At 40.9% G+C, this 114,827-nt stretch overlaps 6 protein-coding genes across 12 annotated transcripts; 3 read left to right on the top strand and 3 right to left on the bottom strand.

The window, feature by feature from the left end:
* The first annotated feature begins 5,761 nt into the window (after positions 1 to 5,761).
* gprc5ba (G protein-coupled receptor, class C, group 5, member Ba) lies at positions 5,762 to 19,590 on the top strand. Of its 2 annotated transcripts, none has more exons than XM_085454186.1 (4): positions 5,762 to 6,618; positions 15,027 to 16,046; positions 16,265 to 16,410; positions 19,518 to 19,590. In XM_085454186.1, exons 2-4 carry the CDS (start codon positions 15,029 to 15,031, stop codon positions 19,560 to 19,562), a joined length of 1,209 nt encoding a protein of 402 aa, XP_085310312.1. In that variant the 5' UTR covers positions 5,762 to 6,618; positions 15,027 to 15,028; the 3' UTR covers positions 19,563 to 19,590. The 2 variants fall into 2 exon arrangements, with proteins under 2 accessions (XP_085310312.1, XP_085310313.1); XM_085454187.1 differs by having other exon boundaries at positions 16,265 to 16,386.
* Positions 19,591 to 25,991: 6,401 nt separating this feature from the next.
* iqck (IQ motif containing K) lies at positions 25,992 to 40,966 on the bottom strand. The gene is made up of 9 exons (XM_085454188.1): positions 40,863 to 40,966; positions 40,707 to 40,789; positions 40,268 to 40,394; positions 40,069 to 40,166; positions 39,548 to 39,600; positions 39,330 to 39,407; positions 38,619 to 38,703; positions 31,975 to 32,086; positions 25,992 to 26,456 (listed from the first exon to the last, which is right to left on the bottom strand). The coding sequence occupies exons 1-9, from the start codon at positions 40,870 to 40,872 to the stop codon at positions 26,179 to 26,181; spliced, it is 924 nt and encodes a 307-aa protein (XP_085310314.1). The 5' UTR covers positions 40,873 to 40,966; the 3' UTR covers positions 25,992 to 26,178.
* Positions 40,967 to 42,495: 1,529 nt separating this feature from the next.
* On the bottom strand, positions 42,496 to 69,379 carry sun1b (Sad1 and UNC84 domain containing 1b). 6 transcript variants are annotated; one of them, XM_085454190.1, is made up of 23 exons: positions 66,208 to 66,559; positions 63,770 to 63,867; positions 54,702 to 54,902; positions 53,686 to 53,930; positions 52,252 to 52,524; positions 51,987 to 52,121; positions 51,423 to 51,551; positions 50,680 to 50,763; positions 49,890 to 50,000; positions 49,622 to 49,741; positions 49,426 to 49,519; positions 48,640 to 48,698; positions 47,936 to 48,126; positions 47,525 to 47,800; positions 47,336 to 47,428; positions 46,879 to 46,970; positions 46,631 to 46,775; positions 46,204 to 46,518; positions 45,972 to 46,056; positions 44,802 to 44,917; positions 44,529 to 44,696; positions 44,343 to 44,435; positions 42,496 to 44,233 (listed from the first exon to the last, which is right to left on the bottom strand). In XM_085454190.1, exons 2-23 carry the CDS (start codon positions 63,844 to 63,846, stop codon positions 44,117 to 44,119), a joined length of 3,219 nt encoding a protein of 1,072 aa, XP_085310316.1. In that variant the 5' UTR covers positions 63,847 to 63,867; positions 66,208 to 66,559; the 3' UTR covers positions 42,496 to 44,116. The 6 variants fall into 6 exon arrangements, with proteins under 6 accessions (XP_085310316.1, XP_085310315.1, XP_085310319.1 ...); XM_085454189.1 differs by lacking the exon at positions 66,208 to 66,559 and adding an exon at positions 64,271 to 64,356; XM_085454193.1 differs by lacking the exons at positions 63,770 to 63,867; positions 66,208 to 66,559 and adding an exon at positions 69,236 to 69,379.
* A 1,071-nt stretch (positions 69,380 to 70,450) lies between these two features.
* Positions 70,451 to 71,790, top strand: LOC146711360 (uncharacterized). The gene is made up of 5 exons (XM_085455421.1): positions 70,451 to 70,869; positions 70,972 to 71,007; positions 71,169 to 71,318; positions 71,389 to 71,507; positions 71,603 to 71,790. The coding sequence occupies exons 1-5, from the start codon at positions 70,800 to 70,802 to the stop codon at positions 71,723 to 71,725; spliced, it is 498 nt and encodes a 165-aa protein (XP_085311547.1). The 5' UTR covers positions 70,451 to 70,799; the 3' UTR covers positions 71,726 to 71,790.
* A 1,364-nt stretch (positions 71,791 to 73,154) lies between these two features.
* ccp110 (centriolar coiled-coil protein 110) lies at positions 73,155 to 83,767 on the top strand. Its single transcript, XM_085454196.1, has 14 exons — positions 73,155 to 73,360; positions 74,077 to 74,287; positions 74,900 to 75,028; positions 77,394 to 78,546; positions 78,712 to 78,833; positions 79,112 to 79,289; positions 80,889 to 80,998; positions 81,386 to 81,502; positions 81,638 to 81,739; positions 81,819 to 81,935; positions 82,278 to 82,351; positions 82,434 to 82,499; positions 82,619 to 82,678; positions 82,804 to 83,767. The coding sequence occupies exons 2-14, from the start codon at positions 74,123 to 74,125 to the stop codon at positions 82,877 to 82,879; spliced, it is 2,469 nt and encodes an 822-aa protein (XP_085310322.1). The 5' UTR covers positions 73,155 to 73,360; positions 74,077 to 74,122; the 3' UTR covers positions 82,880 to 83,767.
* A 5,118-nt stretch (positions 83,768 to 88,885) lies between these two features.
* LOC146711362 (nuclear GTPase SLIP-GC-like) lies at positions 88,886 to 104,008 on the bottom strand. Its single transcript, XM_085454208.1, has 20 exons — positions 102,995 to 104,008; positions 102,250 to 102,444; positions 100,294 to 100,318; positions 100,054 to 100,137; positions 98,944 to 99,031; positions 98,452 to 98,665; positions 98,137 to 98,355; positions 96,306 to 96,506; positions 96,056 to 96,228; positions 95,362 to 95,416; positions 95,186 to 95,273; positions 94,975 to 95,096; positions 93,035 to 93,211; positions 92,788 to 92,942; positions 92,552 to 92,669; positions 92,313 to 92,421; positions 90,906 to 91,036; positions 90,702 to 90,783; positions 90,532 to 90,614; positions 88,886 to 90,067 (listed from the first exon to the last, which is right to left on the bottom strand). Exons 1-19 carry the CDS (start codon positions 103,475 to 103,477, stop codon positions 90,541 to 90,543), a joined length of 2,793 nt encoding a protein of 930 aa, XP_085310334.1. The 5' UTR covers positions 103,478 to 104,008; the 3' UTR covers positions 88,886 to 90,067; positions 90,532 to 90,540.
* Between the last annotated feature and the right edge of the window lie 10,819 nt (positions 104,009 to 114,827).

The raw sequence follows: 114,827 nt of genomic DNA on the forward strand, positions 1-114,827 counted from the left end.
TCAAAATCCAGCTGATCACGTGTCTAGGGGCCTCAAGGTGGCAGATCTGCTAAGCTCGAATTGGCTCACTGGACCTAAATTCCTATGGGAAAGGGAAATTGTCACAAACCAACATTCCCCTAATCTTCTTGTTGGGGACCCAGAAGTAAAGGTCCTGAAGACAAATGCCCTTGAAGAAAACAGCTTTCTTGAGAGGTTCTCAAGATTTTCCAATTGGGATACAGCTCTTAACGTTGTGGCAAGAATTAAAAGACTTGCAAGGAGAGATAACTCAGGACCCATTAGTGTAAAAGAAAGACAAATGGCCGCTTTTGTACTCCTCCAGGCAGCACAGAGGGAAGTCTTTAAAGAAGAGCTCAAATGGTTCAGTCAAAACTCAGCTGGACTACCAAAAACTCATAAAATGTATCAACTTGATCCTATTTTGGCAGACAACTTGCTTAGGGTTGGAGGAAGGTTGAGAAAGTCCTCAGCATCATTTGCATTGAATCATCCAGTAATCCTTCCAAAGGAAGGCATTGTCACACAACTTGTTCTTGACCACTGTCACAAGAAAACGCAACACCAAGGCCGAGGCCAAACTCTGAACAAACTCAGGGAAAGTGGCTATTGGATCATAGGTGGCAGTAAGGTAGTGGCCAAATACATTAAAGGGTGTGTCAATTGTAGAAAAGTGCATGGGCCAGCTGAAGAACAACGCATGGCTGACTTGCCATTTGACAGAGTGGATCCTTCGCCCCCATTCACCTACACTGGAGTTGATGTTTTCGGTCCCTTCTACACGAAACAAGGTCGAAAGGAATGGAAGAGGTATGGCCTATTGTTTACGTGTTTAAGCTCGAGAGCCGTGCACATTGAGATGTTGGAGGATCTCTCCACTGACGCATTTATAAATGCTTTAAGATGCTTCATAGCAATCAGAGGCACAGTCAGACAGATTCGTTCTGACCAAGGGACAAATTTTGTCGGAGCTAAGAACGAGTTCAAGAAGGGTCTGTTGGAATTAGACAAGGAGATGATTTCTACTTATCTAGCTAAAAACCAGTGTGACTTTCAAATGAATGTTCCTGAAGCTAGTCACAGAGGAGGCATTTGGGAACGACAGATCCGCACTGTTAGGAATGTCATGAGTTCTGTCCTAGCCCAAGCCACAGGGAGGTTGGATGACACCTCATTGAGAACTTTCTTCTATGAGGCCATGTCAATTTTGAACCATCGTCCACTCACTACTGATACAATCAACGACCCCAACAGTGCTGAGCCTTTGACGCCTAATCATTTGCTCACAATGAAAGAGTCTGTGCCACTTCCGCCTCCTGGTAGATTTGTAAGAGAAGATTTGTACGCCAGGAAGAGGTGGCGGAGGGTGCAATATTTAACAGAGTTGTTCTGGAGCAGGTGGCGCAAGGAATACCTAACCAGCATTAGTTTAAGACAACGATGGCATACTCCTAAACAAAATGTACAGGTTGGAGATGTAGTGATTTTAAAGGAGGACAATATTCCAAGAAATGAGTGGAAATTGGCAAGGGTGGTTGAAGCCAATGAAGATGATGATGGTTTAGTGCGGAAGGTTAAGATCCAAATAGGGCAAAAGGATCTGGGAAAGAAAGGTGAACGTTTGAAACAAGTCTCTTTTCTTGAGAGACCAGTTCAGAAACTAGTGGTACTAGTTAAAGGGTCTAAACTACAGTGAAGTAGTACAAGGGTTAAGAACACAAACATAATATGTGATCTATAAGTTTATTTAAGAAGTGTTTTTTTTTTGTAACATAAGTTGATGTTTGATTGTCAATTTATTAAAAAATTACAGGATTTAATTTTGTTTAACACTTGTAAATAGAAATCCTTTGTAATTTTGGTGGCAGTGTAGCTGTCGCATTGAAATGTAATTATTATGTGATTGCAATGTTGAAAAATTTGGTGTTTAATCTGGATTCATGTTGTGTTGTCGCCACCTACTGGTGGGCCTGAGTGTGGCGCTTTGTGGTGCGCATGCTTTGGGGTGAGGCTCAATTAAGAGCACGTGTCACCAGAGACTGAAGGCTCGAGCCACAAAGAGAATGCTGGCCTGTGTAAAGGGTGGAAATATAGAAAATATGGACTACAATTGCTCATGAATGTTCAGTAGAAAGGCGCACACGGTATGTTGGTGCATTTACTTTGTGTGTATGTTTTATTTGAGTTGTAATTTTTGTTCTGCTGATGTAATATCCGTGTTTTTCATTGATCATTTCACCATAGTTTTTCACGGTGTTTGCTGGTGAAAAGAAGATTAAAATACTGGCTGAACATCAGTTGGAGCATGGCCCTTTATTCTACTTCGAACATGAAAAACCTTCAGGAGCAGTTACAGAAGTTATTGAATAAAACCTCATAGATATTTGTAAATATACACAATGTAAGAGTTCAGCCAAGGTTTTTTCCTCACCAGACACCCCGCCTAGCACACTTCACATCCTTTGTCCCTGTTTGATATTTTTCAGCCAGTTTAAAATAGGAAGTGAGGCTGGAAACAAAGTGTTCTTTAAAATTAGACTCTTCCCGCTAATTTTGGACACCTGCATCCTGCCATAGTTAATACATCCTGTGTGGTCATGGACTCTCATTCTGACGCTCGTCACTGGAAACAGATGCAACACATGTTCTGTATGTCAGCCACCCTGCTGTCACTGTGAGGCTTATTGTGTGCAACCCAGCGGGGCCTTGACAAGGCAAAGCAATCTCTGACCAGCATGCAGGCACTGTAACATACTGTATATGCGATATAATGAGCAAACCAATAGAAATTATGACCGACACAAGGAGGATTATAACTCAGAGTCAGAGCCAAAGTTAGTCTAACTGCCTGTCAGTAATGTTATATCAGAGCACGATTGAGACTCACACTGATCCAGAGTTGCCTTGTCACCCTCTATGAATACTTAAGCAGGAATTTTCCACTGGGTGCTTTCATCTGAGCCTCACTGTAGATGTAACTGCACCTATTCTGTTACAGTCTTTGCTTAATTTATTCAGCAAGTTGTAGATCGAGACTGCGTTTGAAAAAGAGCGACTATAAAGCCTGCACAACATAACGTCAAGACAAATTACTCAGACAAAGCACTCACTGTACAACATCAATCACAAACTCAAAGAGATTCAAGGACCTACATACATAACGCAAAAGAATTAACCTAAACTCTTATAATTAGGTGCTATGGTTATCACCTCAACTGAAAAAAAGATGATAAATAAGTAAATCAGCAACATATAAACCACAACAATTTGAGTTTATTACATATAACAAATATAATAAATAGACCAAAATCAGGAAATTTAGTTTTTGGTTTGAATTTGTTTGAAATGTTGTGTCACATTTGACCTCTGACCTCTCCTTCAAGGTCAACAGTTGGATCTGAAGGGGAATGTGACAATAATGCTATATAGAGCTATTTAAAACTATGTTTCTTACTGCTATTGTTTGTATTGTGAATATATGAGTATACAGGGAACGATATATGGGGATTCTAAATATCACGTTACTTATGACCTCTGACCTCTTCTTCAAGGTCAAATTAGGTCAAACTTTCATAAAATGCATTTTATCTTTAAAATTTGTCAGGGATTCTAAATATTGTGTCATAGTGTGCATCCGTATCATGTGACATTTGACCTCTGACTTCACTTTTACATTTCATATCTGCCTTTCCTTCAAACTGACCCCAAAATGTGTTATATCTTTAAAAAAGTATTGTCAACAGAAACTACTACTTAGGACTTACTAATATTATATAAAAAGCTCAAGTTATTCATGTATTCATGTTCTTATTTATCTACTTATCATACAAATCAATTCCTATTATCTGTTACCCTTTCAGCTGCAACGCCCTAACGCAATCAGCTATCATCTAATGATAATCTTAGTGCACACAACAGGAGGTGCCTCCCTACGCTCCTTATAGCCTTCCTGTTGCTCCCAAAGACTCTCAGCAGTTCCCAGATTATCTTACAGTACTCTAATGAAACTATGTTTAATTTTAGAGTGACAGACAGGTTTATCCCTTGGACTTTTTAGCCTACCACAATTAACGAATTCCTTGGGATCTCCGGTTTTGGCTTGGCAACAAGTTGCCAGAAGATTAGTCACGTACATAATTAGTCCCTGTGAGAATAAATCTAAATAGCTGCCGTTTGTGTTGAATAAATAAAAGACTTCTAGCGTGTTAACTACTTAATTTCGGAGTTGATGATAAGTTGATTTCATTCCACATATTTCTGAGGCTGACACGACAGAGGTATCAGTCTTCTCAGCACTCTCTTTTGTGTTTATGAACTCTGCGGCTCAAAATGGTGGCCTAATTACCCATCCCAGCTCCACACTCAGGAATTACATGGTAATAAACCTCTTAATTGGACTATTACTCTAACCAGATAAGGTATTCACATCGGGATGTTCTTTAAAATCCATTTCTTGTGATTAACTAGGTGTGATTATATAACGATTTCCCTGCCTGTTCGCAGTTGTCCATAAAAACGATGAGAATAAAGATGAAATTGATGTTGTCTGCGGATACCGGAGTGAGAGGACCGTTAATCTTCTCAGTCCTTCTGTTTTGAGCTGTGACCCCCTTCCTCTTCCTCCACCCCCTCTTCCCATGCTGTCACTCTCCCAGCCTGCACCTGTCAGATTAGTCTCATATCCTCAGCTGCTACTCCATGTGATACGCCTCCTTACTGCCCAGAGCCTGCATGTCATTTTACTTTGCATGTATTTATGAGTCGGAATGCATGTGAAAGGAAAAGCGGGGAAAAGGGGGAGAGAGACCAGATAGAGGCCAGTCCCATGGAAAATGTATAAAATGTGAGTGTTGCTGGTTGTTGCTTCCCAGTTTCTTCCTCGTGGTGCAGCAGGATTTGGCTTAGTACCATTAACATGCAGAAGCCAAAATTTAGATGAACACCGCCCCCCAAATTGCTGGATTACCTGCAATCTAATAAAACTAAACCTTTCTCTGTGAACGGATATTTTGCACCAGCTCCACACTGCAAGCATTACCGTCACCTGGTCAGACGTGTTAGGCTGCTTTTGGGGGTAGAATGTTTGTAAAATGGAAATCCTTCCCCATGACTCGCATCTTGCAACACTAATAAAACAGGGAATCCAAGACGAGGATGAGATGGTAGGAGCCAGTGGGGGTGTTCCACCAGTCCAAGCCTCCCTGGAAGATGGACTGGAGCAGCTGAGACAACAAGCATGTGATGTGAGCGAGAAATAATAATCACCACAATTTGTTACCGTCAAGATCCCCAAGATAACAAAAGGAATCCCGGAAAGTGGATCGTGTAACTGTAAAAATAAGAGTCACAAAAAAACGGTCCACGAGAACAGAAGTCGGAGAGATTTAAAAGTAGTTATTATATAGGGCTTTTCTACTCTACAAGGAGCACTCGGAGCACTTCGTAAAGCATGCCTCATTTTTACATTTCAATCTGCTTTGATGAATAAATTGAAGAGCAACTTAGGGTTCAAATATCTTTCCCTAGGATACTTTATGGCATGCAATCCCCCAACCTCCCAATTGGTAGATAACCCGGGATACCTAACGAGCTATAGCCATCAACCTAAATGCCATTTCATTCGTCATCCACGTTATTAAGCGTGTTTATTACTACTATTTATTACCTCTATTGGAATAGAGGACATTAGCTTGAGAACTTTATTCTGAAAGGCACAGTCGGAAACGCATTGGATAAGTTGACGTTGCATTGGTGTGTTTTCTGTGAGCTCGGAACAGTGCCGCACCAGCTGGATGTGACAGAGTTGCATGTAAAGGGTCCAATCTGTGCTCACAGGCTGAAACAGTGACAGAGATCTTAGGTGGAGTGGAGTGTGCGCGTGCACGCGCTCGAGTCTCGTTGTGCAGCGAGCTAATAAAGCGTGCACGTGTCAGTGATCAATTAATCTGTCACGGTTACAGTGAACGAGGACAGAGACGGCGGGGACTGTGGCGGCTGTGGAGAGCTGTCACTTTCTCTGTGCGCGTAGAAGGATTATCATTACGCACGTTATGCGGAGCGCAGCTTCGGTGATGCGCTGAGTCGGGAGAGGTGCAGCGGGGAGCAGCGAGAGTCAGCCCGGACATTCAGCGGCATAATCAGCGCAGTAACTGGAAGAGGGGGGATCCGTGTTGTTATGGGCATCGCAGGATTCCGACCGGCCGTCTGTTTTATTTATTCCGGTGAACACTCCGACGTTGGTGCCGAATCAAAGTCAAATATGCGCACTGCTGAACAAAGGATTTAAAGGGAAAACGATAAAGAATCTCTTAAATATTTCAACCCTTAAACCCGGTTTGTCTCATCCTCTCTCTTGTTTTTGGACTTCCATTCATGCACATTCTGCCGCTGAGGAAAACAGACACGGGCTGAATAACCGGGTACCTCTGGTGTGGAACCAGGAGCAGGAGGAATCCTCTGGTCTTATCTCATAAGGGTCCATGTGGATGGAGAGAGAATACGCAAACCCAGCGAGCGGAGCTCATTACGAAATGTGACATTTTTATTGTGTTTCCCATCAAACCTGACAACTGTGCACCCGTCTTCATCCTCGAACATCTTTAATTTACGTCGTTCAAGGTACGTGCTGCTCACCATGTCGCCTACAGATACTGATTTTTTAAAGGGAAAGGGGGGGGGGGGGGGGGGCAGGGGGAGTTATCCTTGTGGAAATGTGTACGCACGACATTTACTGAGGGCTGTTTGGCTGAATACCCTACAGGGAATCACTGTTTATTTGAATGCACCTGCGTCTGTACTGTATTAAGGCCGATTTTTTTTAAAGGGGGGTTTATCAGCTGAGAAGGAAGTTGCATCACTGACAGCCGTAGAAAAAAAAGGCGATGCACCAAATGCAGGTGTGGGGAGCAGAGGGCAAACATGGGTTGAGCATTTTTGCAGAAATGTATATTCATGCACGATGCTCAGCTCATACTGTCTCGAGCTTAAGGCCAATTAGGTAAAAACTAAAGAAAATGACTGAAGCAGTTCGACTGGTGAGACATTTGAGGTTTTTTTCTCACGAGGATAGAAACGCTGCTCTCTTTTAGTGGCAGCGACTCCATTTTCATCCCACAACACACTGGGATATTTTGGGAGTGTCAATCACTCCGCCGTGCTTTAGTTCGGAGGTTAGATGTCATTCTTTTATTTTTGGAATCACACACACATTCCCCCCACCCCCAGGATAACAATGGCCTTACTTCTGGTCCCTCAAACAAACACACTCTTCTGGAAGCCCCCAGGGATCCTCCCATGTGGTCGTATTGTTAAGAGAGAGGGGGATGCTGAAAAAAGGAAAAGAAGAAAAGGGCATTCTCTGAATTTGTGTTTGCATTAAGCTGCTTCTTTGGCCAGCTAAAACACAGGGGTGTCCCTTTTAGTAGACTTGAACCTCTCATGCTGGCCTTGCAGACAGGACACAGTGCCCTGGATGTCTAACTTGACAAGAAATCACACTTAAATGACCTCTTGAGCCCAATTAGAAAAAGGATCTTTGCATGGAAACTGATGCCAGTTTATGGATTACCCTCCTTATTGATCAGTAGATAGATGATACGCGAGCTCTGAGCGCAGGATTGTGTACCGAGTAAGCTCACTGGCCTGTTTTGGAGTGCTTTGTTTTCTATCATTAATCAATATTCAGCAGGCTGAAGCTGTTTATTGTCAGACTGTGAATTCATGAGTTACTTAGCATCCTCTTGGGGAAAAATAAAGCTACAGTTTGTCCTCTGGGAGGACGCCATATGTGCCGTGTTCAGATGATTGTAAACGTGTATGTGTGTTTGTGTGTGTAGCTTCATGTACACATGAAGCAGCTGACTGTATAAAATGGGGTATTTTTGTCACTTACATGGGAACTCCTTGCTTCTCCTTTTATATGTGTATTTGTGATCATGCACCTCCCACCCTTTCCAACATACACACACACACACACACCCACACACGCTCCAGGCAAGAGCCTCGCTCCAATTCTTCCTCCGCATATCCGGCTGTTCCTTCTTCCTCTTGCCTCTCTGATCACTATCACGCTCTCTAACCAAATCTGATCTCCCTGGGCCCCTGTGACCACCCCCACCCTCCAACCCCAGCCTCCTTCATCTCCACCCCGGGTCCCATCAAGTTATCTATAATGGATGCAGCTCATTCGTGTCACACGGAAGCAGAACACGTGACACCAGATGTCCGTGGCTCTAGTTTCAGGGTACACTTTGGGGTTTGGCATGCCTTCACATCTGACCCGTCACCTCACGCTTGTTGTTATTGTCGGAGGGAGAGAGACAAGATAGTCAAGGGAGGGGAGTAAGGGTTGAGAATAAACACTGGCACTCTTAATTGCCAAGTCAATTAGCATATGGTCTCGCTGCGAGTCCAGTCACATGGTAATGAGGCCTAATTAGGGTGGCCAGGGATGTCTGAAGAGTCTTGGGAGAATACTTACACTGTCAGATTCTTCAGTATGGCACCCAAGAGCTTGGTGTGGCAAATGTATCACGTCTTTTCAGGCTCTTCTTTCAGGTTTTTTTTTTATTCCTAAACCTGTTTATATATGTTGTCTTTGAGGGTTTTTTTTCCCTTAACTTTGCCTTTCCAACTTCTTCCCACTGTTTTAGCACCCACATGTACATCACAGTGCAATAACACATCACTTCCCTCATTTTTCTCTTTAGATTTCCATTGTTTTGTCTGTTGCTACCAGCTGGATTATGATCGAGCTCACAAATGTCACAAGACTGTTGACAAACGCAGTCAGATCAGATGATGGAATTCACTTTTGGCTATTTTATGTGAAGTAGGAGGTTGGATGCTTTCCAGCAAATCCATTCCCTCGCATTTGTTTATGATAAACCTTCATCAAAAAAATGGCGTCATGAATGGGTAACAGTTGACCGGCTACGACAAAAATCTTGTCGGAATAATGAAGAAAGCGTGCTGTACTTGCAGGATCAAAGCTGCTGTAGATGTCTCCAATCCATGCACAGGAAACTCTAGGATGTCTGTTGCTGTGTCGCTGGGATCTCAGGTCTGTTTATTTCAGCAGCCTTGCAGGAAGTACAAAACTTGGAAGTATAGAAATATATATTCGTGCATGAGACTCAGCATATAAATTGGCCACATATTGGCGGTTTTCATCATTGAATGTCTGTGACTCTGGTTAAATGCACTGGTAGAGAGGTTGTCTCTGGTCATCTTGTCAAAGTGTTCTCAAGAGAGAAAGAAGACTCGTCGCTATAGGAAATAAAACCAAGTCCAGCCAAGCCAAGTTTAATTTAAAACCCTCTCAGATCCTCTAAAACTGGTTGATGAAAACTGGAAGGAAGAAGATGTTCGAGCCAGCCCTCTCACTCAGAACGTCTTCATCTGTAGACCATGTACAGTCTTAATATACTTTTACACTACAGCACTAGGTCCTTAGAAAGAATAGAATAAAACTAACTCTTATATTAACTGGTTATAATGTACTTCATTTAATAACTGAAAAAGTTACAGGAATAAACACCTGTTATTCAAATGGTCAGTATTTTAAGTAATTTATAGATTTTTGTCAATGCACTATCCTGACTTTATTTGTTTTTTTGGGTTTTTTTTGCTTGTCAGCTAGTTATTATGTAGCAAAGATTTTTATATAAACAACATTATCATTATTTTTAAAAAAGGCCCTGAAAGGATCTAATTGCAACCTTCATAATATTCTATAAGGATGAATCAGTGGAGAGGGACAAACACGAGTTGCTCTTTCAGACCAGGCTTTCATTCCTGAAGCCACTGCAGGCCTGGGTTCATATTATATATATAACCCCAGCTAATAATGTAAACGTATGCAGTGTTATAAGAAAAGGTGGATAATGCTGGCGTCATTGAGCGGTGTCACCAGCAAGCAGATGGCAGGACAAGACGTGCAGTTGACCCGCTCACCTCAACAGCTGGATCCATGCGTTTCCAGATGTATACCTATGCATTTAAGCCCTCGTACAGACACAGATTCATCCCCATTCAGATTCAAATTCTCGGCATAAGACTCAAAAAATGACAATTACTGCGGGTTGTCAAATCGTAATAATCCTCCCAATTATCACAAGGGTAATTAGAAAGCATCTGCTCGTGAGCTACGTCTGATAATTGTTGGAGCTTGTAATTGTACAGGACAGCTTGTTTCTACCCCCCACCCCCCCCACCCCCCAACCCCTATCCCCCTCCCACCCCCATCCCTGCCTATCCAGCCTGGGGCAGATCTGAATGACTGCAGTGCTGCACATTTGCACTCTCATGCTTGTATTCCTGTTGCGTTTTAACAGCAGCGCTGTAAGGAATTGCATGCTGCATTCTTTCCACAATCAGTGTTGTGTCACAATGTGTTGCCTTCTCACACACACACACACACACACACACACACACACACACACACACACACCCATAGTAAATGCCACCAAGCTGTTGCGTGAACATAATGCCAGTATGTTTATGCGAAAGCAACACATGTAACACTGCTAGATGGGAAATGAAGGGGACTAAGATGGACCTCTGGTTGCCAGCAGGCTTCTTGGCACTGAGGAAGATGAAGCCTGAGAAACAGCAGCCATGCAGCAGAACTGGCAGGAGCTGGATCCTTCCCTCAGTTACATAAGATACACAGTGAAAATAAAAGGAAAGGAAAGCAGGGGGGATGAGGAGGTGGAGTAGGAAGGCGCGAGGGGGCACAAGCAGAAAAGGGGAAATGATGCCAAAATGGAAGCAAGACGGTGCATTAGGGATTAGACACTGGGTAGCAAAAGAGGGGGACTAGTCGAGGTGTACGAGGCGCATCTTTCACAGCACGTCTTTTTTTTTTTTTTTTTTTTTTTTTAACTATTTAATTTGTTAAAAAGTGTATACACACACACACACACACACACACGTAGGAAAATATTTAGTATACACATCCAGAAATGCATACACTATTATATATTGTACATATATTTATTAGTTTCAGGTTGGCCATTCTTGTATTTTGCTCGTTTGTGTTGTTGTCTTTGCACATCTCTGTTGCTTGTGGGGCTCGCACACAAGAATTTCACTCGCATGTGCTGTGCCAGTGTGCCTGCACATGTGATGTGACAATAAAAGTGATTTGATTTGATTTGATTTTGATTGGACGTCTTCAAATACAGCAAGTCGAGGCCGCTCTGGCTGCTCTGGAGGAGCGGTGGCATTGAAAATCCAACAGAATAGAGGATTTTTTTTTTAATGGAGGGGAGGGCAGAGATGGCTGCGTGATGAGTGACAGAGAGAGAAACACGTCTAGAGAGCGAGGGGAGGGCGAGACGGCGGCTACATCCTCTGTGCTGCACAAACCAAAAGGCCAGACAGTTTCGCTTCTAAAACCACTCGTGTAAAGCTGAAGTAAAAAAGAGGTGTCTGTAGGTGTGCGGCATATTCTGCGTAGCATTTTGCACATGCACGTCTCGCTGCTTGTGCATGTGTGCAGCCATTCTCTCTGCGCATCCTTCAGCTTTGCAGCTTACCGGTCTGCCAAGCCACTCAAAAAGCAGCCAGAGCAACCATCTGTGTGAGAGGGGGGTGACGAGATGGCGAGCGAGTCAAAAAGTCACGAGTGTGCAGGCCACAAGCTCCAGTCCCTCCGTGTCCTGTTGTGATGTGCACTTGTCTTGAGTGCAAAGCGTTAATGTCCCAGTAATTACAACGTGACAAAGGATGTGTGGAAGAAAGACAAAAAGAAGGAGGAGGAGCAGGCTGCTTGGCTTTTTGAGGATGAGCGAGTGAGGTTTTAATTCCTTGGCTGCTCTCCCTTGTTCTTGTAGTTTAGTGACGGAGCATAAAAAGCGGGATGATGTTAGGAGGAAACATGAGTGTTTTTGTGCATTGAGGCGTGCATGATAATGTCAGGTGTTTTTGTATGCACAAAAAGATCCAGCTCTGGATTTTTATGTGTGTGTGTTTTGGTGAGTCATTCCTCTGTAAGCACTGATTGATGTTAATATAGACCAATAATAACCAGCGGCTAAGAGCTGCTGCAGCAAGGAAGGAAGGATGGGATGAGACAACAGGAAATAACAAGCAGGAAATGAGGGAGCAAAGAATTTTATTAATGAGGAGGCATGAAGAAGAATTTTGGAGAGTGTAAATCTCTGAAGGATACATGAAAGGGCTCGAAACACATGAATATGCACAACGCACATATATATATATGCACACATCTTTCACTGTTATGCCCTCAGGGGAGGGGGGGGGGGGGGTGAGAAATAAATAATGCTATTTCGCAAACTTGTAAACAACTGCTCTCTTAAAAAATCCATCTTAAATGTATATGAGGAAAGAAACATCAAAAGCTTGTAAATAAATGGATGGTCCAACTATGCAGGCAGGGCGAGAAGGAAGGTCTGGAGAAGAATTATAAAGCAGTACATATTGTGTTTTTCAGTTTCTTATAGAAGATTAATAATCCTTTTTTTTTTTTTTTTTTACATCTTTATGACCTTTTTTGTGGCAAAATAGGTTTGAACATGGGTGTTATTGGTCTTTTTTAAATGATGTGTAAGCAATCTTAGCTACAGTTTATAATATAATTCAAAGATGTAGAGAATCTGGAGAAATCTCTTTCTGCAAAGGACAAGACAGAAAACTAAAACAGTGGTGACCTTTAGGGCCTCAGCCTGTACTTCATTAAACTTAAACTGCAGTACTAAAAATCACTGCATGGGCAGTAAATATATTTTCTATGTGATGTAAAACTGTACCATTAGAAAAAAAGACCTTGACTAGTGGGTGCTGGTACAACTCACCAAGCAAACCGCATGCCATAGGGCTACTGCTCTTTTTCTCTCTGTCTCAGCTTTAGAGACAGAGTGTCTGTCTGTCCCCCCACCCCCATCAAGACCTTGATTAACCACTGGCTCCTCACTGAAGAGAGACCACTTGGTTTGTTATCAGCACACAGTTCAAAAGTCAGCATCCTTGATGGTATGGAGGTACATTAGTGCACATGTCACGGGTGACCTGCACACCTAAGAAGACACTGTTAAGACTAAGTGACATATGACGTCCACCCATCCATGTCCAAACACATTCTGCGTGTGTTAGAACAACACGGCTGCATAGGAGAAAAAAGAGCGCAGGCAGTTAGCCTGACCCATCCTACAGTCCAGATCTGTAATGCACTGAATTAATTTGGAGCAACACAAGAACTGTTAAGTCTCAGATGATTTATTTGTATTAATACAGCATTTAAATTATTTCAAATCTGCTTGTTTTTATTGAGATTTTAGAGCACGTCCAATGTTGCGCTCTAAGCTGTGACAAACATGTGAGCAGTCAATTTGAGCTTATCTACACATCCAGCCATTATGAAGCAACTTAATCATTAGTTTAGAGTCAACCTGCTATATTTAAATCTACTGTTGAGTGTCCTTTTGTCAAAGGAGAGTTAGAATGAGCTCTTGTTAGAAGCTAAAAGTAAATGGCACTGGTAAAGTGGCAGACAGACATCTGAACAATGAGCTGAAAGTCAATATAGAGCAGCAGAGAGCTGCAGGACTCCATGGGAATATGAGCGATGGTTTTTATTTAATGCAATGTTGTTAAAAAATATTGATTGTAGCTGGTTTCCTCTTTACTGTCATACCTTACAGGAAAGTCAGAAATGTCACAAAGACAGTACAGCCCAAAGTGGGGCTACACTGCTACTTATTGACTAGACTTCCTCGTATTTTCCAAATGTCTTGAGTCTATTTCTCTCTTCTTCCAGTCTGCTCTATTTAATAACTGGTGTGTTTAAACCTAGTACTCTCCTCTATCGCCCCAACCATATGACTCATCCCAGCTTACTTGATATAGAGAGACAGAGGACATGAAGCTGGAAATATCCAGTGTTCACTATGTGGTATGCAAACACTGTCTATTCGTGGACACAGCGAGACGTTCGTGGCGGACTCGCACTGTGACTAAAGTTCTCTGAAATAAACAATCCAACGTGCAGCTGTAAGCATGGAGAGGATAGAAAAGAGCAGTGTGCATGAGCCAGCCTGGAAAGAATGCCCGAAAGCTTAGTGACAGCAGCCTGGCAGGAAGATATGTTTGTGCGCGCGGTGTTGTGGCGCCTTTAAATACAGATCAACCTCCCATAAAACACACAGCTTTGTCAGGTGAAACGACAGCGCTGATCATCCCAGCAAAGCCCACAATGAAATGAAAGATTGTGTATTTTTATGTGTGTTTGTGTGGCTGACAACTGTGATGAATAAAGGAAAAGGGAGACTGAGACGGCATTGATTTTGCAGAGTGCTTATGTGGGTTTTTTTGTTTTTTGTTTTTCCCCTCACTGGGACACTTTTCTCAAAAGTACACAAATGTTTGTACTTGTGCTCGAGGTTCTGTTGCTGTTGTCTACAATAGATTGTCGCTAGGTGCCCTTAGATGCCTGATAGTGAGCCAAACTGAGTGTACAGTAGTTCCTTTCTCTGTTTCTCTTGTTTTTTTTTCATAAAAATATGCATGATGCTGCAGCTCCCCTGTCAGCACTCCAAAGGCTAGTGTGCTGGATAAGACTAGACAAATCACACCCCAAAAACTCTGTTGTTGTGTAGGTAGGTTGTGTAGGGCTCTTTTGTATTTTTCATTGCATGGGAGGGTTGCTGTTTTTATTTGAAGCCATTTACCTCAGAAATGAACCCTTTAAAAAACTTCTAAAAAGGTTCAAAAAAGGTCTGGCTAAAGGCTATTATTGGTGAAACAGGACGTGTGTGTGTTAGAAAGGCTTCAGTCATTCACCCTGCACGAACTACTGTCTTTTGTTCCCTCTCTAAAACACAGCAGTGGCCGATTGTCTTTATTGTCACACAAAGGAATGATTGCTGTGGGAGTGACTGCTCAGCTCTACAGCTTTGCAAATGTTATTGACCAGAATGACTTACTGACTTTCTCTCCCCTACTTTTCTCCACTCTCCCTCATTGCCCCTTACCTCTGCATCATCTCGCTATCTGTCTTCTCTCAGAGATGGCGTTCCCACCAGTTCTCCTCCTGCTGCTGCTGACTGTTGCTCACTGTGCCAACAGCGAGCCAGAGCCGCTCCCTAGAGGCTGTGGCTGGGGCCTTGTGCGTCCGTACACCCTCCTCTGTGACCTGGACTCCATATGGGGGGTGGCCGTTGAATCTGTGGCTGCCGGTGGGGTGCTGGCTGCCATCTTGCTCGCCCTAGTCCTGCTGTGCCGTTTACGCCACATCAGTGAGGGCGAGAAGCGCAGCGGCGTGGGACCTATCCTCCTTCTGCTTCTCGGTATCCTTGGCTTGTTCGGCCTGAGCTTTGCTTACCTGATTGAGCGGGATGAGTCACTGTGTCTTCTTCGCAGGGCCCTATGGGGTCTCCTTTTTGCTGTTTGCTTCTCCTGCTTGCTGGTTCAGGGCGTCCGCCTGCGCAGGCTTGGCAGGGAGCGTCGCAGCCCTGGTGGCTGTGCCTTAACCGGCCTGGCACTGGGTTTGAGTGCCGTACAGGGCATCATTGCTGCAGAGTGGCTGCTTCTGACCGTGCTGAGGGAAGGAAAAGCTGCCTGTCAGTATCTTCCTCTGGACTTCGCACTGGCATGCAGCTACGTGCTAGCCCTCCTACTAGCTGCGCTGACCGCAGCCTCCCTGGCCCTGTGTGGCAAGACACGTCAGTGGCGCTGCAGTGCCATCTGGCTGCTGGTCACCTGCCTGATGTCACTGCTGCTGTGGGTGGCCTGGGTGGGCTTCTATCTGTATGGAAACAACTGGCTCGGCAGGTCTCCAGAGTGGGATGACCCAGCGCTGGCTATTGCTTTGGTTGCTCAGGGCTGGCTGCTGCTGATCTTCCATGCCATTCCCGAATCTCACGTCTGCCTGAGACCCCCACCCCAACCCACTGCCCCGGATTATTTCGACACATCCCAGAACTCAACGCGGATGAGGGAGACGAGCTTCGACGATGACACCCCTCTATCTCACAGGCAGTTTGTGGAGAACCAGGGCTATGGATATAATGACGAGAACACTGCAGGTACAGCACAATCTGATACTTTTGAGCAAACAGGCGTAATTTAGCTTTGTAGGAGGAATGTAGGCCAAAGTGACTAATGCAACTCTTGGACACATTTGTATGCTTGGCTAGTAATAACTGCAGGAGGACATTTCTGCAAGTGTTTCTTTGGTTCCTCCAGACAGTAAGCCGAGTGGTGAGTCAGGGTGAGTAATCTCTGTCCGTCTCTTCCACGCCAGGCTTGAGGAGCGGTGGCGGTGCCGGGCAGCACAGCAGCAACACCGGTGCCAGGCCAAGCGCTCCTTTCCGCAGCAACGTCTACCAGCCCACTGAGATGACCATGATCCTGAACGGGGGAGCGGTGAGTACATCCTCCCAGTCACAGGTACACGCCGCTTACACGCCGCTCTCTCATTCGACCACGCCGACAAGACTGCATGCACATTTGTGCGTTCTGGACCATACGTCATTGCACAAGAATGAGGGAGAGGTGTGAGAGTGTGTGCGTGCGTACTCAGTTTGTGTTTGGAAACTCTCAAGCGACTGTGTTTGTTCCACGTGCATGGACGGATTTGTCACAAATGGTCACTCATCTGACATTGATCTGTGTAAGGGTGATTGTGAGGAAGCTTCTGCTTCTTATTCTGCTGTCTGTGTAAAAATATAATACCAATTGTCCCCTTAATGATGCCACCGTCAGGTGACCCAGCAAGATTCATTGTGCAGGATGAATGGTCACCATGGCTGGTGCAGGTAAACTGCTTTCCAGCCACTGTGCTATGAATTAAGCAAACCCAACAACACCTAGCATATTACAGAAGTCTAAAAAGCTGAAACGACACTCTGCTGACAGAGATAATTTGTAGTCACTATTCCTAGAAATTGCAGCTGGGCGTGCTGATCGAGCTGACAAAGGGAACGGAGAGGCGTCTCCTTAAGCTGCTTTGCATAAAATATCACTAGTCTGCATGAACGGTGTTGTTGTGCACCCCCATTAAAGGCAGGCAGCGTTTATTTGTACAGCCGGCTCAGGGCGCTCTGAAGGAACCGATTTGCAGAAAGCATGAAATAAAGAACCTTTAACAGCAGTTTTAAAGGATACTAAAACAAATACGAGCACAAAGAATTAAATAGAAAACTGCAGGATTGTATTGCAAGGTTGATAATGGTCTAAGTACAGTTTGACATTTTAGGAGACTGGCACATTCCCCATCTTACAGCAAGTAAAACAGGAAAATCAATACCCCTCCATTCTTTACAGTAAATATCAATCATCTGCCAGGCTGAAAGTGGAAACATGGAAACATTTAGCCTTTTTTAATACATTAAATCAGTCTTTGTACTAAATTAATAAGCTCCTGCTTAAACCCACATATTTACACTTAACATAAGTGTAACTTTAGCTAAAGTGCAAGCTAAGTTGCATTGGCTAAATGTGAAGGTGGCCTGTGCTGGAGGTAAAGCTTTATTTCTAATTCTCTCTGTGTGATGAGTCATGTTCGCCCATTTGTCACTGCAGCACTATTTTTGTATAAAGCCTCACTTTCAGATCCACTCCACTTTCTGTTAAGTTACTCCAATGATAAAAACACAGCACTTTCCAAAACCCTTTATTCCTAAATAAGAGTTTTATTGTGAACCATCTGAAGGAGTAGGCAACCATATGTGACGACATCTGGCTGGTATTAATGGATGACAAACCGAAATGGATCAGAATCAACAAATTAAACACGACAAAAAGCAACAATATGATTGTACCGTTGGATTTTTTTTTTTTTTTTTATTGGAATGCACATTTTATGACAGGCACTTTGTTTTTTTCCCGGAGGCTGGTCATTATTGGAGACCAGGCTATTAACTGACCACAGTGCATTTGGGGAAATATAATAGCTGCTATAATTGGATTCGTGTGGCTTTAAAATTTAATAGCAATACAATAATATGAGCCATTATTTTCCATCAATAAAAACATTATACTTTTTGACGGATAAATATTGCATTTGTTCCCTTACGGCAGAGAGCAGTATCATTTACTGCAGTATCTTTGTTAACACTTTCCACAATGACGTCCCCTGTTTCCTTAATGACTAGTTCTGACACCTCAGGATAGATCACTAAAGATGTGGTTTCACAACCATTAGAACAGTTTCTGGGGGGGTTTAAGGGTAGCTGCATAAGCTAACTTCTTCTGATGCGCACCTACTCATTTTGTTCTACAAGCAGGCCTGAAAGATGTTCATAAAAGAGCTTCAAAGGTTACTCCTAGTAGGTTTTCAAAGGGTGAAGAGTTAAATAGCATTTTTATAGGGAATATTAATTATGCATTTACAAGAAAAAGAAATGCAGTTTTTAGCTTTTCTGGAGCCCTGAATACAGCCTGCAGGTTTTCCACTCAGGTTTCAGGGTACAGCTAGTCTCTGGCTACGTCCACACTAATGCGTTTTCGTTTGAAAATGCATAGTTTTCTCTCCGTTTTGGCCTCCCGTCCACACTGAGACGGCGTTTTCCCCAAGGAAAAACGCAGCGTTTTCCCCAAGGAAAAACGCAGCGTTTTCCCCAAGGAAAAACGCAGCGTTTTCCCCAAGGAAAAACGCAGCGTTTTCAAAACCCTCTCAAAAATGCATACATTTCAAAATGGAGCTGTCCTGTTGCAGTGTGGACACTCAAAAACGATGACGCATTTTAGTCATGTGATGCAGTCATGTGACCAATTAAACAAAGATAGCGGAGTGCATTATACAGCAGTTGTTTTGTTTGCTCTCAATTTTGACAGCCCTAAAACAGATTAATATCGGTCTGTACATGCTCCAAATAGCTTTTCTTCAAATTCTTTAATTCTCACTCGCTTGGCAACTTGGTACTTTTGTGTTACTCGCAGCAACAACTCCACCTCATTGTTAGTCCATTTAAAAAACTCGGTGCTTTTCCTCGACATTTTGCCGCGACGTTTCAACGAGCCCGAAAGTAAATAAACGGCAGACAGAAACGAGGCAGGCCGAATCTTCTTGCGTTTCATGCATGTGCAGTACTGGAACGTTAGAGTTTTCTGCCGTTTCAATGTGGACGCACAACTCTGTGAAAACGACTGAAAACGCTAGTGTGGACGCGGAGCGTTTTCAGACGAAAACGCCGTTTTCAAATCTATCCGGGCTAGTGTGGACGTAGTCTCTGTGTCACCTGAGAGGTCAATAACAGGGCAAAAAAGCCAAAGTAGCTTCAATTCTGTGAATGGCATAAGATATTTGCAATTTACCTGGATTGTGGCAGCTCGATAGCCTGAAGAGAGAATTCATATAGACTGGTTTTAGTGTGTAAATACATCTGCAATGGCAAAAACATAGGCATTTTGTTTTAAAACACAGAGAGGTGTCCACATAAAGTGTGAATGGAACGTATGCAGACCCTGTAACCATGTGAATTAACATGCATGTCTAAAAATGAGATGCTTTCTCGACTGCTGACGGTTAACAAACGTAACTTTTTCACCTACAGGTGCCCTCTGCCCCTCCTACCTACACGGGGAGGCAGCTGTGGTGAGCGAGAGGTTTGGAAAGAGGCTGTGTGATTTAAAAAGGAAAAAAAAAGGACGAGATGAAGAGGGTGAGGAGGGAGAATGAGGGGGGTCCAGGACGAAGGGCCCACCTCCCTGTCTGGCTGGACTGGACTAAAAGCACGGATGCCTACATCGACCTTTCACTCTGTGTACAGACTTTAACACTGACTGTGTGCCAATCAACTACTGTTTGAGTGTGTGTGAGATTCAGAGAGAGCAGGATATGGAGGACAGAGCTGAAGGTTTTCTAGAAGAGTGGAAATATGAAAGAAAGTAGCAAAAAAAGAAAAGAAAAAGACTGATCTGAAAATGCCGACATGCAGTATTCCTTTTTAGGTATCATTATCTCCTGTGACACTACAACATTGTAGGCATCCCTGAAAACTGTGAAATAGATTGCTTTTTCCTGCTCACTCTCTCTTTCTGTCAGGCAGGATGTCTTTTCTGCAGCTCCACACAATGAAGGCGTTCGAGTGGAAACATTTGGCTCTGTCCTCCATCCCTCCACACCGTAGGTGTAGACAGAGCACATGGGCAAACTGTACAAGTTGAGCAGAGCCCTCCTAAAATAACCCTGCCTCTGTAGGTGTGAATGTACAGCATATAAGAGGAAAGTGTGTGTGTGTATGTGTGTGGTCCCTATAACACTCCAGCAAACCTTTCCTCTCCAGACTGTTACCCCCCACCCGACAACTCTCAACACCCCAGACCTGTCTCCTCCCTCTCTCTCACCTCTGTTAGGGTTAGGGTTGCGATCAGAACCATCTGTGAATAAAACACATAACTCTTCTCACCTTCCGCCATCCTCCCACCTGCATGGACACTTTGCAAACACAAACTCTGAAGCCTGAACTGTGACTGGAAAGGAAGTTTCCCCAATGACCACAGCTGCACCTGAACAGCGCTGCCCACAAACCGCTTTTAGATGTACGATAAAGCAGAGCGGATTATGATTGGACAAAGGGAACGTCAGTCATGACCGGGCGAGGGGGGGGGGGGGGGGGGGGGGGAGAGGCGCCGCTTAATGAATCGAGGTCAGACAGCTGTACGCACCCACATCTCCAGAGCCACTGGCGTTTTGAAGCAGCCAGGAGAAACTGTCACTTTATATCAGCAAGAAACGGAGCGAGTAAATGAAATGGTCTCCCGTTCTCGGTTCCTGTATTTGTGTTTGTGTGTGCGTACGTGAGTGTTGTGATTTCACGAGTGTCGACAGGGGAGAAAAAAAAAAATCTAAGTCCAGGTACATTTCTGGTGCTAAATATTCCTCGACCCTCCAGTGAGGCACGGAACTACAAAAACAACACTTATATTGATACAGTAGTCAAGCTGTGAGTGACAAGACTATATTTAGAGCTGTGGCTGGTGTTTGGAGATATCCTAGAGCCTCAGAAAGATCAGATTAACAGTGCAAGGTAGAAAGAGGGGGATCAAATGGAAAAGGAGGAGGAGGAGGGTGGCGGTGAGTAGGAATGAGATAGCACGAGACGGCCCCAAAGGGAAGTCTGTGTGACAGTGAAATCTCTGAGACTTCCTTCACTCAGCCTCCAATCTGTATGAGAAAATGGCTCCCACGTCTGTACGTTTGTATCCATGTTCCTCTTCTCTATGTCGTTGTCTTCATTTCTGTTTTCTTTTTTTCTGGTGGAGCGTCTCTTCCTCCTCCTCCTCCTTCCTCTCCTCCTCCAGACTCTTTCTGTGGACAGCTATAGCTCAAGTCTCTGTGCCAAGAAGGACTCTTGTTTCACTGGAGTCTCTGTTTCACGCCCTTTCCCTTCATCATGGCACCAGCTCTCTCTTTCACCCGAGGAGCTGTGTACATAGTAGTGCTGTAAAGCTTTGCTTGCTTGTTTACCTTTTTTTTTCCCTTTTTTTTAAACTGTAGGCTGAGTTTAGATATCAGTGATTCATTGGAGAACTGACTGACCACTGCAAACTGATTTTATCTTCTTTTTTTAACTGGTTTGCTTTGTGTTTATACATTTGCCTGTTTGTTACATTATGCTTGTATTTTTTAAACTATAGCATTTTGGAAATGTTTCGCCAACACTAGATGTGCTTTTATTTTATTTTATTTCATTTTGAATTTTTTTGTTTGTTTGTTTGATTAAGGAAAAAATGTGAGTTGTCAATTATCAGGATTTATGTTGGTTGTACCTCCCACACTTTGCTGTTACGGGGATGCAAACGTGATTATGTTCAAATTTTCAAAAAGACAACAATGCCTATTGATAATTTTGCCACTTCATGCAGTAAATCATGACTTAGTCTGTGATATATTAGGGATAGCTATAAAAAAAAAAGAAAATGCAAAGCAGGCAGGGCTCAAGCCCACCAATAGTCAGTGCGCTGGCCCCTGATCTTACTAAGAAAAGACAAGGGGTCAATCCTTGACTACTGCTGTATGTTTATGTCTTACACACTGGCTATTCTAAAATAGGACTGCTACTTGCAGGCCAGCTTCATGCCCAAAGACAGCTTGTCCTGTTATACCAGGCTCTGTTTGGGCAGGCCTGGTCTGAAACAGGCTACAAGCCTCATATCCATGCAAGAAGAACTGTCCTCAGGGTTTTAGATGGTCAGCAGCAAAGAAACAAAGCTCCTGAGTATCAGCACTCAGAGCTGAGGGGGAGGGAGGTTTCAATTCTTGTGATGTTTTCACTCTATGTGGAGTACATAAAAAAAAAAGAATAACATGATGTGACTTTGTAGACTTTGCACTCGTCAACTACCTATCTGTGCATGCTTATCACCATTTCTACATATATGACCTTTCTCAGACCTACTTTTGAATACTAACTATTTATGTAAAAGGTCATGTGGCAACAATCATACTTTCAGTGTATATCAGATGACACACTTAATGTCTGTGCGAGCTGGTTCTTGAGAAACAAAGGGAAATGGTCCAAAGCAGTATGATTCCCCAAAAGGAACAAAATGCCATCATCACTGGACCTAATAATAACTTCCTCTGTTAGTTTAAAGAGTTGAGGGTAAAAAAAAAAGTACAAAAAAAGGAGAATCGTCCGACTGATATTGTCTGTGTTTAAAATCAAATAGACTGTGGTGAGATTTTGCACACAACTTCTATGTTAAGTTTGTCGTCCCTGGGTAGCCCATTTGAAAACCCTTACTCCCTGGGGTTGACATGTCCTTGCCTGTACTCTCCTGATTTGTCTTGCCTTCAGACTGCTCCAGTGGGGCAGCTGACAGGGGTAATATTGGTTTTCACAGCTATGACTGTGCAGTGACGCAGCATGCCTATGTATAGAACTTGATTCCCCTGGTTAGAAAAAGACAAAAAAAAAAACCCAACAGTTAACTCTCTTGTTTCTGTAACCAATTCAGGACAAAAAAAGTTAAATAAAGGTGTCATATTTGTAGTTAACTTTTAATTGGATGTTGTGTTTTTTTCCTGATGACACATGGTAACAATAACAGCCAGGTATTATGGAAGAATAAAAAACTGCATGTGCTTTTCCCATTTTTGTCAAACCTTCGCAACGTTTCTGTCCATACAGATAAACCATTGAGTCATTGAATGTTTTTGCTTCTCATTCTGTAACCTAAAGCAGTTGGTTAGCCTAGCTTAGCTTAGCACAAACATGCGCAAAAAGGATGAAACCATTAGCCTGAACAAAAACGTATTCATGTGAAGTAATTTAATGAGATGCAACATGTTCAATTGTAAGCTTTAAGCATGTTTTTTGTTACCTTTGAACATGGACAGGCTAGCATAAAGAATTAGCATAGTCTTTATGCTAATTAAGCTAATAGGCATACAGATTCCATCTTTAACAGATAAACTACCCAATCAGACTCTTGACAAAAAATGTTCACTAATATCTGTAGCAAATTCTTGAATCACCCCTTGAATTCTTTACATTTTGCTTCCAGGAAGCTACTTTCTTGTAATATTTTAAAATTGTCTTGAGCAATAATTCTCCAAGTTCTTCTTTGGACACTGGTTGCTTTTTCACTCATTTAGTCCAGTCCTTGTACCTAACCATTTTCAGAGGAATTTTTTTGTTGTTGTTTGTTTTTGTTTGTTAAGCTACTTAACTCAACCTACAAGTAATTAAGCATTACAAAAGGCACCTAACTCAAAGGATGAACCAGAGGTTTGTCTATACATAACAGACAACTTCACAAAGAATTCTTTTACAATTTCTTTAGGCATCTTTAGGCACTTTGTTACTGTTGCAAAAACACATAATTAGTTTAAATTTCTTTACTTGAATCTAGAAAAAAATTGCAAAGACAACACAGTTTGACTGGCATAAAATATTATTTCTCAACCAACAAGATGACTTACAAAGAGCTGTTAGCTGAACATTTGGCATATCCCAGTAGTTTGCAGTGTGTCCTCAAAAAAATGAGAAAACTGGAGTGGATAGGAAAAAATCCAGCAAATACCTCCCATGTGAGCAATGCATCTGACCCTTGATCCATCTACCATTCACCAAAGCCTCATCAGAAAAATAAAGTTCCATCAGATTTTGAGCTACAATGCAATGCTATGTGGAAAGCATCTGATTGGCAGCAGCTACATTTTTTAGCATGACAATGATCCCAAACACAATGCCAGTGCAGTAAAACCATACAAATAGAAAAGCATTGTGGAACACAGTCCGTCATGGATTAGCCTCTCCAGAACAACTTTGTTGAAGCAGTGTGGGGTCATCTTCACATCTTCAATGTGTTGAAGAATAAAGGGGGTTTTATAAAACACTGACTTTCATGCTCACCCCTATCCTGCACAGATTTCAATAAAATCATATAATCTACTTCCCATTTTCCCAGCAAAATATAAAGAAATGAGGGATGGCTCAAGTCTTTTGCACAGTATTGCATTTTCATAAATGCCTACTTTGTCCTTTGATGATAAAGATGGAAATATGAGTCTGTAGTTTAACTTTGGGCTACATGTTCTGGGTATTTGTCTGTCTGACATAGGCTTCTTTAATACATTCAGTGCATTCATAAGATCTTTTTGTTTTTACATTTTAAATGTGTAAACAAAGTTTTAACTAACACATCAGCCTGGAATCACAACCCAGAACCAGTTGTTATTTGTCTATGCTCTGACAGCTTGATGCCGACACTACCTTCTGCTGCTGTGTGATCGGGTTTCAGTTGGGTACAGTTCTGCCAGACTTCATGGAGCTGGCTCCTCTATCAGATGTCCCCAGAATTAAATGGGCCGTTTTATCTCCTCACCCAGTGGCAGCTGTCTTCCAGGCATCCACATACCTGCAAAGGGAGATACATGACCCTCCCCATGACTCACTCTGAGGTGGTATGCTTCACTTGGTTAAGAAGCAGTTCATCATGAAACAGAAGATCAACCATCAGTACCCTCTCAGGTACGCTGGGTTTGTGGCGAGATGGAAAAATGCCAGGAGTGCACTTTATTCTTTCACTTTAATTGACACCCATAGTCAAGAGAAAACAGCTATAACCCGGACAGTCTTACAGGAAGAAGAACTGTAGAGTCACTTGAGCAGCAGTCTTTTAATTTTTGCAAATCAAATTTCATGATTTCTGAGGCTGATTCAAGATAAATATTTGAATGCCAACAGCTAGAAAAACAAACAGCTGAAGGTGGCAGACTCAATGGGGATGATGCAAAATGTGCGCCTATTCGACACATTAGGCAGAAGACCAAAACAGCAGTAGGAAAATACTCCTACTAAGTAAGAATAAACAAAAGTTAAATACACCTCATACATCTATTTTTATGGCGTTATTTCATGTTGTGCGTGTAATGAGTAGCCAAGCCATCCCATGTTTCTGTGGCAGAAATGTTAAGTGACTTACTGATTAACAGGGTTTTATTTTTTAATCTCCTCAGCTGTGTTATTATATAACTATACATATATATGCACATATTCTCATATGTATTGTTATACAGGGCAAATTTACTTTAACCCTTTAATGTAATAAAAATCTAAGCATAATATTAGAGATTATTGTTTTTTTGTCAGATAGTTGCCAAATACAAACCAGTGATCTAAGTGATGTTTTTCCAATTCTCTTTTATTCTCAGCTGTCTGACATGTCATTTCCTTTCCTGATAAACAGGATATAAAGCGGTGTGCCGTGTGCCGAGCCACCTTTGACTCTGGCCTCAATTTCTGGCTTGAATGGAAATGCTATGACCTCTTTTGTGGAGTGATGTCTATTGCTAAGGAAAGAGGAAAGGACAGATCAAGGAAATATGGTTATCTTCCACTGAGCTGTCATCCAGAGGTGCGGAGAGAGAAATTATGACGCCCGTTACAAGAGGTTTCACTCCTGACAGTATAATATGTGAACCGTGCTATATGGTGTTCATTGGCTGGGTGAGACTCGTGAAGGGAAGTGATCCATCAAAAAGGCAATGAAAGCAATAAACTAATTAGACACGGATCTCAGACCATAAATCCTGGCCTGGCCATATCAAATTGGTTACAGGCATCTTTTTTATTCTTTTCTTTTTTTTCCTTAAACAGGGCTTGTTTGACTGATCACTTTAGGTCAATTTGACATCAGCCTAACAGAGTTTAATAGTGTTTAAACAGCAGAAAAAAAGCTTTTACACAAGGCTAATGATTCCAGTTACCAAGTCCCACCAGGGTAGCTCAGGTTGTGAGTTCCTAGTAACGATGGAGACCCTGCGATTAGTTTGTTGGACACAGACAGGAAATTAGTCAGACATGTAGAGGCTACTTCTTCCTTGACGTGCAGGCTGGGTCTGAGCCACTCACCAGGCTGTGGGCTCATATGGGTGGTGGGTGTGTGGACCGCGGTGCTCTGGGGAGTGGGGGAAACCACCTGGATGGACACATTGTTTCCAGGCTGGGGGCTTTCTGGAAGATCTGTCATAGCCGAACCCACTGGAGACAAACAAGAGATGTTCGGATATGTTTTCCAGGCAAAAAAGATCCTTACAATCTTTTAGGAATTTGACAGATTAGCTCATTTAAATAACAGGTTAAAAAATCTTGAATGTGTTAGCCTTTAAAGAATTTAGCAGAATTATCTGTTCCTTGCATAAAGGTTTTAATGATATCAAGCGAGTTCTTTTCAAGTGCAGTTTTTTAAGCAGAATAACTTGAAAAATTATGAACAGAACACGACTGAGACAAGTGCTGACACTTTCTCACTTTCACAGCTACAACGCTACTCTGGTTGCCTCTGCTGCTGCTATTGTTGTTATCAGTCAGTAAAGAGTGACAGCTTTGACACTGTTAAAGTAAGCATATCTATGAAAAACAAAAGCCGGTATCACTTTATAACAAATAATGCTATGAAGCATTATTAACGTATTAGTAAGGTATGTGTAGTTGCTTAATTTATCATTTATATAGCATTACTACTCTTCAGTATGCCATTTATAAATATAGATATATCATTATGACTAAAATTAGGATAATTACTAGCAGTGATAGCTGTACACAGTGTAAGAGTAACAGATGGATAAACACATCTGTATTTATAAATGTCAAACTAAGGAGGACTAATGATATATAAATGATGAATTAAGCACTCGCTAATACCTTACTAATGCCTAATAGTATGACATTATTATCAAGTGCTACCCAAGAGGCTGTCATGGAGTGCAAATTACGGTATCGTTTGCCCCTCACTCCAACCGGTCATGGCAGATGGCCACCCCTCCCTGAGCCTGGTTCTTCCTGTTAAAAGGGAGTTTTTCCTTCCCACTGTCACCAAAGAGCCTGCACATAGAGGATCATATGATTGTTGGGGTTTTCTCTGTAGTATTATTGTAGGGTCTACCTTACAATATAAAGTGCTTTGAGGTGCTTTGAGGTGACACTGTGATTCGGTGCTGTATAAATAAAATGGAATTGAATTGAACTGTTTTATTTACAAGCTAATTATTGAAAAAGTGTGATGGAATTGCGGTTTTGGAAAAAAAATAACTTTTTTTTTTTTTTTAAGATTTCAAAATGCATCCGTACATATAGAGAATCCAAATATGCAGTGATGGAGCCCTTCAGTATTTTTTTTGTTTTATCATCTGAGAATCATTTCCCTGATTCAGATCCCATGACTTATCTTTTAAAAAGCTTTAGTTTGGCATGGCGGGTGAAGAAAACCAAACCAAACAAAACAAAACAAGGGAGAAGGCCAAAACAATTAACAGATTTCTGTTGCTACTTCATTTCATGTTGATCTATTCAAAACAATGTCACCAACCACGTGATGTCACAAGCTGTTTTAACAGGGCTTAAACTGACGGTAAACAAGCACCAGTCAAGGACAGTCGAGGTGATTCATGAACTGCTGAGAGCTGCACCTGTCTAGTGCGATGTGACCTTTTGACATATCACTGTGTGCATGTTCTTTGCTCTTTGCCTCATTGTTTTTCTCTCCATCTCTGACTAATTCTGATTTCAGACTATGAAGCGGCAGAGGAGGTATTGTACGCCGGCTTTCTCGGGTCAAATGAGATGAGCACAGCTGTTGTGGGACTTAAAGAATGAGCGTACAGTTGGAAGGGGAGCTTCCCTAAATTATTTCTCGCTCTCTTTTTAACTCTGCAAGTGCACCAAACATGGGTCATTTATGTGTCACAGTGCAGGAAGGCGACTTCTATAACATCCAAAAAACAAAAACAGAAGAAGCCGGCAAACAAACTGCAACTTCTGTCACTTTCTGTCTTTTTTGTTCTCTCCTATTTTCATCCATTGTAGACTCAGTTGAAAAGGTTGGAAAATGGTTTCCATGCAGGCCGACAGTCTGGACAGACGCTCATGCACTCTCTTACGCATGCACACCCATCCCCAGGCCCCCAGCTAGAATGTCAGGTCAGCAGTAGCAGCAGCGGCGGCGGTTAGCAGTGGCAGTGTGGCATGGCTGTCACACGCCCGTGGAAGAATGTTCGTCGGCCGCAGAGAGCGCCTTTGTTGTGTGGAATGCGTCTGTGGAAACAACCTGTGCTCATGATGCCACTGTTCTTTGTTTCTGAGCGACAAAAACTGAAACACTACCATGACTAGCGTTATTAGAGGGTGTGTGTGTTTATCATGACACACCGCCACACCCCCGTCAGATGGGCTGAAGCACGCCTCAGTGTATGAATGCTCCTGTATCTGGGTTAAATGCGAAGAGCAGAATAGATTAAATATAGATGTAATTGCTTCTTGAGGGTTTCTTTTTTAAAAACTATTTTCATATATTATTATCATATATTATTATTTTACAAAGCTTACATCTGGCGGTTATTTTTATCCTCCCATCTATAAAATGTTCACCACAAAGTGCAGTAAATTATCAGGCAATTACACAGATTAGAGCACCAAACAGAGTAAAATGTAGAGATTGTAATTATTTATGGATTCATTCAAGAAGACAATTCCCAGTATTGCTCCAAACAGTGTGATGTTGACACACATCCATCCCTATTTATTTGTGGGTAGAAGATGAGTGTTGCCTCGTTGAATATATCAGTTCCCTAAGGGGGAGACAATACGACAACATTACTGTTGAGCTGTCTGCTGTAAGCACGGTGTAATCGGATTTCTTTCCTTCTGTGTCATTAGTCCTATTGTGCATGTAGGAGTTGCACCTTCTGTATCCTTATTATCGAAATGTTTGAAATCATTTACGTGGACCCGCTGGAAAAGTAGACAGCTGCAACAATGCAAAGTAGAGAGAAGCTTCTTTTAGTCATCTTTTGTTCTTTGCCATGTGTTTTGATTTTTCTGTCCACTTGCTAACTTGTTGTGATGCACCATGATGGTACAGCGTTCCAGTAGGCGCGTGGAAAAATAAATACAATGTCCCTAAAAAAAGACCAAGAATCTACCCCCGCTAGCTGCACAAAGACAGACAACTATTCACACACATTCAATCTGGAAGTGCCAATTAACCTAACTGCACTAAGTGTGTATGTCTTTGAGTGTGGGAATAAGCTAGAGTACCCAGAGATAACCCACAAAGACACAGGCAGAACATGCAACTCTGCATGCAACACCCCAACCAGATTGCAGATTCAAACCAAGAACCTTTTTGCTGTGAGGCTAGAATTCTGATCATTGTGCCACCATTGCTGCTCTGCTGTTTGATGCATATTCAAAAAAATGTGACTTGATTTGCATTTTTAGTAACTTCTGGAATCAGCAGGGGCAGGATGCACCTAAAGGTGTTTTTAGCTATGCTCACATTCTGAAGAAGATGAAGCGAGGACAGCAAAAGCTACACATGGATGATGGTGCATTTAGTGGTCTGCCCCCAGTTGTTTGTAAGAAAGGTCTGGGTCTGCACTGCAGGCAGGCCGTGTTTCTTCTACTACAGTGCTGGCACAGTGCTGTTATAGAGGCAGTATGTGGTTTGGCATTGTTTTGCTGAAATATGCAATGGGAGAATGTGTTGCTCTAAAACCTGTATATACCGTTTAGTATTGATGGTGCCTTTCCAAATGTGCCAGCTGTCAATTCCATACACACTGATGGGACCCCCATGCCATCAGAGATGCAGGTTTTTGAACTTAGCACTGGTCTTAAGCCGGGTGGTCCCTCTCATCTTTAGTTCACGGGATGCGCCATGTTCCAAAATAAATGTCCAATTTCAGTTTGTCTGACCACAGAGCAGTTTTCCATTTTTTCTCAGTCCATTTTAAATGAGCTTTGGTCCAAAGATGACAGCAGCATTGTTGGGTCATGTTCATATGTGGCTTCCTTTTTTTGATGATGGAGCTTTAATGTTTCTTTCATGTCCATCAAAGAATCATGCCTGTTTTTAATGCCTGGGTGACCTGAAGATCACAGGCATCCAATGCTGGTTTTCAGCCTTGTCCCTTGTACACGGAGATTTCTCTTGATTGAAGTCTTTACAATTTTACATTTAGGAACATTATTCTAAAATTGGTCCACAATTTGTAGAAACAGTTTTTGGTAAACCTCTGCCCAACTTTACTTCTGAGAACCTCTGCCTCTCTAATATGTTCTTTTTAGACCCACTCCTGTTACTGACCTGCTGCCAATTAACCTATTTAGTTGCAAAATGTTCCTCCAGCTGTTTTTGTTTAGCACAGCTTCCTTTTCCAGTCTTTTTTCCCCAACATCGCCAATTTTTTAAGATGTGTTGCTGTCATGAAATTCAAAATGAGCTAAGATTTACTTAAAATGGTACATGTTATACCTCATAGGAATGTTAGTAGGTTACTCTGCAACCATCCTGACATTTCAGTCTATGTCCTGTCAAAAAAAATACAGCATTAAAATTTGAAATAAACACTCGACCATATCATCTATTTAAAATGACTTTTTGATAAAGGAGTTGTTGTTTGAGTCCACTGTATACTCAGTTTGTTTTGGTATCAAATTGGGTATCTGTATTGGTATTGTGGCATCCTCATTGGTGACTATATCAGTGAATTTAGCTCAGTATGCTAATTTGTACAAAGCACAAAGATGATAAGAATTTCATTATACTAGCCAAAGGTATCAAGGGTATGGTGATGTTAGAAGAAAAAAGTTGGAGGTTCTCCAAAGTTCTTTGGCTTCTTATGAAGCCCCCACAGAAAATCCTGTTTGTGTGCTTGTTTTTTTTTCTCTATTCTTTATTAGTACAAATAAATTTCTTTTGCTGAACTTTGCAACAGTCGTGTTTTTTTCCCTGCAAGCCTACTTGGATTTAAGAAAGTGCATGTACAGTGTACCACTCTGTTCTTATGCAAGCTTCCAAAGACAACGTGTAGTCATCATCCTTTAACTCTAATGCTTGTCAGTCACAGTGGACATGGGTCTGCATTCTCAGCTGCTCTTCCCTGTCCTTCATATGTGCACAGTGCACACATAGACACACACACTCGCCACAGGCAAAGACGTACACATCAATTTACCCTCGTCTCAGACTTCATCCCCTTCCCCTCTACACTCTGTTACTCCGCTCTTTCCACACATGAATCCCCCCCCCATCATCTGCCGTCGCTGTCACACAAGCGTAGCCTGAGCCCTCAAGACATTTTCTTTCTCTTTTTCATTTGCAATCTTCTCTCTCAATTACTTACTTTCTCCCCATGTCTGCTTCTCTTTCTCCGTCACTGCCCTCATTCTCTCTGTGTGTCACCGCTCCCAGAATCCTCGTCTTTCAGCTTTAAAAATCAAAGCCCTGTTGGCGTGAATATCTCTGCAGCCGTTTATATGTGTGAAACTCTATTTGTGCACAGGCTGACACACCGCACTGTATGCGTATTTATTTTTGTAAATCTGAATATTGTATGGACTGATTTCTATGCAGTCTAGTACCTTTGTATGAATATCAGCAGCTTTTGTCAGGCACTGAAGAGAATTTGATAGTAGTAGATATAATGCTACTAGCAAGCCTGAGGGCTGGCATTCAGTGATATCATGTGAGTGTGTGTGTAAGCGTATGTGGGCTTACCTCGTCTCTCTTGTTTCGCCCAGAACTGCTTGACAGTTTTGCCAATGTCACGGGTCTCTCTCAGTTTTTTCTGCCACTGGCGCATCTCCTGAACATCTGGCTGTGCCCTGATCTATAACAATCACAGGACACGTGCAAAGGGCGCACATGCATAAATTCACATGAGCAAACATCATCAATAACTTAATTGAGCCACAAGCTAATCAGTGTTAGTAAGCGGTTAGGACTGTTTAAAGAAGGTTATTTAGAAAGTCTGTTACAGTATATGCTTTAGTTACTAACATTAAGAACATTTCCAGGGAGGGTTAAGTAAATAAATGTTCTTTTTAAATGATTATTTCATTTATTATTGGAAAAAAATATCCAAACCTACCTGAATTTTTGTGAAAAAGTCACTCCTTAAACTAGTTGTGCCACACTTGGCAGCAAGAACTACAGTCACACTTTTGCGATAACTGGCAAAGAGTCTTTTTCACTGTGGAGGAATTTTGGCCCACTTTTCTTTACGGAATTGTTTTAATTCAGCCAAATTGGAGGGTTTTTATGAACGGCCTGTTTAAAGTCATGCCAAAGCATCTCAATCAGATTCAACTCTGGACGTTGACTAGGCCACTCCGGACATTCTACTTCAGGATTTTCTGGTACAGAGCAGAATTCATGGCTCCATCAATTGTGCCAAAACCTGCTTATGTAAGCCATTTGGTCAGATCTCCATGCAAATATGTGGTCCAGTAATACTGATTGCACTGTGGTTGAAACACATACTGCAACTTACACATCTTGCCTACACCATGCTGCAAAAATAAATGAAAACAATAAGCCAAGCAAGTGATAAAATCCTATTTCCTATTTTAAATTTAATTAATTAATTAATTTTAATGCATTTTAAAATGTTAGGCCTTACTATGAGATTAATGAAGAGCTTCTAAGGATTCACAGGAACCCTGATTCAGCCTAATCCAGGCTGTATGAATTATGCTTCTGTTCTTGGATGAAACTACTGCAGCTGTTGTGTTTGGTTTTGTGTGTGTGTGTGTGTGTGTGTGTGTGTGTGTGTGTGTGTGTGTGTGTGTGTGTGTGTGTGTGGGCTGCAGGACTTCCTGAAAGATTACCGAGCAAGTTTGATGTTGCAAATGTGAATAAAATATCTGTAAAGGGCTTCACCTCCTGTTCATATTTATCCCTCCTCCTTCTATTCTTCTCCCACTAACTAGTCCTCCTACTCCTCCTTTTTCTTTCCTCTATGCTCTTTGTACTCAACTATCTCTGACAGGCTTCTTTCTTCCCTGGGTGGTAGATCTCTCCTCAGATACTGTCTTTCATACTAACACATTACTCTCCCTTGATTCCCCAACACATCAGTATTTCTTCCCTCTCCATCCACCTCTCTTCACTCTGAATTCTCTCCCACCTCTCTTCTCACCAGTCTCCTTTCACTCTGCTCCATTCAACCCCAACTTTCTCCTAAGTGCCTGGTTATGTGGCAACAAAAGTGTTGCTATTGTACAAAAGTGGGTCTGTTATATAAGCCTGGTGATAGGTTTAGGAATGGGTAAAACTAGAGCGCTCCAATAGTTAATTCACGGGGTGTCACAGTGCTGCAGCAGCCTCTCTGCTGATGGGAGCAAACCATAGAAATGGAAATGAGGGGTGAGGGTCAGAGGGAGGAGGGGTGGTTAAGTCTGTTGTGTTTGCTCACCATCGCTTGTGTGCTTTATTTGTGTCTGTGTGCCATTTCTTCTCTGTCACTCTTCACTGATGTCCTCCATAAATCTTGTATTCTCCCTTTCTGCTTCTGATGCTGTCAGCTTCTCCGAAATGATGGAAATGGAGCAAAAATCAAAGTCAGTTCTTGGAAAGCTGACTTTATGAATACACTAGCTTTCTGCAGGATGCTGACAGCTTGTGTATGACAGCAGGAGACAAAGGGCTGAGTTGTATGTGTGTGTGTGTGTGTGTGCGCCTGAGTTTTCTGAAGCCTGTCTGTGTGCATCAGCACAGCTGATTTGCAGGGCTAAGTTATTTTGACCCTGGGCACGAAGCCTGGTTAAGAATGTTGACGTTTTACTTGTACTGCGTGTTAGAATATATGCATCTCAACTTCATCGTTTTTCACAGTTATTTATACTCATTTGAATTCTTAGTGAAACTTTGCTAACGCATTATCTTCTTGATATAATCATACGTGCTGATGCACTGCTCACGTGGCAGAGCCTGGTTTTGTGTGCATGTGACTCAGGCCTCTCATGCTGTATGTTTGCATGAAGGCTGGGATTAGAGTGATTAGAAAAATTACCGAGACACTGCAAGGGCCACTGTTATCACACACCACATTATCCACAATTGCATACAACATTATGGTGTGCACGCACACGTTGCAGTCTCGTAACTCAGCCTTTCAAGCTGCATTCCTTTCCAGTGTAAAGCTGACTGTGAGACTGAGCTCCTCACCCGGGGAAGTGGCTGCACGACCAAGTGCATAAAGACACAGCCACAGTCTGCTTTATTTTCCCTTCACACTCCACCCATCCATCATCTTTGTGTTCACCACAGCTTCCTTCAAGGCTTAACCAGCCCAGTGACCTGTGGCCTGTATTCATGCCCCTGTAGACTGAGTCACAATAAGCAGTTGCACTGCCACCCTACTGTCCTAAAGGTAAAAAATACTTACATTTAAATAAGAACTAAGACAAATGTAGGCACAGATAAATGCACAAGTGAAAATATGAGACATCAGCCCATTTACAGGAGGGTAAGCAAGGACCAAGCCTGAGACATATCTTCTGCATGAGTGTCACTGCACGTGGTACATCAAATTGACTTAACAGCGAACCACATTTAAAACCATTCATCTATTGCTGCCCTTGGACCATTGAACTGGAATCATAGACCTACTTCTACTGTTGACTATGCAGTACTCTGGGGAGGGGCAAGTGTGTGTGTGTGTGTGTGTGTGTGTGTGTGTGTGTGTGTGTGTGTGTGTGTGTGTGCGCACATATATGTGTGTGTTTCTTTCAACCAGCTCTATTCGTTTATGTCAGGAGGAATACAACTCAGCAAGTGCCCCATTTCTTAATATCTGAAGCTGCAGTACAAGAAGGAAGGAAAGGTCTATTAAAAGGCCTATGAGAAAGAAAGCCGATGAAACCCAAGATTTTTGCTATTCTGTTGAATTAATTCTACTTATGTGGTGCCAATTTACAACAACAGTCACCTCAAAGCACTTTGTATAAAAATGTCAAGACCCAAGAGAGAAATAGAGAGAAAACACTTTTGAAAAGTAGCACTCCATTTTCACAAGCAGAGACCTCAGGCAGAACCAGGCTCAGGAAGTGGCAGCCATCGACCACGACCAGCTGCCGGCTGGGGATAGAGGTGACAGATAGGAGAGGAAAAGTAGAGTAGGAAAAACGACACATTCTGGAAGCAGACAAAAATTAATGCATGAGGAATGTAAAAAAAGGGAGTATCAGTGAGAAAAAAGATGTATGAGCCTTTTAAAAAAGTTTTTAAGATGACATCATCAAACATTGTTGAAACATGCACAAGAAAGAACGTTTTTCACTGTTTGGTTGCAAAGTTGTATAAAGCCTACTATATGTCATATACGTGGTACAGTGTATACACTGCATAATGACACCAACGCTGTCTTGGACTGGACAAAGCTAGAAGTATTCTGGCTGGTTGCAGCTAGCTAACTAACTGCCTTACATCACCCTTCACTAGAAAACATCAAGTTTACTTTTTACATTTTAGCCATTCTAAGTGTCACAAAACCAGATTTATCCAGGAGGTGCACATTGGGTAACAGGATAGGGCTGGCAATTAGTTAGCCAATGAATGCCGAATTTCACGGTCAGCTCTGGCCAATGCTTATCACATCTGGTTTCAAAACAACAAAATCATGACAATGAAAACACTTCGAAGTTTCAAAATAGGACAGGTGATGTCACGGTGGCTACATCCTTGTTTTATACTGTGTGTGGTTGTATCAGACTTTTCATCTACCAAACTCTCCAGTGGAAATCAACTGATGGTATTTGTTTCAAGTTTTCACTACAGAAAAAGGACCCTCCCCCCAAAAAACTGACTTAGGTTTGATTTTTTTTTTTTCCAGTCAGATAAAAGGTGCGCTGCAGCTGAGATAAGGCCAGCCACATAAATAAATCTGCAACTGGAGCCAGTGGAAATGGCAGTGATGATGATAAAGGGCAAAGCTACCAGACCACAACCCACTAATATTGACAGTCTAATTGCAATGGGAATTTATTACACTACAGCCACACTACTCTAGCTCAGCTGAATAATCCTGAGAAGTCTTAGTGATCAGAGGAGACTGTGTATGTGTCCATGCTTGCACATCAGTGTGCATTAGAGTAGCAGGCATGGATGAATGGATTATAGTTAGGTTAAGGTACACGGTGTAAAGAAGATTATATAATATGTTTAGACCTAGGAGCTCTTAACAGTTATACGTGAGTGAAACAAAAGACAAACGCACTGTCTGGGTCATGAGTTTGCATCTGTGTCTATGTGTGTTTGTGTGTGCGTCTGTGTGCGCTCCAGCACTGCTCTGCTTCAGCCCTCAGCGTTTTGATGAAAGAGATTAATAATAGAGGGATAAAATTCCACTCTACAAAAATACTCTCATGCCCCTTCCTAGTCTTCAGTCTGTCTGTCTTTCTTACCAGAACACTCACGCACACACGCACACCCTCTGCAGTCAGCGCTGCGTCAAGCTGGTTATATAACGGCCGAGGGTGTAAGTGTGAGGGGGGGAATGGGGTGCGTGTGGAGGCAGATGGGGGTGAAGTGAACAGAGTGCACTGATCTTATACTGACTATATATTACAGGAAAATCCCACAATCCTATTATGCTCTAATAAACTATCCTCAAGCACATAAAATCAGACAGAGAGGCAGATTTGAGTGAAACATTCCTTGGAATTCTTTACTTAGAAATTAGATTTGTGAGCTACGACATCTTGATTGCACGCTGGTGTAAGAATAATTCTGTAATAGTTATGTTTAATGATCCCAGTAGAAGTTTAACAAGGCACTGGTGCTTTACAGTTCACTCGGTTTGTGCTGACGTGCTCGTCCCTCCTCTGCTGCCCACTCCGCTGTTAACTGCCGTTTTTCTCAAGTCAAGGTGAGAGCAGTCGAAACACACTACAGTGCCTGTCAGGACCAAACAAAAATTCTGCTCCGCTCCATGTAGCCTAAATAAGTCATGATCCTAGAGGCGTCTTCCAAGAGGCCAACGCTCAGCTGCAGACCCTGATTGTGCTGCATCTCTCTCCCTTTTCCCACCCCCTAGAAGAACTGCATCTTCCTACTCTGACACCACTTTGCAACATCAGCTCGCCTCTTTCCTCCCGTTTGCCATCCATGCGAAAGTGTTCCAAACATAGACCAACCATCATCCTTCCTCATAATCCTCCCATTCCCTCACTCTGTCTCTACCCACTCTCTCTCTCTCTTTCCCTGAATCCCTTGGGGTGTTCAGCTGCAGTCCTATCAGTGGCCCTGCTGAACCTCTTATTTCAGGGTAAACATACAGCAAGGAGTGACAGACAGCTGGCTCACTGCTGCCACCACATGTGGGCAGAGATCAATTATATTTTGTTGTTCATGGAGAAAATAAAAAAAGGCAAATAAGAGGGAGTGCTGCCCTCTGCTGGTGCCCCAGCAGTTCACGACACACATTCGATCCATCTTTTTTTATGCCCGCATCCACACTTTTATCTTCAGGCCCACATGTGCAAGAACATTTTCAAATCATTCAAATGTAATGCAATTGTCCACGTCGGTGCAGCTGGCATCTTTTCCTCTCAGTGGTTTGTGCAGCCACACTAAGGCTGAATCCTCCCACAAGCACTTCGGATAAGAAACGCACAAAAGAAGAGGTTCTGTCAAGACAAACAAAACATGACCCTTGCTTATCCTTACACCACAGGAGCTGGCGTTTATCTGTGTGTGTGTGCGTGCGTGCGTGTGTGTGAGGGAGAAAGAGTGACAGAGAGAGATGCTGCTGTTTGCCTCTGGAAGTGTCTGTGCATATCTATTTATATCACAGCACAGAGTGCTTCAGACCACAACACCCACACAGGAGGGATTTAAAGCCTGGCATCACTGATGACATAATCAAGCTGCTGAATGAAACTGCAGCCCCTGTGGAAGAGGGGGCTCTTTAAGGGGATGGGATTATACAACAAGACTGACAACAACAAGACTGTTGGCCGATGCACGCTTAGCGGGAGCCTATTGTAGCCTAACAGACACGCACACACACAGGGTCGCTGTGCTCTTGTGGGATGATTGCCGGACTCCTACACACTTTCTTCTTCAAAATGTTATCTTATGTCCACACTGTGAATTCTTTGATGAGTTTGTGAAGTTGGTCAAGGAGGCAAAGCTAAAGTTGTGTGTCAGTGAAATGTAAAATGCAACCAAGACTATGCAATGCAACCTCTTCATTCCATAAAACGTCCCTCAGTTCTTAAAGTTTAGGTTTCCTGTTTATTTTTTCACACTTTTTGGTGCTTTTCAGACCTGTCATTCTGCAAACCCCAGCCCTTTTTATAAATGTTGGGACAGAAAGCCTGTAAAAAGCACTCAGCTTCCAGTCATGTCCAACATACCTTGTATCCTCTCCAGAAAGCCTGGATGAGCAGAGCAGCCTCGCACTCAGTGAGCCGCAGAAACAGAGGAGTGGGCGGCCTGGGACTGGAGGATGGAAGGAAATGGAAAAGAAAGAGTGATGAGACAAGAAAGGAGAGCGTACATGGAGTTTGTGTGTGTGTGTGCCATAGCTTATAGTTGCTTTGTGCTATAAACCATAGATGTCAAACATATTTTACATCGTGGGCCCATTACATCCCACTTTGATTTTAAAGTGGGCCAAACCAGTGAAACGTGGTGTTGTAAGATTGGCCATGGGGGAGCTCTTTATCATGCTGCAAAACGTTGGAAGATAGAATTAAAAGTCCTAAATTTATGCTCACCTTCACATTTTCTAGAATTGCCCATTGGGCCAGATTGAAGTCTTTGGAGGGCTGATTCTGGCCCTCGGGCCTTATGTTGGACACCTCTGCTACAGACACTGGATTAAAAACTGTACACTGTATGTTTTTGTACAATAACTTCAGTACATGTTATGAAAATTTCACGTTATTTTACAAATACTAAAGCTAAGAATATTCCCTTGAAATGTTTATTCTATTTTAGTCAGTTTTGCAACTCCTAGCATTTTTATTTTATTCTCGTTTACTAAAATGTTTTTTCACACCCAGTTTTAGTTTCGTCTTTGTTAGCTATAATAACCATGGTGTGGAAACTGAAGAGATACTCACTGCATCCCAAGCCAGTCCTTGACAAAGGGGATGTCATGAAAGCTCACTGGTTCCTGTCCACTCCTGCGAGGGTTATGGCTGAGGAAGGATGAAAAACGTGAAACGTGCAGTGTTTCACATACACAGCACTTTCAATGTGACATCAGAGAGAATCTATGTGGTGAGGTGAGGGTAGTACTACAGAGTGCAGAGTGAGGTGTGTGTAGGAGGACTCTTACTTGTAGAGCCACTCAGTCAGAAAGTCACATGGGTTAAACGCTGTTATTTTCCTCTGAAATAAAAAAGAGACTGCCCTACATTCAGCATCTCCCTTGACTATAAAGCAGCAAAATGTACAAGCGTTAAAACAACAAAGCTCCCATTTTGGTGTCTGTAAGCACTGAATTGTTTTTTAGATCCCTCTACTGGCTAATTATTCCTGTACAGCATTTAAATTGATCAGACTACCGCCCAATGTCAGGTTCATGGCACAGATGCACTAAACTAATTACTCTTAAATATTAAAATATTATTGTTGTTATCCGTGAACTTTCAAATTTACCATTTTCCTAAAGAAAAGCAGAAAAAAAACCAATAAAATTAATTATTAGCTTTTGATTAAGATGTCAAATTATGGTTATTTACTTCCTGAACAGAAAAAAAAATATTTTAGTGGTTGATTTTTATCCTTGATTAATTTCTGATTTCTCAGAGGTCCAATTGTAGGATTACAATTGATTTTTATTAAAGACACTTAGACCTTAAAGCAGCCATTTTTCTGGGCTTCTCTTAGCAAAGCCTCCAGTCCAGGTACCAACACTGGAAACACTTTCTTCTCCAAGAAACGCGTGACAGGATCTGACACAAGCACAACATTTTAAAGACAGAATTATAATGATGGCAAATATGTATTAATACTTACAGTTTCACATTACAGGGAGAGCAGCTATGTATCTTACTTTCAGGGACTTGGGGAAAAGGTGTAGTTTCAGCAGTTGGGGGGCGATTCTGCCGTGAAGGATGAGGTCCTTCTAATGCAGAGTATCCAGGGAGAGCACAGCAAACATCGGGCTCATCCATAAGTACCTAACCAAAGCAATCATTCAACTTTCATGAACAATTTAGACTTCAAAAATAGTTTAAAAAATAATTTATTTTATAGTTTTCTGTTATAAACCATATAAAAATGGAGGAGCTATTTTGCACTTCAAGCAATATTTATAAATCCCCATCAGTTAGGTTCACATTTTCACATGTATGTGTTAGGGTTTTGCGCATGACGGAGAATGCATTTGAATACCCAGCTGGCCCAGTTATCTCAAACGAGGCTGACACAGGATCCAGATTAAATCCCACAGATTTGTATTTGCACACATCACGTCGTCTGTGTGTACTTACGCTGTGCCGGGAGAGCTGGGTGCTCACAGAGCTGGCCTCTGTCCACGCAGGGCTGGGACCGCTGTGCTGTTCGGCCTCAAACTCTACAAAGACACAGTGAACACGTGAACCTTTGTTTTTCTGTTTCACCACAGGGACAAACAGATCAGGCCGTACCTTCACACATTTTCTGCAAAAATTATTTCTTAGTACAGACGATCTCTTCCATTATCTATGTTAACTCAAGCGGTTGCCATGGAGTCACCGGTAGGTGTGCTCACGTGACTTCCGGTGTAAACAAGTCCGACACAGCGAAAATATACTGAAACGATGCAATGCATAGAAAATAAACCGAGTCGGGGAGGGGGGTTGGCCCTAAAATGCTACTGCTGCTTTTGTGGTTCTCATATCTTTGTTTTAAACTTTCAGCTGTTGCAAAATTAGGAAAATGACTTCTAGTTTCCATGTAACCACTGGAGGGCAGCAGATAACTACATACATGTATCGATCATATAACTCTTAGATTAATGATAGGAGTTAAGGAGAAATAATCCTATAAAGGCGTATTTACCTAACAATACTGCGAGACTCAGAAAGAAATAGTTCAGCAAAGACACACTGAATAATGGCAGTCACTAAAGAGTATGCCGTGTTTTTTAGTTTGTTTCCTAACAATAATAAAGGAGTCAACGTGCGTAAAAAAAAGAAGAAGACTGTTTTTGAATAATAAAGTACTATGCAAGTTTTGAGAGACCACTCATTTCTATAAATCTTGCTTCCAAGGAGACAGACTTTCTTGTACAGGTTATCAGAAAGTCTTTCAAAGCTTTTCTTTAGACACTGGCTGCTTTTTCACTAAACACAGACCTATGATTCATTCACAACCCTAACTCCAGGGATGAACCAGAGCTGTGCCTACAGTTGATTCTAAAAAAATGCCAAAGATAACACAGCTTAGCATTTTTGCACCAGCAAGGTGACTCCCAAAGAGCAACTGGCCAAAACTTTCTATCTGTAAAATACAGATAGTATTTGGGGTCAGTTTCAGCCAATGATGTTGAAGATCTTGTCAAAACTGATGGAATTATGAATGCAGAAAAGTACAATCCGATTTTGATCTACAATGCAATACCATCTGGAAAAAACTTGGCAGCAGCTTCATTTTTCAGCATGACAATGATCCAGAACACACTGCCAATGCAGTACAAGCGTACTTGGATGGACAAAAAAACCCCCAAAAAAACAAAGACACACAATGAAACACTATCAGTCATGGATTGGCCTCCCCAGAGCCCAGAGGTCAACATTATTGAAGCAGTGTGGGATCATGTCAATAGATAACAGAACAAAAGGCAGCCAACATCCAAAGAAAAGCTTTGAATGTCCTTAAAGAAGCCTGGAGAATTATTCCTGAAGACTGATTAAACAAAATTACAAGAAACCTTGGCTCAGAGAGATCAGGTGGTCATACCAAACATTGACGTTCAAGCTCATTAGAACTGTGCAAACTCTGTTTTTGCCTCATACTCTATTTTTGCATTTCATGCATTTCTAATTTTCCTCTTAAAATATGAAGAGATGAGCAGTAAAGACTTTTGTACGTGATTATATATGCCTCAAAAGTATTAAGGTAAAACACATGCATATTATTTTTGGTTAACTCAGAATTACTCAGGCCTGTTGATCCTCAGATTTTTGCTTGTAGATGCTCCTGCTAAATGATGATGTAAAAGATCAAACAAACAACAACATATTCACTTAACCGTTTCCGCTGTGAATATAAACGAGGAAAAGTTAGAGCTCATCATAGTAATTTTTAGCCATGATGTATTTATTTCTTCAAAATTAAAGTCTTTATTGGAATATAATCCAAAGCAGTTAAGTCATCTCATGACTGAACAAAAATAGCCATTTATCTTTAAAAAAACAAAACAAACAAACAAACAAACAAAAGAACTAAGATGGTTCCAAAATGCACTGAACAGCTTTTAACAAAATATACATTGCAGGAAGTCTTACCTTGCAGCCACTAATTGACTTGTTAATAAATAAGATTGTGAACAAAAGTCTTTTTTTTTTCCTTTTTACACATAACAATTTAGACTTTCCCGTATTTTGAACCAAAATTGATGAGAGAACCCTTAATTTTAAAGAAATTGTGAAGACCCGTGCCACAAACATTTGTCTAACAAGTTCTTGCAGAGCACCCTCTAAAATGAACACCCCCAAAAATCAAATCAAAGAAGTAAAACACCACGAGTAACAGAAGAAATAATAGTAGTACAATTATAATGACAGGATGTTGGTTTTTTATAAAGCAACACTGATAAAAGGAGATATTATAAAGGATCAGCTATCAACAATAAAATATACAGATTACATTCCTTCAGGGTTTTCAGAATAGTGGGAGCTCATGTGAGGAGGACGATTAACTGAGCTAGAGGGAGACAGTGAACCTCTTCTTCATAGAAGCAGAACAGAAAAAGCGAAATTATTGACAGGAGTAGTTCAACATTGGTAATTTCATGGTGTAAAAACTACGAGTCTCTACATAATGAGACGTATAGTGAGTATCCTCCTAATACTTTAGTCACATAGAGCTCAGGTCAGTGGTTTTATAATGTTGCTGTGTAGTTAAAGGAAACTTGCATCAAAGCCGCCGCTTCAGAAAACATTCAGCGCTTATCCATAGGCAGCATGTTCAGTTCCAAAATAAAAGTCTTAGTTATGGCTATATGGAAGCATGAAGCCAAGATTAGAATGTAGTGGATATAACGCGTCGAGTGCAGACCTGCAGACTGCCCAAAACAGTTCTGTAGGAGTCACTGTGGAGACATGACAACAAATTGAAGTGACATGCCTGGATATCATCTCAGGCAAAGGTGCAGTGGTCTTCATCCTGAAAATAGTACTCTGATGTGAAACATTAAAAAATAAAAGTTAAACAGAGATAAGAAGAAAAATCAGACAGATACGGTGTGTGAAGAATTGGTGGAGATGAGTCTGTAACCCCGCCCCCCTCCTTATGTCAAGCATCCACCTTCTTGTCGAAGGTGTTGAGGAGGGACTGGTGGGTTTGTTGGCTCCCGCGAGCCTTGGTGCCCTCAGGGGTGGGGGCTGATTCAGTGCAAGAGGCCTTGAAAAGGGTAGCAGTGGGACTTAGCTTCTTCTGTGGTTCAAATTCTCCCAATCTTTAACAGTCTTCATCCAAACTTTCCTGTGATTCTTTCAAAATTACGCAAAAAACTACGTTCATGACTCGGTCTGAGCACAATGCTTTAAACAATCCACATCTTCTTTGCTTTTCATCCAAAACATCCACAAACTTCCTGCAGAGTCCCTTCAGTTTTACGGGTTTAAGTCAGTGAGAGCTATGTACAGATGGGGTGGTGCATCATATATAAGTGAGTATGGTTGTGGTGGTGGTTGGTTCAGTGAGGTCTAGGTTCTCCGTGGACTCTGAAGCGGTACAGGCAGGTGTATTCGGGGTGACCCCAGTTGGACAACACCCTCACTTCGATTATCTGGAACGTCTTGTCATTCTCCTCCTGAGGGGAAAAAAAGTGGAAGATTTCAGGAACTGCTGACAAACATTGAGGTGATTATTATTACTATTTTTACATTTCTAATCATGTTAAGAAGTGCCTCTAAAGTTACCATAACCGGGAAGATCTGCAGTGACTCCCCATCGTCCTGGTATGTGTAGTGTCCCAGCAGCTTTCCCTCTTCTTGATACTCATCATCTAGACCCTGAACACAAACAAGCAGCCTGTGATCACCTGGGATGTTTGCTTTAGAGTAGAAGGTGTCTCATTACATGGTTTTCGTTGGTGTGTTTCTTACAAAGACGGTGAAGTTGCGTGGGGCGCTGGTGATGTTTCCAGTTGGGGAGAGGGTCTTGGGGATGTGCTCCACAGCAAAGGATGTGGGCAGGATCCTCAGGGACAGCCGGATCACCAGATAGCCCTGAGAGCCTTTAAACGCCCAGCAGTTTCCAGGATACACATCAGGCTAGTGGAGGAGTGAGAGAGACTGGCTTTTAGATCAGCAGATTCTATCTATTTACTGGTTATATTTGGTGCAACGCAACTTTATTCAGCTCATGGCGAGGCTCACCTGAATGACAACACGTGGAGACTGGGAGAAGTACCAGAGTGGCAGGCCAAACAGACTCATGAGGGCCGTCTTGGTTTCATAGGTCTCAGAGCAGCGGGTACTGAGGATGCTGCCACCTTAACACACACACACACACACACACACACACACACACACACACACACACACACACACACACAATCAGAAATTATACTAAACCGGAAGTTTTCGTTCTCAAGTCCACAAAAAAAAATCATTAATATTAAAATACACCATACACAGTGCTGTGAAAAACCTAAACCTTTCCAAACCTTGCTGTCAGTTCCTAACAGTTTTTCAGACAGCGTGGAGCTTATTGCAATAAAAATTGTACTTTAAAAAAAATGTCTTGCTACTTTGCTTTAAGGCAAACTAGTGGTGGCGGTAACAATTATTTCAGACATGTCTGAGCTCATTTATGGAACTGATCACAACTTAATATACTGGCATGTTGCAATCCTGGGTTAAAAAAAAAAAAAGGAGATGCCAGTCATGCACATTAAGGAGGCAATGTGTGGCGAGACAACAGGATGAATTTATTGCAGCAATCACCAGCAAACTGTGATGCTCTCTGCAAACTAGTTGCCCGGGGGAACTCTCCAACCACTGATGTTACGTGAACTTTAAATCTTTGCACAGTGTGTGAGCGACTCAGTCATGGCGATACCGCTTTTAACAGTTAGAACATCAACACAACACCAGGACTGCTTTTACTGATCGCCATTACTTCTATGCAACTAGAGCATTACAATTAAATAATGTGCATTTTTCTTCTATGAAAGTGTTACAATGTTTCAGTGCACACACACGCTGAAGTCACCGGCCCATATAGGTCAACACTCTGCTTAGTGGCACATTTCACAATGGAGATTTTGGCATTAATACCCTGGTGTCCTTGAGCTTGCTAATGCCTGCACTCGTATTGCATAAGAGACGTGTTGCAATTAAATATAATGTGATTTATGCAGCATTCAGATTTTACAGTGTACTTTACCTTGCAACCTAAAGTTTTTATAAGAGTAGTCATGTACCAAACATCAGTTTGTTGATACATTACTGCACAGACGTGAGTTATGTAATAACCAGCCTGATGAGCCGCACTGGCTTAGCTACTCACTTGTGTAAAGAATGGAAAGATTTCCTCCTTCTTACCTCCAGACTCCAGGGCATAGTCCACCTGGCCTGTCCGATCCTGGGAGTAGAGCTTCAGAGCATTCTGCACAATCAGCTTCACTTGCTAATAAGAAGCAGAGATAAAAATGACATGTGAGCCTAAAAAAACAAAACAAAAAAAACATTGCAAAGTAACAGTCTTCAAGACTGAGCTCAACTAGGATTATGTAAATGCAACTGATGATGCTGATGGTAAGTGTGCACACATTACCTCTTCTGTCAGTCCCTCAGCAGCAGAAGCGTGCCGGACAGTTCCGGTTACTGTCTGAACAATGCTCTTGGCTTTGGACTCAGCCTCAACCACCGTCTGGGTCCTGCTGACCTCCAGCTGCTGGGATATGTTTCTCAGGATGCTAAGCTCCAGTGAGGCCAGAGAAGCCTGCAGGTCAGGCGTGCTCACGTAGCGCTGGGACAGCCAGTGGATCAGAGACTCGGGCACCTTGCCCTGCTCCTCTCCGGAAGCACCAACACCAAAGAACAGAGCCTGCAACTCCTTACGCAGCTGAGAGGACACCTGGGCTGATATCTGGGAGCGGGACGGGGACAATTTTAAAAACTCATACAAGAGGATTCACAGAACAAGCAGGCTAAGCTATTATTGTCTTACAAAGCCAAACAAAAGTCAATATTTGACTTACAGTGTCTTGCAGCGTGTCCAGCTGCTCACACCTGCCCTTGCATCCTGCAACGCCCTGCAGGTCCTGTCTGATTTTACTCAGCTCTACCTCAAGTCTCTGTACTTCTGTTAGCAGAGCGTCATGGTCCTCCTGCTTCACGCCCACACTGATCGGGAGACAGAAACTCAAAATGTAAACAGCACAAACAACAAAATAAAGGGAAAAAAGTGGACTGTAAGGTTTATTTATTCTCCTTTTTTTTCTTGTACCTCACAGGAGCCGTGTCTGCAGCTGAAGTGACAGCTTCTTTCTCTCTTTTCTTCTTCTCATGTTCATACTGCTGCTGCTTCTGCTGCACCTCCTGCCGCACACATATAAAACAGTTATGGAAGCAGTGAAGAAAATATAAAAACAGGAGGATTCGGTTAGCATATTTAAAAAACTGCAAGTGACAAGATACATACTGGATACTATTTTTTCAAGGAGGACATGTGATTTTGTCCTGTTGGCTTTCACAGTGAGAAAGTGCAAGTTTAAATATTTCACGTTGCACCACTGTTCCCTTTATACAGACTTAACACCAGGGCTGCATTCTTACCAGCTTGGCTGTCTAACCCATTTTTCCAACACTATACAAATATTATAGTATTTTAACTGTTTGGCACTTAGTGTTTAATGCTCTTTTATAAGTTCTCAGTGGCAAAGCAGCAAACCTGCAGTACATACCTCAGTCTTGGCAGACAGAGCTTTGAGCAGTAACTCTAAATCAGCCAGTCGTGCTGCCTGACTCTCTTGCTGTTGTTTTTGCAGCTCTGCACCCTGCAAAAAAATAAAATGAAAAAATGTAACACTTGTAACTCTGTTCTTGAGCTTTCAGCACTAACTTGCGTTTTTGGCACTGTGTCATCCACCTACCTGCGCTCTCTGTGTGTTCTCCTGCTCCAGCTCTCCTCGCAGCACACCGATTCTCTGGTCCAGCAAGGAGGCCACCCACAGTCCTAGGCTGTCCCTGTCAGTCTGCGTATGGAGCTGCTCCCTCAGGGTGCTGTAGAGACCCAAAATGTTATCATGGCGCTGCTCCTGCTTCTGGTTACCCTGCTGGACTCGCTCCCAAAGCAGGGCTAGCTGACGCTCGACGCGTTCAAGACGCTCCATGTCCACACTGGAGACTGCCACAGGGGGAAGGACTGGCTGAGGAGGGAAATAAATCAATGAACATCAATCAGTGATTATAATCATGTTGTAGTGACATGTGTGTGTGTGTGTATGTATATATATATATATATATATATATATATATATATATATATATTCATTCTCCCTTACCGATACTTGTGAGACTGGGGTGGCTGGGGTCTGCTCCATGGGAGCCTCTGGTGCAGGGCCAGGTACAGAGGCAGGAACTGGTACCAAGTTTGACAAGAAGGTGAAGGGTGACGCAGGACGCCACTCTGTTAGGTTTATGGCTGGCAGGTAGGCAAACAGGGCAGCAGTGGACGGACCCCACAACCACAAAGCTGCACACAAATCACAGATAACACTGTTAAATCTTATTCAACACACTGATATGAGCCTAAACCCTACAGAGTCAACATATCAACATTGTGGATACAAAATAGTCCAAATTGTGGGTCATGTGTATAATACAAGGCATGAGATATTTGAATATTCACATTTATAAGTGAAGCTGCAAGACTACAGTGTCTAAATATTTCCTTCCCTCATTTACAGAAGCAGCAGTAAGCAAGCCCATCGTGATGACAATGTAAGGGCTAAGCCATGTACACTAAGGAGTATTTCAGCAAGTAAACAAAGGATTAATAAAATGTGCTTGTGATTTACCGTTATGTGAGTAGAGCTTGTGTGAGCAGAGCTCAACCACAGCACAGCCCTGAAAAGGCTGACCTGAATCTGCTACTTGATTTGTCCCACACTCTGGGGATGCGTGCTGGTTATAACATCTACTGCCACACGATCACTTTTTCTATATGTGCTCGCTAAATAGGTTAGATATTTGATAAGGCACTCACCAAGGAGAAGCAAAAGGGGCAAAAGTAACAACAGGAGCTTCCAGAGTTTGGGAAGGCATCTGAAACACAGAACATACATACATCAGAGCAACGCACAACTGACAGGAGGACATGTGGCATGAATGCAAAATCCCCAGGTAATAACTCAATATGTTCTCACAGCTCAGGAAATGTGGCTTTATGAGAACTGCAAATGTCTTACTCAGTGCAGTCACTACTGCTTGAAGATTATGAGCTGTGGTCACTCGATGGGAGTGAAAATAACAACATAATAACCTAACTTGGCTTTAGAGAGTTCATAGAGTTTGTTAACAGAACTTCCAGCACTTTCAATTAGATATGCAACGTGTATCTGCACTGCTGAGGAAAGCCTAGGATAAAGCTGTCACATACTTAATTGCTAGTGGAGGTCAGACCTGATCGTACTCACTATAATGATTCTCAGTTGAGCCTGACAGCTCTTTGTTTGACCAAACTGTGTACACAGCAGTTACAGGGCATCATTAGCATTTATCTGGTGTCTTGTTTCTGGCTGCATGATGAAAGTCCAGTGTTCACTCTCTTTTAACACCGTGTTTGGCCTCTACTAACTCCTGATGAAAATAAGTTCACCTTTAGCAGCTAAAATGCAGAAATCCATCCCATTATATTATTGCACAGTTTTATCTTAGAAAAATCAAATGTAGATATTTTAGTATTTTGAAAGCTGTTCAACAGATTAAATGTTAAACTCTGTTCTATTCCTTGCGAGATTCTGAAAGACAGCTGAGGAAGGACGACTCTTACCGGGTTAGAAAGAAGACGTTGAGCAGAGACATGAGAGACACCAGCTGGTACCATCCTGTTGCAAGAAACCACAGAAGTCCTTTGCCTGCCTTCACTGTTGAGAAAGAAAAATACAAAACACACAGAATGAGAGGGCAAGAAAGAAGTAGAGAATGAACATTTCTAAGAAGATGAAATAAAAACAAGAGCTACTGACCTGGAGCCGCCAGGAGCATCCAGAACAGTGAGAGCACCATTTGTGCTGCCGTCCCTACACCTGAACCTAAAGCTTTGCCTGCTCTCATCACACAGTAACCTGGCTGGAGGAGGCAGTGACCTGCAAAACAGGGTAAAAGAGGGAAATGTTTAATTCACTAAACTCAGCTAAAGCAATAAACTGATCGAGCTGCAACTGAATGATCAAAACATACATGTTCCTGTAAATGTATACGGTGTGATCAACAATAAGAGAAGTGCTGGTTAACCTGCATAAACTAGGACGCTCCACAGTGCCCCCGCCAGTCGGCGGGACCTAGACGACTGTTTGAGGAGGACGGTGTGTGTCTCAGAGACCTGCTTCCCTTTACAGTCATCACCTGTGTAAGCCCAAATGATGGACAGCAGGCACGCAGAATGAACAGAAAAAAAGCATGTGTGAATGAAATCATACAAAAAAAAAAAAAGAAACGCAGTCGGGCAAATTATCAAAGCAAAGCAAATTAAAATAAAGAAAATGAAAAACAAATTATATTATAATTTTTTAAAAAGCCATGAGCATGCATATTCTATATAACTCTGCAATGCATGAGATGCTGCACCATGCAAAGCTGCGTTTCCTGACATAAAGGTCGTCTCTAATTATTTAAGAATTTATTCAGACTCAGAAGAACAACTGAAAATGGTATTTGTCATATTTGTTTCTTTTATTCTTAATTTTAAAGACCATTGTGAAATCCAGCAGCTACTTCACCTATTACTAGTCTAAAACAAGATGCTTTTCAACCATTAATTTGCTTTATTTCTTGGACCATGGTCAGTCATGTGACGTTTTTGTGTAAACTGATGGCTCGACATTAGTCTGAGGCACACATTTAAGACAAAGAAACATCTGCAGGTCACGTCGGTCAACGGGCTTCAGACCAGCTAAATCAGTTCACACAACCTTTGCTCGCTGATCTAGACACAGGTCACGCATATCATTAACTCTGTCAATCATGCTACGTGTGAGAAAATGAGCACATGCATGTGTGTGAGTGTGTGTGAGTGCCTGCTTACACAGGGAGCCATTGAGATTAAGATGTGACGCATCTTCAGTAACCAGATCCTTCACATTCATGCTTCCACAGTAGCTCGAGTGAGCTGCAATATACACACAGGGCATGTATTAGCAATATTATCAGTTGTGTGAGAAAGTTATGATGAAAAGGAAGGCGGAGTGTGAGGATGGCAAAATGCACGCCACTAATGTGACGATGAGGAGTCCTCGTGAAGGAAATGAAGAGCAGTAGATAGAAGAGTGAGGAGAAAACACATGTAGTGAAAAGGTCACAGTTGATAAAGTTCTGCAGCTGTGAAAAAAAACAGCTTAGATCAGCAGCAGAGTTGGAAATAAATTTTTTTTGCTAATTAAAACTTTTGATTGCACATTGATAAAGTGGCTGGAGTCAAAGAGCCTTGTTAGTTCTGCTTGACCAGCCACATACTCGACACTTGACAATCAGGCGATGGTTGTTTTGATTTTAATTTTGTGTTTAGTTTACTTCCTCCTTCAGAAACAGAAGCCAAAAGTGTGAAAGTGAAGGTTGAGACATAAACACATGAGGAAGAGATTCTTGAACGTCAAAAAAAATCTCCATTTGAGGCGCCTTTCTCCTTAAACAAACAAAACAGTAAGAGCTGAAGAAGGAAGGAAGTGATAAAAAAGAAATTATAACAGGAAAGTTTATTAACACAAGAGCAGGTGAAGATGTCAGGAGCTGCGACCTTTAACCTTTGCCCTTAGTAGTAACAGTGGGTACCTTGTCCTTCATATCCATTAGCCCCATGGCCCATCATCCTGTGGAGAGTGGTCTGCTTTAATAGCCACAGTTGGGATAAACTTGAGGACGTCGCTTGTCTCACCGAGTCCGAAAACGATGTCAAGGCACCTGGTGACACACCGGTCCGCATTCTTAGTGTTAGTCAAAAATGCACACACTCAACAAAAAGCTACAGATAAATATTGGTGATAAGACGAGGAAGAAGTGACATTAATGATAGAGGAGTTTCCCCAAAGATGCACTTGGATAAAAACAAAACAGGAAGCTATGGAAAGAGTCCAGCAAGAGGAAAAGGTAATAAGGTTACACATGAAACACAAAGAGAGTGAGACAGAGTGATGGTGACAGGGCTGGTGAGGTAGAAATCACGAGGTTTCAAATTAGCTGCACACATCTCTAAAAGCTCCTGGAGTCAGTTCTCTCTCAAGATCACCAAGAGTCTCACTCTAAGCGGCTCAGGAAGTTGGGACAAACGATGAGAGAGGAAAATGTGGAAATGACGGGAAAAGAATGAAGAACAAAAGAATGTCTCTTTTTGTGTACCTTTTCCTGTTTGGCTCTTGGCCCTTGAACCCAGCCAGACCACACTGTTGAAGAGCACAGTGACTAAGGACACTATGGGGGCCAAGGCTTGTTTGCTGTAGCGTATACACGTGTTAGACATGGAAGCCAGGACACCTGTAGAGAAACACCACTACTGATTACATTCTCATCATTTCACAACTTAGTGAAAACATGCATTTAACCTCCCAGCTCAGTTATCCAAGCAATAAAAACAATGGCTGTATTTAAGTATGACATTTCTCACCCGTCTTGTTCCTTCGACTCCTGTCTCTGCTGTAAATACTGGTGAAAGGTGATGATGTTGACGAGAGGGCATCGGTGGAAGGTTCGGCAGCTTGAAATGTTGACGACGATGATGACGATAATAATGACGATGCGGACTGTGTGACAAAGGAGTCCGTCTTCTGAGAGTGTACAGAGCAGTCTCTGCAAATGTAGCCATTGGAGAGCGCAGCGTGGGACTTTGACGTACTGGCATCGCCGTTGACACTTGATAAACTGTGGCTGGGAGTCTGCCCTGCAGGAGGAGAGCGTGTTCACATGTTTATGAATCATTCATTAACAAACACAAAGGAAACCATTAAACTACTAGCTACATATTCTTTTCCTGGTGTTAAAGTAGTTGACTGCACACAGCAACATTAAAAACCTACTGTAGCAGAATAAGGATTAAGATCTTTTACTCTCTCTTGCAAGATTGCATAAATCTGCAGTAAGTGTGCTGGAGTACACTGCTGTTAAGATACATTTTTTGGTATGGAGTTCTGGAAAAGTCCTCTTAAAACAAAAAACAGGTCTCTCCAGATTACAGGCTTTTGCGCCCCTCAGACTCAGTGATAGTCAACAGTGAATATCTGAAGCTTCCGCGAGCATTAATGATAATGTCTGAAAGTGATTTTACGTCAGATGTCTGAGTGGAAATGATCAGTCAGAGAGAAAGTTAGAAGCAACAGAATGTCTCCTGTTATTCTCTCGCACAGTAAGCGGCCTCCATCTGGCTGCTTTAGCTCGCTGAACGATAGAAAGGAAGTTAGATATGTGCCTCACTCTGTGAGAGACGTTTTTGTAGAAAAATGAAATTTGAAACGATACCATCCACAGATCTGTGTGCAGCTGCTTTTGAGGGAGTTTCAGGGGATCTCAGGTGCCCACGTGGAGCAGGTAAACATGTTCACATTCAAAAATAAAACTGATACTCAAATGTCTGAATTAAGTAAAAAAATTAATAAAAAAAAAAACCAAACAAAAAACCCTGCAATTACCCAAACATAAATATTTGTTTTATATATTCTCATTTGTGTTGTAATAACATATCTTTTACTTGACTGAACATTTTGTTTTACCATTACTCCGCCTCATTTTCTCAACCAACTCAGCAGTTTCACTTCATCCTGTCATATCTCCACTCCTGAGCAATTATTCTGGGTATGCAAGATTATCTAATATAGGGTCAACAAAGAGCAGTTACCCAAGATAAGCCTGAAATTCTTTTTGATAGAGTCTTTAGGAACTAAAAAAAAAAAAAACATCTGTCATTTTATTTTTTCAGAGAGGAAGTTCAGTTGTATATTCTGCCCTGTGGAATCAAATTAAAATGCTTAATTAAAGGAGATTTTTCAGAAGTATTCTCTTTCACGATTGAGTCTTTATTGTTATGTAGCTATTTATTCCAACTTACCCCAGTGTCCATCCACATAAGTTGTTGTTGTGGTAGTGACAGTGCGTTGCCTCAGATGGGGCTGCTCCACGATGGCTGTGATCTGAGCGGCATCAGACGCTGTGCTGCTTTGCTGCAAGCTGCTGCTGCTGTTAATGGGGGTACTAGCAGCTGAGAAGGCGAGGGTTTTCCTTGGTGTGGCGGCCTGGCTCAGGGATAAAGACAGGGAGTTGGAACTGGACTGTTGCTTTCTGCTCCGCAGCGTCCTGTGTTAGCAGAGAGGGGAAACAGAGCTGTGAGTTTGGTAATTGCGTGGGAATAAAGAAAACCCGCAACTGAGCTGTGGTTTCTTTTTACAGACATGCAGTCAAAAAGTGCTGCAGAACAACTACTATAAATACCCAGCAATAATCACAAGAGACATACAATAGAAAATTAAAACACAGCTAACAGCAATACAAAACTGCATTAGAAAACAAATTAAATACAGATAATAAAAATTACGTGATAAGAAAAGTCCACAGAATCAGCTTAATGTAGATGGAGTGGCAGACTATTCTGAAGCTAAGCCATGAGACACAAATCAGTCTGTGTTGGTATTCAGAATGACCAAACGTAAATAAACAACATAAATAAATCCACGATTGCCACGCTCAAGAGGTGTGTGTTCGTCTTGTAATCGGAAGGTTGCCGGTTCGAGCCCCGGCTCGGACAGTCTCGGTCGTTGTGTCCTTGGGCAAGACACTTCACCTACCGCCTACTGGTGTTGGCCAGAGGGGCAGATGGCGCGATATGACAGCCTCGCCTCTGTCAGTCTGCCCCAGGGCAGCTGTGGCTACAACTGTAGCTGCCTTCACCAGTGTGTGAATGTGAGAGTGAATGAATAGTGGCATTGTAAAGCGCTTTAAGGGTCTCGAAAAGCGCTATATAAATGCAATCCATTATTATCATTATTATTATTATTAAAATTCTTCTTTTACTCTTTGGTTAGTTAAATGTTAGAGTCAAAGAGGAAAAGTGCCCATTGCTGGTCTCACCGTGTCTCTCTCCTGGTGCTGGTGTAGCTGCTGCTGCTGCTGCTGTGGTGGTTCTGGGAGTAATCAGCCAGGTTCTCGTTTCCATAGTGACTGGCACTGGTCTGGAGACGCAGGCTCCGTCGTGACATCCTGGGCGACTCGTACACAGGAGCTATCTGGTGCTCTTTCTCAAACTCTAACGCTGCTGTTGAATAGCTGGAGCTGAGAGTGAGAGCGGACAGAGAAAAGCAGGAAGAACAGAAAGAGCGGGAATGTTAGAAAATTGGGAAGGAAAACAAAACTGTTCTGTGAAAGAAGGCACTGCATGACAGTTAATTACAAAGAGGGCGTTTCTTTTATCCACTGCATGGGAATCCTTTTGGAGACAAACAAGCCCCGAGAGTGCCTTTATGCTTCAAATCAATACTGAATGGGGATATCCTGCCTTTTTACTCATGTCTGTCCCTCAGTTAGTCAACTTAGAGACACTTTTTTAAAAAACAAAAAACAAACCCAGTCCTTTTTACAGAGCTGTGATGCTTTTGTTCCCTGCAACTGGCAGAGCTCCTGACAGGAAGTGACTCACTCACCACGGAGAGAGAAATATAAGAACAGGCACAGAGTGTCTCTGAAAGTAAAATTAGACAAACAAACCCAGTAAACATCCAAAGTATGCGAGAAGGCTAAACACGAGACTCTTACTCCCCTCCCTGTAAAACCAACTGAAAGTCAGAACACACTATGAATGTTGTTTGCCGTGCTTCGCTGTGACTCACGGGGCCACACCCACCTGGAAGAGTAGGCACTAAGCCAGGACAACATTCAAACAACTGCAGACTACACTGGAACACTATGGAACTTGCTAATGCCTCTGGGCTGGTGCGAAAAGAAAATGCCTTAAAGTACAACTGTTCCATCTTTCTCTGTAATAGTAGAGGCACTAATGCTTTACAAGCACCACAAACATGACTGTAGGGTCTGAATGACTCATCAAGGAACTCGATTATAACAAAACCCTCAGTGCAAAGTTTTTGCTACATCTAAAGAAGCGCTGGTGTACTGGACTGGACTCATTTCAAGGCTTTAATAACAATATTTTTAAAATTTGCATTAACATAAAATATTTGTTTAGGCATTTAAGAAAATGTTTCCTTCTAAAAAAATCTAATTTTAATATGACACACAAATGAAATGAAAGTTTTTTTTTTGACAGAATGTACAGTATTCAAAAGTTGTCTCTTTTAAATATTTATTATTGCTGATTAATGAGACAAAAGCATTTTATTTCTCCTTTAATTTATGAAATAATCAATTAAATATTAGATTCCAGCACGATCTGTAAAGTCTGTCCACAAGTGGGGAGGGTGGAGCTCTGGACTGAGCCTCTCAATGGAGGACGGGGAATAAACTTCCTGTTACACTTCAACAAGGAAACTCTGTAAATGTGTAAACACGAGTTTTATGGCCTGTCCATATCTCTTGCAGAGCACACGCGGCATATGATTTCAGAGGAGACTGACCAAGCCAGCAGTATCTGCATGCATTTGTGCACGTTTATATCTTATGCAGGTTGCTCTGTGTCCCTCCCTCAGTCTCTAAAACCCAGAGGATTACACACTCCCACTGAGAGCCAATTAAGTCCTTTCGTCCTCACTCTACCTCCCGCCTGCTGATCCAACTAGCCCTTCTTTGAACACATGACCACCGGGGCAGTATCCTGCTGATCTGAAATTAACCTATCTTCTAATGCAAAGCATATACACAGGATTGGTAGCAAGGAGAGGTTTCTGTAAAACACCAAAAAGTAAAAAAAATGTTACAAATCTTTCAAAGCAAAATAGGTTTTAAAATGCTATAATGAGCACTGTCATTAGTGCACTAATTAGTAGGAGGCAAGAGTAAAATTTGAGTAAAATCCAAACTAGAATCAAAAGTTGGAAACATTTTTGTCTCAAATCATTGTCCACTTATGCCTACAGCACTGATATCCCTGAATAAGCATCTGTGCTGTGAAAATGACCAAACAACAGACCCAACAGAGCTTCAGTAGAGACTATAAGGACTCTGCTGGACACTGTCTAATCAAAGGCCTGAGAAAATAGTGCGTACCGTAACACAGGCAGGCTAAATATCAAAATAACAATCAGTTTTCCATCACACCTGCACCTCTTTTTATCTTATTCAAATTTTAAATTTAAATATTGGGAAACAGCTGCGTGGCAGTCGAGCATTTGCCTTTCCAAATCAACTGCGAGTCCCAAACTCTGACAATTCTCTTTTTTTAAAGTGATCCAAAAATGACCGAAAGGAGTTAATCCAGTGATTCCGGTCCACAGCGAGAATGTCTGAATGCCACACTTCAACAGCTGCAACATGGAGTGGATAAAATGTAATAACTGTTGCTTCCAGGTTACATTCTTATCAAAACACAACTTCATTCCTATTTATACAAGAACTCACGCACACACAGAAGTGTGTTTTTCATACCAAAGCATAATGATTCAGGTTTGATTAGTAACGTTTCTGTGGGGTGTGGAAGCAAGTGTTACAGGGCAGATCAGGGTGTGTGCACGAGGAAACTGTCTGCATAGCCTACAGCCAGGTAGAAGCTTCCTAATAACCTTCTGTTCTACCTGGAAACCCCATGTGGGCATATTTTAACAGAACAAACACCATTTGGGTTTTTATAAAAACAAAGCTTTTACCTCCAAACAGAGCTGGTTACCACCCCCTCCTTTAGCAAATTTAAAAAAAGTTTAAAAACAAGCGATTCGTTTCATCGGGTATCCAAATTCATTAATGTGCCGCTCTCTCCCAGGCGGCTTCCACGGCCCACATCCGTGACAAAAATAGAGATGGACACAGCAAAGAAGACAAAGATGAAGAGCCATGCAGTACATTACAGAGAGAAGACACTTCCATCCTGACATTCAGCTTCCTGGAATCTCTCCTTACATAAGACTAAAGCTTTATCTTCCCACACTCAGTGGGCGCAGCCAAACTTTCTTACAGCGCACAACTGCACATCCAATCTGATCAGACTGGAATCTACATTTAACCAGCTTAAGTTTGTCTTGTTGTTACTTTGGACATTTCTTATGCAGTCGAGCCGTTTATATTTGTTATAGATTACTAAAGCTCAGCCTTCAATCAAGTAAAAATCACAAAATATATATTTTATGTCATGACATTCATTCATCCGGGTGTAAATGTAGCTGGGTGAGTCTGTTTACTATGCATGATCAGTGCAAGGAACTTACAGCTCATACAGGAAGCATTCGTCCATGGGACGAAAGACAGGTCTCCACTGATCCCACTTAATAAAATAATCAACTGAAACAGAAAACCAATTGTTTTTTTAGGGTTTTTTGTTTTCTTTTATGACAGTGCAGAAATCGCAGAAGCTGCCAAAATAACTCAGGAAATTGTCACTTCTGGTTTCATCTTCATCTATCCAGTGATAGATGATCCCGCCACACCAACAGAAAAAAAGTTACTCCTGTGACATCACCACAGGTGAGTCTACACCCCCAGTGCTAGAATTTGTTTCCCATCTCTAAATAGCCTCCCACATGAAGCCTGCTTTGCGTAGTGTATGCAAAAGTATGAAATCTCATCATACAAAATACAAAAGGAGACACTTTGTTGACACCAAGCAAATAAAATGAGCATATCCATTCAGTTATTATAAAAATAATAATTCCGAATACTGGAATGAATACATAAAGTCATTTTTGTGATCAAGCATCATGCATTCACATACAGCAAGTAAATGTCTGTAAGTAAATGTGGCCATCTTCACTACTAAAGAAGTTATGAGGGCTCAGAAATGCTGGCAGCAAATAAAAAATGACATAAATAAAACCCCAAAACGTATAAACCCATTAAAAGCCCCATGTTCTCCAAGGGCCTTTAATCTGGAAAATATTGATACCATCAAAGTCAAATTTTGCATGGTTTCATTAAAAACACTAAAAACTTATTGCACAAAAAAGAAAAAAAAAAGATCAGCTGGGAGGCACTAATTAGTTTTTTCCCTTCGTTTTTCATTAACCTTATTTAAAGTCCAGCAATGAATGATTTAGCTCACCTTGTTTAAGGGACATATGTGAACAGATGTAAGCTAAGGGCTAAAAGTTGTATTATACTGTAACGTTTGTCTAGTTCCTTTATCACTTTTTAACTTCTTTATAGTTTTTATGAGCCTTTATAGGAACGGTTAGCTTGTAAGACATTAAAACTATAAAAATGTAACAGTTGTAGTTTTTTAAAAGTAAAAGAAAAATGTCATTTTTACCAATGGCATTCAGACCTCAAAGATATCTCAGTTTCATCTGCAGGAGAAAATGTGAACACAGCATAAAAGAGATCAAAGCAATTGTGATAAGTGCAGAAAAAAAAAACAGTTAAACACAGCAGGAAGTCAGCTGAAGTCTGCTGCAATATGTCCAGTTAGTAAGAACCCTGCCCCATGATGGCTACCATTTGCACCCTCTGTCTAACACTAACACACACAAATCTTCAACAGAGGTTATAAAAACCATTTGGGTTGTAAATCTCAGTGTGGAAACCACAGTTGTGGCTGCAATGCTTTGTCAAAAGCTTGCCAGGAGGTTTACACACACACACACACACACACACACACACACACACACACACACACACACACACTAATAAGAGGGGCATGCTGACCTGATTTAAACTTTCAGAAAAATGAAAAGTCCTAGTTAAAGTCGTCCAAACAAATATTTTGTTAGTTGCCCAGTGCACACCTGAATGTCTTAAGTACTGTCCTACCACGTAAAAGAACCATTTACATAGAACATCACTTTCGAAAGGAAAAAGGTGGATTCAGACATCAGATTTTCTAATTGAATTTGTCCAATTTCCATCCGCAATCTCATAAATCAAAATTTCTTTGGCTGCCACTTTAATCTAATCACAGCTAAACATTACATCTCTTGTAAACAACACAAAATGTGTTATATGGGAATGCTGCAAGCCCAAGAAAATTGAACCTACTGCAAGTTCTACTACTGAATGTTCATGGGTTATTAGATTGGTGCCAACAGCAAACTATTTTAGAGACTTGGGATGCAGTTATTTGGCTGACGCTCGTTTCTATTTCGTTTCCATTATTCAAATCTCCTCCCTGTGATATTACAGGATTGTGTTGATTGTGTTTAAATTGTATTCCTCTCAGTTTTTTCAGTTGGAAATTCAGTTGTGCGAGCCTTCGAAAGTCTGTGGGGAGAATATGAAATCAGAGCACAATTGTAGCCCCCTCTGTCTTCCTGTTTTGTTCAACTGAGCCCTTTAAGTGCCAAGGCCTATAGTTACCAGAATCCAGGATCTGAGAGTCTTCAAATTTCCATCCAAATATGTTTGGGTGGGTTGGATTTGGCACTGAGATTAGGATCATTTGAGCCCACCCACAGACAGTACCTCCCTCTGCCCTGCTGTGTGGTGTCCTTTTCCTATCCGTGCTATAACACCACAGTGTGCCAATTTATGTTGCTGTTGCTGCCACAGAGACCGTCCTAAACAAATCTCTGGCTGGAGAGAGACTCATCAGAAGCAGAAGCTAGATATTTACCACGTCCACAGACAGATGCTGTGATGCAAAAACACAATACAGGCCAGAAACAGAAGTGCTTCTTTTATGCAGAATCAAATTCATCACGCACTTAAGATTTAAGGTTCAAATTTCTACTTTTATTCGTTTAAAGAAACAGAAATGTTTGGATAACACTCACAAGAAAAGAGGAAAGCTAACTCTTAAACTCTTAAAAATCCAGCTGCTGTCATTTACTTGGCACTTGTGCAGCAGTGCATGTAGTTAAAAAAAAAAACAAAAAAAACAGACCACATGTCAAAACAACTGCAGCAGCACGGTGAGCAACAACTGTCCAGCTTACTCTCAGTGCACTCAGCCCCACCCTATTCATGTTGTATTCCTGAACCTGGTCTTGCAGAGCATGACTAGCAGGCACAAATCTGATGAGAAAATGTGCTTTGTATGTTCTTGCAGATTTATGTTTGCATCAATTTGCTTAACCAAATTAATAATAATAAAAAAAATCTGTTTAAATCTGTATTTAAAAAAATGTTTCCATGGCTAGAAGGCTGAGTTTCTATCTGTTATTGTCACATTTATTTATTTATTTTTCATCGCTTATGTGTAGCTAATGTTTGCAGATAGCACTATATAGTATCAGAGTACTCAATCAAGCCTGCTGCTTACGGTTTACACACTTCAACCATCACTTGATGGAGAAAAAGCCCCCAAACAGAAGCCCCAGCCCTACTGACCTACTTCCACTTCTATAAAATATGGAGGGTCTCTAAGAGTCAACACTTACAAACACACCTGCTTTCAGTGCATTTTTCTGGAGGTGGTGCAACTAAATTCTCAGTCACAGCCTGTAAAGTGCAATTGTTCTTGTTTGCCATTTATCAAGTCAAAAGGCTGAAAAATGTGCAAAAAAAATCTATGATGTTAAACCTTCAAGCTTAGAATATGCAGTTATCTGAAAAGGCTTCAGAAATAACAAAGAGGACTGAGTCTACATCACTATTCCTGGGCTAGTCACATAAATATCACCCAACTCTAAACAATATTTCAAGAGAAGACATAACACAAAGTCTGTGGTGTTTTGTACTTCAGCCTTGTTCACACATGCAAAAGCTGTTTTTTTTTAAGCTTACCTTTACCTTTTTCCCTCTTCTCAACAGTTTTAGGACACTGAATATGGACCTTTTAAAAAGTCCTTCAGCTGTGGTTTTGGTTTGCTGTGTCACTCCTAACAGCATGCTCTAAGCTTCAATTGTATTTTTGCATTTTTATATGGATGGAGGGTTTTTCTGTTTGTTTTTTGAACAAATGTTTGTTTACATTTTTTAATATTGATGACAGCAGGAAAACCCTGGTTAAACTCTCCAGGAAGTTGATTCTGATCATCTAAAACAGTGTCAAAAAGAATGGAACCAATTTCCTAGGTATCATAATCAGGATTACGGAGCATGAATCAAAGTATCCTGATTTAGAACATAAAAGAAAAGACTATTGAGAAGTCTCTTTTTACTGGACTGAGGCTCACTCTACATTGTAGCAGCTGTGTAGGCACTGGGGAATTCCCCAACTTAAACCTTGTCTGGTGATAAATTAGATTTGCACGAGCATTTCTCTCATTGGGAGCACATACAGTATTACTCAGACTGCTGGGTCCATGTTGTAACAGTCTCTTCCTGGTAAGAGGGAAGCCCCTTCCTCTAGCACTATCAACTGCTACAAAACTTGTCTCTGCTCTTTTGAGTTTTGACAACAGATGGGCCAACGGTTTCTGTCACCTGACCCTGTCCCTCTCTGTGCTATTCTCTTGCATTCACTGTAGACCATGCACACTCAAACACACACACACACACACACATTGAACACATGAGGGGCTATTTGCAAGCGCCAACATTTAGTGCCTCTGAGCTGCAGTAGACACAGGCTAATAAAAACAACAGATCAGTCAACTAGCTAGTCAAGCAGCATAAACTGTTAGCCTAATCCTGAGATCACGGGCACGGCTTTGACTGGGAGGTTCATTAATAGCTCCCCAGCTGACTGCATTCAAAGGAACATGATTAGCGTGTTTGAGCCCTTCAAGTCTACCTTGCAGACTTGGGTGAGGAGTCAAACAAGCTTTTGTACATTCTTCTTATTTGGCCTCAGTCTAGAGACTGTGACTCATGAGACTTATTACTAGGAAAGGATTTCACACAACTTGAAAACACACCCTGTGTGCCACAATCCTGACCTGAAATCTGAAGAATGTTAATATTTTGTCATTTTCATTATAATACAGCATCAGAGATTACTTGCTACTCTAAAAGCTTAACGTAAAAAACATCTAGTCAGCCAACTACCACTGTCCATAAATCCCAATCCCACCTGCTGACACATCAAATACATAATGAAAACAACACAACTTAGTGTGACACACATTTACTGAAGCTGCTGTTGACTTTGTCTTGCTGGCTGGGAAAGAGCACATGGATCTGCTTAGTGCACTTCTCACCATGTGATTTGCATTTCTGCAAGAGAAGCTGTAAACCAAATGAGGGGTCTTTGTTCGAACATGACTTTTTACAAGACTCTCTCATACTCTCATATTCAATTGAGAAGCTCCTAAAAGTCATGCAATCACTCTCCCATTGCCTAAAGCGAGGAAAGGCACAATGAAGTTACAATTTCTTGCTCTGCAAATGCTCCTCTGTTCTGAAAGCAATGAGTCGTAGATTCCTCCACATACCTTACTGATGTAATGTCAACCACGCCCAAGCCAGGATGACTGACAAGAAACAAGGTGTGGAAGAGGACCACGATGGGAGAGGCTGGTGTTACATGCATGCACACGTATGGACAGCATCCTCTCCGACAATAAATTCAAAACACCACGACTTCTTCTCTTTTCTTCTAAAAATCATTGAAAAGTTTTAAACTGCCACGCTGATTTTGCAATATAGCGAAAAGTGCGTACAGACAAGACAATATATTTCTGCGCAAGGCTTCTCAACTGCTCACCAAGCACGAAATGCACAACTGAACTGTGAGGCTGACTCATCAAAACCACAACCAGATGATATTTTTACAGCCACAGATTTACTAAAACCTCAAGTTCAAGCACAGAAATGTACTGAGGAGCAAATACACTTAACAATCTCATGCTGTTCTTATAAATGAAGGCATTTCTATTTTAAATGAAAAGCAAATCATGTGCATATTCTCAACTTTCAAACAGCTGAGGGACAGATGGATATTTTCAGTAAGGAAATAAAATCGGATAAAATGCAAGTCATAACCAAGTAGACAGAAAAATTATTACATGAGAATTAGAGTTTGACTTCAAGCATATTCTGTTCATGGACTAGAGCAAACAGAAGAGAGAGTATTTGGACAACTCTGATTAAAATGCACCAGTAGGATCTCAGCAGCCACAAATGACATGCAAGGTGTGAATGAAATGCTGTGGGCCTGAATGTTTGATGCTGCAGCAAGAGTACCGCAGCGAGTCTACGGCAGCGCAGCGCTGAAGTCTCACCTGAGAGAGTAAGTATAGCCGGTGTTCTCTGGAGCACACTGTGGTGGCGTGTATGTGTGCAGCTGGGAAAAATCCATGTTCAGACTTCTTTGTTTAGACTGCAAGAGTTAGGATTCAAGGCAAAGGACTATTTTAGCCAAGGACAACAAGAACAGACCAACTTCACAGACACACAAAACAAAATGCAAAACGCTTTGTTCAGTTTGTCTCTGGCAGAAATGATGAGCTCGAGTTGCGCCACAGCTTAACTGCATTTCGAGTACAGATTCAGAACTGCATCTACATTTTATAAAATAACACAGCACTAGCAAATTTCCTGCCTCTTCCCAAATCAATTCAAGCTCCATTCACTGGGCTGTTCTCCAAGAAAACACAACCGCCAGTAAGTGCTGTGCTGCACAGCCATGTGCGGGCAAGACCCTAATGAGAGCTGCTGGACATTCCTTTTCCTCTGAAAAACAATACTACTGTGTTTCTGCCTGTGGTTGAGAGTTGGCCAACCTCTTCCTCCATGCTGGCTCACGCTGGTAGATGACAGAAGCTACGGACACCAGTGAAGCTGTAGCGAATGACTCGTCTCTTCTCCTCCGGACACAAAGAAAACAAGCAGCTGATCGAAAAGGCTGGTAGAGACAGGCCAAAGAATGACGATCCTCTTCCCCTTTGTAATAGGAGGACTCCTCACCAGCACAGCTACAGCTACAGTGAGCACTTGAGTAAGCTGAGTATTATGAAACCCAGTAAAACACAAAGGGGTGGGGCTGATTTATAAGGCAATGGGCGGGAAGTCTAAAGCCAAACAGCTGGTCTTCTTAGTGAAACCTGCATTGTGTGAACTGCTGAACAAATACTTCGTTCCACATGCTCACAGTTGAAAGTTTCTCAGGTTAACCAAGGTAAGATTAATGCATTCCAACACAGCAGTTCTGCAAATATTCCTACTTTGGTGAACAGTTTGAAGAGTTGTGTATTGTTGCGAGCATGTCAATATTAAAGTGGACCCAATGTGTCCGTAGCTTAGATTTGCATTATCATGCAGAATTCAAATACTGGGCTGTGATGAAAAGCTGCAGTCCATCCACGGCCTGAAACAAGCCATCTTAGCTCCATTTTTAAGCCTGCTTTCCGTCAATGGCCTCACACTTGCATACGAAAGGTATGACTGGCAAGTGGGTGGGACTGCTGAGTGTCCCTGATTGCTGTAGTAGGGATATGCACTCTAAATGATATCATACAGAGCCAAGGGTAGAAAAAGCTGCCTGCAACAGAGCATTTAAGCAAGCTGAAGAGTGAGATTTTGGCTCAAATGGATCACTTCCACGACCTCACCACACAAAGCTACATGCAGAGTATAAGGTGCCTCAGACAGCTTTAAATGAGATAACTGATGCAATAACAGTGTCCGATTGGAGGTTTCTGGCCACAACAGAGCAACTATTCTAGATGGCATTCTGTGCATGTGGCAGTCTGACTCAAACTTCTGTTCAACAACTCAAAGACAGAGCAGCAGAATAAAACAGATGGCCATTACTGAAAACCCAGCACCAAACTCTCAACACCATAATCTTAATCATGATTTCAAATCCACATCCAAGTCTCCAAGCCGAAAAGCGGGATAAAAGGAAACAAATTCCCAAAAGCCAAGGGGACTACTTAAATTCAGCCAGGATTAGTTTTGGGTTGTTGTTTTTTTTTCTTTCTTTCCTTTTTTGCAACATGTCAGCACTGCGCTGAATCATGACGCAGGCGCTGAATGTGGACACTCCGAAATTAAATAATAATCTCCCCTACGGTGCATTAATCCACCAAGAGACAAGCTGAACAGTAACAAGAGAAACAAACACATGCAACACGGTGACACCTTTACACCTTTCCCACAGTACTATCGCACATCTCCCTTTTTATTTTTTTGCTGCCTCCTTTACGCAAACTGTGTGCGACGAACAGCGCAAACAGCTGAGTCCTGTGACTGCTCCAGCTACTGTCAAAACACAGTAATACACTAACACTGTTTACAGCACATGTGTACTCCTGTTCTAACTGTATTGCGCTCAGGCCCGATGACATATCAGCCCCCTTACATTCGTGCTAAATTTAGAAGCTGGATGTATTTAGACAGCGCCGTCACTGACTTACAGGCTTGTGCAACGACGCGCTAATCACACTGCTCATCGTGCAGGTCAACTTGAGATTTATCTGTAAAAACAACACGCATTTACTGATCACTACTAACCACTGAGAACGCGTCTAACGTTTGATACTGTCGCAGATGTAATAAAACGACCGTAGAAAATCAGGCCTAAAATTGCGCACACTGTCAAAACTGTTGGCAAAGGAGCGCAGCGAAGATCCGAATTTAAAAAAAAAAAATGCAAACACACTGTCACTAAAAACAGTTTCTACATTAATATGATTTTCAAAGCAGCTGGTCAACTTGCCCGCGTTGTTAGGCTCCATTTATGCTGTTATTCTTTAAGAGCGTAATCCAAATGAGTAAGATCCACACAGTACTATCAGGGAACATGCGCAAACTTCTGCCAGCATCCCGACGCGCGGAACCCCCAAAAGGCTTATTTATGACTGCGGATCCACAAATCCTTCAACGCTATTTTCTCACAGAAATACGCCAAAGTTTACAAGTGGCGAGAGACTGCTGTGCTAGTGCACAACAAGCAGATTTCCAAAATGGCTTCCCGGGCGTAACAAAGCCAGAAGGATCGCTGCTGAGCTGATCCTCCCACTCCCAGACCATCCATTGTCGGCCAGAGCGCACACTTTAAATCTATTGGAGGAAAAGCGGCGTTGCAACGGCATCTGCTGAGCCACTGCTCGGTGTTCCGTGCACTGACGGAGATCACGCTTTTGTTTCAACTAGAAATCCCTGCATGACACCTGCCGCTTAAAGGAAGCTCGATCCATTCATGACAGCGCTGCTGAGGCTCTCTTTATAATAATTTTGTAATATGAAATATTAAATAAGAAAAATAAGACTCGCTCATTTTCACTGACCTCCATATAAATTATTGTTTAACATTTTATTCCACCACTTGTATTTTTTGCTCCATGTGAAGGGTGAAAGAGTGGAGATGAGCAGGTGACAAAAAGGAGGGGGGGAAATAGCCAATCCTGACGAGGCTGGTGAAGGAAGTGAGAAAATGCGGATCTTAACGATTATATTTAAAAGCACCAGACTTTTGAGAAGCCCCGTCTTTTTTTATGCACCATTAACAAACTTGTGAAGGGAAAGGGAAACGCTGGCACTTGCTGCTGTGCTGTTACTACAAACCCTCTAAAGCAGGATTACACCAAAGTTATTAAGGTGTTTTTGTGCATTCAGTCATGTTGAAACAGCACAATGACTAATGCCAACACAAAAAAGTGTTAGTCTGTAAATGATTAAGTGCATAAAGTCACTGCTTATAACAGCCTGCATGTCTGCACGGGTTTTCTATTCAGGATATTTCACCCTGACTAAAAGAAAGAGTCGGTATGGTTGCATATCTGGAGCTGAATTTATCTAATCTATCTATCATTTACACAAACCAATACTATCAAGTGAAGGTCCACTGGTAGCTTGCCTCATAGGCGTAATAAAGACAGTGTGGAAATGCATGACACTTGTAGATGTATGGAAGAAAATAAACTCGTTAAAATACTCATAACTAAACAAAATAACCCAACCACCAGCTTGTAAAGCAAATCCCACACTTTCTACATGCAAAAATCAAAGATCAGCCATTTTTATTACTTTATTGAGCCTCGTGAAGCTCAGTGCTTCACAAGTCTCATGCAGTAAAGAGTTAAAGTGAAAGGGTGTGGCTCATTTTAGGCACAAGAATAAGAGAAGTGAGAATATGGCAAGAAAACCTACAAACAAGTTGTAGGTTTTCAGAGACATAAGCTTCATCACTACCAATACAGTCACTCACACTGCCAAATCAAACAATCCACTTTACAATCAAATCCGGATCATGAGTAATTACACTGCTAAGAACCTTGTTACCGTTTAATGCAGCATGCGGCAAAGAGAGGAAATAAAACACAGCCCAATTCACAGCAAAATGGAAAGGTTACTGTAAGGGGGATTCCTACAAAGAGTCAGGTTTGCACGATATATACTGTAGGTTCTCAATTTGTATAAGACAAATATCCCCAACCCAACCCCCCTTCAAAAAAATGAACAGGTGAAACCACAAGAAAGAGCAGCAGAGGACAGATCAGCCTTCTACAAAAGGAGATATTAACAATACTCACTACTTTACTATGTAAGGCATTTACTTGAGTTTATCATGTGAAATTTATGCTACATTGTAATTCTACTGAGGATTTTGTGTTTCAACATGCCCTAGAATTATTATGTTCCTGTATGAAGCCACCAAAGTTTCCAATCATGTCCAACAGGAGTCTGGGTTAGATAAGAGAAACAGTAGACATAAAGCTAAATACTATACTGTGCAAAAAGAGGGGATTTTGCACCATAATCACTTTTACCTTTGATTTTTTAAAACTAAAACCTATAATGCATGTTTTGGAAGCTAGTGGCACTTATCATTCAACATCATAGTCTTATCTCTGCAGACGATAAGCTGAAAGAGAAAGCTCCCACAGAGGCATATCAGACACCTAAAATCTCTATCCCATTCTGAACAGGCGTGCTTTAGAGAGGCACCATCTGCTGGACAGTCTGCTGCACAGCAACAGTGTATTCACCTTATGGGAGCTTTCGATACGATCTAATTGTAAGTTTTAGCGTCAAGGGCGACAAAAGGTGGGCTCAAGAACTAAGGAGCAAGCCCACTCACTTCCGGTTTCATCATTAAATATTAATGATTAATTACTATGTCTCGTGCAAGTGCGTTTGAGATCAGGAAATAGAAAACAAAACTTGTAGAAAATGTGAGTGTGGAGGACCCATGAGCAAGTCAGAAGTGGTTGTCGTAAAATAAAAGGGGTTTGACAAAAAAAGAAAAAAAAAAAGAAAACAAAGTCCGAGTGTGTGGCCACTTCCTACGAAAACGGAAGTGTACACTTGTCAAGTCTCTCGCTTCTTCACGTGGATCCTTTTTGCTCTGCTAAAGGTTTGTGGAAGTGTTGGTTTAACTACGCCTGCGTGGAAAGCTCCTGATAATATGCAGTTGGTCTGTGTTCAGTTCACGGACCAACTGCCCACAATCACCATTGTGGAAAGAAAAGAAGAAGTTAGCCTCGCTTGTCCTGATGTGAGCCTCTATAATAGTCAGTCGTGCCCACAGGCGTCATTTACAGTGCATACATTATTTGTATTATTATTTTTCTTTTACGACTAAATATTTCCCACCAGTAAAATTCTCCACAACGCAAAACACCAGATGGATGCAACACGGAAGCAAGTTTAATACTAGAGATCATCTGTGTAGCTTCCCATGAGAGCTGAGAACAGCACGCCTAAAAGCAGCACACATCATTCGCAGGGCAGAGTGTACTCACATGCTGAGAGTGACTGCGGGTTACTGACGGTAAAGTCGTGGATGGTCTATTCATGCAGCCGGCTTACAGCTTTCACAGTTGTACCTTCACATTCCCGAAAAGAGGACCCAGCTCTAACGTTCGCCTTTCCCGCACACGGTCACTTTTTCCGTTGCAGCACGCGCGTCACCACCGTCACTCCATATATGGTAAAAATGACCATATACGGGAGCCAGCTCGACCGCCCATTCAATGGGCGGTTGAAAATAGCGTCACTTACACGTGCGTGGATAAGAAAGTTAAAGCTGTAACATTTGCCCTGTTTAGTTTAAAGGAATTCGCTTGTCAAGCAACTTACTGAGTAACTTACAAAATCGGTGCTTAATACTAACTTTTTCAAGGTGAAGTGTTAGTGATACAATTGCTTATTTAATCTAAACTGTACAACAGATAACATAAAAAAGGGGACACATTTTGGTCCATTAATTTTTATATTTACTTTTAAATACTGATGAACATTAATCCACAATCTCTCTCTGTGGTCTTCCTCGTTTTTAGCTCCATAGTCAACATCCTTTGTCCTGAATATATCAGATATATCAGTATATATCATATCTGATATATGCTGATCAGATATATCACATATAGTATCTATCTATCTATCTATCTATCTATCTATCTATCTATCTATCTATCTATCTATCTATCTATCTATCTATGTGTGTGTGTGTGTGTGTGTGTGTGTGTGTGTGTGTAGATAGATAGCTAGATAGATATAGATATATCAGTGTGCAGTAGCTTTTAATCAGACTGTGCAGTGCTCTATGCTCTGTCTTACTATTAACATTCAACCATTGTACTATGCAGTATTCCATCTTGCTGCATACACACACACACACACACACACACACACACACACACACACACACACACACATATATATTGTAAAGTGTACATTTGTCTCCACTGAGGTATAGTATTACTCATATAGGTTATTTTTTTTATTCCTGCTCTATTCATTTTGCTGCTGTAATAACAGGAATTTCCCAACCATGGGACAAATTCGCTTATCTTATCTTCATTTCTAATCCTGTCTCTGGGTGCAAAGACTTATAATTAGCATTGTCTATCAGTGTTGAAACAAATTTTTTAATAGAGTTTAATTTACTCTTTTTGTTGTAAAAAAAAACCATGAATGATGATGAAAACATGAATAGCAAATGATCAATGAACAAATGCACCCACCCCACACCTGTTATTAAAAGTACTGTACCTCTTAATTCATCTTTTGACATTTAATATTGCATGCATTTATCAAGCCTATGCTAAACTGTGTTCTTCACAGACCCCTATCCAGAGCAGAGTGAAGACTCCGGGCAATATTTTTAGAAAAGGAAAACCTGAAAAACAAGACACCTGTCACTTGTGGAATGGTGGTGATGTGATCCCATTGTCTCTAAGATCACGTGACAACATTTTATGAAAGGGAAGACAGCTGGGTGCAGTTGACTTCTTCTTGTCTGTTTCGTAGTGTGCAGATAGCTGCTACAGTGTTCACAGTTTACATGTTTGGTGTACAGTCACCATGAAAATTGCTATTTTTGTGCTGTTTGTGTGCCTTCTTCTTCCTGTGCAGCCTGAAGAGATAGATCACTGTAAGTAAACACTACAGTCACCTTGGTTTCCTCAGTCATCAGATAATATGTAGTTCGGTTTCTGCTGAAGAGTGCCTCTGTTAACTGTTCTATTATTAACAGACACCTACTGTGAGACTTGTTTAACAGTGGCACAAGGTATGTTGGACAATAAATCATTATGGCTAAGAGCTTTTTTATTAATGGTTTCTGATAACCCAGTAGCACAATCTAACAAATGGGATAGCCAGGAATACAAATAGAAAACAAAAGACAAAAGAAAAGGGGAAAGCAAGTCACAGTCTATAAATACCTTACAGAGCTTGAGAAATCCATCAAGGAAGCCCCAGTTAAGAGCAGAAACACAGTTGTTAAACGCCTCATCAGTGGGGCATTGTGTGAGAAACCTCTGCCTCACAGTCACCATGTCTCTAAGGACAAACTGACATCAGCCTGCAGACACTTGTTAGGTAAGGTAACATCAGATATGTCAAGTAATTTATCTTGTATTCAAGAACTTATTCTGGATTTGCCATTCAGAGTCTCACCGTGGCCAGTTCTATGAAGCTCTGGTGAACAAAGAGCCGAAGAATCTGGATATAGCTCTGTGTTATGAGCACTCCAACTCATGTGTGGGGGTTAAACGCCAGACTTTTGAGGTAAGCTGTCAGTGAGCGAGTAGCCAGTTGTGAAACGTGAACTTCGTGTTTTTCAAGTACACAAATTTGCTCTTAACATTTTGCTTTTGTGGCAGGATTCTAAAGGCGCTTTTACTGAAAGTGACATTGATGCTTTACTTCGGGACAACAAGGAAAATGTTCGCATTGCTCAGCCGATACATTCAGGTTCCCCTGTGCACACAGGAGATGAACTCTGAGAATTTCAGCATCATTTACTGTTTACTACTGTAAATTCTGGACATCAGTAAAATAAATAAATCACTAAAAAAACATAAACCAATAATTTTGTCTTTAAATTATACCTTATGCTGTGTTGAGTTGTTACTTTTCTAAAAAAAGCGCTATAAGAACCAGTCCATTTACAAGGTATAAAAGTCCTCTGGGCACACAATACATACAAAAGTGGTACCCTGTACTTCTGTCATGATGTTAGCAAGGTGTCTTCACGATGAAGAAGGTGTGACACATTGCTAAGGATACATCACCCCTTATTCACCACTCAGGACTCCCAAAGGTGAATCGTACTGTGTTGTAGCTGACCTCAAATCTTTCTGTCCATGTTTGTAATCCTACTCAGTTTGTTCTTGTTAACTACAGACAGTGAAAAATACCATGCAATAAAACAAGAAGTTAGAATGCTCTCTGCAAAAAAACAAACAAAAAAGAAAAAGAAAAAAAGAACCAGCGTATGTCTGTCTCAAACTCCTCTTGAAGTATAATCATTGTAATCTAGCTTTTGAATCCTGCCAGTTTTTCTTCAGTCACTGTCCCTAAGTACTTGTATTCTTTTACGTCCTCAGTACAGTCACCGCTAACTGCCATCTGTTGATCAAGGACTCAACTCATCTGATGATTTTGCTGTTTACCTTTAGCTATGACAACCTATGCACTGACCTTTGCAGTCTTACAGTTTTTAATGCATGTGTAACATCGATAAACATGTTTCATTTTATGTGGTTTGGAGGACAGTGTATTCTGTGTAATACACACAACAGAGCATCTTCTTTGCTCCCACCCCCTTTATATGCGCATAATTGGTTGTAAAATGTGAGAAATTTGTTGTACACATTACTAGAAGGCGCACCTGTTTTGTCACTTCATATTTAGTGGTTGTCTTGCAGAAGAGGACGATTAAAATAGGACTTAAATTACATAAATTCATTAATTCATAAAGTTTCAGACTACAAAACGCTGCACAATGTACAGTAAGGAGAGTGGTACATAAATTACATTATTTTCCCCCAAGATCATCCAGTTTTTTTTAATACTTGGCACATTAAATAATTCATCTAATCACTCATAACAATAAATAAATAAATTACATACATTATAAAATTTTAAACTGAGATTTGTTTAACACAGTAGAGAATAGCTGCAAGCAGATCATATTAATGATATTTATGTAGACTCATTTGCCAAGAACTCGTTATCCTCTTGAGCACTATTAACTCGAGGCTATGAGCAGATAACAACATAGTAAAACAAAGAGCGTGTGATAAAGTAGCCCTGCTAGGATATAGCCTAATTCTATTGCATTCACTGAGAAATGAAGGGGAAAAGAGGGCAGGTGGCATTGAGCTTATTGGAACGAGAGCCTTTGACTTGCTCGGGGGATCAGATTGGAACGTGGCCCGCGTGCTGTTGCTAGGAGGCGCTGTTGGAGCCCGGAAGAGTTGAGCATGGTGATGAAGACGATCGAACCGAGATTGAGGAGAGAGACGTGAGTCTCACCGATAAAGCCTCCAGTTTGTGTTTCTCTGCGACATCTGTCCGTGTCTGACAGTCCCTGCTGGAAGACAGGAGGGCGATATTAGTGTTTCTCCACTGAGTAGGTAAGAATAAGCGCCGGGTATCCGCTGTCATTCTGAAGAGGGTATCTGCACTAAGACGTCTTTTTTAGCTTCCAAAGACAGCAAAACTGGATAATGCTTAAATATTAACATAAAAGCTGCCGAAGTTAAGCTTTCTCTGTAATACCAGATACACAAAGAAAACGATCCCCACCTCTGCTCTGCCGGATGGAAGAACAAGCGTGGATTGGCTAGTGTAATTAGGCGTCTGAAGACCAGCAGCAGCATCATTAGGACCTGCTGGTTGAATTCAAACCTATCCAATAGATTAGATATGCTGCATAGAGCCAGTAACACTCACGCTTATTTCAAAGGCACATTGTTTTAATTGAATCCACACAGGAGCTGTCTGCTTACGCAAACGCCCTACCTGTCTGTGAGTAGTCTGCAGACTACTGTCATTTGCTGACAGACATTTCAGAAATAGAAACAGTATTGATCAGACACACGAGTCCCTTTTGCATTTCCACAAAACATGGAAATGGAAGACAGGCACCAGCAATGTATGACAGAAAGCAAAGGAATGGCAGGAATGTGATGAGTGTGATAAAATCACAGAGGACAGACAGACTGGCTATTGTTGTAGGTGATTTGTCACATTTACCCACATGGTTTCGGCTCGTCGGTCAAACCCCAGTGTAGTGCAGCCTCACACGGACCCTCCCTTTTAATCTCTCGCTCTCCATTTAATTTAACAGCTCGGCCACGAGGCTACATGGTGTGTGTGTCCTACTCAGAGTGTGGATGTGCGGGTGTCCAGAGATGGAAAGCTATGAGGAGTTCTGTCTGCGGAGTCTGGCATTATTGCAGGAGGAGGGGAAATTCAAGAAGACTACATGCGAGCCATCATGTTCCCTGAAGGCTCGCTCTGTCATCCACTTCTATGGAAGAGCTGCGCTTTCACCTCTGGTAAGGAAGAGATAGACAGGCTTGGAAGCCCATGCTAAATGGATTACACAAGATGTAGATGCATGTGAGAGTTCACAGTTTAAACTGAATGAAACATCTGTTTGTGAGCAAATCTGATGAATGAATATATGAACTGCTTTATGACAACAGAGCTTCTCACAGGAGACTTTTTGGCTTGCCATAAAACTGTAAAATGCATTCCATTTAGGTAAACTTACTCGTGCATCCATTTCATTTACTGCTAAGACAAGCCAAAGCCTCTGCTGTGGGAACAGCCTGTTAGGTCAGCAGCTGGCAAAGGGAAACAGTGCGAAAGTGGAACATCAGGGCTGTTTGATGTTTGTTAGAAAAATCTATTCGCTTGTGATTGCTGACTAAATAAGTTTGCAGGAAGAGTCCAGCATCAGTCTCTCTTCCATCCAGAAGAAGATACACAAAATATACTGGAAGAAGGCTGAATTCTTCCAGTATATTTCTCATCTGTAATAACATTTTTAGGTACAAAGTGAAAAACTGTGCCTCTTTCAGCTGAATAAACATGCGTATTTTTGAAAATTAAATGCTGAAAAACAAACAACAAAAGCCGCAACCGAATGTATTTTCATTTTCCAGCTGAATGCAGAGCAGTGGAACGAGATGTGTGGCTACAGACAGAAGGCGGTCCAACTGGAAGTGGACAGACAGAACCAGCAGAGGAACAAGCTTTTGGCCAGGATTCAGGGCATACTGGATCAGGCTCAGGTCAGTTGCACACTATGGTCACAGGTCTGGGTGTCATCTGGTCGGGTGAGAGGCCTATTTAGGATAAGATCAAAACATGCTTTGTGAGTACAAACCCAATTCCACACTTTGTCAAATGTAAATGAAGTTCTACCATTTTAAGCAAAAAAGGAGATTATTTAGATTTTGATGGCAGTAACAAGTCTCAAAAACTATTGTGGGCCATGTTTACCACTCTGTAATGTTGTATTATACGCAGCATGCATATTGTCATATTTTCCGGAAACATAAAGTGCCATTCCATCTATACGCAGATGGCTGCCAGCTCTACTTACCTTTTAGTCATTCTGATAGTCTCCCAACTCGACCTCTGCTTGACTGCCTTACTGATGTCAAAGCATGGATGGCAAAAAACATTTTAAATTTTAATGATCTGAAGACAGAAGCAATTTTATTTGGCCCAAATCGTTCTTCTCATACTCCAGATGATCTGATCTTGTAGCTTTGACTTCCCAACTAAAGAGTTCGATCACAAAACTCAGAGTTAAAATTGATTCTGCACTTACCTTTGATGACCATGTAAACGGGGTGGTAAAATCAGCATTTCATCACCTCAGACGTTTATCAAAGGTTAAGCCCTTTCTTTCCCAGTGTGACTTGGAAGGTGTTATTCATGCCTTTATTACCTCACGTTTAGATTATTGTAATTCTCTTTTAATAGGGGTTGGGCAGGGCACTTTGTCACACCTGCAATTAGTGCAAAATGCTGCGGCACGATTTTTAACTGGCAGAAGAAAATTTGATCACATCACTCCGATTTTGGCTTCTTTACACTGGCTTCCAATTGAATTCAGGATCCGTTTTAAAGTCCATTTATTGGTTTTTAAATCTCTAAATGGTCTGGCACCTGTTTATTTGTCTGACTTGTTGAAGCCCCACGTCCCCACTCGTTCCCTTCGGTCAGCTGAGCAGTCGCTGCTTTCGGTCCCAAAGTCACGGCTGAAACTTAGAGGAGGCCGAGCGTTCTCTGTTGCTGCGCCGATGCTTTGGAATAACCTTCCTCTCCATATTAGACAGGCTACATCAGTGCCAGTTTTTAAGTCTTTATTAAAAACCTATTTTTATTCCCTGGCTTTTAACTCTGTGGGTAACTGATATTCTTTTTATTTTTTTTATTGCTATGTCTGGTTTTATTACTATGTGCATATTAGTATTGTACAGCACTTTGGTCTACCAGGTGTGTTTTTAAAGTGCTATATAAATAAATAAATGATGATGATGATGATGATTGTCTTGCTAAAATATGCAAGAAATATGCAAGACCTTCCCCCAAAATACATAGATAGGAGTGTGTGTTGCTGTAAGAACTGCATACACCATCAGAGATGCAGGCTTTTGAACTGAGTGCTGATAACAAGCCAGATGGTCTCTTGCCTCTTTAGTCCAGGTGTGGCGTCCATGTTTTCCAAGAAGAATTTCAATATGTCTGACCACAGAATTGTTTTCCACTTTGCCTCAGTCTATTTTTAATGATCATGTCCATATAAAGCTTCTTCTTTGCATACAAGAACTTCAACCTGCTTTTCTGGAAACCTTCCTCTAAACCTTTTAATGTTATTAGTTGTGGTCCCATGTCCCACCTTGTTTTTAGGTGTGGTGCTGCTATCAAATTCAAATTTAGCTAATATTTTTGATTAAATAGTAAATATATTTGATATGTTTTCCATGTTCTGTTGGCAATGACATATATGAAAATCATTGCATTCTGTTGTATTTATCTTTTACCATCATTCCAACTTTCATGGAATTGGGGTTGTATAATGTTATGTAGGCACTCTGAAAAAGTGCTGGACTCTCGTGCTAATATTATTATGCTGACATCGCGTCCTGCTTTTACTGAATGTAAATAGTTTTGGGGCTTTTGACCTATAGTATATATTAAATAGGTTTGTGTGCCAGTCCCATAATGGAGCACATAAAGTGAATTACAGTCTGTCCTGTTGTCTCTGGTGACATACTCAGAGTTGAATACAGGTTATCTGGCCTAACATTTTCCCCAGTGTGCCGTGCTATTTTTTACCTGATGACGTGTTTTCATAACAGCTCAAGATTCAAAGCAGTATTGTTCATTTACTCAGTGTCAGATTTGCTCTACTTTCGTAATTCCCAGTCTTTGAACAAATGTGATCTAAAGATTTTGTCTGTTATCGTTCACAATGGAACAACCAAAACTCAAGCATGTAATCACATTTTCATTAAAAAACTAACATCAACAAATAAGCTAATTATTTACAGACCATAATTATCACTTGATTTGCCTGTATGCTGAGCTTACATGCGTTTTAATGAAATTCTTTGGTGAAATACTGCTTTTTATGTTTCACAGGTGCCAGATGAAGAGGTTGACAAGTTGCCAGTTTCTAAATCTGCAACAGTCAACGGCTACACTCTGGTCACTGACTCACCTGGGCTCCCCAAAGATGCTGCATTTGGGGTTCAGACAAATAGTCATCGTGCTGCTCCATGCTCTGAGATTCCTGTGCTTAATGATTATAAGGCAGTGGAGGAAGTGAAGGTGGATGCCCAAGAGAAGAGTGAGGAGGAGGAAGAAGAGGATGAGGAAGAGGACATTAGTTTGGACAGCCTTCTTAAGAGATCAAGGGAGTATGTGAGGAAAGAGCAGAGTCAGCAGGGATCAAAAGCTGTCCGCGCAATGACCCAGTCTCCCCCACCTGAGACTGACTCTGTCAGTGAAGAGAAGAGCTGCAGCCCTGTGACGGACACAGGCATTCAGTTTGGATTCAGTCTGCACCACAGCCCTGTCGGCCCGCCTCAAATCCAGCATCAAGTGCTGCGTGACCCTAGTCCTCAAAAGTCCATCTGCCTCTCACCTAGTCTACCAGAACCATTTTCTTGTCTCCCCAATCCAGAGACCAGCATAAGTCCTCGTCCACAGAGACGCAAACCACGCCCAGTTTCCACAGGCAACATCCATTTTTCATTTCCCATCGGCCCAGCAGACCTTATCGCTCGAAGCCCAGGACGGTCAGAGGAAGCCATTGGTGTGGCAGACTGGGGAGATGCTTCAATGTCTCCATCTCACTGGAGCTCAGTGGGAATAGAGGGCGTCAGCCAGAGTGGCATTCGTCGATCCAGCCACTGTGGAACCAGTCCAGTGAAGGAGAACTGTAACCCTGTCAGTGCCTCGGTGCCCAGCTCAATGGGTGATCACCTGGCTGCAGGTTTTCGCCGGCGCTGCCACACTATGGACAGCCAGCTGCATACCTACCATTCTGGAGCGGAGCGCATAGACCGCAGCCAGGAACGCCTCCCTCGCTTCATGGCAGGAGTTACACTGTTTGCTCCCAGTCGGCGCACACCTGCAGCCCCTTTAAACCAGTCGTATGATGTAGAGAGTCCTTCACTGCCTCTGCTGAGGCCCTGTGTGACTCCTGCAGACGAATCTCCGGGGCCAAACAATGGCAGGAAAACACCGACTGTCCTCAGACATGCAGCTGAAGCACAGGCCCACAAGACAGGTGAGTGCCTTTGATGTAAGCTATTTATTTTTTTTATGTTTACAACTGTGTAAGTCCCACTGAGATTTCTGATTCCCACATTTATATATTTTATGTTAAGTGAGTAAAACTTTGACATGGTAAAAGACAACTGATTTATTTGTATGCATTTGTGCTTATTAACAGATGAGACCCAGTGGCGAGCGCAGGCTCTGGAGGACATGCAAAGACGTCTTGAGAAGGAGCATGCTTTGCAGATGTCTCTGCTCCTCGCTGAGCAGGAGAAAGAGCAACAGCGCCTCCACCTGGTCAGCACATGGAATTTAACAGTGACCATTTTATATAGAAGTAGATCAGAAAAAAAGTGTTCTTTTTTTAAATGACCATGAAAAGCTACACCAAAACCTAATGTTTAACTACAATGCCAAACTTTATTTTCTTTATTTTATTTTGCTTTCTTTGTGTGTGTGTGTGTGTGTGTGTGTGTGTGTGTGTGTGTGTACATCTGAGTTTTATATGCCTTTTTAAAAAGATTATGAGCAGAGCATTAGTGAAATACAAATAATGTTGTGTGCGGTGTGTTTAGGAGCTTGAGGAGACAGAGAGAAGGCTGAAGGAGCAGGGGTCTGTACGTCCTCTAAGTGCAGATGCTTGTGGCTGGAATCGTAGGTCTGTGAACGACTGCCATCCTATCATGAGCCCCTCGTGCCCGGGACTAAGTCCTGTCCACACACCATCAGAACGATCACCTGGACACAGTATAGGTATCGTTTTAATAAACTTCTGTGCTCAGGATTGTAAAAAGTGTTTACAAAAGACACATGAATGTCATGGTTCATTTTCACCCACCCCTTGCTGAAACAAAATGTTTAGATTATAATTGTTAAAAGTTATCTGCATTAAGCTAAGGTTAGCTCAAATTCAGTACATTGACATATTAGATGAAGTAAATTAGGAGAATATTTAAACTGATGAAGTGCATAGAGGCACTTGACATGTTTGAAAAACTGTCATCCTAAAATGAGCCATTGTTGAGATATAGAGCACATCTATACAAACAATTAATATGCTGAACCCTGTATGCAACAGCTAAAATTATAAGATGGAGAAGCTGAATTAAATATGAAAGTCACTGTGCAAGTCTTTGCCACTGTGTGCAGCAAAGCACGCAACCACTGTGTGAGGTTGCGTTGCGGTCACTTCTGAGCTGATGAGCAGGCTACACATGATCAGAGCAGGAGCTGGCTGAGAACGCATCAGAGGGAGGCAAACAGAGCTATGGTAACTCGAGCATGCAGCTATCTGAGAGTTCAGTTTCTTCCTCACACCTCAGATGCGCAGCAGTTTTTTTGCATCTAGATTCATGTGTGTAGAGCGTTCATAGCATCAGCATCATGTTTTTGCTTATTTGTTTTATTGGGTTGAAAAATAACTAAATAAACTTGTGATCATACTTATGGATCACCATGGCGCATACCATTGGCCATGTGAGTTATTTATGCAGAGGAAAAAAGTGAGTGTGAATGTGCCTGACGTCGCTCCAACTATGAGAGGTGATTCTGCAGGTCACCAGCTATCGTAGTGGGGAAAAAAAAGAAAAAAAGAAACAAAATTTACATTGTTGATGAAAAATAATAATAGGAAAACAGTTTTGTGTTTCTCAGCCAAGAACAACTACAATCTCATTTTCTGTTTTTAAGAAAGGAGAGTTTAAAAAACAGAGAGAGAGATGTGTGTTGTTTAGGCAGTAATGAGAATAATGAAAATGTCTTAGTTTTGTCACTTTTAGGTGAAAAGCAGACCTGGATCAATTTTCCACATGCAGCGGTCGGAAGAAAATTATAGGTTAACATCATTGGAAGTGATCAGGCCAAGTTTCTGGCTGAATTGTTTACAGCGTCATGTGTCCCTCAACCTAACAGTTACTATCATAGGCTACCAGAAAAAGGGTGGTGAAATGACCTTTTAAATGAACCAGAACTGTCCCTTAATTATATACAAGACAGTAAGAGACATAATGTTTTTATTAATTTAAGGATGGTGTTTTCCTCACTAAACTGGAAGTGCATTTTGTTGTTAGAGCTTTTGTTTTTCATACAAACAGCATTTCACACACAATAGCTTAGAGGTGATATCAACTTATGAAGTCAGGGAGTAGAGAAACAGATCAGATACACTGACTACTCGCTGAAGAACAACAGTGATTACTTTTTAATCTTTTCGATCACTGTTATTGTCTGTTATTTGCTTTCTAAATTCTGTGTCCTATAATATCAATAAAAAATAAAATGCTAGTGTTTGTTGATGGGATATGCTGCTCGTTTCAGCTGCGTCTTTAAAATATCTACTGTTTCTTTCTCCAGGTTTGCCCAGTCCTGTCCCTTCTAGTGCATCCTCTCCATGTCTTCAGCCTCCTCTTTATCTGTGGGGTTCCACGTGGGGGGCTAACAAACCTCGGGCCAGGCAAAGTCTGGTGTGTAAACACTGCAAAACAGGAATAGCATTTGCAGCCAAATCCAAACTTCAGCACACTGGCTGAGCTCATTACACCTTTAAGTACATGTAGTATATATACTGTAAAGTGTATATAATAAGTGTATATAAATCTGATGTATATTGTAAGTACCATTGTTTCTTTTACTCTGTTACATCCATAACGCTCTGAACTGTTGTAAGTCTTCAAAGCAAATACCAAATAGAAGCTAAAAGTCTTCTTGGTATGCAGTCTTGCAGCAACCTTTTATTGTAATTGAGTCTATTTTTTGTCCATTAAATCAGAAAACGTGTATGTATGTGAAGACTGATATCATTTATCTTAATATCTCACATTTTCTCCATGTTCTTCATTACTTTCTCCCAGGTTCTGACAGCTGATCAGCAGAAAGCATTTTGCAGAATTGGTGCTATCACTCGCGGCTTCCTCACACGCAGACTGCTTAAAACGGAGAAAGTCAAACACCTCCGCCAAACCATCATGGTGAGTTCCATTTCATACCTTCATACACAATAAAAGAGTTACAGGAGTGTAAGGAAGTTTCATTTTAGATTATGACGTTAGTGACTGAGTGTGTCTAACTGTGCACTCTCTCTGTATTTATATGTGTGCCTTAAGGATACGCAGGAGTTCATCCGTTCATTTCAAACTGAAGCTCTACAGAAGAGAAGCGCCTACACAGCACAAGATCTCGCCCTGCAGGAGAGAGTTAGAGCCCAGGTATGACTGTGTACTAAACCTCTATAGCCAGCAGAGGGCCATCTTTATTCATGTTTCTCCTTGTTTGTTGTTCCCTCAGTTACGTGCAGCCCTGTATGACATCCATGACATCTTCTTTGAAATGCCTTTGGAGGATCGCTTAGCATTACTGCAGCAGGACAGAGAGCTCCGTGTGGAGAGGAAGCTACGAGACATGGTAACATGAACACAGTCAAGTAAATAATCAAGTATCCAGATTTAATCAAGAGAAGGTGATCGTTATTGTCACTGAAAATATCCCTCTGTCCTTCTAGAGCCTATAAACTAAGCTTTAGTTTGTTCAAACACTGGAGAAAGTTTTATGAAGCCATGCATTCTGTGTCTGGAAAGGTTCATCCAGACACTCGTGGCTTATCTTGTTGTTATTAATGCATTGTTTGTAATATAGCACCTTCTCACAAAAGCAATTGTAAGAAATTGGTTTGTGACTGTCTTTGACTTTTTCAGTATTCTGAGTTGTTTTTTTTTAATAAACTATAAACTACATTCACTCCAACAGGAGAAAGCCAAGTGCCCCAAAGAGAGAGTGGCTCTTTCTGCTGCCACACAGAGGTCTCTGGACAGGAAAAAGAAGTAAGACAAGAAATGAAAACACGTGTTTTACGTTCATGCTGTTGAGATCCAGTGATCAGTGGTGTATGTGGTGCTTCTTTAGGGTTGGTGAATCTCCAGCACAGACTAGGAAGATGCAGCAGAAGCCAAAAAGCCCCACTACCAACAGGTGTGAGACACAGCTGTGGGATTTTATTACTTTTTAATTCATTTTGTGTTTCCCTCGATGTAATTTCTAGATTTTTGTCCCCAGACGTTGTTTAGATAAATTCATTATTCCTTTCCTAGAGTCTTGAAGCCAAGCCAAGGACAAAATGCCTCTGTCCCAGGACAGCTTAACCGTCAGGGGTGAGTCTGTACTGGTACAGATTGTAAAAATTGCCTGAATCGCATATTCATGAAAACAGCAGTCTTCAGACACACCCTGCTTTTGACGTATTTAAAGTCACCACAGTGTGACTTTTTTCTCTTAGGAGCTGGTACAGAAAGACCCCAGAGGAGAGGGTGAAGCGCTCGGAGAACCTGAAGAAGCAACACTCGCTGGGCTAATTCATGACACAACATGCCCCGACCTGTGAACTTGAATATTTAGTATTTTAATACAAACCTTGTACCACTGAACTTTAGTCAGCGCTGCTAACCACATGATTGTCCTTCAGTTAGCTTTGGAAATTCACATGAATGTATTCACACACAAAAACAGCTGATTGTTATGATGAAGAAAAGAATAAGTAGCTGTAGTTAAATGTAAGCCACAAGAAGCTCAATTGACAACATGTAAAAACATTTCTGTGCCTGAGTACTCTGCCTTTGTTGTCTGTCATGTTTTAGCATGCATATATTTAATATCAAGTGCTTATAGCTGTAAGTTGCACACAGACAGTCACATAATGTAGTTGTTCTGAAAATACAATATTTTAATGTATATGATTTATTCCTTCAAGGGCTTTAATTACCAGTTCGTGCATTGTTTTGTTCTTTATGCTGAGTGTACTATAAAATGTATAGTACTCCAAGTCTGAGTCGTATCAGGGTGTTTTAGTATTTGGTTTAAATGCCTAATGAAACGGAAAAAAGATAAATATCTGTGTTTACACTCTGGCATGCTGTTACATTAATGTAGCTTCACACGACCACAGATGCACAGCCGGCATTCAGTGTGGACTTTGTTTCAGAAATGACTGAAGAAAAATAAATTTACAAGACCAAGAAACAATATAAGACATTTTAATGAAATAGTATTTCTGAAATATTGTGTGAACTGATGCGTTCACTGCAGCACCACGCTGACTTCATATTTGTGCACTTGTAGCATTCAGCATTGATGTTTTTCTCCCACATTGCTGTGTGTGTCTTTTAAAGGATGATTTATTTCATTTAAAATGTCAGATTGTCTTTTTTCTTCAATGTCCAGAATAAAATCTGAAATTATTTAAATTTTCATGGAATTTAATTCATGATACAGTTAAATTATAACCTAGCTAAACTAAGCTAACTATAACTTAGCCATAAGTTTTTGACATGAGCTTCTTTTCTGTTGTTTGCTTTACCGATGTTTCATGACCCAGTAAATACGTTCAGCATGGTTTCAAACAAGGATCCTACTTAGATATTAAATTCTGGCCCATGATAAGGTAATAAAGCCAAATATTAACAGTGGTCATGTTTATTTTTCATAAATCTCTAAAAATAATTTACTGTATTTACACATCCTTTTTTTGATGAAATTGACTATATTTTAATCTACTCTGAATACCACCACAAATCCAGAGTGAAGAAGGAGACCAAACAGATTTTTCTAGGCATATTTACAGCAATAAGACTTTAATTATAATAATTTTTATGTTGCAGGATACAAACATTCTTGAGCAAATCGATTTGTATTATATTCAACAGACTTGCACACATTCCAACATTAAACAGAATAAGTCTCATCATTCATTACACAATAAAATGTGGTAATATGAAGCTTTGTGATCCATTTTCTCTGTAATAGTAATCTGTGTCAGGATGCAGCTAAACCATATTCATCTAGTTGGCCTGGATTTTTAGCCTGCATGCAAAAAATGTTTTTATGTCACAATAACATGAATTTCATTTCGAAAAGAGGCACAACTGCTATATATTATAAATACATGGTGAATACAAAGTTAAAAAAGGCAAGCTTGTGGCTGTTTACAAATAATTGCATAATCTACAGTACGTGTCTCCTCTATATGCAAAAAATACGTAATAGTAATGAGTGATATAATCCTACATTGCGCTGACTACATTATCTCCACACTGTCACACCAAAAGAAAACGTAAGCCACAGATCTCGCACACATTTGAACAAAATGGCTCCAAACTGCTTTAAAAAAGTTAAATATGTGTAATTTTTCTAAGATTGTGCAAGAAATTTTGTTTTTCATTTCTTCTACTGTCATCAACATAAATAAAGGTTTTTAGTTTCCTGTAGTTAAAACAGCCATTTGCCATGACAGACAGCGACATAGCTGTGCTGGAACTAGAATACCTCTCATATGAGTTTGGTAAAGACACCAGCCGACCATCCACATATATGCATTTACACCTAACATCTTTCAAGAAGAAGGCTTTGAGTCAGTTTTCACTTCCACAAAGATATTCTGTGATGCACTGTCAGGAATCATCTAGCTGCCCTCTGCATCATCCATCCATCCGTCCGTCCGTCCATCTTTTTTCACTTATGCGGGGCCGGGTCGTGGGGTCAGCAGCCCAAGCAGAGAAGACCAGACCTCCCTCTCCCCAGCCACCTCCTCCAGCTTGTCTGTGGTAAGACCAAGGCGTACCCAGGCTAGCCAAGAGATACAATCTCTCCAGCGTGTCCTGGATCTGTCCCGGGGCCTCCTCCTGGTGGGACATGCCCAGAACACACCTCACCCAGACTTGCACACATCCTTGTAAGATGCCTGAACCACATCATCTGGCTCCTTTCGAGGTGAAGGAGCAGCGGCTCCACTCTGAGCCCCTCCTGGAAGGGAGAGGCCAGCCACCCTTCGGAGGAAGCTTATTTCCGCCTCTGGTATCCACAGTTTTGTTCTTCAGTCATAAGCCACAGCTTGTGACCATAGGTGAGGGTAGCGACATGGATCGACCGTTTGAGAGAAATTGAGAACTTCGCTTTTACACTTAGGAATAAAATTATTAAATAAAGTTGTCATGGTGATTGTTATGTACACATTGCAATTCTGCTCATTAATTAGTTGGCACTCTGTGTAATGAGGGTTGTTGGGAAATCAGTTTTACCCCGGTTCTTTTTATTCCTCGAGCATCCAGAGATGGCACCGGACTCAGTAGTCATTTTCACAAAATCTTTATTCATCTTCATTTAAGCATGCACTTCTAGAAGGGAAGACGAGGCCGGTGTCCCTCTCCAAAATCTTCACTCCTTTGTCTGTGAAACACAGTTTTATAGAAGCGACCCCATCATAAACCCCCCCCACGGTGGGCCGCAAACTCTGTGTCTGTCTATGTGCACGAGCACATGAATGCCTACATGTGCGCGTTCCCTAGTGTCTATGTGAGTGCTCGTGTGTGACTGTGTGCACATGAGTGATTGTGCGTGACAGTTAAAACACTGTGGGTGTAGGTAACTCCCTAGAAGTCATAAAACCCCTCTCACTTCCAGACCACAGGTATCCAGTTACAATGTTGAGACCCCCCCCCCCCCCCCCCCCCATACATCCTCTGGGGAATTTCCACTCAGCATTAACTCTTCTCTGTTTTACTGTCACAGCTCAAGTGGGGGAGGGGTACAATCTACTCCTAAGTTCACGACACAATCAGCCTTTACTATATTGAGGGCAGTGTCAGTGTCTCTACAACAGTTCTACATTCTATGATAACACATTTCTAAACTCTAAATCAGCTAAATATTCTACAGGGTCAAAAGCATCAATTCAGTGCTAAGCTTGAATTGAATTATTGAGACTGACATAATGAGCTGTAGAGGGATTTGCAAACATGCAAAAATTCTGGGCCAAGCGAGTCTGAACAGAATGTCCGGACTTAGATAATAATAAGAATCAATAGGCAGCGAATTGCCAGCTAATATTAATACAGCAAGGCTAGAGAGCGAGGTGTTTTTCTTTCTCTATTTTGTTTCTAGGAAAAGGAGCAGATGCAGACAAGGTCAGATGTGGATAGAGTGGGGGAGAAGATCCACTCGGGAGACAGCAGAACCGGACACGTTGTTTCCCAGAAGAAGTAGTCATAATAACACTTGTTTTTGTTGTGGTATAAAATTGTAATACCTGCTTACAGGCTCATCATTTTTGTGAAGCAGACCTCTGGTTCACATTGAGGTCTAGCATGCTGAAACTTCAAGTGCTGAAATGAATTTAATCTTTTAAAAGACCGTTTCTCTTTCTTTAAGGAAGCAGAGGAGAAAGACTAACTCCAATACACTCAGCTCTCTCTTCACCAAGATGGATTGGTACAGCTTCTGCATCACTGCAGCCGCAGCACCAATCCGTCTGTCAGTCTCCCGCTCCCCTCTCCTATCACTCGCAAACAAGATACTTAAATTCCTCCACTTGGGCCAAGAACTTGTCCCTGATCTGGAGTGGGCACTCCACCCTTATCCAGCTGAGGACCATGGCCTCAGATTTGGAGGTGCTGCTTCTTATTCCCACCACTTCACAGTCAGCTGCAAACTGTTCCAGTGTGAGCTGGAGGCCATCACTTGATGAAGCCAACAGAACCACATCATCTGCGAAAAGCAGAGATGAGGTGCTGAGACCATCCAAGTGAAAGTCTTCCATCACTTGGCTACGACTAGAAATTCTGTCCATAAAAATTCCGAACAGAATCGGTGACAAAGGGCAGCCCTCGTGGAGTCCCTCATCCACCGGAAACAAGTCTGATTTATTCCTGGCTATGTGGACCAAGCTCTTGCAACAGTTCTACAGTATAAAGATTGAATGGCCCGTAGCAATGGGCCAGACACCCCATACTCCCGAAGCACCTCCCACAGGACACTCTGAGGGACATAGTCGAATGCCTTCTCCAGGTCCACAAAACACATGTAGACTGGTTGGGCAAACTCCCATGGATCCTCCTCAAATATCATTAGTTGGGTAATTCTGTTAATTTATGTTGATTTGAAGAAATGTTAAAAATAGGTTTCCAGCAACATTGTGTGATGAAATTGTGCAAAGAGTATCTCAGTTATCATAGTTTTTGAAGGAAAGATTTAAAAATTATTTGAAATGACAGTTGTTGTGTCATCTTTGGAGTTGCTTTACACAACAAGTAAACTGGAGTTTATTTTGTTGATGATGTAGTCATCATCTGCCTTAGATTGGCCTCTCGCCCAATGGTAGCTGCTATAGGTTTCTGAAACCCTTGATAAAGATAAGCGTCAGAGGATGGACATAGTTATCATTACCTGATTAGGCCTGTGGTAAAAAGGCTGCTTCTCTGATAGACGACAGAAGAACTCGTGATGAAGTGAAAAGCCTACTTACTCTAAAGTGAGAGGCCATTCCTGTCTGAAAGGTTTACAAGATAAATCTTAAGGGTCAAGAGATGATTAGTTTTTCTTAACTGGCTTGGCACATTTCTCCAAATATTTTTAGCTCCCTCAACTGTTCATCAATGCAGTAAAACACCATGTTTAACCACAAAAAGACTCCAACTTAAATAAGCAATGTTTTCATGTCAAATAATAAGTAATTGTCACAAAAACAAGAGGCTAATCTAAGACTATGTAAAACATCATAAATAAAATATAATAAGGACAAAAATAAAATACTGATATACAGAAAATGTCTTTAGTTTTAGATTGTAGAGTAATTTTTGTGTAGTGTTTAAAACTACAGTAGTGTGAAAACGTATTTGTCACCTACCTGATTTTCTTTTTTTTTTTCTTGTATGTTTGTCACATTTTAATGTTTCAAATCCTCAAACGGGGGATTTAGGAAGGAACGCTGGTTTGAATGGGGAGTCGAGGAGGGCATTTACGTGAAAAGGCAAAGATCATCTCTGAATCGAGGAGGGGGAATAAGGGTACATCTTTCGCCATCCTACAATGCTGTGATTGTAGACATTCCCAAAGTCTGTGATTGGTACTCAAGGCAACTAATCAATGGTCATGACAATTTGCATATTAATGATCAAGAAACTGACCTCGCAGTCCATTGTTTATTCAGTGGGCTAGTTTCAGTCCTTGTGCAATGTGCTGTTTATAAGGTTGGAGAAACCTGCAGTCAGCTGAGACTGAAGAAGTCACTTGGATAAGGATGTTTCTCCCTCTGACGCTACGTCCAGATGAACAGAATCAACCTTTTGGGACCTTCATTTAGAAACTCCATTTTGTCTTTACTAGTATTATTTTTGTTTGATTTTTAAATTTGTTTGCTGTTCTGAAACACTGAAGTATGACAAACAAGAAAATAGGAAATCAGGAAAGGAGTAAACACTTTTTCACACCACTGTATGTTTGTCACGCAATGCAATCAATTTTTTTGGTGATTTTAGGGTAAAAAGATCTGGGTTAAAAACAAATTTCCTATCTAATGATTACAATAAATATTTGCTTGCACGTAAGATTTATTGAACAGTATACAATATCAAATGCATGCATTCTTTTAGAATCAGTACAGATAAGGAAGCAAGAAAGCTAAATGATATGCTAGCTGCATCACAGTGTGCTGGATTAATTAACATTTAAATGCTCTATGCAACAATCTCAGTTTGGTTCATCTTTTTCTTCAACAACTGCATGGTCACTTAAAATTATGAGATGTAAATATCTTTGTTTCACCAGTGTAATAAAGGAAGCACCTTAGTACCTTTTTGTAATGACATTACTAAGGTTACAGGAAACATGACAGTAAATGCTAAACGTGAATGAACTGTTTCATGAAGAAATAAAGTATGGTGGGTGGAAGAAACACGAGAGAATTACTGAAGACAAAAATCAAAACAGGAATTTAACAATATGCACAGAAGTAATTAAAATTTTAAACATTTAACGTAACAAAAAATAACAAAGAAACAACCTGAACCTAAACTCAAACTGTAATATATTCACCAATAATTCCAAACCCAGAAAAAGCTAAATGGCAGGGAGATGACAGAAGTAGCTGATGATTTCCTACAGCTTTACTTAGAGCCATTTCTCACTATTTGTCATGTACACATATTGTATTACTGCAACAAACAAGTATTTGTCATTAGAACTGTGATGTAAAATTGGTACCTTTTCAGTGCTGGATGAGGCTCAATGTTTAACTGATAAACACTTACATTAAAATAAATGTTCCCGTCCCAATGAACCAACAGTATACACGTCAACTTAAAACATTAAATTATGATATTTAAAACAAGCAAAAAAATCAAAATGCTTTTGGAAACCGTAATCTCAGACTCTTACAATTAAAACCATAAATCTCAGGTTTGAATGGAGAATGCATTACATGTCTTCACGCTCTGCTATAAGGGATTAAAAACTACAACAAATTTTTAAAAAGAAAGAAATCAAAACATGATTTAGACACTCGTGATTAACACCTTAATATTAGCAGTTTTAATTGATATCTATAATATTCAAGATGCTTTTTGTATGAAATTCATTAAAAAGTCAAAAGTACACATAAACACAACATTAAAAGAGAGCAAAACAAATATTACTGTGATAATATGTAAAGACCTCGTGTCTCTAATCAGTGTTTCCTCAGGGATGTCCTGTGGGTTATCAGGCCTCAGCTGTTTCTGTGGAGCAAATGAAAAATGGGTGCTGGATGGATCAGTTAAATTTAAATAAAAACCAGTGCTGTCACCGTTAATCTCGTTAACGTGAACCGATCCATGTTAACACGTCAAAACTGGCAAATCCCCGTTAACGAGTTAACGAAGATTAGTCCCTGTGAGGGGTTAGAAGTTCACGCTAACGCCGTCATCACGACTAATACGATTAATAATTAACTCATCTGGAGAACACTCTGACTCAAAATCCTCTGAATGTTTCTGTCAACGCATTTCAGGCAGTTTGTCCGAAATTTGTCTATTCTGCACTACAGATGGGTTGAGTGCATTAAAAATGTTTATCGTGTTAACTTTGATGACGTGTATTAACATGATTAATGCTAACAGCACTAAAAACATTGTTCAAAATAATCAGAAAAATAGTTCATGATCACAGCCTTTTAAACAATTTGTGACATTTTAAGATTTACCCAGTGTGGTTACTTTTTTTCATCTTGATCGCCATTAAGTTCATCACAGTGTTTCTTCACCATCTCAAGATGTTCCAAAACATCTAAAAACAAAGTATTTGTATTTATTAAATATTTATTGTTAGTGTTTGTATTGAGAGGATTCCTAACACTTTATATATTCTGTTTACCTGGCAGTGAGCAGGCCTCAGTCTTGAGTGAGTGTTCAATGGAATCCTCCATGGTTTCCTCCAGTGTCCTCAGGACAGTTTCCTAATTTATCATCAAAACATTTGTTACTTTTTAAATAGGCAACTATTGAATCCAAGAATAACTGGACAAGAGATAAATTATTGGTTTGATATGTTTCAAGACTGCTTGGAAAAAAAACAAACCTTCAAATCGTTCAACTGCTCCAACATGGCATTTTTTGCCTCTTCAAACATGTACTTCTTTGACTCCACATGTCTCTCAATAGTGTCCCTCATCCTCTTCAGGGTGCCTGGTCCTTCAAATGCTGCTGCTTCTACAAGGAGACAATCATTTTCATGCACAGTTGAATAGAAATACCGAATTTTTCTAACCATAAGGCGCATCGGATCATAAGGCGCATTAAGCAAAACAAAACAGTAAGATAAGTCAAACTTTACTCAACTCATTCTTCTTGCTTCCTCCACTTCCGTATGTGAAATGTGAAAATGAAAATTACCTGAAGCGCCTCAATGCTATGCTTTATATTAACCAAAATGTCATATAACTGTATAGTGTAGTATTAAGTGGACACGGCCCTGATAATAAAGGCATTAGACTACGTGTCCTTTAGTGGTAGAATGTTGGAGACTCTCGCCCACATTTGTCTGTAGAAGTAGATAACAGGGAATCATCTCTCAGTGGAAATGTACTAGAATACTGTGGTTTAGACTAGAGTGAGACAGACTGTAATAAAACTGTTAAGCGCACACTGCCATTTGGAGATTCACTGCAGTGTCATGTAGGACGCATCTCCCTTCTGGAAGTAATAAAAGTGTAAAATGGTCTAGTGAGCAGTGTGTTGTCTTCCATTAGATGTGGATGTGTTGGTTTATTTCATTGGATATTTTTGAGTTTATATTAGTTTAGCTGTTGCTGTAATATATTCAGTCTCATGGCAATTTATTTGTTACTACAGACTGCTGGCAACACTGAGCATCTGTTGGCGATAAAATGGCCGGCGGTGACAATCCAGCAAAGTGGAAGTGTCTTGTCCTCCTTCCTGTATCCTGACCGATACACCATCTTGTTAGCTGCTAAACCTAAAAGAACTAGCCCTCACCTAACACTTCTCAACATTCAGTAACCTTACAAAAGTCACTGCTGTTTAGTTTTCTCTTTTCATTTATGTCTGAAGTGATAGCAGAGCTATACATTTTGATTTTTTGAGAAATCTCTCAGTCAGAACATGGTATATCATATTTAGGTGGAAACTAGTGAGCTAACGTCCTGCTAGCTTCTAACCCAGTTAAATTTAATAAATTTTGTTTTCATGGATGTCTGGATGTTAAACGGATTACGACTGGGATTATTCTGACTATGGTAGTCGTAATGTTCCGACAATCCATCAAGGGGTGCGGCTTCCTTGCTTACCAAAGTCGTACTAAAACATTTTTTGACAGATTTTTGAATGCCGTGTACCACATGAAATGGTTGGAGGTCAGTAAGCACAACCAGAATTCATACATAAGGCGCACCGGATTTTCGAGAAACTAAAGGATTTTAAGTGTGCCTTATAATGCAAAAAATAAGGTAATTCACCTCTTTCTTACCTTCGTAGCATCCTTTCATGTTATTCTTGATTGTCTCTGTCAGACTGTTGTAGATCAATTTCTTTTGTGTGAGGATGGTTTTGTTGAGCTTTGTCTTCATTTTGTTTTCCTTAGAAACATGAAATACAGATTAACATTATTTAAAACAGCATTAAGGTAAAATAACACAAGTTCAGTGTTTGAATGACTTTCTAATAATAGCTAAGCTAACAGGTTCATGGATAGGGAAGTTCTTTTACCTCGGTCTGGAGAAATGTCAGTTGCAGTTCGACATTTTTGTACTTTTCAATCAGTGAATCAGTGCTGAGTGAAAACGCATCAATGGCCCCATTGAAATTTCCACATCTTAGGTCGTTTCTGAATGGGGCAAAGATGTGGTTTATAATAGCAGTATTAGCAAGTTTATGATATAGTGCAATTTGGATACATGTATTGTTGTACATATTGATGCTGTTCAGAATTAGATTATTCTCACGGGAAGGTCTTTCTGAATTTTTCATCAATGCTTTCAGTCAAACAAGACGCTAATATCATGTTGAGGTCTTTTCGCTTCCCTTTTTTTGGTTTCTGGATGCCATCATTCCTAACTGCAAACTTTAGCGTCATGTGAAAAGCTCCGCCACTCGTTTTCTGAAACAAAACAGAATTTTTAAAATTTTTTTTTAAACACATGGTCACAAAGTATCCTTAGGTTTTGTTCCAGTTGTAATTAAAACACATACACTGGGGTATAAGAAGGACCTCAGTTTTCTTTCACACAAATTTTGGGATTTTTCAACTCCGTCACATAGGTGTTGTTCAAAAGCTTTTGTAATGTCTTCAGTTGCTTTTTTGACTCGATTAAGTTGGATGCTCAAGTTTCCCTCAAGGACTGCACACACCTCGTTTTTTTGTTCAACCTGAAAAACAAGAAAGATCATTATTTAAAGCAGCAAAACATCACATAATGGCTCTCTACTCGCTTTTGAGGCGGTCTTGACAAACCCAAGTTTACTCTAGACTCTAGTCCAATGATTTTTTTTTTTTTTTTGCCTTCTGCAGGCCAATCAGTCTCTATTCTCTGTGCTTTTATATGCTCTCTGTCATTCTGCCTTACAGACTTATCCATGCAACTCGCCTCCTCCCCATCTTCACCTCACCCTTCACTCAGAGCTAGGGCTGGGTATCGTCACTCATTTCTAGAATCGATTCGATTCCGATTCACAAGGTCCCGAATCGATTCGATCCACAATTCGATTCAATTCGATTTGATTCAATTTGAATCGGGAAATTTTGCCTCAGACATAATTCAGATCATGCATCAGTACATTTCTATATTTTTATATCTATAAAAAGAAATGTGACACTTGTGAGACATAATCAAAGGTGTGAGCGTCACAGCAGATGCCTTTGTGTCAAAGTAGTTGAGGATAAAACACAGAAAAACATGAAGGTGATTTTCCTGGCCCTAGATCTTATAAAAATATTCTGCAGTAGATCAAAAACGAAACAAAACCATTAATAACCATATGAACATTACGTGATGCTGCTGACATAAAGCAGAGATTTATTAGAGACACAGCTGAGCATTTTGCAATTTTGCATAATTTTAACAAGTTTAAATTTGTTCAGCATTCAACAGCAGAAATGAGGCTTTCTTTTCAGAAGTTAGGAAAAAACAGCAGCCGACAGCGCTGTAAACAACGGTAGATTTGTGCATAACAAGCAAGCGAATAATGCAGAAAAAAGATTTTTAGACGGGAAACTGATCTTGAAGTACAGAGAGAGAGAGAGAGAGAGAGAGCTGTGCATGTAGTGTGATTTTATCGAGGTGGCAGCATAACAATAAGAGGGAATTCATGACGATGTTTATATGAAGCGTAGTTTGCTGCTTCTTTTGCTGCTGGTTCGGTCAATATTGTTTGGAGAGAGATAAAAGCTGCAGCTTCAGAATCAGGACAAAAAGGGCATAAACACAAAGCGTGGACCCGCCGACGGATCAGAATCAGCGAGCTGTCGGCTTTCAGCCCCGACTGTGTCCGGGCCGTCGGGTGAGAAAGGCGACATCTCACTGATTCTGATCCGTCGGAGGCTCCGGGCTTGGTGTTTACGTCTTTGTGCAGAATTCGTGTTCCTGCTCTCATTTACTGTTTTAGCTGTTTGGTGGTTGTTGAAATTTTGTGAGGTTTAACCTGAGATTCTGGCATTTCGGGCAAAATAAATTTATATTAAAAAATCGATTCAGGATTTTAATGAATCGATATCACGTTATCCAAGCGAGAATCAATTTTAATCGATAAATCGATAATCAAAACCCACCCCTACTCAGAGCCCCATCCAAACTACCATCTTCACTACCCCAACAATCTAGACTCTCGGGGTCCTGTCCTAACTCCCATCATTTCATCTGTGGTCTCATTGGTAAATAACTATTTAATCAAATTCTGTATCTCAATAAATAATATTCAGTTCTTCCAAATAATCTCTCCTCTTTCAATCACTAATAATAAATTACCACATATAGATTTATGATGTCCAGTATCCCACATTTTCAGTGAAGGTCAGCATGTCTTACAATATATGTTAGTAAACTTTAGTGAACATTTTATGAACATTTTTATTTTATGCATTTTCTAATGACCTTTAAGAAGATTATGAATGAGGCTTTATTGCCTGATCTTACCACTTCTCTGCTTCTGGCTCCTTGAATCAAAGACAGAATCCCATGAGCTCCAGACACATAGTTTGAGGTCTCTGAATGAGCGTCATTTAGATTTTTCAAAATTTCCTTGAGTTTCAGTATTTCTGTTAGAAATTGAAAAAGAAATATAAATCTGAGCAATACATTTTCTGTTACACAAAAACATACCATCACTGGTAGTGACTTCACCTACCATTGACATCTGGATTTACATTCTCCCCTTTGAGGAACTCTTTGGAGCTCACTGTGAAGACTTGGAAACTATCCTCACTGAAGTGATTCTGAGAACATTTTTGTTAGTCAGTTTTTAATTTTGGACCGTTTAAGAAAATAATTGTTTTAGATTTTGCTGTCAGATTGTAAATTTACCGTAATCGTTTTCTGCTTTTTGAATTCATTCTTCACTGCTTTCTTGACTTTGTTTCTTTTAGAAAGGAAATAAAAATTGGATGTAAAAGTAATTTATTGTTAGTATTGTAATGGAAAATTTCAATTATTCTTATTTAAGGTTCAAGCATTTGTGTGCATACTTAGTTGTGGCACTGTAATGAAAACTTCCACTGAGCAGTCTAAAACTAGATGAACCTATTTCAGCCTCAGTAGTTGAAAAAATAACTCCTTTTGCAGGTGGTGATAACGGCAAGAGCACGAAACAGGATACGCATTGTTCAGTTAGGTTTCAGAGCGAGCTGCGTCACGTGCTGTATGATCACTTTTGGACTTCCTCACTTTTTTGAGGAATAAATAAAGGTGAGAGCTGCACTTCTGTTTCAGAGACTGCATGACGGCGCCTGACTGTGTGTGCTCTCTCTCATGCGCATGATAATAACGAATGTTCATTACAGCCGAATGTGTCTGTGGACTTTGTTAATTAAATTTCTACAACAGTATTTATCTAATTAAAAACTTATTAAAACACATATACATTGATTTTTTTTAAATGTATAACTTTTAATAATGACTTTTAAACAACAAAGCAACAAAAAAGTGAAGTGTATGGTCACCATGTGTATCTGTGCCAAACTTTCTTTGTAATTTGATTTTTTTTGTATATTTGACTTACATATCATCTGGTTTTTCATAATCTGACTTGGTGCAGATAAAATGAATTTGCTGACACTCGCCACCATTTCCCAGCAGGCTGCTGGCACCTTCCAGGATGTCCCAGGCTTCTCTTTCTGATGCTGCTCGAGTTATTTCAGTCACAATCCAAATTGTAGAACAACTGGCAATAAACTGAAAAGGAAATGAATGCATGTAAATTATAAATAAATAATGCTTTGAAGAAAGATAACATGACTTCTGTGAATTACCTCTTTCCACATTTGATCTCTGCTTCTGTTAGAGTCACCGTTTCCAGGAAGGTACATGAGTGTGACGTGATGAAGAAAATCATTGTCTGGCACTTTGACAGTCACACACTTCACAAGTGGCCAGTACCACCTCTTTACTTCTTCTGTCTCATTTGACTCATTTCTTGTATATTTCACCAATTCTTCAGACAACCCTTCAGCCTGCAAAAAACAACAACAACAAGATAAATATAAGCCAATTGAATGTATGTGCCCATAACAAAGGTTTTAATGATTGCATGAAAAAGAAGATGGGAAATTAAAATAAGACATCCTATCTCAAAAATCTGAAATTAAAACCAGGAAAATAAATCCAAAGTAATTAGATTTTTTTATTTAAAAAAGAAAGAAAGAAAGAAAGAAAATAAACCTTTTTTATATTTTACTGTGGATCACAGTAAGTGGCCTGGTTCTTATATAGTGATTTCTTCTACTGCATGTAAACATTTGAAGCACTTTATAAAACTTGCCTCATTACCCCAAGCACTTTTTTCTGGGTATGTTATTTCTAGCTAACACTTACAAACATTCATTCTCTGATGGATGCATCGAAGATCAGCTTTACAAATGTGAAACTCTTCAACACCGCCACAAAGAAAACTGCAAGCTCCATAGTAACAGGATAATCAGACAGCAACAGGATAGTAAACCATAAAATTTTAACCACCACAATTTCACTTGTTTTTTTGTTTCTTGTTTGATGGATGTCAAACATTCTGGAAATGAAGCACATCGACATATCGCCGACATATATCTGCTCAGCAATAAACTGCAGCAACATCTGATTCACCAATGCTTTGTCTCTGTCTGCACTCTCCATTAGGGTGGCATTACATAGCGTGGACATCTTCTGTTAAATCCAGAATTGAATTCAAAATCCTGCTCCTCACATACAAGGTCTTAAATAATCAGGCCACATCTTATCTTAATGACCTTGTAGTACCATATCACCCTATTAGAGCGCTCCGCTCTCGCTCTGCAGGCCTACTTGTTGTTCCTAGAGTATTTAAAAGTAGAATGGGAGGGAGAGCCTTCAGTTTTCAGGCCCCTCTTCTGTGGAACCAGCTTCCAGTTTGGATTCAGGAGACAGACACTATCTCTACTTTTAAGATTAGGCTTAAAACTTTCCTTTTTGCTAAAGCATATAGTTAGGGCTGGACCAGGTGACCCTGAATCCTCCCTTAGTTATGCTGCAATAAACGTAGGCTGCCGGGGGATTCCCATGATGCATTGAGTTTTTCCTTTCCAGTCACCTTTCTCACTCACTATGTATTAATAGACCTCTCTGCATTGAATCATATCTGTTATTAACCTCTGTCTCTCTTCCACAGCATGTCTTTATCCTGTTTTCCTTCTCTCACCCCAACCGGTCGCAGCAGATTGCCGCCCCTCCCTGAGCCTGGTTCTGCCGGAGGTTTCTTCCTGTTAAAAGGGAGTTTTTCCTTCCCACTGTCGCCAAAGTGCTTGCTCATAGGGGGTCATATGATTGTTGGGTTTTTCTCTGTATCTATGAAACGCCTTGAGGCGACTTTTGTTGTGATTTGGCGCTATATAAATAAAATTGAATTGAATTGAATTGAATTGAAAATCTTCCTGCTGCAAAGGTGCAGCATCAGGGTAGCTTAATGCTGCTTGGGTAACTATTGACTGCTCACTATGTGATGTTCATAAGCCACACACTGCTATGTATCTCACCCAAACTGTGGTCTAATATATGCTTTAAACTGCAAGTATTCCTTTGTTCTAGAAGAAGAACCAGATTTTATTTTGGTCTGTATTACTGCACACTTACTGAGTCACTTTTCAAAATTTTTATCTTGGACATTTGAAACTCTGGAATATCTCTGAAATATTTGTTGTCCATGAGGCTGTGAGTTGATTTTTCTTTCCACTCTTCTCCATACAGCGCTGACAACTTTCCATCAGGGTCAAGACAATCATCATTACCACCATCATCATCATCTTCTTCTTCAAGAGCCAGTTTTAGGGACTGCACCTCATTTTTCCAATCCTACAAAAGATTATATCTTAATTTTAGTAAAGCAGTTTTTGTATCTACATTGTAACACATTACTTCAAAAATCACCATATTCATATTTCATTCTACCTTTTTTGTAATGAACTCGATGTGTGCCTCATACTTTGATCCATTGGTAGCCTCCACCTTTATCATTACTGAGGTACATGCACTGACACTTCCAGAAGGCAACAGGCCCTCCTTATTTATGATGGCATTGATTAAAGAGCTCTTTCCAGCCCCGGTTCTACCAAAGACACCAACCAGGTGTCTCCTTTCTGTCTCCAAATCTTTGATTTTATCCCTGTTGAATGAGTTTAAATATGGATTAACTGACCCATTCTCAGAAATATCAAACTGAAAATGCAGTAAAATCAGAAAAAAATTGTTTTTTAAAATGTGTTGAAAAAATTCAACTTACTACTGGAACAAACTACACAGCTCCATGTTGAGCTCTGACCGAGTTTAAATCTTTAGTATGTTTATTATACCAAATACCAGCAAAATGTTACAGACTGTCCCAACTTCCTGGGAAATGGTTGGAAGAACATCCAACAAAAATAGAAAATCTTTATTACTCACTTTAGGAAAGCGCTGAGCTTGTCACGGCCATGTAGTCTTTCACTGACACGTCTCATTATGTCTTTGACATCAGACAGTATTTTTGTTTCTGTCAGAGAAACAGAAAAAAATCCTAATAAGTAGGAACCTGGAACCAGTGTAATGCAAATATGGTCCACTGATATGCAAATGTAACCCATGGTTATTTTATTGCCAATTGTATTCTATTTTTATTCTAATTTTAAGTGTTACTGTTTTGTTAAGTGTTGAGTTTTCCCATTTTCCCATGAATGCACCATAGCGCTGTGCGTGGTGACTTTCTTTCACTGCATCCGCCTGCATGGAGCTAGATGCGCAAAGCTGTGTGGAGATTCAGTCCTGCAACGTGTTGTGCTACAGAATTAATGTTTTCTTTGAAGAATATCCTGGCTGTTTTTTTTAAGTGGTAGAAATCTGCTGCAAGGACCAAGCGATGCCATCTAAGGACTGGATGCCACTAGAGGTGCCTAGAAAGGACGTTATCAATCTGAAGGCCACCTGTTTCCTTGGAGAGTGGTAGGATACAACGATTTGTAATTTTGTTTAAGGATTAACGTTTTTTAATGAGATCTCAGGACACTTTATGTTGCTACTTTTTTCCTTTTTGGGTCAGATCTGATTCCACTTAACACAAAACCTGATGCACCAAAAAGCAAAACAGTGACTAAAGACAATTCAAATAACTTGAACACTTACCACATACTGAACACAAAGTGCACTGAACTGAAATGGACAGCATGCCTGACACATTTATGGACACTTGAAGTGATATGTTGTACATTGTTGAAGATAAAGGTTTGTTCATGTCTATGTTTTGGACCATTTAAATGTTGAATACACTCAAATCACTTTTTTCCTTAAGTTGTTGTCAGTGTCTCATTCTGAGTGGAAGGTTTTTCCTTCTTTAAGTTGAGTTACCACTGCCAGTCTCCTTACGATCCTAACTGATCCCAACAAGAGGAGATTCTGAAATATTGTTTTTTCCTTGACCTTGGATGACAGATTACTGTGGATTTGACTGATTTTGACTACTCAGTTAAAAATGGTGACACAAAGCAGGAATAAGTGTGAGGATTTCATATATGTGTGTACCTGACTGTGATCCTGCTGCACAGTTGTCTTGTCGTTTAGGAGATGGTTGCCATTCGCCGAACTCAAGTTCTGACTTTCTTTTTCCTTTTTGGATTTAAACAAAATAATACAATTTAAAAAGAAAATCTGAATATTGAAACTTCTGATTATGGTGTATTTTAGATGTTGCAAAAATAATACTGTGAAAATAAATAAATAAATTAGATGTATTAAAATGAGAGTGAGATACATTTTTCTCACCTTTTTCACTTATGGATGGCAAATCCTGTGGAAGCATATAAATATTCAACTTTCACATTTGAAGTTAAATTATTATAAATTGTACATGTATGCATAATTGAATTTATAGAAGAAATCATTGCTCCTGTACAGAAACAATTTGTTCTTTAACAAACTGTCAAAAACATTCACATGCACTTTTTAAAATGTACACACTTATATTTACATATATTCTCAACTAGCACAGTGATTAAAAAAAAAGCTGTTAGGTTAAAATGTGTATTCCAACATCAGGCAACTACATCAGTTGTTTAGTGGTTGGTGGAGGTTGTAAGAACTTTAAGTCGCAGGGTGGTCAGGCTTGTGTGACTGGGGCTTTGCTTTGACTCAGGTCACCTTAGTGTATATTTATGAAGAATGAAGGCATGCTGCTTCATTATCTGATTTCCAATAACCCTTACCTGATCCAAATCAGCTGTTGCTATCACTATGTAGCAGGGTGTGGTTTTTGCAGGGTGACACGATAGGACTTTCATGAATTTCCCCCATGCACATTAGTGGTGTGAGATACTGCTGGATTTGGTATTCCTTTTATACTAAGTAAATAAAGGCCCAGTATCAACGATTCTGATACAGATACTAATGCTTTTTAATAATTATGGTGGATGGTGGATCAAACTGCTAAATCAGAATGAATTTTCATGACCTGTAAGTGTTTGGGGGATTTTCATTTCTTTGGATTATTAATTAAACCCAAGGACAGAAAACATATAATGAGAAGTCTGTATCACATCTACTTGTAGTTTAAATATAGTAACTGCACAGTATCCCTTTTACAGTTAACACAAAGGGGTTACGATATATTCGGGATATTTGTTTCAATCACAATAAATGTTATTATGACACTTGAAAGCAGCAGCACTTAGATAGACGGCCAGGTTGCCTCTTTGATGATTCTAGGAGTAACAAAGAAACAGAAACCAGTATCCCAAAAAGTTAATTCTGTTCATCTAGACTGTTTTCAGTGGGAGAAACGTTTCATCGCTCATCCAAGTGACTTCTTCAGTCTCAGCTAACTGCAGGTTTCCCCAACCTTATAAACATTTGCACTTTATATAGTTGGGAAAACTTGGGATTTACTTACCTGGATGATTGAGCATGTATCAAGACAGAAACTAATATCAGTCTCATTATGCTCCTATTTATCAATATCAAAACAAACTTTGGCATCTATGTTTTGGTTTGATCTGCCCACCACCAGGGCCATGCAGAGCTGTTTAAAGGGGCGGGTGCTCAAAGTTAAAAACAGGCACATAGAGCCAGGCTGAACAACAACACACATTCTTTAAGAATCTAATACGGAATCGCATCATACTATATCACTGTTTTACCTGATGGGGTACAATGCTGCTGTTGAGGAGTTTCTGCTGATCCTGCTCCTGATAGTGCAGGAGGAACGGGCTGTGTTGACTAAAGAATACGCTGTACACCTACTTACTGGCTTTTGTTGCATCAGTCTCCTACAGCTCTGCACCGCTCAGACGGCAAAAAATGCGCGTGCTCTTTGCGAGTTCGTTCCTGGTTCGTAACCAGCACGCTCTGCCATCAAGGGCAATCATTGGTTAATGGTAGTCATGTGACTGATGGAAACCACATCCTTTTACTTAGCAAAACTATGATTAATAGTTAAATATTATTGTTGAGGGGAACAGACAGGACTGTACAGACTCCACACGCACACAAAAATAAACAAAAAATAGTAATAAAAATAAAAAATAAATAAAAATTATACTCAAGAAAAGGGCACTTGGGGCACCCATCAGGAAAGGGGCAGGTGCTCAAGCCCCCCCCCCCCCCCCCCCCTCGCACGTGCCTGCCCACCACTAATACACACATCTAACCTTCACCAACTCCTCCAACAATGAGTAGTCTGCGTGCAACCCCAATTCCCTGTCGTACAATCCCTTGGCACCTTACCAGAACGCTGTACATCCCTCCTCGACCAAAGTTGGGTGTAGACATCCCGGTAACACTGTACACCTGCTGCACCTCCATGGCGTCCTCCTGGCATTCCTGTTGAAAATGTCCCAGGTCCCCACACTGCTCACGCACCTGTCCCTGTGTCTGTGCAGCCACCAATGAGCCAGGTACAGCGCCTGTCGCTGCCAGGACCTGGGGATAGAAAGCAAAGAGGAAATGGTTGTTGGAGCGTAGCCAGTGGTCCTCGATGGTCAGTGTCGCTGGCACAGGCACGGAAAGTTTGCTCCTTGGGGCCAGTAGGGTACCAAAAAGTGATCATCTGCCAAAAAGGGGTTTCCAGCATTTGTCAAAAAGTTTACTGCAGGAATTTAAGCTGTTATAAATTACTTGTTGACTTAAAATCTGTCAAAAATATTGCTCATGATGAATATCAAGTAACTTCAAATCAGGGTAAAACGTAACTGACAATAACAATGTTTTTTTCAAGAGAGAGCTAGCCAAGAGGGCATCAGAAATAACAAATATAACATCACAGTTCTATAATCAAAAAGAACTGGATTGATGACAATATGGGTACAAATACGCATAAAGTCATAAAGATACTTGGAAGACAGATCATTTCTTTATTTTATATACAACCCCTTCATAAACCCTGTTGACTAAAGTGTATTTACTAACATAAGTAAAGATATTAGACTTAAAAAACCAAAACATCAAAAATCACTCTTTTGCAGATGCTCACCTCCCCTGGCTGCGATCTTCTGGGGTTTTCCGTCCGCGCCGCCAGGTGTTCTTCAGCCAGCCTCACTGCCGCCTGCAGATTGGGTGGCTTGCGACACTTGACCCAGTCCGCCATTTCCCTTGGGAGCCCCTCCACAAACTGCTCCAGAACGACAGCCTCCAGCAGCTGCGCCTCCCCACTGCCAGGATGCAGCCACCTCCCCGCGTCGTACAGGAGCTGCTGGGCAAAAGCCGAAGGCCCTTCTTGTGGTCCCATGCGGCAACCACGGAAGCGGCGACGATGGTCTTCTGGAGAGAGTTCCAGGTGGAGCGGATTCGCAGCGGCCCCAGACTGAGGCAAAAGGTTTAGTAGCATCTGCGTCTGCCGCTGGTGCAGTACTGCCTGCTGCTGCTGCAGTACTGCCTGCTGCTGGTGCAAGTCCGCCATGTCGGCGAACATTTGAGCCAGTGCGCGACCTTGCTGTAGATTCTGTGGGTTTGACATGTCGTAGCGGCAAGCTGGGCACCACTGTATCACTCTGTTACTGATCTCTGTTATGACACACACAAGGAGACAGTTCTGCGTCACGTTTCACTAATAGTTTTTATTTAGTTCACAACTCGAAGCCACTCGTTTCACACCGTGGCAGGCATCAGCTCTTTCTCCCAGCCTCCCCTGCCGCTGTCACCTGAACTCGCTCTACCCCTCACCTGATGCTAAACCACAACCTGCCACAAAATGATATGTTGAAATTTAATGTAATTAGCGCACCATAAAAGTTCTAAAACAAAGTCACCTGTATGTATTAACGTAAGTGACACTTTTCAGATGAAAGATAAGAAATAACAAATTAATTTCACTCTGGGTCCAGCCAGGCATGGACTGGGACAAAAAATCCGCCCGGGCATTTTGACTAGAGACCGGCCCACCAGGTTATATAGGAAAAACCATAAAGCCTTTGAATGAAAACAAACACTGTTGTCACAGTGATGTACACTGTCTTGTTGGTATATATGTATCAATCTAATAAACTTAAACCTACACCATCCTCCCTATTCTGGTATTCGAAACAGTACTTAATGGAAATATTAAACAACCTAACTAATAGGGTTGACAAATCCTACCCCCCCCCAAAAAACAAAAATAGGGAACCACCCCCCACCCTCCGCCTCGTGATGCTTAATTGACATAATCGTCTTTAATTTAATGCACATGTAAAAACAAATGCACAGAAATCAATTATTAACACACTACAATAATGAAATAATAATTTCTTCAACATAATTGTAGACTGCACAGATGATACCTTCAGAAAGGAAAAACTACCATAGCTTAGAGTATATATTAGACTTAATATTTACTAGATACAATAATGGATTTTTATACATTTTACATCAAATGAAAACTTTGTTTGTAAGATTCAGATAATTATTTATTAAAAACCAGACATTTTAAATGAGAATTTCCCGGTTAATGCCCTACCTGGCCCCCCGGCAAAACTTAGCTAGATCCGCCCCTGCACAGTTACTAGCTGTCAACTACAAAGCATCCTGGTGTTATTTGTCTCTCAGAAACAGTTCATAACTTCCCTTCAACTCATTCATGTCACCTAAAAGGTAAACCTGTTTCTCCATCACCTGTTCAGCTCTGATGATTCAGTAAGGACATTTCCTGGTTTCATCTTCATGCTTCCCTCTCACCACATATCCAAACTGATATCATGACCAGCAGCTTTTACAGCTGTGTTTGCAGCAAACATCAGCTGATACTAGAAAGTAATATTGAATCAATTCTAACAACAGCTGATCAAGCTTAAACATGCTGCTATTGTTTAGCTCGACATCCGCTGGTTTCCTCTTTCTGGTGCAAAGTGGGCAAGCGAGAGAGACGGGACAGAAAAGACGATCAGCTGATCATTGATCAGTTTCATGACTGAAGTGCCAAACAGGAGAGGGAGAGAGAGAAGGAGAGAAGAAGAGGCAGCTGTGCAGCATAAAGACGCAGAATAACTCCAGCTTTCTGTCTTTTTTTTATTCTAGCTGAAGTACGGGACAAATCGTGTTCCTTTTCACCTCAGTACCATTTTCTTATATTTGTCTGCAATAAGACTGCTTTTGGAGCCATTGCCCAAGCAAGGGGGAGGGTGCATCCAACCTCCTCGGCTGTAATTGGTCCAGCCCAGAGTTTATCATGACACTTTGGCCAATCCATGAACTTTCATTGTTTATACCGTTACAGAACAAAACAAAACAAACAAACAAAAAAACATCTGCCCATCAAAAAACGAAAAATCACCGCCTACTGGGCAAATGCCCGGTATGCCCAATGGCCAGTCCAGCTATGGTCAGAAACCAAGTAAAACCTGATCTGCCGATCAGGGAATGAGAAAAGCAGGAAGGGCTGACGAGAGTGGCTGGATGTTTGTCAAATGTAGAAACTGTCTTGGTTCATTGTTGTCTGTATATCAAAGAGTTAAAGGGGTCAAGTAGAAAAAGAAAGAAAAACAAAAAAACTTTGCAAAAATGAATTATAATAAATTAAATAAAAATAACAAAGAAGAAAAACTTACATCACTTACAACAGCAACAATGAGTTTGGTGACAAACAGAGGTGCTGTTTCAACTTATTCAGATTATTCTCATGTACTATTTCATCAGAAACACACATTGATGACAAAGCAGAACAACAGGATCTGACTATCCTTCTTCCTTCTTCTTCTGACAATAAGAGAAGTAAAAAAAAAATGCAGGGAGGCACACACTGGAACAGGGTGAAAAGAAAAATCTAGCTAAAAGCAAAAGACCAAAAACAAAACTGAGACTCGGTTTTGCAAAAGGTGTAGTTGACTGTTTGGCAAAAGGCAAGTGAAAGTGGATCTCTGCATATAACACAACACTAAACCTAGACAGAGTAAAGTGGGTGTGAAGGGAAAAGCAGAACTCAGAAAACAAAAAAGGGGGTGGGGGAGATGAAGAAGTGGTGTTGATGCATGACTATCCTTCTTCCAGAGCTGTTTAGATAGATAGGCATAGTCAAAAGATGCTTATATTTAACTCTGTGACGATTAAACACATAAAATATGTAATAAAATAGCCTTGTCCAGATAACAGAAAAATAACTGCTATGGAAAGTCACACGTAAAGCAAGGTCAGGAAGCCTGCTGGAGGCAAAAAGTGTCATGTTCTTAATGAAAGAGTACGACAATAAGACTCACTTTCAGTTTCTGATAAAAAGGAAATGAAACTGAACTAAAGATTAAATCCTGCCATCTTTCCATTTACAGGTTTTCATACACAAATCTCCCTAATGCAAAACTTCCCAAAACCTAAATGCATTCACCAAATTGTTTCTGGTTTTCTTTATTACCAGTGTTGGGGAGTAACGGAATACATGTACCGGCGTTACGTCTTTTAAATGTTATACCTCTGAAAACAGTCGTTTATTGCAATGAAAGTCAACATAAACATTTCACATTCTGTACTGCTCAATGTCACAGAGTGGAAGGAAAAGATAAATAATAAACCAAAATAATAAAGCGCTAACTATATATATATATATATATATATATATATATATATATAAATATCTGAGAACGTTTCCTCACAAAATGGATGATGATAGCCACCTTTCTAGCTCCTGTCGTTTGCTTAACGGCCATTATATATATATATATATATATATATATCTGAGCACGTTTCCTCACAAAATGGATGATGATAGCCACCTTTCTAGCTCCTGTCGTTTGCTTAACGGCCATTATATAGTACAAAACTGAGGCTTAAAATTACTTTGTCTGTCTACTAAAAAAAACTATAATAAAATGCTTCAAGTTTGTTAGGATAAATTGAAATATTTAACCAGACAGTGCTGCTTTACAGATTTGACATTTGTGACCAACTTTAATGCATATAAAATCAGAGACACTGATATTAAATTCAGATTAAAAATTCAAACTGCTCACCTTTGGTTGAAAGTAATGCTGGAAAAGGCTGCTGAGGGAGATGTGAAGTAAGCAGTGGGACACAAACAGGACACATTAATTATTATTATTTAATACATCCTTTGCTTTGCTCCTGCTAAATAGCTTTAATAAAATATCCTGCATTCAGAAAGTCTAAAGTAAAGAGCACAGAAAAAGTGGTTGTATGAATGGGCGTGAATGGGTGAATGAGGCAAGTTGTCTAAACCCCAATTTAAGATGGGCAGCAATACCTCAACTGAACATAATGTCACTGGAAACAGAATAAAAACATTTTTTGACAAAATACTTAAAGACTATTGCACTTTAAGAAGGGAAGGAGAGGAGAGTACTTTTTCTCAGACTTAAGCTGAGTTTGATAGAAAAGTTCTAACGGTCTTAAGTTCTCCGTTCTAAGACCTCCACCCATTTTGTGGATGAAAAAGTTATTTTAGCCACAGAACATCTGATATGATTTCTTGGCTGTGCGGACCAATCAGTTTCAGTTTATACTGTTTATTCTTGTGCTCTGTGTGCAGCTGGGTTTGCTAGTTCAGAGACTTTATAGAGCGTATTAGATCATGACAACTTACACCCTAAACCTCCCCACCCCCAACTTCCTGGCGCATCCCACGGCTCTGGAGAATGTACAAAATGTTTACATTGGACTGCAGAACAATGTTGCAGCACTTTTAGTAAAAGATTTTATGTTTCACAGTTAACATATCACATCAGTATCAATATCTGTACCCATCAGGGACGCATTTCAATACTTCACCTTCAAATCTCTGCAGCCACTTACTTAGGCCCAATTTCTTCGCACAAAATAATCCATATGCAAGAAACTAAAACTAAAAGATAAACTGTAATATTTAATTTTAAAAGTACTGTTTGAAAATGAGGCCTTTGTAATCAACTGCTCCTTAAATGCAGTGACTCTGATTCTATATTCAGATAAACTTTTATTCAATTCAGATTAAAAGTTTAAACTACTTACCTTTGGTTTAAAGTAATGCAGAAAAAGACAGTTGACAATAAGAGAAGGAAATAAAAAAATGCAGGGAGGCACACACTGGAACAGGGTGAAAAGAAAAATCTAGCAAAAAGTAAAAGTCCAAAAACAAAACTGAGACTCGGTTTTGCAAAACGTGTAGTTGACTGTTTGACAAGTGAAAGTGGATCTCTGCATATAACACAACGCTAAACCTAGACAGAGTAAAGTGGGTGTGAAGGGAAAAGCAGAACTCAGAAAACAAAAAAGGGGGTGGGGGAGATGAAGAAGTGGTGTTGATGCATGACTATCCTTCTTCCAGAGCTGTTTAGATAGATAGGCATAGTCAAAAGATGCTTATATTTAACTCTGTGAAGATTAAACACATAAAATATGTAATAAAATAGCCTTGTCCAGATAACAGAAAAATAACTGCTATGGAAAGTCACACGTAAAGCAAGGTCAGGAAGCCTGCTGGAGGCAAAAAGTGTCATGTTCTTTTTTTTTTATTTTATTTTTTTATTTTATTGAACTTTTAATTGCAGAGCAGGAAAACAGCAGTCACCAGCATATACATACACAGGACAAAGATGCATCTACAGGTATAGCAGGATGTGGGAGGCAGAAAGAAAAAGCCAACAGCAATAGTAATAAACAATGAAAAAGGTTAACAATCGTCCCTTTGTTGCCAGGCTAAATCCCGAAAGCCCGATTTCAACCTCTGAGCAGAAGGAGTGTCCAGGTGGGCCAAAAAAGGGTCCCATATGCGATAGAAAAGGAAAGGTTTGTCCTTAAGTGCTGTAGAGAAGGCTTCCATTGGCATAATACATATCACAGACTGTAGCCACTGGTTGACAGATGGGGCCTTATCAGAAATCCACAGTACCATAATGCACTTTCGAGCGTAGTGTAGCAGTATGTGAAGGAGATCTTTGCTGCGAAAGCCGGCAGGTAGCTCATCGTTTAGTCCTAACAGGCAAGTCCTTGGACCCAGATGCAGTCGGCAATTAAATATAGTACATAGCTTATCTATGAGTGATCTCCAAAACTGTAGAATAACAGGGCAGCTCCACAGACAATGAAAAAAGGAACCAACAGCAGACTGACATTTGTTACAGAGATTAGGCAAAGCTGGAAACATTATGTGTCTCTTCTCGGGTGTAATATAAAGCCTATTTATAAGTTTAAACTGCCTTTCCCAAATAGAATTAGATGCCAAGGCTTTAAAAGGACGACAACACAACTCATCCCAAGCTTCAGCATCTATAGCGCCTACGTCTGATTCCCATTGGCCCTTGATTTTGTTAGAGTTATCCATTCTAAGATCAGACAGAATGTTTTAAATCTTTTTAGTGATACATTTTATTTGGGTAGTTTTTACCATGAGTGATTCTATAGTAGAAAGACCAAACCCTCCATTAAAATCCTTCAATTTAGAAGTAATATAGTGCTTTACCTGAAAGTACTTCAAAAAATCCTTATTGGTCAGACCAAACTTGCTTTTCAGTTGATTAAAAGTAAGAAGAGAGTTCTCATGAACAAGATCACCCACTGTATTAATCCCTTTTTGAGACCAGTCCGCAAAACCAGCCCGAAGACCAGGTAAGAAGTCAGGGTTTTCATGAATAGGAGTAAGAAGGGAGAAACAATTATAATATCCTTCCAGGAGCCTGACTTTGCGCCAAATAACGAGCATATTCTTTAGCACCATATTATCTTGTGTTATAACTGTGGCTTTACCTGAGGAAATATATAGCAGGTTCCGCAACGGAATGCCCTTTAAAGAAGCGGACTCAGCGCTGAGGTAAATAGAATCCGGATCGTCCATAAACCATTCTGTAAGAAATTTAAACTGTGCAGCCAAGAGGTATTGTGGGAAGGAGGGAGCGGCAAGACCGCCTTTCTGAACAGGCAAACACAGAAAACTGTATCTCAGCCTAGGTCTTTTCTTACGCCATATAAAAGAAATAATTGAACCATTTAATTTTGACAAAACCTTTTTGGACAGAGCAAGCGGTAACATCTGGAATAAATACAAGAGGCGAGGGAGGATATTCATCTTGACCAGATGAATACGACCTAAGAGAGACAGAGGGAGGCTGCACCACCTACCCAAATCGCGATTGATGGTCTGAATTAAAGGGGTGTAGTTCAGACTATACATTTCTTTTAGATTCGGTGAAATCTTTACCCCTAAATAAGTGAAACCGGAGGGAGACCAACGAAAAGGCTGAGAAATGTTTGGATCAACCTCATTTAGAACAGAGAGGGGCATAGCCTCACTTTTAGAAAAATTGATCTTGTAGCCTGAGAAGGAGCCGTATTGGGAAATTAACGCAACTAATCTAGGAATTGAGTGAGCAGGAGAATTTAGAAAAATTAAGACGTCATCTGCATAAAGTGAAATCTTATGTTGAGAATTGTTCAAACAGAGTCCTTCAATAGCAGCATCCTTCCTAATGGCTGTGGCAAGGGGTTCCATAGCCAGGGCGAATAACAAAGGGCTCAGCGGACAGCCCTGTCGACTGCCACGTTCAATACTGAAATTGTCCGACCTATAACCATTGGTAATCACTGCCGAAAGAGGGGAAGTATAAAGGATCTGGATCCATTTAACAAAGTTGTCACCTAAACCAAATTCTTGAAGTGTGAAAAGAAGAAACGGCCATTCCAGACGGTCAAAGGCCTTTTCAGCATCAAGTGAGATGACTAGAGCCTCAGGGTTAAACAAAGATGAGTGCTGAATAATATTAAGTAGGCGCCTCACGCTATGTGTGGAATACCGCCCCCGTATAAAACCAGTTTGATCATTCTCAACGATCGAAGGTAGTATTGGCTCAAGACGTACAGCCAGGACCTTAGCAAGTATCTTCAAATCAAGATTTAAAACAGATATAGGCCTATAGGAGGCGCATTCTTCTGGAGGTTTCCCCTTCTTCAGAATTAGCGAAATATTAGCCTCCATTAAGGAGGGGGGGAGAGTGCCTGCCTCAAAAGAGGACAGAAGCATCTTATACAGTGGGGAAGTCAGAATCTTACTAAATTTCTTAAAGAATTCCCCCGTGAACCCATCTGGACCCGGGGCTTTGTTATTTGGAAGCATCTGAATAACTTTCAAAATTTCACTTTGCATTATAGGTTTACATAAGTCATCCCTTTGGATTTCAGTAACTTTAGGTAAATTTAGTCCTAAGAAGAAGTGATGCATACCTTGTTCCAATGTTGATTTAAACTGGGAGGTATATAACTGCTTATAAAAAGTTTTAAAAGTATCATTAATAATTAAATTGTCATATTTAGGTAAACCAGATGAGTCTCTAACACATGGGATATTACAACCAGCACCCTTATTATGAAGAAGATTGGCCAGATAGCGGTTAGGTTTATTCGCAAACTCATATAACCTCTGCCTCATGAAGAAAAGAGATTTCTCAGCCTTTCCTGTCAATAGTGCCTCCAAAGCTGTTTTAACCACCTGAATTTCATTCCTTAATTGCTCTGAAGGTGATTCATTATGTTTAGCTTGCAGTTCGTGCAATTCCAGTTCTAATTTCCGTTGTTCCATCTGATTTTTCCGCTTCAGGCCTGCTGAATATGATATAATCAGTCCACGGGTGTAAGCCTTCAGGGTGTCCCAAAGCAGGCCTGGAGAAACTTCAGGGGTTGCATTAACCTTTAAAAAATGTTCAAGCTGATCATTTAAAAATATTTCGAATTTTGGGTCGTGAATCAAAAAATTGTTAAATCTCCAGGTATGAGACCGAGGGACAGAATTTAGATCACTTAGCTGAACAAAAACCGGCGCATGATCTGATATAATAATATCGCCTATTGTACATCTCAAAATGTTTCCCAGTGATCGTTTGGGGGTGAAAACGAGATCGATCCTACTACTTGTTCTATGAACACCGGAAAAAAAAGTAAATTCTTTATCGTTAGGATGAAGAGTCCGCCAGGTATCAACCAGATCAAGTTCGTTACAAGTATCTAAAAGTGCTTTGGCCCTTGTAGACATTTGAATTTGTTTAGGAGGGGATCTGTCCTTAGTTGTAGAAAAATAACAGTTAAAATCACCGGCTATCACAGAATTATCACAAACCCAATCAGAAAAGGAAGAGAAAGTATGAGCAATAAAGTCGTTAGACTGTACTGGCGGAAAGTAAATATTCAGAAATGACACCGCCTGACCACCTAGGGTGCCCTTTAAGGAAACATATCTACCAGACTTATCACAAATTGTTTGGTCAACTGTCAGCGGTAGGTGTTTATGTATTAAAATGGCTGCACCACGGCTCTTACTCGTAAAGGAGGAACTAAAAACTTGACCGACCCAATCACGTTTCAGTTTTAGATGCTCCTGAGGAGACAGGTGAGTTTCTTGCAACAAGGCAACATGGACATTCTCCCTCTTAAGAAAACTCAATATTTTTTTTTCCGTTTAATAGGGTTATGTATACCTCCTACATTCCAGGAACAAACATTTAACACTGAATTATCACTTATCATACAATATTTTAAATAAGCATGGAACCTCGCTCAGGTGACCAAAGCATAGCTGATATGTAGGGCTCCCAAACACTGCTCTACAACACCAGTGGCAAGTAAAATACACATAGAAAAACAAACGTCCTGCTTTGCTAACAATTAACAAAAAACTATTTACAAGAAACAGAACCGTCAAGAAACCAGTGAGTATGGAGGTCAGACAAAGGTCTCCAACGCCCAGCAGGGGGCGCAAGCAAACTTTCCAACTTGGACATAGAAAGATGCTGGACCAGAGTACGAGTCTTTTCTTAATCAGTAACGTGAAACAGTTGCCCGCCCGCAGCTAAAACAAGGATTCGGATTATAAATGGCTAAATAAAATAGTCTATGTGTATGGGGTTATTATCTCCGCGCAGAAGGTGTCATGTTCTTAATGAAAGAGTACGACAATAAGACTCACTTTCAGTTTCTGATAAAAAGGAAATGAAACTGAACTAAAGATTAAATCCTGCCATCTTTCCATTTACAGGTTTTCATACACAAATCTCCCTAATGCAAAACTTCCCAAAACCTAAATGCATTCACCAAATTGTTTCTGGTTTTCTTTATTACCAGTGTTGGGGAGTAACGGAATACATGTACCGGCGTTACGTCTTTTAAATGTTATACCTCTGAAAACAGTCGTTTATTGCAATGAAAGTCAACATAAACATTTCACATTCTGTACTGCTCAATGTCACAGAGTGGAAGGAAAAGATAAATAATAAACCAAAATAATAAAGCGCTAACTATATCTGAGCACGTTTCCTCAGAAAATGGATGATGATAGCCACCTTTCTAGCTCCTGTCGTTTGCTTAACGGCCATTATATAGTACAAAACTGAGGCTTAAAATTACTTTGTCTGTCTACTAAAAAAAACTATAATAAAATGCTTCAAGTTTGTTAGGATAAATTGAAATATTTAACCAGACAGTGCTGCTTTACAGATTTGACATTTGTGACCAACTTTAATGCATATAAAATCAGAGACACTGATATTAAATTCAGATTAAAAATTCAAAGTGCTCACCTTTTGTTGAAAGTAATGCTGGAAAAGGCTGCTGAGGGAGATGTGAAGTAAGCAGTGGGACACAAACTGTCACAGACCCGGCTCTGGAGGACTCGGGGGTCCGTGAGCAGGATGGATTATTATTATTATTAATATTAGCGTTGTTATGGTAAATGGCCTGTATTTATATAGCGCTTTACTAGTCCCTAAGGACCCCAAAGCGCTTTACATATCCAGTCATCCACCGATTCACACACACATTCACACACTGGCAGCCACCCTGGGGCGCACTGACAGAGGCAAGGCTGCCGGACACTGGCGCCACCGGGCCCTCTGACCACCACCAGTAGGCAACGGGGTGAAGTGTCTTGCCCAAGGACACAACGACCGAGACTGTCCAAGCCGGGGATCGAACCGGCAATCTTCCGATTACAAGGCGAACTCCCAACTCTTGAGCCACGATCGCCACGATGTTTGCTTTTCTGCACTATGCTGTGTTCGGTGTTCCACTCATATGTAGAGGCAGGGTGTGTACATGTGTGGCTGGAGGATGGAGAACAGCCACATGCAGGCCTGATGGGTGTGACCCTGCAGGAGGACTGGCCACACCTGAAGTTACTGCCACACACCTGTTGGTGATTAGGGCTCGTCGGGGGAGCTACTTAGGAGAGTGTTGGAGCTCCCACCGGCGCGGGATCATTAAGCTAAGACTCCAAGTGGAACGAGGGACCAGAAGGGCAGCACGCACAGGGTGTGCAGAAACACAACTGCCGGGAGCACGAGCACGGACGTCGGAGGGGAACACACACATGGGAGTCTAGGGAGCAAAGGGGATTTATTGTGCATCTGTTACCTTCACTGTAAATAAAGTGCACTGTTTGCATTGCAGAACCATGCGTTTTGGGTCCTCATTCCCCCATATCCCCACGGTCTGCCAGCCAGACCGTGACACAAACAGGACACATTAATTATTATTATTTAAGTCATCCTTTGCTTTGCTCCTGCTAAATAGCTTTAATAAAATATCCTGCATTCAGAAAGTCTAAAGTAAAGAGCACAGAAAAAGTGGTTGTATGAATGGGCGTAAATGGGTGAATGAGAATGAAGTTGTCTAAACCCCAATTTAAGATGGGCAGCAACAGTACCTCAACTGAACATACTGTCACTGGACACAGAATAAAAATTTTTCTGACAAAATACTTAAAGACTATTGCACTTTAAGAACGGAAGGAGAGGAGAGTACTTTTTCTCAGACTTAAGCTGAGTTTGATAGAAAAATATTTACAGTTTAAAAACCAAATATAAACAGTTCAGCTAATATGACACTTTTGGTTCAATCCTTTTTTCTTCCGTTCGAAGACCTCCACGCAT

The sequence above is a fragment of the Copadichromis virginalis genome, linkage group LG4, assembly GCF_057382275.1.
Source record: "Copadichromis virginalis isolate Kocher_CV1m ecotype Utaka linkage group LG4, C_Virginalis_male_GT1.1, whole genome shotgun sequence".
In the NCBI taxonomy this organism is placed as follows: domain Eukaryota; kingdom Metazoa; phylum Chordata; class Actinopteri; order Cichliformes; family Cichlidae; genus Copadichromis; species Copadichromis virginalis.

Excerpts from the sequence above, each read along its gene's own strand:
- LOC146711360 (XM_085455421.1), top strand. The coding sequence starts at position 70,800 with ATGAAAATTGCTATTTTTGTGCTGTTTGTGTGCCTTCTTCTTCCTGTG. Across the intron at positions 71,008-71,168 it reads TTGTTTAACAGTGGCACAAG|AGCTTGAGAAATCCATCAAG; the intron begins GTATGTTGGACA and ends AATACCTTACAG. Across the intron at positions 71,319-71,388 it reads AGCCTGCAGACACTTGTTAG|AGTCTCACCGTGGCCAGTTC; the intron begins GTAAGGTAACAT and ends TTTGCCATTCAG.
- ccp110 (XM_085454196.1), top strand. The coding sequence starts at position 74,123 with ATGTGCGGGTGTCCAGAGATGGAAAGCTATGAGGAGTTCTGTCTGCGG. Across the intron at positions 78,547-78,711 it reads AGCACAGGCCCACAAGACAG|ATGAGACCCAGTGGCGAGCG; the intron begins GTGAGTGCCTTT and ends GCTTATTAACAG. Across the intron at positions 79,290-80,888 it reads ATCACCTGGACACAGTATAG|GTTTGCCCAGTCCTGTCCCT; the intron begins GTATCGTTTTAA and ends TTCTTTCTCCAG.
- gprc5ba (XM_085454186.1), top strand. The coding sequence starts at position 15,029 with ATGGCGTTCCCACCAGTTCTCCTCCTGCTGCTGCTGACTGTTGCTCAC. Across the intron at positions 16,047-16,264 it reads TAATGACGAGAACACTGCAG|GCTTGAGGAGCGGTGGCGGT; the intron begins GTACAGCACAAT and ends CTTCCACGCCAG. Across the intron at positions 16,411-19,517 it reads GTACATCCTCCCAGTCACAG|GTGCCCTCTGCCCCTCCTAC; the intron begins GTACACGCCGCT and ends TTTCACCTACAG.
- sun1b (XM_085454189.1), bottom strand. Across the intron at positions 49,742-49,889 it reads GAGCGTCCTAGTTTATGCAG|GTCACTGCCTCCTCCAGCCA; the intron begins GTTAACCAGCAC and ends CCTGTTTTGCAG. Across the intron at positions 47,801-47,935 it reads CCCCAGTCTCACAAGTATCG|CCAGTCCTTCCCCCTGTGGC; the intron begins GTAAGGGAGAAT and ends TTCCCTCCTCAG.
- LOC146711362 (XM_085454208.1), bottom strand. The coding sequence starts at position 103,477 with ATGTCAAACCCACAGAATCTACAGCAAGGTCGCGCACTGGCTCAAATG. Across the intron at positions 96,507-98,136 it reads AAATTTTGAAAAGTGACTCA|GCTGAAGGGTTGTCTGAAGA; the intron begins GTAAGTGTGCAG and ends TGTTTTTTGCAG. Across the intron at positions 95,097-95,185 it reads TGTAAATCCAGATGTCAATG|AAATACTGAAACTCAAGGAA; the intron begins GTAGGTGAAGTC and ends AATTTCTAACAG.
- iqck (XM_085454188.1), bottom strand. Across the intron at positions 40,395-40,706 it reads CCCAGCTCTCCCGGCACAGC|GTACTTATGGATGAGCCCGA; the intron begins GTAAGTACACAC and ends TGCTTTGGTTAG. Across the intron at positions 40,167-40,267 it reads TTTTCCCCAAGTCCCTGAAA|ATCCTGTCACGCGTTTCTTG; the intron begins GTAAGATACATA and ends TGCTTGTGTCAG.